The sequence below is a fragment of the Homalodisca vitripennis genome, chromosome X (genome assembly GCF_021130785.1).
Source record: "Homalodisca vitripennis isolate AUS2020 chromosome X, UT_GWSS_2.1, whole genome shotgun sequence".
Classification (NCBI taxonomy): Eukaryota; Metazoa; Arthropoda; class Insecta; order Hemiptera; family Cicadellidae; genus Homalodisca; species Homalodisca vitripennis.
The window spans coordinates 42,749,420-42,893,598 of NC_060215.1; the positions used below are offsets into that span (position 1 = coordinate 42,749,420).

At 34.0% G+C, this 144,179-nt stretch overlaps 1 protein-coding gene across 1 annotated transcript; it reads left to right on the forward strand.

Annotated features, from left to right (window-relative positions):
• The first annotated feature begins 10,789 nt into the window (after nt 1-10,789).
• On the forward strand, nt 10,790-82,288 carry LOC124368967 (membrane alanyl aminopeptidase-like). The gene is made up of 17 exons (XM_046826547.1): nt 10,790-10,941; nt 36,422-36,713; nt 41,654-41,812; nt 48,607-48,912; nt 50,557-50,743; nt 51,944-52,100; nt 54,286-54,367; nt 55,969-56,146; nt 59,082-59,229; nt 60,272-60,546; nt 62,104-62,285; nt 65,237-65,318; nt 65,659-65,744; nt 68,725-68,856; nt 76,794-77,115; nt 77,817-77,931; nt 80,515-82,288. Exons 1-17 carry the CDS (start codon nt 10,803-10,805, stop codon nt 80,682-80,684), a joined length of 3,012 nt encoding a protein of 1,003 aa, XP_046682503.1. The 5' UTR covers nt 10,790-10,802; the 3' UTR covers nt 80,685-82,288.
• Nucleotides 82,289-144,179: the final 61,891 nt, after the last annotated feature.

A 144,179-nucleotide genomic window follows, 5' to 3' on the forward strand; every position in this document is an offset into this window, starting at 1 on the left:
CACTTGTTTAGTGGGATTAGAAAATTAGCGATTTTTTGTTTTTTAAGGAAAAGACGCTGAGGAAATGCAACATTATTTATTACGGATTGCTCAATTACTTATTGCACTTAGTCCTGAGGGGACCTTCCTGCTTGCTTACGGAGTGAGAGGATACTCAGGTTGGGTTACATTGGTGCTAAGTGCCACCTCCTGTTAAGATCCTATGATGAGGGATAGTGAACACTCTGTCTCAGTCTCGTAACCTTGAAAGAAGAGGAATCTAGTTCGGTCGCAGCCTCTCCCACTCAAAGCGACCAGGCGACAGCACTCTTTTAACACTAAGAGAGCTCCACTCACTTCACACACAAGTACTTGTCACAAAAAGTACTAGATAAAATGGTGCGACATAGAATAGTCCATATACGGCTCACTGTGGTAATCCCCCCCTCTCGCGACAAAGGTAACGCCATATATAACATACTACCAATGATAGTTTCCATTTGTAAAATAAATGAACAAATATTCTGTGTTTGTTCTTTGTAAAGAAAGTTTTCAAGTTAGTACAGGCAAATTCTCACCAAGAAAGGTACTTGTGGAATGATAGAAAAACATTTCCCACTACTCTAGTCATCAGAGAGTATATGAGAGATTAGCGACTATAAAATGTTTTATAATTGACCATACCTAAAATTAGTGCTCCGCCTTAAGAAAAAGTACTTACTTTCCTATTTTTTCTGTGCAATGAATTTCGATTTGGTTTTGGTTTTATTTACTTTCAACAGTTGCTTGGAATATGCTCTTAGGTACTTTTGTATAGATCTTGAACTCAACGTGATTGCTTCGTTTTGTGCATTTCAATTGTATTATCAGATATTTGAGTTGGCATAACAAACCTGAGAATTTAAAAAAATAACAAAACATTAAACTTGCATGTCAATGTCGATCTAATTTGCTGATTACATATAACATTAGTGTGATACCTTTTATACGAAAGGGAGAACGGTTACTGAGTTCGGTACTTTATATAGTAAATGCAAGTATTTATTTGTAATCACTTAAAACCAATTAGTCAAATGAAGACGGTGACATTGATTCTAATTAGTTAATTGTTATCAACACACTGTCTTTGCGCCTTTTACATTGCAAGTGAAGAACGTGTATTATTTTCTCAATACTAAATTACTGCACTCATAAGAAGACCAAATTGTATATAATGTGCAAAATGATTAGTCAAACAAGGTGCAGGTATAGTGATACCTCTGCAAACATCTATTTTCCCTACATACTCGTGTATAAATTTTAGGAGGAGAGTGAATAGATTAATAACGGTAACCTAATTTAAACATGTATTGCCTCACATTAAAGGTCTTTATAAAAAAGGAGAATAGCGAAATGTGAGGTATCTAAGTTGACTCAACCCAACATACCATCTAAATAATCCTAATATTTTACGATCAATGGTAACTAATTCGGATAGTGTGTTCAGGAATTGATTTTCTTTGTATCGTTTTGTCTCATCAAGACTTTTTATTTATTACTTGAGTCCTCCCTTTTAAATATTTGACCTGTTGAGTACTTTGGTGAGGGGGTGAATTATAATTTAATTAAAATGTCCTCACGTATTGTTATTAAATACCTCTACAGGCTTTACTTCGTTTGTGACTACCTACTGAGGTTCTATGCTTCGTTAGAAATCTCTTATAAATTCAGGTAATCATTGATATTCATCTCTGTGTTTACTAAGTGAAACGAGATAAAAAAAGTCATAAACTTAGTCAATCCACAGAGTACACTTATTTTAGGGATAGCAAAAACAATATTTTTAAATTTATAATTTCTATTCTAACAACGTAATACTGGACATATTGTTTATAAATATATTGATGAAATTGTCTCTGAACTTGAGTTTTGCCTTTTTTTGCATTGATAACATCTTTGTAACTCATCGTGTGACAACAAAGTATACAGTGTGTTGAAGGATCATAGTTAAATTCTCTTTCAACGAGATCATTGCCACTTATGGGGGTGTGATAAGGATGGAAGGTATGGTACTATTTTAGGATAAGGAATTTCATTCGCAGGTATACGTTATTGCCTGATTGTACTGAGCACAGGATCTGGCTGAATGGTAGACCTTCGCCTACGTTTCCTCCGAATCTACTGATCAGCTAGTCTTAGCAGTCTAGTTAGATGATCATTATTATTAACGAACCATTAACTTCCACATCAGTGAACACCAAAAGTACTTGAAAAATATAGAATAAAAAAGTGTTATATATAAGATTCAAAAGTAGTAGAAAACGATACAACTCTAACTACGTGATACATGATACAGATCTTACTCAGGAAAAATTATTCGAATTTCCTAGGAATGCTTCTTTTTATAAATGTAAATAAGAATACTTTTACAGACCCAACATGTACGCATGATTGTTAGTATAACGTAACAAGTACAATTAGAACAAATGTCATAACAATTTATTTACTTCTCTTCCTTTTGAATAAGTTAATTTAATAAACATGCAAGTAGATATGCATGCATTTAAATTCATTATTTTGTACAACTGTAAGTGTTACACTGTTAAGGCATTAGTTATGTATTACAATGTATATATAATTTTTGCATAACAGAAGCACAAAAATCTAAACAATGACATCTATAATATTTACGATTATGGTAAATCGCTACAAACACCTACCAGTTTTGCGGACCACCGCGGCTTGCTGTATTTGTTTGTATCCTTGGTTAAAATTCTTGAAAAGTTTAAATATGTGTAAACTTAATACAGTACAGTGCAAGTTCTTCCTTTCTGATCTTTGTTCGCCATATTATTCTACTTCCTTGATTCAGTCTAGGAATAATGTCAACTTTTATAAACATGTCAGTGTTGTATACCCCCTTCTCCCTTAATGATTCCTCGTCCTTAGAAATTTGCACTTTGTGTCTGAAACACTGTTTTATGATTGCATGTGCAATGATCACAGGCCCACTCCTCAAATCACATATATGTCTTTTGAGTTATGTTACTGGTCGTCCCTCGTATATAAATATCGAGAGATCCATTGGGTTCAGATATTAATCAGGTACGATATGTGAAAATATTAATAACTTTGATCCTAAAGCCTAATCGAACGTTATAGCAATGTTAAAATGATATACATAACAGACCAAGTTGATATGAATTTGTCACTGATCTATAGTAAAAGTTAAATACTATTATTGTTATTCATAATGCAGTACACTACTACTCTCGAAACGTTACTTGCGTTTCAGTGAATGAATGATAATACTTCTTTATATGCAATATTTAGACCCGATTACGAACAAAAAAGGAAACTTAAAATCTATTATCAAAATTATTATCTAAAAACTACATAATATAAATTACTCTAAACAACGATTTAACTAAAAATAACTAATTAGGCCACAATGTATATTTTTCTGTTTGGAAAAAAATCACGTTCTGAGGAAATACGCCTACATAGGTGGAGTTTAGATCGATCAGCTGATTACATTTAATAAAACCATTTGTTGCATGTTAATATGGGAATTTATGTACGTATGTTTTCCGAGTAATGAGGTCGTAAAGAAAAATCTTTCCAGTGCAGCTGATCATACTTAGTAAATCTTTTGCTGCAAGTGATTGCTGCAATGCATTTCTTAGAGGAATCTACGCAATTTTCCGAGCCGTGAGGTCGGAGAGAAATATCCTTCCAGGGCACAAGATAAAACTTTGTACCAAATTTGGTGTCTCTATCGTTCTAGGTTTATTCTTGGGCGTTGATCATTCAGTTAGTCAGAACATCTTATTTTATACGCACATTATTAAAACGAATTTAGATTTGAATTTCATTCGTATTTTTTAGAATCTAATAACAGAGTTAGAGCCCTACTCGCAGGATATGCTCATAATATTCACCACTTAAAACATACAACCCTGATGTATGCTCTAATAGTCTTGAATAACCATATTTGCTCGGAGCTGTATCGTCAACTCTGGGGTGTCGCACAAGCCGCGGCCAGGTCGGGAGAGGCGGTCCTCGGCCTGTTGTAACGACAGCGACAGTAGAAACTGACCACCGGCGCATATGGCTGTATCGTTTTGGTCGGTCATAAAACTACCCTCATTAAAATCCTGACCATCGGAGCAAATGGACACGCTTCGTTGGGGCAAGCCCAGCACCTGCCGTTTTCGGTCTCGGGATATTCATTAACAGCCTACACCCATGACTAAGCAACACTCTCCCAATTTCTGTATATATTGTGAGTTGTTGGTATGATTTTTGTGATGTTTACAATCTAATGATTAGAATGATTAGCCATGTTTGTCTTCCGACGGAACACAATCTATGGAATCATTTATACCGATGTGTTGGAGAATTTTGCTCTTCCCCAAACAGAAGAATTGCAGCCAACTGTGATTTTTCAACGTGAAAAATAAATATTTTAAGTTGTTAAGATTTGTTATAGACGCCATACACATCGTATCTATGCCTTAAAACAATTTTGTGTTCTTCAGTTCTTTTTCAACCGCGCAGTTTATAGGTAGGATTATGAGTGCTCATGCAATGTGCAGTGTATAATATTCTGCAAACATTAGTAGTTAATTTTATATGTATTCATACGACATAAATATCGTTGCTTTCGATAAAAGTTTGGTTTATGAGTTAAACGAGACACCCACCCGGTCTTAGGGTACTTTAATGCGATATTGGGAATACACCAATTTCACAGACAACCTTATATCACGCCAGATTGATAGTTATTACAAGTGTTTTGGAAATACACTAGCTCGTCCAGCATCCTTACCTTGCCGGTCCTATTATAGACCCAATGCCAGAGTCGGGAATAAACTATCTTCATAAGAATCTCTATCTCGCAACCTCATGTGGGCATTGGCAATAAAGAAGATGCTGTAATCGGAATACATCACCTTTCCAGGAAAATCTTGCTCGCAAAAAGACATCTTTTCAGAAGATATTCGTATGGGGAAAGCACCGGTTTCGCTGACAACAAAGTCTCATCAGCTGTAAGGTAACACACAGATTTCTCCCTGCATTCCAAACTTATTGGTCACTGTGACGAATTTGGGGATAAACCGAATTCTATAGCAACCCCGTTTTTTCACTTTTAATATGGTATTGGAAATACTCCAGTTTTACCAAACATGTTCCCTTCCATGCTGAACACATCTTTCCATGAGGATAATCAAGCTACTGTGGTAACTTTATTGGCAAGATAGAAATGCACTGAGTGCAACGGTATCTGTATCATGCAAATGTTGAATTGAAAATGCACAGGCTTCGTCGGTATCTCTATCTACTATTCTTCTAAGTTGAATTGTTAGCACTCTGTCTTTACTGGACATTTATTTAAAAAAAAATTGAACCTAAATAATGCTTTTTATGTTTCGATGTAATCAATATTTTATATTTAATTTATTAAACAAATTTAACACTTCAAGATTATATTAAAGTTTAAATAATGTAAACATTTCAAATGCATGGGGATGCGGCACTCCTTCGGGGCGATTGCAAACTGTATTATAGTTTTTTTCAAGTTCTGATTGTAACTAAATATTTTTTGAACAGGCGTTAAAATATAGCCGCAGTACTATTAGCTATGATATGAAAATAAAAAATATAGGGAAAAATTGTTATATAGAACTTAATTATAGTTATTTAAACATTTTTTATTCAAAACAAAAACTTGTATGCTTTTATGCCATTCTCCTTTAACCTCTAATCAAGAATACACATTTGGTTACTTAATACTATGACATCAAAATTCCTTTACAATTTTGTTTGAAGTATTTTTTAATGTTTAAGTGTGGTAGAAGTAGTAAATATTTTATTAAAATAAAAAAAACTCTTTTTCAATATAAAGTTATTCACGGTATACATTTATGCCAAGTCACATTTCGCCCAAATTGAACATCCTTTACGTGTTAGGTTTGAACAGTATTTCTATCGTTACTTAAGTTACTTAATTATAGATAAAACGGAACGTACACTGTTTGTTTTAATAAAATGATTGCTTAGCTGTTTAATTTCTGCAATATCAAACTGAATTTATTCTGAAGCATATATGGATATTTTATGAAACTTTGGCAGCTTTTGATATATTTTGTATGTATTTATTATACACTCTAAAATGATCGTAAGTAATAAATGTAATTAAAACTCAAATAGAGTCTTTCAAGCCAAGAATTTCTTTACCATTTGGTTTTAGGTACTATCCTTGGTCTAACTGGCTATACATTGTGCACATCTGTTTGAAACCGCATGAGAAGATTTTAAAAATATTACTTTTTTCCTTGGAGAAAGATTTTAATTGGTTGTAAAAATACTATAAGATATGCAGAGTTGAAAACATTAAAAACTAACTTAAACTTGTTTACTAGACTGGAAGTAAAAATTAGAAATCGTTCAAGTAAGGTTTGCTTAAGTAATGTTTCAATTCTAAATTAAAATTAAATTTGTCATGAACTTAAAACTAGAATTGTGCAGTAGAACTGCAAGTCGTGCTAGTCTGTTGAACTATAAAAAAGAAACGTAAGATAATATAAACCGTTATAGCCACAAATTACCATGAGTTTTAATAAGAAACTAACACTGACAAGGGATGGATAAGTTACTAAAACTTTAATAAAGGAGTACAATCTGTATCATCTGTAGCTGTGATTAGGGATAATTCTCTCCCGCCCGTGCCACATACGGCGGGTGTTTTTTTGGGTAAAAATGTAGGTCTACATTGTAAAACTATCTGTGCTATTTCTTCCTACTTCAAGTGGCGGACACTACATCCACGGTTACGGCCTGGACCCACTCTCCGACTCAGGGGTTTATTTTGACGAGGAGTTGACAAGGGTTCGTAATCAAACTTCCAGATCTAGGGTTGAGGAGGAACTAATAATCTCACGCCTGTCTGTCAGTACATTACTGCATATCAATGGCACACATTGATTAAATGTACAAAAAATGAGGCACATTTTGTACCTCAATATTTAATACACAAACCTACTTCGGCTGTCCACTTCTTCAACTAATCATCAGAACCATACACACTTTATTTTGATTACTCTATTTATGATGTTAATCGTGTTATAAATCAACGTAAATTTAAACTACTCCAATTTTACCTGAAGAGTGTGCAGTACACCTCAAAAATTCATTTTAATGTCATATAATTTTGGCAGTACTCATGTTTGTAAAATGAAATGCCAATACAATTAAGTAATAATTATAAAACTTTACTTTTAGAAAACATTATTATGTTTAATTACACAATTCTAACACTAGGTTCTTTCAACAAATCTAAATTTATAATTTCATTTTTGGTGTTTATTATCATGGGTCCTTGATAATCTGCTAATGTTATTATTAAAATTGTACAGTAAATTTTCGACGGTAGTACGTGTTTTATTGGCAGCTTATATAAAGTTTATAAACGTGTGTTGTGAGCCCAAAATCAAGGTAGGGCAAGCAAATTAATTATTTAAATTATTTAAATGTTTATATACCTAAAATTACGTATTATATTACATCTTTGTATATTGTGTTGATGTATAGTACTAGAGATTTGTATGATAGCGCTACAGTAAATTTTATAACTCAACTCTAAGTTAAAATGCAATTAAAAAATCTTGAGCACATCATGAACAAAATTTATTCAAATGGTACTAAGTATTTTATAGTAGCCTAAATATACTGAATTGTAAACATAGGACATCGTACAATTGTTGCTATAATTTTAAAGGACCTAACGTCGAAAATATTTGATAAAACAGTAAAATCCTACCATAGTAATTGTTTTCGGCTAATACAATTCAGATCCTGAAAGCATAAAAAATAAACCCTAATTCAGAATGTTTTACGTACATTTATTTAAAAGTAGCAGTAAGACGCGGATTCGTACGTTATTTTCAAAATCGAAGATCGTAAAATTGTAGTGAAAACTTACGATTCAATATTATGCAGCCCTATGATAATGTTTAAACAGAAGTATGCATATAACAGGTAATTACTCATTTTAGTGTCCATGATTATGAAATTCAAACGATGATTACAATGTTTACTGGTCCGAACCAATTACAATTTCTGGTACTAATGCCCTGTTCAAGAAAATGTATACATATAAATGTCTCGGGAACCTACTGTGGTCTAAAACCGTCAACTTTCGGCACCTGTAATTTACTTCCGGTCTAAGAAATTTTTAATGTCATATGTGGACTTTGCCTTGTTGTCCGATGAAGAAAATATATGTCCCTATGTATGACTGAGAAACCCTACGTTAACGGCCTTTTAATTCACGAACGGGGCCTACTAATATATGTCCCTGCCTTTAAAGTGTACAGTCACTATAATGTATTTTCTGTGCTACAGGTAAATTTTGCCTTGTGCACTAATATACAAAATACATACAATTTTGGTTTTCAAAATTTACTTAGTTCAATATACGTCTACTTCTGGCCCTTGTAGTCTACTTGCGGTTTAAGATATATGCAATGGAATAACTTGAGTTTTCCTTCTTGTCCTGACAAAAAAAAAATATAAATACACCAACACACGTAGAACTCAAAACCCCTATCTTAAGTGCCAGAGCTATAATTTGCTTCTTTGTACCGATGAAGAATATATATATACATATGACTGAAAGGTTACTGCGGTAACAAAGTGTCAGTTCTGTCCTTTCTAATTCACTTCCGGTCTAATTTATTTACGGTTCACAGTTGGGTTTGTATTGGTAATCCAATTGTAATCCAACTTAGATTAAAAAGCGTCAATTTCTGGTGTACGATGTTTCTGGAGCTATAAGAAAATATGTGCATTTCTAAGCTTAAGAAGACTGCTCCTTTCATCGCTTGTGTTTTGCCTCTGGAATAAGAGGAAGAATATGCCACCCCTATGTTTTTACTTTAACTACAGTTAAAATGCCATATACAATATCAAGAAAGCCAGCCAGTTTTGATATGCAAACACTCACAGCTTTGTTCATTAAGGTGGGTTTTATAATAGTCACTTATGCAATCTAAAGTAAAAATTATATAGAAACCGTCTATTATTCTGCAATTATATATCTGCATTACACAATTGATCAAGCACTGTATAATTATTTTATATTTTCTAAAATTTCAAATTCAAACAAAAGATTCTGCCTCTCTGCAACTTCAGCTGAAAGTGCCAATAGCTGTTTAGGGTCAGTTATCCAAAATAACATGCCGTAAATATTATAATTATTTCCTCAAATTATTAAATATTCCGGGAAACGATTCATATTTTTCTCTTCATAAAAACCCTCCTTAGGCTTTAACGGATATATTAAAAAAGAAATGACGAGATTGGTCCAGCTGTTCTCGAGATGTTCACAAGCGCTAATCAACACATATAGCGATTAATTTTTATTTTTGATAAGTAATGTCATAAAAGTTAAAGTAACATATCTATATAGTGTATCAATATATTAAATTGCTTTACTAAACGATATCACCAATAAGCGATTCAAAATAAAAAATAAAGTGATAATAGAAAATAATAAAAAATACGATTTGTGATTTTGAAAAAAACGTTGGATAAAACATTTTTCTTAATTTATACCATTAGTTACTTGGTACAGATTTTATATTTGTATTATTAGTTTAAGAGCTGTTTGGTGTTTATTTAAAATGTTGGATTTTAGTTTTTTTGTTTAGCTTAATGCTAAAATAAAGAATGACGTATTGTAAATAAGACATTTTAGGTGTACAATATTTAACTAATCCTAATTCTTTTACTTACTTGGCCTACCTAGAATTTAGGTATTAGCCCACAATACAATTTATAACACTTTTTATAAACTGCAATAACGTAAATATAAGTTACTATATATAGTAAAAAGGTTTTATCCGAACCATATTCAACTTGTAAGTTTAAAGTTGGCTTTCATTTTAAGTTAATGCAGTGTTACTATAAAGTTTAAGTTTCATTAGTAAATTATAATTAATCACGTCTTATAGGAATAAAAAAATATGATTTCTATGAGATCATTATTAGTATTCAAAAACTAAATTGTTGACCCTGCATGTTTGTTATTTTAATAACATACAGTTAGAACAAATAATTATCAAATGTCCTTAACAGTATTGTGTTTCTGTTACAAATGTAATGCGATACAAATGTAAATGACGCATTATATATAAACTAAATGGTTGTTTTAATTCTTGACAGTAATAATAAAACAATAAACTATCCGTTCCAGTTACCGTGTAATTCAAATTGTAATTGGATTTACATACATCATTATGCCAACGATGGAACAAAAGGTGGGAATGTTATTAATGATATGACTCATTAGTATAATGATGTATTACTCATATATATATATATATATATATATATATATATATATATATATATATATTACTTTTTAGGATTTTAAAAAACTAATAACAATTAGTAATCCACTTCATATGTGATATCTTAAGTTTTGGTTTCAGTAAACTGTTATTAATATTTACTACCTTAGCAACACGCTTTACGAATGTAGTGGAAGCATCACAAGAATGCGTTTAGGTACAAAGGTAGGTAAGTTGTGCATAAATTTCTTAACAAAGAGTTTTAGAAAAACTTTCAAATTGGGAATACTAAAGATATTGGCTGCTGATTGTACATAAGACATTCTTTGTCCTTCTGTTACTGGTATAGCAGTATAACGGTTCCTACCGATAGAAATCAACTGTCACATCTTGATAACTCATTATCAGCGTAAACACGCTCGTTCACCCCCACCTTAACTGGTGGAGACAAAGGCGACAGTGAGTCAGTAAGCGGCTAGCTGTGCTACCATGCGGACCTCTGCGGTGCTCCTGCTCTTGGCGCTCCCGGCGTTGGTGCGAACCCAAACCCTTCCCGGCCACTCCAAACCTGTGGCCTACCATCTCGACATCTATGTTCCTGATTTAGCTACAACGTCTACTTTCAATGGTAGGCACATATTTATTTTATTGTAAAACGTATTCGTAATGTCTTCAGTTTTATTGAACTTTTAATTAATATCTTTATAAATAATCTTCCAACATAACTAAATCAATATTTTCACATATATATCTACTAAAAGCACCACTGGAGCATTCATTTCTTCATTTTACGTGAAAATCAACAAATCTTTATCTTAAAAAGAACTTTGAAGAATTTACTTAATTTAGAGGTATTTCCGAATTCATTAACAAACAACCATTAGATGTTACAATTTGGTTCAAATCCTCGACACTATGATGGCAAAAAAAATAAAAAAAGCTTTTGATTTTGGCATGGTTAATATTATACTTTGGCGAGACTTCGTAACAGTCTTTATGGTCTATAGCATAAATAGATAAAACTGTGACACTGCATATTCCGGGCATTTGTAAGGTTGACTTGGATTTCACCTACTATTCAGTACTTTTAATCACCATCAAACATGTGTCTAATTTTTTTTAATTTTTAATTTAGCAATTGGCACTTGCTCTTGATATAGTTTCCTAATTACTAATTATTACTTGCTTTCTGATCTCAAAATTAATCTACTTTAGCAGTCACAGGACAAAGCTAGAAACAATAATAACTGTGTTTTGTAGATTCTTCTGGTAGTTTATTTCTATCAGCTGATTGTGGTAACTGAATAGATAACGAACATCTTACAGGTGGTTATCGGAATCCGCAGCAATATTCGAAGATTTGTATGCGTTTTATACAAAGGTCGGGTTGCCATATGGTAATGTTGGAAAAATGTGATCTTCCTTAAGCATTTTGGAAATTAAGTTTTGAAATGTTTTTTTATGTATTTATAATGAAATTCAATTACAGAATGAAATAATTTGCTGATACTATGCATATATTAATTAGCTTGTTGTAGGAATTTACTTTATTACTTAATGTTATATCTTGCATATTATACATCCGTCAAGAACTATACAACAAAGTAAAAATTAAAATTAATAAAACAATATATTTTTATAGTTTTAATTCAATAAACTGCAGAGACTAATTTCAAAATATATGAGCCTTTTCTACAAATATTTCTCATTGTATGCAAACTCAAAAACAACCACATTGTTAACCAAGACTATTTGCTAATTAACTCAATATGATTGTAAATAACAAGTTTATAAATACTATATTGAATTCCAAATTAAGGCTTATCAGGTAGTAGCTAATATTTAATATTTTCGTAGTAGTAAAATTAGTTTATGATATAAACCTTTAGTAACAAATTATGGTATCTGCCAACATTACCATTTTTATTATTGGTTATTAATTATATGTTCAACTTATTTAAGAATACTTAACTTATTTTACTTTATTATTTTCACTCTAAAGGAAACACTACTCGCTCAAAGGATCGATACATTAATAGAGCCAGGAGATGATCAATACAGTATCGAGTGTACTTGTTTAAAGCCCTTATCATTTTCAAGAAATCTTTATTTGGCAAAACATTTTTGTAGAGCTCTTGAAAGTAATATAGTTTGACGATTGGAAACATTAAATGCTTTCAATTGACTTTACTGCTAGTAATATTCCTTTGTTGTTCCATCTACCAGACAAGAGAAATTACCCTCTCCACAGACGTAAATGAGGAAATCTTTCCGCAAGATCTAATGTATAAAGACAGCTGTATTCTTTCTTCACTTCTTACTTTGGCCTATTTCTCCGTCTCTTATCACAGAAGCAACTATTAGACACTAAACTTTAAATGCTATATCTTAAGCTAAATAATTGACGTCTTTTACCATATAGATTACAGAACAAATGTCATATCGCACGTCACAGTTCAGTTCCTTTGGTCCTCGATTCCGTTTGATTCTCACATGTAACTTCGGCGGGAACGTCGTAAATCTTCGTACCTCAGCGATTGATATATTATAATTTAATACAAGTACAAGCTAACGAAGTGTCCGGCAGAAACAGAGCATCAGAGCTATAATGAAATACTAAGAGCAAAGGGAGAGTGTGTTTAGCTTTCGAATCATATGATATAATAAAGTTACAAATATAAAACAACTTTCGTTCTTTATTACAATTTAAACACAAACATTCCCTTGTATAACGCATTTTTCGATAAAGATTAAAATAAATAATAGGTGGGTTTTTATATTTTACGGGAAATCCTCGCAGCTATTTCTTAGCCCAAAAATGCGGTAATATTCAGGGAAATCAGGAGATATAATAACCCTATACAAAAGTTAGGACCCCGCTCGATTTTTAGGCGACCACTAAATCTAAGAACGTCTGCAATAATAAATAAGTAGTAGATTTATTTAGATTTGTGAAGACACAAGAACTACGTAAAAACAAATTAAGAAAAATTAAATAAGGCAACGTTTTAATAGAATTGTGTAACCAATAAGATGCGAGGTTAAATGGAATAGAGAACTTCAGTTCTTAAATTCGGCTCCAATAAAGCTCTGTTTAATCAATTATTCCACCAATATAAATTTTTCAATACTAAAACTATTAGTAATTTTACATAACAATATTCACAGGCAATCATTGAAGTTGGATAAGCTCAAAATAGCTAAACGCCAAGAACTACAACTCAATAACAGTAAAATATAAAATTCAACAACATTAAACAAAAACACAGAAAATGTGAATTTCTAATTCGATCAAAATTTTGAGGTATTTTAAACAATACCTTGTTGGTCATATTTTACAAATTTAAAATCTAACTTACTTATTTCATAAAATAAGTTAAGAGAGAAACATATACATATTAACATACACAATAACCAATCTATATAAAAAATAAACACAAATAAATGTCACAGGCCACTACTTCTCAGAGACCATAAGTTCGTAAAAGTGCGTCTTAAATGAACCCGCTACTGGAGAGCGGTTTTCGAAGGTTTCAAAAGTTCCTAGTCGAAGCGGTGTAACTGTAAATATTTGAGAAGTAAAACAGGGGATACCATCCAATAATCAGCCGAAACTGTTAGTCAGTGTACTCTGGCCGGAAAGAAATCTAAACTTTTGAGTAAAATATTTAGCATATTTGGAATTAAGTACTATGTGTATTAGTGTCAGGAGCTTATTTAGTACGGAATAATCCTGTTTATATCACGGAATAATGGGGTCTCTTATCTCACCCAAAGCACATAGTAATTTTATGAATGATGTAGGCCCACAATTTCCTCCACCAACACCAACTTATATCATTAGACGCTGCGTCACCGTTGTCGAAATGAGGAAAATAGTGTAGCCTTTGGTGTGCAATTGAAGAAAACCTTTTTAAGCAAGTAGCAGAAAACTCTCTACCACGTGAAATACTGAATGTATAGTTCTAACTTGTGTATAATTGGTTATAAGTTTAAGAGCACTTTAATTTTGTATGAAAATAAAGTAGAGTACAATAGTATGTTTATAGCCAGTTTACAGGAACTTTTTTCCTGAAATATTGATTTTTATACAATGAATATCACTTAAAACACAAAAGTGAAGCTTCAAAATCAAGGGTAAAATGTACGGTTATTGTGGCAAGTGTGTCGGAGGATTATAAGGTGGTGCTATGAGTTAATTTATTAATTTTAGCCACTTGCCTTTAGATAACTTACAAAATGACAGGAAAAAGTCAAAAAAGTAACTCTCGGAAATCTCTCAAACAGGTTAGCTGAAGATATATGTTTAGGAAGTGAATGACATCTATTTAATAATATATGGCTCAGGACAATTTAATTAAATTCGGGATAAGAAAATAAGATGGTTTAAATAAAATAATTCTAAAGGGAATTATTTTCTTGTGGATGAAAAAGATACTCTTTTCACACGTTTCATATGCAAACAGTGCTCTTATCTTCAGCCATTTTACTGTGGGTCTAATACCAAGATTGGACAATGTTAATGTTCAGTTAAATGAAAACAATTCTTTTAGGGTGCATAAAATCATTTTACGTTTTTTATCGTCGTGAAGGTTTCAGTGCTATGATTAATGTTTTCAAATTAATCCAACTGAAAATCTATTTTACAACTTATGGGGTTGGACTGATTTGTCCACATCGCGATATGGGCGAAAAGTCAATCATATGTTGCCTGGTTTGGGGTGCAGGGCTCAGAGCGCAGTTCCAAGAAACGTCCACGAAACGCTGACCCGAAACTGTGTACAACATATTTTTATGGCGTATCAACAAATAATGCGATCCTTTGTGTTTAATTAGAACTTCAGAAAACAACACAAAAGAAGCATCGTAAGTCATGTGGAATTTGGTGTGCGGCTAGACCGATTTATTGTTTGTGTGTCACAATACAACAATCATATACTACACACATACACAGAATGACTCAGGTCGTAAAATAGTGAGTGTCCCATTTAGATGTCAGATAAACCAGGCCTACGCTGAATGTGTCATTAGATTGTAAACACGGGTCGCCCCATCCGACTCAGAGGCTGAAACTGCCACCGGTAGTTCGCCCATCGTTAACGATATACTACCAATTACTAGTATGAATATACTATAACAACAACATTTAGCCACCGACACTCAGTAATCTTATCTCTATTGTGTTAGGTAGTAATTTTTACTCTATTAAGCATTTAAAAATATAATGGTTGTTTCCGACTGATTCTAATCTATTAAACAATCTCAACATCGTTTTGGGCATAGACATATTTTATACGTATGATATTTACTGTAATACATTAGCAATAAGGGTTTGCCTTCTGCTTTAAGTGTTGAATCCTGAGCCAATGCGCATAACCATAAACATGAGTATTCTAGCAGTTATTGCTTGGTTTAATTTGAATATTTTTGCCGTTATCACACCAGTATATTTACTGTTACTAACGGTTACAAACTGATTGTTATAACATTTTGTAATCAGGGAATATAAATATTATCGCATATGTAAAATGAGTATCGTCACTATTATTACCTGTTGTAATAGTGAATGTTACTATTGTCACATTAGTAACATGAGTATCGTCATTGTTATTACAGTTGCAACCTCAGTATTCTAATTATTATTAGCTTTTGTAATCATATCGCATTGTTACCCTCATCTCTTTGGGAGGCGGCTTACCGGTAAAAATAGAATAGTATAAACTTAGTAAAGTTGAATAAACAGATGATAGTTGATTGATTAATGCGGATGTAGAGTTCGCTCTACTTCACGAAAATCTGTCTATGTCACAGACTTGACTCCTGAAATCTGGAGTCCACGTCTGTCTGAAAAGATCCAAGAAACGTCGGCAACGAATACGTTCAATTATTTGTATCCTTTCAACCTCAAAAACACCTATACCACAAAAGAGGTCTGCCTGGCTTACTTACCTAGCAGCTATCCAGCGTAACCTTACTTCATATTTGAAGTACCTTGCTTAATTAATATCATCAAGATAAAAATAATGTTCAAATAAAAAATAATTTTTAAAAGTATAAATTAAACATTTAAGTAAATTAACATTAAGCAAAGTGTGTGTAAAAATTACAAACTAATAAAGTTTGTACTGTAAAGTTTGTGTGTACTAGTTATTGTTTGTGTGTAATACTTCTGGTTATAATCAATTTATTTAAGAACGAGTTGGTGACAGTAATTTTATTTTTTAAACATGTTTTGGTTGTCAAAACCTCTTAAGATTTCCAGAGTGGCCATTTATAAGATTAATGTCAGTGTGTTAGAGCTAGTGTTAAGATTTATATAAAGCCTCTGGGTCGAGTGTTATCTGATACGATAAGCCCAAGCCCCAGTTATTCATTTAGTTGAAAGATAGGCAGAAGAAAATGTTTTAAATAACAATTTTTGTAACATAAGTAATAATTCCATTCAAGAACAACACAATACATACCATTGTTACATATTAACAGTCGGAATACCCTTGATCGATTCGGCTTAACTGTAAAATTAAGGAACATTTTGCATTCATATTCATGAAATAGTGAAGAACTTTTCAATTTGTTATATTAAAATTCAAATAATTTTAATTATGAATTATAAATATGGGTTTTATTGTTTATTATAAATTGTTAACGCTGAGATATGGGTTTACAGTTACGGCTTGCTGACGTAACTACGTCAGCACTTGTGGTAATTACTTAATACGGAGAAGATACCAACCTAAGTCATCAACACAAATGTTTGCAATCTTGGGAATTTTCAAGATGAATGCGGATATAGGCGACACAATGTTATTACAAATAATAGTTTTTTATTGGCAATTAGGTGTTCCATGACAACTATAAAAGATCGGAATTGAATATAAGAATACTTACGTAGGAAATGTGTGAAAAGGACGAACCATGGTATATTTAGAGTTGTTCGACTGTTTGGCAAGATAGAATTAACGAGATAAAATCTGCAGGTCCAAAGGTTTCAAAATACTTGAGATGGAACGTGGTGATAACCTTCTTCCTGTGATGAAGGTGCACAGTAAGTCAATTGCCAGAACAGGAGTAATGGCGCTCTGGGTGAAAATTGCGGGAAAATAAAACAAAAGAATAAATAGTTGGATATATTTGAGTATTCATTTTCTTAATATCTTAATCTTCTTTAACTATATTATTGTTCTTAAACTGACAAAAAGTATTAATAGTGGGTAAAATGGTGTTGGAACATACCGGTACCTGATCAGCTGAGATGGGTACTATGATAGCCTTGGGACCGTGTCGGCCGTTGCGGTCGGTTTGCCGGCTCATCCGTGACTTGAAGGCTGTCTGTTTTCAGCAGCTTCGGTTGAGGGTGATAGCCATTATCCAACCTTCATTGTCTAAGATTCCCGCCATTGGTTTTGAGTCAGAGAGAAAGGGAAAGATAGAGAGAAGAGAGCAGTTCACAAACACATGGTGCGTAAGTAGTGAGACGCTCTTATCTGCCTTTCATACAGCGCGCCGGATATAAGTATATCGGGTACTTCAGACATTATAGATGAGGAGTAACTTATTATTAAGACGAACTAGAAATGTTCATAACCAGCACCGCAGCTTCCATTTCCTAAACTACCTACCGTTTGTGAACCAATTCGGCTTTTGTTCTAAATACTGTTCTGCGTATTTTGGTCAAGTTTGGAGTACCCTCATTCGTCAGAAAAACTCGCAAAAATCTAAATTTCAACTTCCAGAAACAGTCCAAGAGACGTTCTCCATAGACAGTTTCTATTGCTTCTCCTGGTATATAAACTAAAGATATTAATATATTCAGAGTGTCCAGAAAAGAGAGTCACGAAATCCGTGAACGCATAAGCGTGTACGACCGTATTAAAGGTATGCTTGCACAACCCAAGAGCAACAAGCATGTAAAAACAGCTCATACCTTTCTACTGACAAAAATGGCGCTCGCGGCTTAATGTGGTCGTAGTCGCTTATGCGTCGATATATTTCTTTGAAACGTTGGAACTGTCATAAAAATTACAAACTAGTTTGTATCTTTTAATTCTTTATAACAATACTTTGTTATTTGACTTAAAACCACTTTTAAAGGCTCCATTCTTTTAATATTAAAGCAAATCACACCATATTTTTTACATTTTCCTCTTATTTATTACAGCTATGTGCCAAGTGTGTAGCTTTATTAGTTATAGAGTCATTATTTTTTTATAAAAATACAAAATGGCTAGTAGCAACTAAACGATACTTTTCTTGACTAATAAATATTAATTACTAGGGTTTTTTTATTTTATTTTAAAATTTTCAACATGCGTAATTGTGTTAATTTTAAAGCAAATCACATAATGATGATTTAATATTAACACACTTAATGACATAATAAAAAAACAATGGTTTTTTTAGTTTTTTTCTTATTTCTCATACATATGTGGAAAGTTTGTATATGTAGCTTTACTAGGTCTAGAGATAATAATTTTGCATACAAAATAGCGTCTAGCGACACATTTCTCGACCTATTTTAATATGTCTTTTTTTATTTGAAATTATGAGTACTATCTCTCGCCGAAGTTTGTGACACCTTTTTCTAAACACTCTGTATATTACTGTGAAACAAGAGTGTACTATGGTTTGACGAGGCGTGCTGTGTGCGATGTATACCTGATTCTCGCCACGGGATATGGAGAATCGACACATAGAACATGTACATTATATATTCTAAACGTTCTTATCTATTTCACAGAACACTAAAGCACAAGAACAACTACGGTGGTCACAGCACATTTTAGAAAATAGACTTTAGAAATAAGTTCTATGAGTCTACTATGACAGTATGCCTTACTTGAAAACCATTTTAGTAACTTTTCTTGTATTGTTGTGAGTGAAACCCTTTATTATTTGTTCATTATTTCAAAATTTCTGAGAAGGGCATTTTCCTATGTCACTGCTTCTCTTATTGTTTCACTGAATACTGCATTGATTAGAGGCCACCATGAACATGATGTTGTGTTCTTTATTATGTAATGGCAAATGGTAGTAATCGATGTTCAGGTCGATGAGACGCACATTACAACTACATTGCTATTTTAATTAGTATATATGACCCGACAAAACAGGAAAAGTTAGAAACACGAAGTCACTTAGTTCAAGCGCCATAAAATTATACGTAATCAGTTAATCACAACTTTTGCGATACACTGAAATGCAATATGGTGCAAGAAAGAACAAACACGGGTTCTCTTAGATCTGAATTCAGTTCACATCCTGGGTCGATATCATCAAAATATGAAATTTCACGTATGATGCTATGACTCTCATGTTTACCAGTGCGGCATCAGCTGATAAACAATAACACTGTCGTGTTATAACCAGGTCGAGGTCGAGGTAAAGGAGACATTGACCTCTGGAAGGTCAGTTCCCTGACGTAACAAAGGTCTATTGTGTCATAGTAGGACTTTACAGCCTGCGCCCGACAGTTGCTTACGCTGTGTGCCGAAGCACTAAAACAGATTTATCGAATAGTGTAGGGAATATAGCTGCTGAACAAAATCCTAATACAACAGACTTTAACGAAACGTATTAAAAATCTATTTCAAATTGGTCATGATCGCTTAATCTGCGTAACATATGTGTGATGTTTTTGCAAATATTAAATTGGAAAAAGACATTTGAAGTAGGTTATATTTAAATGTAATACTTCAGATTTATAGCGTATTTATAATACGTGTTTGAAGTATCGTCGATAACTTCAATACAATAAAACTCGAAGGTATTGTCAGAAACACATTTATACTAACCATAAACTTTTATACTTTTTTAACAATAGATATTTGCATTTTAGTGTCCTCTTGAATGGCTATAAAAATCCATAGAATCGAATCCACTCAGTAAGTATTACTTTATAACATACTAGTACTTCGTAGTTGTGTCTCTTATTTATTTTGCAATATCAAAGCCAGCACGAACAACTTTACGAATCAAATACACACGATAAAAGCGTTTCCTAAATAAGTATATCAGCATATCAGAACACACAAATATGATAAACATATCTGCACATGATATAACGATAAATATAACTTAAACATGATAATATATCTTACCTTGCTTCGTTTCAACCTAAAACATAGTCAATTGTTCATGTTTCCGTGCTTAAATTTATCCAGAACACTACCAATTTTGGAAGAATATATATATGACTGTGTGTGATGATTCGAATGTAAGGAAACTGTTTACTGTCAGACAGAGTCATGAAAAATCTGAAGCAACAGCTGATGGCACTTTTTGAGTGATCGGGTTTTAAAACTCTGCAAATAAGCTGTAGCGTAGTGCTGCCTTCTGCAGCCGCAAGGTATGCAGAGTGTGCCTGGAATCATAACTAGTTCACTTCGACCTTGCTGTCAAAGTGAGGTTAAGTCGATTGCTCCCACAACTCTATTATTTGCATGTTTCGTTTGAAAGACTTTTACTTAGTATTAAGCAGTTTATTGTTTCCGATTTAGGCCATACGTTTAAGACCTTTTCGTGTTCAGGAAAGTTGTGGATTATTTCGCCTAAACCATTAAATTAAAATGGCATTATTAATTTGAATTTATCCATTGTCGAAAATCCCTATCTTTGAAACTGCATTTAGCAATCAAGTAGTATCAAAAGACAATACCGTTCCTCAATATATGTAAGTATGAGAACTAGTATGTAGACACATCCACAGTAACCTGCCATGTGGTGCGATTCTTTGCGTTGCCATTTATTGTCCAGTCGGTTGACTGAAAACGGCTTTCCACATTGACGCCAAAATGCTTCAAGAGTGTAATCGTGTTAACAGTGTTTCCACGCGGCGTGAGCCTGAAAACCTAGATAATCTCCATGACACTATCCACGTAAGCTTAACAAGCACGCACGATCTCCCCCCAAGTGACGTTTGAAAAACACTTCTCTAGCATTGCCATAAACTTTCTTTTGAACATTAGTAAAGGTTTGTTTCATCACAACTTCCAAATGTTATTTTATACATAAAATTAATATAAAGGGAATAAAATAATAATAACCTCAAATAATCCCTGAGTATGAAAACAGTAAAAGTATTATTGTTTTATTTTAACAATATTATATGGCCATTTAAATGGCCTGTCTGATACCTCCAAAAGTGATGGAATAGCTTATATAACATTAAAATAGAGGAATCAAGTTCCCTTGATTTATTATTAGTTAAATGCCAATTAGATTTAAGAGGGAGAATTGCATGGAACAAAATAACCCGTAAACATTTTTTAGATGCTCCCCGTCCACCATTTTAGGGAAGAAAGAATAATTTGACATCCACTTCTAAGGGAGATTTGAACATTATTAACCAAGAGTTATAATGTAGAGAAGGAGGCTTTTGCGCATGTTTCCATCCAATAAAAAAAACGATCCATCACAAGGGAATCCAAAAAATACCATTTAATAAGAATAAATCTAAATTTTTGTTCCATTTTTTATGGTATTATATTTCGAATGTTTCACGGAAAACACACACAATGCATCCATTACAAAAGTAATGGATAAAATAATCAGCGTAAAAGAAGTATTTTAAGCGAAGCGCGCAACCTAATCGTGGTTGAATTACTAAACTAGTGTAGATGCTTTTAACAGGTGTAAAACTAACTGCATTACATCTGTGTCTAAGGCACATTATACCTGTTATAATGATGTATTAGGCCTGCGTATGCCTATAATATATAAGTAAAGCATTTACTGACCACAAATATTCGTTCCTGTTATTTTCTATCTCTTATAACTAGTGTTTCTGCAAACGTCCTTTCGCTCCGCTTTCAGGTTTTAAATGTCGATATTTTTACAATACAAGTTTGTATTACTCTTTAAGCTTAAAAACTACAATTGTGAAAACTTGTTACTATATATTTAGTAGACTTAATAACACATTTTAAATATTTTGTTTCCTCTAGGGCAAATATAATTACATTCAAAATTAATAAAATATTCTTTTGTTGGAACTGCAAACCATTTATGATCAAACATTAACTGTTTCTAAACAGTATTTTTCATATACTTTAAAACTATACAAAACGTCGAAAACGATTGAATACTTATAAGGCAAAAAAAACTAAACCGAAATAATGTTTTTGCCTAAAATAAAAAAAAAAAATACGTACACACCCTATAAGTCGAGTTGTAGTATACGAATGTATACTACCCTGTTAAATTGAAAAAGTATTTATACTTGTATAAAACATATCTATAAAATCCTTAATTTTATTAATGAGTCACTTTGAGTAGGCATTTAATGGGGGAATTACATAGACATAAAAAACTATTTATTGTACAGCAGTTTATAAAATAAGTGTTTGTAGTTCTGAGTAATAGCTACCGCTACAAGTATTATCTTCCAATATCTGAAATCAATGATTTTTTTTATTAAAACAATACTTAGTGCCCCGGGTAAATAAGTTAAAATATAGTTAGTTATTATTAAAACTTATAAGTATCACATACTGGTTACTACTGGTACTATGATATTGGTTCGTTAAGTTATTATCAGCTTGATTATTAACTCTTAACTAGTACCTAATTATTTATCAATTTGTTTAAGGGTTATTTCACGTAATTAACCTCTACACGAAGTAAAACCTAAACACAACTTATGTACGTTGTGAAAATCTATTAATTTTCTCCAGAAGATTCCTCATGCTTAATAATTACTATAAATACTAAGAACATATATTTTATATTCTTCAGATGTACTGGTGCAAGTCAACCCATCCTTATGCTAGATATATCATCCTCTAGGTCCTTTATATTACATTCTTTAGGTATAATCTTTTAATTCGATCCCTAATATTCTTATCGAGTTTCCAAATAATTCTTTATGGGGATATGCTATGATATTATATTCTTTGTGTCTAAACGTTTAAGTCGGACAACGCTTATGCTAGAATTAATATTATCCTCAAAGTTTCGAACAATTCATCATCGATTTATATATATATATATATATATATATATATTCTTTTTGTGTTATTGTTTAAGTCGTAACGCTTTTATCACAACTGGTACTGCCCCCTTAGTATCAAACCTCAATTATCATTATATATTATGAATTGAGTCGGACCACACTTATGCTAGAGTAAATATTCTCCATAAAATCCTAACCATTCATTATAGAATCTCTCGTCTTTGACGACAAATATATTCATGGTAGTCTTGGCAGAACAAATTTAATAGCATTAGTAATTAAAATTATCAGTATAGCCTTTAAGCGCGACCGAGAATAATTCAGAGGTATTGAAAGTGTCCGTTTGGTGTGTATTTATTCCTCATGATCCCAGTGACACAAACTGTGAATATTAAGTTTATCTCCTTGGCACGAATAGCTGCGTAATATTGTGACAGGTCACTTCACACAAAGGTTTCCTTGTATCCACATACCGAAGAGTGATCTGGATATTGACGACGGCACAATGCGAGAACTGAAGAGTTCTGAGAAACGCCTATATAGCCATAAACTAATATTTGCAGACGATAATCACGGCTTTGACAACCCGTATCAAAGCTGTTATTGTTGTGTCAATCTCCAGCCAGGCCTAAAACTTTGGATCAATCAATTAGAGTAGATTCCTCGAGTAAACACAAGAGCCATTAGCAGTTCCTGTGAGTCAGCGCCACTTCCTCCTCTCGGCTCCGTCTCCAGCGAGATAGCTCATAATGACTCGCTCTCCACTGATGTGTAATTGTTATCAAATAGGGCTATCAGTGAGCTGTTCCCTGATATTAAATGGTGCAGCTTTGCTCGATGACAACGCCACGTGTCCAGTTGTGGTTTTTGACTTGCTACAAACATCCTGTAGGATGTAGGAATTCACCTTCTTTTGTACAGTCATCGTACACGTCAACCAGTTTGTACGGTTTACTGTGAAACCCTGCACTGCTCATTCCGTAAATTTCCTTGGGAAGTGGTTGAAGAATGATGTCACTTTTCTTAATTATTCTATTAATGGTTGTTATTTTAATAACGATCGTTTAATACACACTCTAGATTTATTTTTTTATTTTCTGCAAAACTTCGCTGTTTATACTATTTACGACTACTTATACTTATACTGTTTATACTATACTGTACTTAATTTATTAACAATATAATGCACAGTACTACTCTAATTAATTTCTTCATACATGTGTTAGTCACATTAACTTAAAAAGTCTATCAATAATGAGTTAATAATTCAAAGTGAATGTTGATAGTTATGAACGTTGCAACAATTGTAAATATAGAGTAATTATTGATGTAAAGCAAAATACAGAACACTTTAATAATTCACGAGGCATTTCAACATCACTTCATTAGGTGTGTTTCCATTTACACCGGACGATGGCAAATTTGAAATTATTGGAGTATTATATATTTTCTTTTATAGAAATAAATTATTTTCCAATAAGAAGAGCTCCTCTTTCGATGAAATAGAGATAAATTAAGTTTAACAAGCGTATATTTATATAATAATTTGTTTTTTTTTAATAAAATCTTTCATATAAAGTCTAATATATTTTAACGATGTATAATAACAACACATATCCACAATACTTTAAATAACTTCATAATAAAAAAATTTAGTGCAGACTGAAAATACACTATTGTTAATAATATAAAAAAGGTTTTAAAATTATAATTTATTACTTATTTGGGATATGAATAAAACAATGTATTACTATTAAAAATCAGTACATACACAACCACGATCTAAAAAATGTGGAATAGTCTCTTTGTTATACCATTTCGAAATGGGTCAATGAAATAATCATGGACTGGATATTCACAACCAATCCATTCATCTTTGTTTCCAGAACTCATCAGGCGAGATACTGTTCTGGTCCGTTAGTGTTGACTGTTTTGAATTCTGTCAGAGATATTTCAGGAATATAATAGAGGCCTTTTTATCCTTCACTTTGCGACAGACTATAGTAGGTCTTTATAAAATCAAGTTATGCATTATTTCAGATATTTTTGTTTCAAAACTAGTATCATCCCATCGAACAGAAATTACGACAATGATTGAAGTTGGTTTTCACTCGATGATTTACACTTCTTTTCTGTTTGTACCAATATGATGAACGATAATGCCCGAATAACAGTAACTAACTGAGTAGTATTTCTGTTCACACAACGCAAATCAGCAAAGGTACATCACTGTGAAATTATTGATATAATTTCGTGCACTATTAAAATGCATACTTCTTACATGTATGTTGCGTTTAATGTTTTATATCAATCACGTAGTACACTTTTAGTTTGTGACTCAACATTCTTAATTTAAGCAAAAAAGACATTTTGTAACAAAAAGATTTCAAAAAATTTGTATGTCTAATATATACTCGGCAACTATATCACAACCGTATTACGTGTTTTTTCTTTTTTACTTTGTAATTTTAACATTCATCTTTTTAAGATGATGTATTAGTGCGGAATTAAAAAACTATTTTAAACATTCTTATTGTATAAAAAGGTAATTACAATGTTAAAAATGTAGCTTCTTGAGATTGTTAAATATATCATTTCCAAATTTTTTGAGTTTTGAGAGTTACGTAACGGCTTTACAAATACCTTTACAAAATGACTACACAAACGTATGCCAGTAAGACAATAAATGATTGGCAGCTTGATGTTCAGGAAGATTTGTTCTACTTTACTAATCTTGTAGAGGTCTGATACCTTCACGTTGCCTTTGATAACTGTCAAGGTTTTGGGATGCACTTTTCCTTAGCATTGTTGCACTTTTCTTCGCGGCTGTGTCATTATAAAACAAAAGCAGAGAAACATGAGATCATTTCTGGAAACGAATTAAATTCACAAACATCCTAATGATAATGTTGAAAGCCTAAAGTTGTAGGAAATGTGACAAACTGAACCATCTTATTTTAATACCGAAATATTTACTCAGGATATTGACTGTTAAGTTTTCTGTGGAATGCCGTTAAATCATAACTCAATGACTATATATCCAGATGTATAGATAAAAGATAAATTTGTGATTTCAAAACGTTATATTTCAAATCTAATAATATACTGTACTTAATTTTCTTAAACTAAAAACCTCATTTTAGGTTAACAAATACAACACCAAAAATATATCTAAAACTTAAATGGTTGGAATGTTAGTATTTTATACAAAAACAATACGTACATGTCTTTATGTATTTTTATACACGATTTAGTCGTTTTAGAATATAGACGTCTTATGGGTTGCATTGAAAGTGGTTAATGAATATACCATTGTAACTAATCAATATTTGATTTTATTTGACAAGATATTTTTTCATCAACAAAAAAATGTGTTGGTTGTAATTATTTTTGGATTTTTAGTTTTAGTACAGTATCACTGCTCGTTTATAAAAAAAATGTAAACCGAACAGGATATGCATTATTCTTAGGCTTACGAGGCCATCATCATGAGTATCAGAATATCCGGTTGAAACCGCGTAGTAAAACCTGCTTACATAATTCAAATCTTCAAATATTTCTGCCTCGCTGTAGAGAATGTGGAGAACCATTTTCAGCAACCATTTTTGGTCAAATGTTGGACCAAAACTGAATTTCAGTTCGAACAAAAGGCCAAATTTGGTTCAACATTTGTTGAGCGAAGATGATTCTCCACAGCGTGGCAGAAATATTAAAATATTTGAATTGTGTTAGCAGTTTTTCGACGCAATTCGTACCGAAAACTCTTGATGATAGTATTTAGTTTGAGCAGCTTTTGACTTCAACTCAAAAATAGAAGAATATCAAAATATTAACTCTTTTTGCAGGTTACAATCTTTAAATTTAAATTAAAAACCAACCGTCTGATTTGTAAATGACAAATAAATCAGTATCAACCAACAAGGTAAAGATGGACTATTCGGCCAAAATGGCCATTTTCGGGTTTTATATTTCATCAGCTGAAGCTAATATAAATTTTATTTGTGAGTTCTGTGGTTTTTTATAAGTGTTGGGAGTTGTTCAAATTTGTTTTTAACCCTTTCGATACTGTGCACAAAAGTAACGCAAGTTGGCTCTCGGCTCCCGGACTAATTACTGATAGCTGGAAGATCCTTATCTCCCAGTAAGATCCGATAGAAGCGTGATGTCACCATCAATGAATGAATGTCACTGACCTTCATCAAAACTAGACGCAGAATCTCCATCTTACAGCCAATTGCAAGCTAACCGTGTACGCAATTTCAGGTCTGTAATGCTTCTTCAGAACCGTATCTTAAAGTAATGTATTTTAAATTATTGTAGATTTTATATAGCCAACTTATACATGAATACTCTATATTCTGACTCCTACCAAACACAATGACTATTTAGTAAATTTACTCATCATAAACTGCGTGATTGACAAATAATCCACAGTACAAATAAATTAGCCTGCGGCACAGTAAATGCTCTCGTGAATAGATCCGGTTTATGGAGTTCAGAGCACAGACAGTTAGGTAATCGTATAATTACTATGAAGCTTAGACGTTGCTTTACAACATGATAAGAGACAAGGTCTTCGGTAGTTTCTTCACTCTTACTTTCAACTTAGCTCGTAGACCTAATTTAAATGAAAGATATTCGTATCATGGAGTAAAAATACTCGGATAATAGCTGGAATCAGCTATTAAAGTGCAAGTTTATAGCTTCAATAGCCACATTATACTATAATACATGTCGTTAGGCGTAAACAATATTCGTCGTGTATTTAGATTTTTAACTTCGATGGCTGTGGCCTTAACTTTTTTTTAAGTTATAAAATTTAATATAACTTTTCATTACAGTTTGTCAATTGTTATAAATCTACTTAAATGTTATTTGTATCGTTATTATAATCAGAGATTATAATTATATCTCTTTATTTATTCCTATTTATTACATTCGATTTATATTATCCGAATTATTATATTCATATGAAATGTTCTTTTGTTTGACCTGTTTATTTATTGTTGTTATAATGTCTTGTTGTTATAATTTATAGATTTATATTGTTGTTATTTGTATTAATACTTCTATATGTATTTATTATTAGCTTGTGAATGTATGTGTGACTATCTAGACTTATTATTATGGTTGTAAAATATGAAACTTGGATCCGGCATGAGCTGGGAGTCTGTTGTTGGCATTAGTTTAGTTTCATATTGTATATATTATATACTACATAAACACTTGATAACTATGATAATAGAAATAACAAGATTTAATATAATTGGTGAGTTATTTTGATTGTTGGTTGTGGTTACAGATAGCGTAAGCTTTGGTTAAGGCAAATAATAATAGTTTAATCTAATATTTGTATAAATCAAGTTTGGTTGTTAATTTAATGTGCAGCTAACCTATGTATATTACAATTTTATGTTAAATGTGTAAAGATTTGTCACACTGCACTTCACGAATAAAGATTTGTGAACTGTGAACAAATTAGCCTGGGTAGTATTAATTAAACAATAACACGTGTAATCATCAATAAAAGTAATGAGTAATGCCAATGACCTTGTTTAGTGGATACGGCTGTAATTTCAATATAACCGAGTCAAGCAACAAGAAGCGTGGCTGCTTCTCGGATGGGTGACCGCTGAGCGATCTGTATTTGCTAATAGTCAGTTCTCTCCCTCAGCCATTGCTGATCACCTTAAAGCCGTAGAATAATTACCTTCACGAAATCGTACATTTTTAATATTGACTTTCAAAAATAAAAAACATGCAGTGTCATACTAATCGAGCAAAGCTTTAAGATCGTAGTATCGTCCAAAAAGTCAGTCACTGCACATTATCCAGCTTCATTATTCCCTAAAACCTAGTTGCATGACCCAATTACAGTGTTTAATGAGGTAATTTGTCGTTCAAGATACATGCAGTCGTCCTAGTTAAGGTACCTCATGTTGCACATGATGAATGTATTGTAAAATCTCTCTTATTTTGACTTGCGTCTCATAAACACAATCTATTCGGTCTACTAACCCTTAAAGCGTAGAAAAAGTTTGGCCTCTCATTTAGATCTATTTTTTTAATTCCAGGCTTACGAAAGTTAAATTCATTTTCCGTTTCCTAGAAGAAATGACAAACAAACAATATAAAAAAAACTACCGGTCACATGTTACCGGTAGGCTATATCCGTGTGCATCGACAGACGAAATGGCAATAAAAAAACAACACTCATTGTGGTTTTATTTTTGGCGTGTCACGTATTCCAATTTGCTTCCAGACGGTCATAAATCAAAACATTTACGCATATGCTCGGTCATTTATTTTGTGTTTCAGACCACCCGTCTCAAATGTCTAATGGCCAAACGTTTAACTGCAGCTGTTTAGTTTAAACAGAGTCCTCACTAAATCGACAACAAAGAATTTGTTTAAAATAATTTAAACTCTTCAAAAAATACAGGGTGTCCTATAAAAAGTGTGTTTCATAGTCGAATCTCTAAAATCTCAAACACCAACACCTATCGTGCTGTGCATCATTTTAATAGTGTTTGCATCCTACATATTTCGGTGAAGAATATGTTACATTATCTCTATTGTTTCAAAATGGCGGGCCAAAGGTACACGAAATATTATTCGTCCTTTATTACCACTCCTTTGATACGAACATACACCAAAATAAATTTTTGTCCGATACTCATGATACGTGCCAAATGATACCATGTTTTGCCGTATGTTTAAGACCACGTTGGGCAATTACGAGGCTAAAAAGTTTCAAATAAAACATTAAAGTTTTATATTCACTGCGTTAATAAACATCACTTTAACCGTGCGGTATTATTGGCTATCAAGGCCCAATTTTACCCTGGTCTAGGTTTACTTCACTCCCTTTCCTATATGATAGGTAGGCCTATGCTAACCAATTGTGATTGTAACCTTTATAGTAATTTATATTGACATTTTTAGAAAAAAAATTCTGAATTCGAATGTAGAGGTGTTGAATACGCTTTTCATATTAGGTGAGTGTTGAAAACAGTAAAACTACAGGGCGTTACTATACAAGGATATTTCTTGATCGATATTTATTTAAAAAATTCAGATTTATTTTATTTTGGGCCACGCAATTGCCTAACTATTTGTAAAGAGATAATTTAAACTTCCTCTCGGTACCCATAAATACAGTTTATTTGATGCAGTTTGCTAATAGTTAAAAACTAGAAAATAAACTTTAAATGTGATAGTTGGTCATACAGCCTTTGATGTGGCGGAATACCTCCTACTCTTTACAATTTAAAATGTTTTGATTAGGGATATTATTTATATTCAGAAAAGTGTAGAATTTACTGTGTTAAAAATATTTTGAAAACACAGCGCTTTGAAATATATTTTTCTATATTTTAAAGCGTGTCAAGAAGTATTCAAATAAGTTTATTTAGATGTAGGCTCGTATCACACGAGTGGGAATAAAAAGACTAAAACAAGCACTATTTTCTATACCGCCATTTTTAAATTATTAGAGATAATTTAGTATTTTTAGGATGGAAATACTTTTAAAGTGATGCACAATATGAAGTGTGTTAGCATTTGGAATTTTCGAGATTTGAACGTGGGACCCTTGTTTTTGGGACACTCTATGTTTTACAGAGTTTAACTTATTTTCTAAGAATTCTTCGGGAAAGATTTAGTGGCGAACTGTTAAAACTAAACATCTGCAGTTAGCCATTCAACTACTACATGTTTGAGAAGGGTGGTCTGAAACATTTATATAGTACATATACTCGGCAGTTTCGGGAATTATACTATGTACAATTTGAGACAACCGAATTTGTGTATATACTTAAGCTCAACCCTAGTTTCGTGCTGGGCGAAGCCATTATAATAATGGTTGAAAATATTATTGGATATATGAAACACGCTACCTGAATATTAAAGTAGCTGATAAATATTTGGCAATAAGTTTAGTTACTAAATACAATTGATAAAAGAGCCAATAGAGTAAACAATAATTAATGCGACTTACTTCCTTGTTTTCCTCCATAGAAATTATATTAAATTGTTACGTAATTACGACGTTGTCATTCATTTCAGCTATATTGTTTATCGTATACCGCGATTGGCGCATTCCGATTTATCCGTTGGTCATGTTTTACGCGTCGTTAAACCAAACGTTAAATGTAGCGGCACTGGTTAGATATACTATCGTTCAAAAAGTCTCTCAATGTGTTACTGTGTCTTGTTGTATATAAGTACATCATAGTGATGAATAGATGTTTAAGAATTTGTCAGTATCTCGATACATCAAAGAAGTGTGCCATCACAGTGATGAATAGATGTTTCAGAATTTGTCAGTATCTCGATACATCAAAGAAGTGTGCCATCACAGTGATGAATAGATGTTTCAGAATTTGTCAGTATCTCGATACATCAAAGAAGTGTGCCATCACAGTGATGAATAGATGTTTCAGAATTTGTCAGTATCTCGATACATCAAAGAAGTGTGCAACCGTCAATAAAGATGCACGACAACTGAATGCAAACTTGATTTGTTTACGACAATCAGATAGTGTACAGTGAACTCTATGCTGTGATTTTAGCGACTCACTATGCCTCTGACGGAAAGTTTTATCCACACTGATTGTATGATAGGAAGCAAGTATCACTTCCAACTGAATCTACACATTTTGGGTAAAACTGTATCATTCTTACCCCGTGGAAGCAAATCTTGAACAGCCTTACTCTTGAAGAAGACATGTATACATTTTAGACATAACTCATCATCTTTACTTACTCCGGACATGAATAGTACAAATTTCAGTTTCCACTAGAATTGGTTATCGTATTCTATAGTAAAGATTACTTTTGGGTGCTGGCATTTTCCGTATGGAATGCACAGTTTGTTAGCTTGCCAATTATTTTCTTCAGATATTTTCTACAAACAGCTTTTCAAACTGTCCCTTACTGCATATGTAGATGCAGCCAGATAACAGTGTTTAGCAGTGAAAGTAAAAATCTATCATATTAGGTTTTTCTGAACATTAGAATTGCGTTTCACAGTTGTAAAATTGTATATATGTATAGTAAACAAAACTCTTTAGAAACAAGAACACAGTAAATAAATAAACGTAACATTTAAGACAGGAAATATCAAACTGTTGGGTATTTCAAAATAAGAATCTTCAACCAAACAGGTAAAAAGGCCTGAGCTATTGAAGGTTACCAAATGATAATTAGCGTATGTGTAAACAAATTACTGTATGTGACAACGAAACGAGGCCACTTTAGATAGTTCATTCAGTAATAAGTAGACCAATATTATCATGCCACTAATGCAAAGTATCACAAGAGATTGGAGAGTTTGTAAATTCATTTATTCTTACAAATTGCCCATCGTCAGTCATGAGCTTTAAACAAAGAAAATTATATTGCTGTATTTATATAATTTAAATTACATTAAAAACTTACGGGTATTATAATACCTTAAAAATAAAACAATCATTTAACAGCGCAAATCTAAATAAATTTAAAGTTTACTCAATGCAGTTTCCTTTTCTTATTTTTTGCAAGTAAACTAATCACTATTAAGGATTTTAGATGCTTCATTTCATTGCTTTTTAGTTTATACGTTTTGTTCCATTGCGTATCAAGTCTTAATACCTCATAATTTTCTGAATTTAAAGAAAATCTATTTCCACCCTATTAATACTGGGCGCTCAATATTTTTGAAAAATTGAATTCTAATTTTTATTACTTGGTTTTTTTACTGCAGATGTTATTACAAGTACTTCATGGGTTAAAATGTCTTAGAATGCTGTGTTAAACCTGAATACAAAAATACACAGTACTCCATGAGAAATTTAAAAGGTTGGTCAGGAGATTGGAAAATGCTGCATATTATAGAAAACTATTTTATTGTGTATAGTGATGTAAATAGTTACATAGGCAAGACTATGTTCTCAATTGTTTTTTTTATAAACTATTTATGAAATCCTAATGGTCGTTCAGTTAGAGTATATATGTTTTATTTGAGCACATAAAGATTTTTTAGCCTCGGATGTAGTTAGTAAAAGTTATGGATATAAAAAACTATTTTCTGCCACGTTTTAATCCTTAAAGTCGAATATTTTTATGGTCAAAACCTAACTGGAAATTAGAATTATAAGATTGTAAGTACCTATATCAAATATTAATCATTCAAATAAAATCAGATATATAAAAAATATTGATTTCATTTTCTCATCCTTGTCCAACCATTTTTTAAACCTTCAATGTGGTTTAAACCAATTATGCCTGCATAATCAAGTTTTCAAAATATGTCTGACATGAATTTTGATTTTCCTATTTAAATAATACAATTACCTTTAACTGTTGTAAATGTACACACACACACACACACACACACACACACACACACACACACACACACACACACACACACACACACACACACACATATCAAATACTTAAAATTCATCTCATACACCCAAAGTTTGAAAGAATTATATGATTTTTACATTCTATCGTTACATTGTACAAAAATAGAACACTACGCTTTTCGACGATCTAACCTATTCACAAGGTGTCAAAAACTGTAAGGCACAAAACCTAACGTCCACAAATATTGTTTTTCTGTCGCCTTAACTTGATTTTGAATATTAAGAAGTCACAATAGCTACATATTTTTTCTATACTTTTAATCAATTATTAATACAGAAGACTTAGAAGTTATTAAATATAATTCCCTTTTAGATAAAGAAACATTTCATAAACGGTATTTAAATTACCTGTGTAGTACATTTCATGTTAAAGTTTCCTTGTTTTTGTTAATAAATATATCTCAGTAATAATTTTAACATATGCATTCAATAACATATTGTTGTACATATGTCATGTAATTTTGTAATTCAACACACTCGGTAAACTATTACTTGTAAAGCAACACTTCTTTTCTAAAGATTTCGGCTGAATTAAGAGCAGTCTAATGTTGAATCAAACCATTATGATAAGATTCGCTAACAGATTACTGTATTATAAAGCTCAACACATGTGTTTAACTTGTGATAAGAACTCAAGGTCCTCCAGGTTTATTAGCTATTACATGGTGGTTAACACTCCCTGGCTTACTTTGCGTTATTACAACATTCACCACTACTACACGCATTTATATAGACTATCTATGAGATAATATTAAATTTGTGTATTATATATGCTGGAGAAATAAAATCTGAAATAAAAGCCTGAATTTTGAGAGTGATGGATTTTTTGAGGAAAGTTATCGATTATAATCCTATTTTAGTTAACTATGGGCGGATTGTATAGGTTATTCCATGGGTCCGTACATTTCTTTCTTCCAAAACTTTAAGGTCTGAAGATAAAATCTTCTAAACCAGTTCGATCTAAATACCGCCATGAAATGTCAATTGCAGCTTTATGAACACTAATACTATTTATATACAGAGTGTGGCAGAACAAACTGAGCAGTCTTTTAATTATAAAGAGTAATGGAGCTAGATATTCAAAAATGGCGTTTACTTTAAATATCAGTAGAAATACAATTATATGTTCACTATATTTTTAAAATATTCTTAAAATGGCGGGATTAACATCAACATAGTTCTGAGGACGATCTCTTAAGTTTTGTACAGCTCGTTCACACTATCACCTCCTCAATAATCCGATCTCAACAGTGTGTAAAGGCAGTGTTAGAACACTATCCTCACGAATGCTCTTGCCTGGTGACCCGTCAGGCCAATCCACTCTTTGAGTAGTAATCACTGATCTTTGTTTTCTTAAAGCCCGCAATTCAAAGCCTAGATATTCTCAGTCCAAACCATGTTTGGTACTGAAATAGAGACCCCGACGGAAGACTATGATTACGAATAACTCTCTCCTCACCCCCACAACCAGAGAATTGGCTGGCTCAGCCTTCTGCCGCACCCTATACATCGTATATCCTAGTTCAGCACAAATATCATCTTGAGGATTTGGTTTTAAGGGATATCGTAGTTTCATGCATTTTGCAAAAGAAAACTTGGAGGATTCTATAAGTCCAAGTGTTGGATATACTTGTACAGTGATTTCCATAAAGTGTGTGCACATATTAAGTTCGAGTGTTCGATCTCTGGTTGGTACAATTAAAAAAAAAAAAAAAAAACTGTGTAGTCACAACCCTTTCAAGTATCTGTTGTTATATAAGAAAAATATAAAGTGTGTGATCATTTCACGGAAATTTTAGTACTTAGGAGCTTTATAATCAGGCCTAAATAAAAATAGTTGAAGATAAAGATATGATTTTATACAACACGTATATGAATTATGGCTGAAGGGGATAAGTTGTTTTTATTTATGAAAAGATTAATGTAACAAACAATGTAATTTCCTTAGGTCAAAAAACAACTTAAAAACATGCCATTGTATATACTCTAGAGATGTATTCATACATATACTGTAAAAATCTACACTTATATGTTCATCAGTGTATAACGACATTGCTTTAAACGCCCATTATACGTCGTGGAGTTATCTAAAAAAATTTAATTTCTTAGGGAAGTTTTTTTAAGCGACTGTGAGTCTAAAATGTTTACAACCTGAACATTAACGATATAACCTAATGCCGATAATAAGATTATCAGGAGTCATGCCTTCTCTTGCCTCACTGTGTGCTTCATGTTTAGTAATTATTATTTCACTAATTACTTCAGAAACAAAATAAATATTCCATCTGAAACACCTCAGAAAAATGTATTCATTTACAGTAAAATAAAACAATGCACTTCCAGAAATCACTATTAGTTATAACAGTTTAAATTTAAGTTAAAAGATAAACAGACTGGTATTTTTATACAGTATCCAAAAAGCTGTCGAGGAGCACTTTGTATTGTTGATACTGTCTTCAGTAAAGTTCTCTACTTCAATCTTTTTATTGTTTGCGCTCCATCGTTTAGTATTGAAAAATTATACACTTTAGGATAAAAAATAAAAATCGTTTGATTGTGTATTGGTTATACTTTTAAACGTAGACAACTCCCATCAATCTAGGATCAAACATAAGGTCGTAAAAGTGGTTGAACCATTCTTATGGCGTATTGTTGTCGTATAGAAGTTTCTCCACAGCCGACTTTTCAAATCGTATAGGGACAAATTTGAATTCCTTTAGTGAAATAACGTAACTTCTTTGTTCTAGCGAGCGTGGAAATAAATGTTACCGTAACTACATCTACTGACAGCTTCGTTTTGCACGCTGAAGGCCTTGACATAGACCCCTCCAGGGTATCAGTGCAGTACCACTCCAGGCTACGTGGTTGGAGGGAGGAAAGTGTATCAGATGTCGTACACAACAGCTCCTTCCTGGACATCAAACTGGAGAGACCTGGGCTCACCGGGGACTACATCATCACCATCGGATACACGGGCACCTTCCAAAACGAGATGGCTGGTTTTTGCAAAGTTGGCTACCATTTCAACCGAATGCAGAAGTAAGTTTAGATTACATTTCACTTACTCAATTTGTTCAGCATTTTAAATTAAAGTAAATAATATTTTCTCTTCACCATTATCTTAAATGACTGATTTTCGTAAATTTCCCGTTCGGTGGTTTTTTATGGATATCTTGTATCAAGTAAAATGACCCTTTTCCAAGAATATATTTTAATTTACTGCTTTTTCCAGGTTATGCGAGTTAAATTAGTTTTAACCACTATTTTTCCCGACTTCATAAAGTTCTTTGAAATTGTTATTGGTTACATTTGTAAACTCTAGGTCCTGTCCCCTTAGAAAATCACTTAAAGTTACTACTCGTATTAGCTTAAATGGTTTCATTTATATAAGTTGTACCAATCAATTAAGCTGTTTTTGGATTTTCCCTCCCACCCTGTATCTTGTAACCATAACGAATTACAGTGACATCAGTTCACATATCTCGCTGTGCAATCAAACACCATATTGTGACAACTCCTAACTTAGGAGGGTAAGAATACGATAGTTTCGGTTTATATTAAATCATTACCTCTTCAAATGAGGTGAAATTTGAATGTTCCTATTCACTGTTTAAAGCTGATGAGAGGGAACTTAAAATAATTTTCATAATTATATCATATTTCTACTTTAATCATATATATCAAACAAGAACTAAGGTAGCTGTTTCAGGTTGAGTGGTTGAGAGGGCTTGACAACCCCAACTCCGCCTCTTTAATAAAGCATTTTTCATTTTTTTCAACAACCAAGTACTTTTTTACCATACCAGACTAGTAGCCAGTGAAATAAATTGTATACACCAAATATTTATGTAAATCTTATAATACAAAACTGGCGACATGCCCAAAATCGTTTTAGATTGTATTTTGAAATTTTGGTATCAAGCATCAAGGATGTAACGTACAGATACTCTTAGCTATACAGATTAGGGTTACGTTCTTTTCCTCTGTGGAGTTACAGTATAATTAATTATGTAGTCTGTACACTGTTATAGCATTTGCCTTTTATCTCGGAATTTGTATGTCATGATTTAAAAATATACATCTTAGCGACCACATTCACGGGCATTTAACGTTGCCGATATTTATCTCATAAGCTTTTTTCACTTATTCATAATGTTTTCCTTTTTTTTTTTCCGTTTTTAACCGGAGACAATCATTATTAGAGTTGGATTTATTGTTTTAACATTAGATAAAAAACTTGGACTAAATTAACGAATAAAACTAGGCTAAAGTTAGCAAAGTAAATGAGTAGTTTTTATTTGTTTTTTTTTTATTTTTGCTGAGTTTACTAACAATAAATAAAACTATAGATTATAGTCATTAGTTTAATTCCGTATTGCTAAAAGCTTAATTCTGACGGCACATTCTTTGGAATGTCAATCATATATATCATGAAGGAAACAGGATTTCCTGACATTTGCCACCGTTCAGTGAAACAAGAAATCAGTAACACTACGTTTCGAGATCTGCAATCTGATCTCTTCTTCAGGTAAATACATCATATCATATCATCATATCAAAATGAAACATATAACAGGCATATTAATATTAAAACCCAATATAATCCGATGTCCAATTATATAGCCCCTGTAATTCTTTCTTTCGATCTGAATAAAAAATATCTCATGACGAAATAAAAATAACAACTTTGTGGTAATTAAAAGTTACGCTCTACTTGTAGGCTCAAAAATAAGCACAAGCCGGAAAATTGTATAGGTTATTTTGTAATGTGGTACCCTTCCACGAAGAGAAGCACTTATTGTTACTGCTGAGTAACATTAACGTTCGTAACCTCCTGTAACGTTCGTGCTAAGTTAAGTATAACGCTTATAACACGCCATCTATGTATACAACAGTCAACCATGCTGACAAAACCCCAACACACCTTCTGGTCGTACACATGTATATTTATAGAGTTACACAATCGTAATCCGTCACTATTACTTTCCTGTAAATACACACCGTGAAGTAAGTGAATGTATTGAAAATGAATTTTAGAGAGGATGTATTTGGTTTCTCCCCTCGCAATGTTCTCATTTCGTGTGTAACAAATTCGCATTTAAAATCAATATTTTACTCGGTCACTTGCAATTTCTTTACTCTCCTATTGTAAAATACTCGCATATACTAAATCATTATTCATCAAAACCATTAATAATGGGTTTTATGCCTTTTGAATACACCCATATCTAAAAGGAAGTAAGTAACTCTTTTTAGTTTTAGAATAATTTTACGAATACAATTCCGTCATGAGTTTTGGTACATAGTACTAAATTCTGGTAACTGTATTAATAAAATAATGGTCCTTAAAGAAGCACTTAATACAATATCACTTTTCAATGAAGTGATTTTTAAACGTGCAATTTTTTCCGATGCAGTTCACTATAGGGCTATGTCACAAGCATCGTCGAAGCCTTGTAAGGCATACGTCATACATTAATTAGCATAACGTCTTACATTAATTAATATCACAAGTACGCCGTAATTTATGAATTGCTAATCGAATGGAATGAAATTGTTTTATTTCAGTTGGTTTTACGTGACTTGTAATACAGTCATGATATGATTTAAGACGGCCGAATGCTTTAATTAATGCTTTAGTCAATTTTTAAATTTTAAAATCAAAGTTTTCTTTATATATTTCTCAGATGGTTATGCCTTATTTCCTTGTGTTTTTTTTAATGTAAATATAATATACCGAATTGTAAAAATGTATAAAGTTATGTGTAGTTATATGTAAAATATGTATTGATATATATATATATATAATGTTTGTTTTGGTTGTTTATCAATTTATTGATGTATACAACAATATTTATTATTTGTTGTACAATGTATTTGGAATTTAAATTTGGGATACAAATTATCATCTGTATTTTTATTTGTATTTTTAATTAATAGTTTTAGTATGTGTTTATATGTTTTTTCTTAGATTTTCTCCTAAAATAGTATCGGCTAGAGGGGATGAAAAGAGCTGCATCATAAACAAATGGTTATTCTTGAATAAAGTTTTTATTTGAATAATACGATTAGTTACTAATTAGGACACGAATATAACAGATCCGCTTATAACCAAACCATGGTAGTTACAATTTTTCAAAACTGTGTATACTGCTGAACCGTAAGTGCGACTGTCAGTTTTCGTATGTCGCTTGGTGAAGTTATCACACTTAATGAACTGTATTTGAACACTTTTCTGTTTATTTTGTAACGGAAACCTTTTTGAACTAGATTAAATGTTGAAAAACGTATTATATGTTTCCGGTCAGTCGAAAACAGGAATGTGGGGGATCAGTGACATAAACAAGCGTGCTTGTAATTAACTTATTCCACACGCATATGACAAATTGAGGCGAGCCATACCGATTTCTTAGTTGAATACAGAGAAATGTGATTTGAATTGTCCCGATATTTAATGGGAAAGCATACAAGATTGGATAAAATTCAAATGCCTCTCATCTATATTTCCGAGGCCACGGGTCAAGGAAAGAGACGTGCGCATTTAGGCAACAAGCGTAACCGACACCGGGTGAAACGTCCCTGATTTCCAGAGGCCGCTCGTCCCTAAATGTTTATCTCCAGTATCCTTCACACTTGCAAGTAAACATTGAGAGAGTTGTAAATGATTCTAGAGGTGGGGATATCTCCGTGGCAATCATTTGTCTTTGGATTACTCGGGATTTCGCTGTAAAGAGAGGTTGGCTACCACATCCTTGTCATACTGCAGAGAAATTCGAGCGGGTAACAACTAAATAATAAATTTTAGACACCATTCGTCATAATTCTGTAACCATATCGAAACTCTTAGCAGTCCACAATGAGCCATCACTAATTGGCATTAGTCTTTGTGGACTTTCATTACAAAAGGCTGGTTGATCTTTCACGTAGAAACTCCTAGAATTAGCTTAGTTACACTGAGCGAACCTAATATTATATCGCTTTCCAGCTGACACAAGCCTGCCAGTAACCCACATCATGCAAGCAATTTGTCATAGTAAGGTACTTTCAATTAATCCGTAGCCTAGTAAAACATCTTCGACCCGACACACCACGCTTCGATCATTGTTTCGTGGAATTGTGGATCTATATTCTGCTTAGTGTAGCAAAGCGATAACTGAAGTCTCTAGAGTGGTAAAATATTTCCCCATCTAAAGAAATCAACCGACATTTTACAAAGATATTTCACAAATAGCAAGTTCCACTGACATTACACTACAGTTGACCAAAGCTTAGACGTGTATATTTTGGCAAATCTTAGACAATTCTGTTCTGAAGAAAAATTATTTGTATCCGTATGTGATGTTTATTTTGAACATTTCGATTTTCCTGGATCATTACAATTTACAAATTGTTAATGAGTTCTGGAAAATTACCGTACCTTATGCTGTACAGCTATACCTGTTCGGGTGTTACGAAAGTTGAAGTAATTTATGGGCAGTACTCTAGTGTTAAAAAAATTACCTATCCTACGAATTTTGCGTATTCAACTGAATGTCGAAAGCTGTTTGGAGATTAATTTACAAATTGTTCTTGCATGGTCATTTTTGTTTGATGTGCTGCAATTGTTTTAATTTCCACACGTGTGTCAAGATTTCTACACTACCAACAATACACAACCAATGTTACACGATTACTTAATGTAAAAAATAGTATTATTTTCATAATTTTTTCAAATTATTGATCCGACACCATTTATTAGGTACTTAATTTCAGCAACTATTTAATTTTAATAATCTATATTAAGTCAAAAGTGTATTTCAATGATTTTACAACAATTTTATTGGAAGTTAGAGTAGAACCAATTTCGTGTTCAACAGAAATCTAATCAGGTGGATAGAAGGGAACTTGCGGAATCTACTGTCTTCAATGATTACATCTATTGTTCGTAACCTGCGTTTCTTAAATAAATCACAAACTATACCAATATCTATGTTTTACAGATACATGGCAGTGACTAACTTCGAACCAACAAATGCTAGAAAGGTGTTTCCATGCTATGACGAACCCCCTCACAGGACAAAATTCGTGCTGGACATCACAGTGAACAGATCGCTGTTCGTTCTCTCGAATGTTAGACATACTTCTGTGCACAACGTAACGTAAGTATACGTGTCGCTCGACAAGAACTTTTAAAAGTGACTAATAACTTTAAGCAGGCCCGTGCGCATGGGGGGGTTTTGGGGGTTCAAACCCCCCCCCCCTTGAAGATTGGGATATAACATATTGTTTCCATATATCAGTTTAATTGTGCTCTATTGCGCCGTCAGTTTACAAATTTTGGATGTCTTTTTCCATCGAAAACTTCAACCCTAGATGAAGAAGCCTGCAAACAACTCTTTTCTAAGTACGCTACGATTTTGAATGCTGATTCTCCTGAAGTATGGATCAGTGAAGTGCGGATTTGGCGAAGACGAATTTTGGACAAAAATATCAAAAATTCTCTCGATGCTCTTGATGTCTGCAATGAGGATGCTTTTCCTAATGTCCATAAAATCTTGAGGGTAATGGCTGTACTACCAGTAACAACTTCGACAAACGAACGCTCTTTCTCAACATTACGCAGGTTGAAAAATTATTTGCGTTCTACCATGAGTGAAAATCGATTGAACGGATTGGCATCACTGAACATTCATCGAGACATTGAAGTAGATGTGAACTCAGTATTAGATGAATTTTTTTTCTGTACCTCGACGCATCAACTTATTGAAAGAGTAGATCACATATGTTTTTATTTGAAAAAGTTTTTACTTTGTTTAAAGAATGAGTTATAAATGTATTAAAAGTATGTAGTTTTACAATTTTATAATAAACTCATTTTCCATACCCATACGTATTAATTTTTAATCTATTACTTATTTAAGTTTCTTCTTTTTTATTTCATAAAATAAATATAGAACCCCCCCCCCCTAAATAAAATTCTGCGCACGGCCCTGACTTTAAGGATCAGTAAGGAACCTCTAAAAATACTAAATCCTCCACAGATAATGATAAACTTTAGTCTTGTATATCCCAATTAATCACGAGCAGTTAGTGAATCTTATTTATTACATAAAAATAAATATGTTTCGTATAAAACAAAGACGGACTGTAACACAAATATTGTTCAATGCACTGGGATATAAAATTAGTCAAATACAGTTGCAGTCCAAAGACGTAAATAAACGTACCGTTTCATTGTGGGTGTATAAAAAAGCTATTCGTGTTTTCTCAGTTGTAGACTTTAAAAAAATTATACTTTTGAACAGGTCTGTGCTATGTGTATGTATATGTTTTTCCTTTCTCAAACGCTATGCAAGTATTGAATCATATTTATAAACAGTCCAATACCGTTCTCTGACAGCATTCCATTTGCGTGGGGGTTTTGTGCTGTGATTCCATAGCCTTGGTTATCTTGTGGGGAGTATAGCTTTATTGTAGCGCCTTATCTCATGATTTATTAAGGGCCTTACTGAAATCGTGTCATTGTCCGTCTGTCTATCCGCCACATCCGTCTGTCTATCCGCCACGTCCGTCTGTCTGTTAACCGTCTGTTCGATAACTCATAATATAAAGGTACCAGAGACTTGAAACTTGATAGGCACATGTATTCCTATTGCTCTAAGAAAGAACGCTATTATCTTTGGGATCAAAAGGTCAAAGGTAACTCCGTCTGTCTATCCGCCACATCCGTCTGTCTGTTAACCGTCTGTTCGATAACTCATAATATAAAGGTACCAGAGACTTGAAACTTGGTAGGTACATGTATTCCTATTGCTCTAAGAAAGAACGCTATTACCTTTGGGATCAAAAGGTCAAAGGTAACTCCGTCTGTCTATCCGCCACATCCGTCTGTCTGTTAACCGTCTGTTCGATAACTCATAATATAAAGGTACCAGAGACTTGAAACTTGGTAGGTACATGTATTCCTATTGCTCTAAGAAAGAACACTATTACCTTTGGGATCAAAAGGTCAAAGGTTAGTCCGTCTGTCTATCCGCCACGTCCGTCTGTCTGTTAACCGTCTGTGCGATAACTCATAATATAAAGGTACTAGAGACTTGAAACTTGGTAGGTACATGTATTCCTATTGCTCTAAGAAAGAACGCTACTACCTTTGGGATCAAAGGGTCAAAGGTAAGTCCGTCTATCTATCTGTCTGTTCGATAAGTCTTAGCAGAAAGGTCCCAAAGACTTTAAACTTGGGACATGGGTATCTCTTGGTCTAAGGAAGAACCGTATTGATTTCGTGGTTAAAAGATCAAAGCACAGCCAGTCTGGCTGTCTGTATGTTCTATCAATCTTAATAGAAAGTTCCCAGGGACTTTAAACTTGGGATATGGGTATCTCTTGGTCTAAGGAAGAACCGTATTGATTTCGTGGTTAAAAGATCAAAGCACAGCCAGTCTGGCTGTCTGTATGTTCTATCAATTTTAATAGAAAGGTCCCAGAGACTTTAAACTTGGGACATGAAGGAACAATATTTATTTTGTTGTTAAAAGATCAAAGGGAAGTTCGTCTATCTGTCTGTCTGTCCATCTGTGCTGTAATTCTTTATAGAAAGGTTCTATGAACTTTAAACTTGGTACATAGGTACCTCCTCTTGCTCCATGAAAGAACTCTATTGATTTTAGAGCCAAAAGTAAAAGAGCAGGTCGTCCAACTCTGCGTCTGTCCACTCTCTTGTTACGTTCTACTGGGTTCTTCAATAATCTATTGTATCAGTTTATTTTTATTTAATATTTTTATCACACCTATGTGATTTTCATAACATTTCTTTCTATTTTAAAAATTTTAGTGTGTTACATTGATTTTTTAAATTTTAATTATTAATATAAGTTGAATTTTCATATCATAATGGGCTCTTATTTATGTTAAGTAGCAAATAAATATATAACAGCTGTAAGAATAAGTACAAATAATGAAATTGTAGTATAACATTTAGTGAAATAATAATTTTTACTTTGGGATAGAAATAATGGGACATATTTGTTTTGTATTTTGTGTGTGTGTTTAAACCACAGCACTTGTCATAATGAAACTCAATCTAAGATAGGTGGAGCTCCTTAAAACATGTAATCATACAAGCTATCTATGTCACTGTCTGTGATAAAACCTCTGTCCAACACAGCCTAAATCTATACCAGTCCTAGATAATCAAGTGACAAACTTAGTGAACTTATAGAATTATTTTTGAAGAACAACTCTAAAATTCCTAGATATTTTGTTGCAAAATTAGTAACGGAAATGTACTCTACTTCGGGAATGAAAAAGAAAGAGTTTCTTTGGCTTCACCATTGTTTAAGAAGGGTTCTCACCATATGACTTCACTGTACCGAATCCAGCCAAGAAAATGGCTGATTTATTTAATTTGTAATGTTTTATACTGAAGGATTCCCTGAACTCTTGAAACCTTGGCCAATCCTGAATTAACCCTATTTTTGCAAACACAAATTTTCTCAGACTTGATATGTGAAATAATTTTTATGTACTTCAAATCTGGAAACCTTTCAACTGTTTAAAAATTAATTACGATTTAGTTTAATATCCTACATTTTAATTATACATATTTTTCATAATTTTAGTTCACTAGTGTTTTAGTATTTATTTCAGGAATCTATTAACTACCATTTACACTGTTTGGTCTTCCACACTTCCACTCATATATGCTTAATAGAGTGTTATCACATGCTCAAAGTATTAAATATACGAGTAAGAACAATATTAAGCCCTATTAAACCATTCCATTATTTTATCTTTAGTTCCAGAATGTTATAAATACATTCTGAATGTAAAGGTATCATCAAACTTCTTTTTATCCTGCACAGTTTTTTTTATAGCTAAAAATGTTGATGAGAAAAATGTTCAAACCTTTTTGGAAACCTTAATAATATTACTGGAAAGGGTAAAAAAACGGTCAGCTTTGCTTTGTCTAAACTACACATTCAAAATAGGAAATACAATTTAGCGAAATCTTCAAACAAAAGTTAGGAGTATCTGTATAATGATTGAATGCTTTTCCTTTCAGGTCTAACTGAAGATGATCATCAGTAATTTTGGTTCTTAAAATTATTAGTCTGTTTATCATCAGTTCAAGTAACAATTGACAGGGACTCAAAGAGTTGAATTGTGCACTAGGATTTTCACACTAAACATTTGGGAATTTTCATGTTTCAAAAAATAAAATATCTCCAACAGTTCACTCTCATTATTATGTTAAAATTCTTAGTTTTTTGTTTATTTCACAGTAATTACAAACTTGAGTTAAGCTGTATACCAACAATTTTTTTTTAACTGCACTAAAATACCAAGATTTCATTCTATTCAACTTTTCTAAATATACACAAATACTACAGAAGTGCTCAATTTCAATTCTTATGTGTTGTTATTAAAGACAGCAATCTCTATCCACTATAAAGCTATGTTTTAATTGTCCATTATTGCAAAGAGTTATGCAGCTTCCCTTAAATTTAAAATCTAAATCATATAATTAGGGGTTTAAATAAACCTATTTACGTTTGTATAATTGGTAGAATTATACAAAAGTAGATAAGAGGACAACACAAGAGCCAAATACTGATTGAAAATGTTCAGGTTTCACATAACAAAAAAATCTTTAGTACGTGTATAATATAGTACAAAAATTGTAAAATTGAATATCCCGGGATTAATAATGTAATTTGTTTGCATTTACATAACTTGAATTTAAATTTTAGTGAGGTATCACCAGGATCTTCTAGAAAGTATTTTTTTTCAAACATGAACACCTTCTTTATTATTATTTCATATTTAAGATTAGATAAGCTTTGTACATTTTTAATATAATTTACTTCAAATGTAAAGTTACGTTCATTTGTCCTCATTAGAAAACTTAAATCACTTTATCACTACTAATACACTAAACTTTTCTTCATATCACTTTCAGTTACAACTTTATTGTAGCTGTAAAATATAAAATCAGTGAAGGAAATCATATAAAATCCTTGTAGATCACACAAAATAGGGACAAACTAAAATACTGAATCACAGCTGATAAGTAAAGTTCATTAATAAAAAGTCACACACTTATAAACCCATAGCACACACAAATTTTCATTATTTTATCTATTTAATACAAATGAAGTGCACTAAATCCACACATATACATTTATTTCAGATTTTCAACTGAAAATCAACAAAAAACATCCAATATTGTCTGGATAAAAGTGTTACAGCCCAGCCTTAAGAAAATTGTAAAATAAATATTACACCCGGTACAACGGTAAAAATATAGGGATTCATTTATATCTGGAAATTATATTGATAGCCCAGATATTATAATGAAAATAAAGATATAGCCGTTTTCTGATTCGTCAAAGGAAAATCACTACCTCGAAATAAAACTTCTAAAACACAACAATAATAAATTATCCAAACAAAACTATTCATTAATATAATTGTGAATAAAGGCATATTCATTTGAGACCGAGCTCCTCAGACTGTCCAAGAAAAACAATAAAATCTTCTAACATCGATAAATTCAACTTACAGTTTTAATGTTAAATCAAATAGTACATTGTCCAAGCTTAAATTTAAGATTTAAAATAAAAAACAAAATCATATTTTAATTTGCACTAGTTACCTTCACCTAATCCTAACACTGTAATAAATCACTGTTAATGTAGTGCAACAGTACGGTGCGGCATCGCGGGCAGGCTCTCTTGTTATATTAGTAGGAAATTATCAGCTAGGGTAGTATATATATATATATATATATATATATATATATATATATATATATATTAATATCCATATACTTAACATCCATATATATTATATCTTTCTATTAATATCCATTGCATATTAATAGAAAGAAATATAGTTTCATGCACTTTTGTAAGTTGGTGACGAGAACCTATAACTATATAAGAGGCTGTTTTGTGTTTTGTTTAGTATAGTTTATGGATAATCAAATCCTTCTACAACCTGGAAGTTTTGGTTCACAATTGTCAAACATATTGTATCTTTAATACATAATGTTGAAAAGTAAGAAATCAGTCTACCCCGCTGCCTTCATGAAATATGAGGACCCCGAACTCCGAACTCCAATCCTGGTCACGCCACTGATTGTCAGTCACTGTATTTGTTGGAAATCTGAATAATCTGCGCAGTGTATACCTGCATCTTCTATGAGGATGGCTTTAGAGCTGTTAGAGACATTCGTGAGAATTGCTCTACTGGGATGTGATTGGAGGACACAACCATCACCATATACTGCACTTGCCTTAGCAATAAACAAACTATTCTTGTCAAATATTTGGAGCTTCTCGTTAATAGTACGGAAAATTTTCGTCTTAATTCAGAAATGAGTAAATGAATTGAGTCTCCTGATTTGAAGGTAATATAACATTGAAATTAAATCAGCTAACAATAATTCTAGAAAATCTAATGGTACATTGAAACTTTTTTCTGATAGATGTGAACACCGCACAGGTAGTATGCTTTTGTGCATTATTTATCCTTTTTGATCTCCTATCTTCCCTTTCTGTACATTTTTTAACCGTTCTAACAAAACTGTTTAATAATAAATTTGTTTAATTTACAAAATGTTGTCTTAAAATTGCATCAGTGAAATATTAAAAAGTAACAGGTTTTTAATATTCCACAAAACAAACAAAATACTACTTAATTAAAATTGTACCATTCGTGGTATATCATGCAAATTGAGTTCTAAAACTATGCATCTTCAAAACAACACTGCTTTTAAAACATTGTTATGAAATTAATTTATGAACATTTATTTTTACAGTCCCATTTCATTTTTACTTTGTGCATTGCCTAAAGCATAATGACCTTCAAGTTTTCCCTTGCATTAGACCAATATGAACATACAGGTGACACATATTGCATATTTAATTAACTGTAATTTGTTCATCAGAGATACAACAAAAGTTTTCCGGTTTGATGGCTACCCAGAGTTGCCAATCCACTCTGTGGCATGGGTCGTGCTGGACCACAACACTTTCCAGCTACAAACCAGCAATGTCGGAGCCACACTGGTACACACCCGTGCCCCGTACCCGTACAGCAACCACACGGCCTGGGCCAATAGAGTGACAGCAAGTCTACTAAGTGCTCTCAACGATTACACTGGTCAGGTCTACTCTCATGCCACTCTAGAGCAGGTTGTAATCCCTGAGTTCTTCGTCGGCTCATCTGAAGGATGGGGACTCATTAGTTACTCGTAAGTTTTATTTATAACACATTAATTACATTAAGAGCTCGCTATACCAACGACCACCTTGGTTTTAATTCTATAAAATAATGCAAAACCTCAATCACTTCTTCACCCCTATTTTAGTGGCAAACACATTGGAGATATCTGATTTAAATATATACAAGTAATTAATATGCATCCAAATGCTTTATTGGTTATTCTGGAAAATTCTAAAACTTCTTTGTTGTTTTAATATTAAAAAAGTATAAACTTAACAAAAATAACTAAAAAACAATTATATGTGTATTATCTACTACATATTACATTATATTTCACAATGTTCAATGCCCCTTCTAATATTAAAATGTAGCCTAATAAACAATATGACAGACTAATAGTTTATATTAGCCATAAGTAAAGAAAATATCATATTTGGATACAGTTACAATAAATGTTTAGTTACTAATTATGTATTAAACAGGGATTCAGATTCTTTAAAATACAATGTGTACAAGAACACAATGTTCTTAAATGTATATGTTTCAACTGAAATATTATAAAATTATCACCTGCTATTCTTTTAAAATGTCCAATGTTTGAAAAGTTAACAGCGTGTTCTAAATGCTTGAAAGTCATCATGGGGACATATGAATGGTAAATGTCAATACACAATCAATTTTTAAGTTACAATTTAAGAAGATTAAATAGGTTAAAATGTAGGTCATTGTCATTAATGTGTCCTCCATGATACTGTTAATAGCTGAAAGTAAAGTTTTTTAATACTAATTTGCTTTTTACGTAAATTCACTGAAACATTGTTATTGTTATGTTTGATACTCTTTTTAACACAAATGAATTTTTACAAAATGTCCTTTGCTGTATCACATTGTTCTCCTTAAACATTTTTCAATTAACATGCAGACTTTTAAATTCTTCTAAGCCAGCGAATAGTAAAAAATATATAAAACTACAAAGCTACATTTTAATTTTTACATGCAAACCAAATTAGTACATAATTTTTCTTTATCAATTCAAGGAATTATCATCATCCACATTGTTTTTATGAAATTGCCTTTTAAATTATTTGATACAATATACCCATGGTATACCATTATATTTACTGATATAAGGCTTATAACACTTGGCAGTAGATACTGTAATTTTTACTAGCTGACGATTCGATAGAAAAGAACAAAAAACTCTATTTTCTATTCCATATCAAGTATTATCGGCATCACCAAAATATTTAAACTATTTCCATAATACAACGTGTTTTAGATATTAAACATTTGTTTGAAATAAAAGCAAATTTTTATAGTATTAATAACGTGACAATATGCATAACCTTTTGAAAGTAATACTTTTCAATCAATTAAATCCAAAATTAACTAAAATTTGAGTGTTAATATCTTAGAACATTTCTCGAAAGAATAGCCCTGACTGTGGCAGCTGTTGCATACCCATCCTCGGTAACCTCGTGTTTGTGTCTTAATGGTCTTGAAAATTAAAACCTATTTATGCAACGTTATTATAATTAGTTGTAGACTGTTTCATTGATTTCCATAATTTTTCATATGATGACACTTTATTTATGTATCAGTAAGTTTTGCAGTCACAGTACTGCCTACAAATAAGTTTTGATTGCATATTTACTACAATATTGTTATATAGGGAAGAAGCCATCCTGGTAACCCCTGAGAGATCTTCTGCATGGTATATGCAGCAGATAGCTCTCGGACTGGCCAGTGGGCTGGCTCACCAGTGGTTCGGGGACAGTGTGTCGATGGACAGCTGGGACAACACTTGGCTCACCACCGGCCTCACTGAGCATCTCAAATATGTAGTCACTGGCTCACTGGTGAGTCGTCTTGTCTCTCATGTCACAACTCTTAGTTCCTTAACTAAGAAACTATATATACTGATCATGGGCCAAGAATACTTTTGAGACATAATTCCAACTATGGTATATATAGATAGCTTATGTACCAGATTGATGGAGTATCCCATAATATTATAACAAACCTGTTACTTACACTTGGCAGGTACTTATATAGTGATCACTTATCAACAGTAGACTATCATCATTCAAATGGTGTAATAAATGAAAACAAAATAATAATTTTTTGAAGAACTGAATGTATGAATCAGTTAAATTTGTAATAAAGTATTGCAGATCTAAAAAAATGAATTATTATAATCAAAATCATAATTAAGTTATAACACTACAGTGTATTACTTAAATTGCTTAATAATGAGACTTTTTGAAAAAGAATGTAATTTATTTGGGAAGAGAAATTTTAATTATATGTTCACTCTATTTTAAGCCTCATTATTCAACTATGTCGGCTTCGAAGTACACTGCATACCCTTCCTGGGATTTGAACCCGTGATCTCTCAGTTAGAGAGTCAAGACTATATCTATTGATCTAAAGAGGAAAACAAAAAGGTTTTTATTTCATACAAAAACCTTTATCACAGAAAATACTACACATATATATATATATATATTTGTATATAATTTGTTGCTTTAATTCGTTTAATTCTTTAATTCTTTAATTCGTTAATTCGTTGTATATAATTTGTATTATTATATATATATATATAAATTAAGTAGGTGACTTATTTATTTGGCATTTTAATGAATTGGTAAATTTTATGGAACACACAGACTCTGAGTGGTGATAGTAGATTAATCAAATGTTGAATGTTGTATTATAAATAAAGTTGTGTTATTTGTTGATGTATATACATCATTCTTCAACTAGCACAGGATGTAACTGGTCATCGGACATTACTGACTGGGAATCGACAGAGTCAGAAATAGTGGGGTTGGTTCAGCTAGCTCTAGCTTTAGACATGACTAATCATGGATGGATCTGTTAAATAAAGATCACGGTACATTTGTACATTACCTGTGTTACAGGAGGACATGAAGGACTGAGAATTGTCAGAGTAGGAAATCGTGGAGTTGGTTCAGCTAGCTCTAGCTTTAGACATGACTAATCATGGATCTGTTAAATAAAAATCACGGTACATTTGTACATTACCTGTGTTACAGGAGGACATGAAGGATTGGGAATTGGCAGAGCAAGAAGTTGTGGAGTTGATTCAGCCAGCTCTAGCACTAGACGTAAATGGTCATGCTCTAGTGGACAACACTCAAACAGAAGCTGAAGAGGTCAAAGAGGCTTGTGATGATATCACAAAGTATAAAGGCATGTTTTCTCTTTGTTCCTTATAGTTATCTCTATTTGCCTATATGCCCTAGTTGTAAATCCATTTGACCAGTTTCTTTAACTACCTAATGTTTTTATCCTAATTGACCTATACAATCCTATATCAATAGTTATTATCAATAGGAATTCTGAAAGATACAGCATCCTAATGTACTATATTTTCAAAATATTTATGTTTTTATCATGATGAAGCTACAGCAGAAATGTTTTAACAAATATTTATGCCTTTGAAGATACCATATAGGACAGCTGTTTATTTGCTTAGATTAATACAGCACATTATGCTTATAATCTTCACTTATTGATATGAATACAGTTTATACTTTATAGTCCATTCTTTCAGTACATATATTATTGAGGAATATTATACCAGTTCCAGCTGCCAAAGCGAGGGTCCAGGTCGCAGTTCTTCCCCATACATTATTGTATGAATTTTTCTAAGTACTGTGCATATAGTATAAAATATAACTAAGTTTAAAGTGTTATATGTCTTTTTCTTATTTATTAATATACTATTATTATTAAAATTAGTATCAAATCCTATTGTAAATTCTTTACATTTAATTTCAGTTTTAGCAATTAAAAATACATTTAGGAATTGTATTTATGAATTTTCAAGTTTTCAAAATCTTTTTTTGTAAACGATTACTATTATTTAAATAATTCAGTATTACTGACATGTACTAAAAGATCGTTCTGAACCAAGAACCTGGTCAAGATCTTATTAAGCAACAAAATGGGGCCTTACTCTCTGTCCATTAAGGGAAAATATCAGTAGTCTGGGCCTCCCAAAAGTTTTCCTGGCTACGTTATTAGTGTCAAGATTCTTGATTGCTAGGCTCTGTTAGACGCTATAATATATCCTTGATGAAGAGTAAAGATAAATTACAATCATAAATGTAATTGTTAGACTAGAACTCTTTTTTGTAATCATAAACATATGACAAAGATGATCATGGAAATTTGTTTAAAACATTAGTGTTGACTAAAATATTTTTTATTCCCCTTCCTGACTGTTTAATATATTTAGGACTCTTCTGAATATAGGATTTTCAATTGAAAAGAGATCTGGATTTTTTCAGGAGAGAACAATTAAATATAATACTTAGTTCAAGTTAGGACTGTGTAATAGATATAGAACAAGAAATTCTGAATTCAAGAATTATTCTGTATAATCATGTTTATTGTTAATAAACAAATAAAAATAGCTTTGTATTTGTAAATTTGACAAAAATACAATATTTCAATTTATAATAGAACCTGTTTTGTGTTTATCTATACTGCTAGCAAAGTCTAAAATCAAGTCACACACAGTTTCCCAACAATCATGTTTACCAGACATGATAAAAAGTTTACTTCTTAACATTATTACAACAGCCAGTTGTCTCACAGAAAATCCCAATTCAGTATGAAATCATACATCAGAGTGGATCCCCAAAAACAAAATTCCAAATTATAATACCATAACTGGTGGGTAATGCCTATGGCTGTATCCTCCAAGTTCGACTTTGGGTCTGAGTTAGAGATAGTGCAGGTCCAAAACCTGTCTATGAGCAGTACTTTTTATCAGTACCATCGACCTTGCACTGTTCTGACTCTTCCCCTTATTCTGTTTGATAAGATACTCTTACAGGCCAGTGGCTCATGAGGATGGGCATAATAAGTCTAAAAAGGGATTGACATTTCTTTTTTTTATTTATTTGTTTTTACAGAAAAAGAAGGAAGGATAATCCAGAAACTAGTTGACCAGTAGGACTTTAGTGTCATAGTATAAACATTGGTTTTGTTTTTATTTATTGTAGTTGTTTTATCTCACATAAATTTCTCATTATTACATATTTTAAGTATACAAATTAAAAGATAGAGGGAAAGATGAAATTAATTGTTTTTACATGTTAACCAGTACAAAACACCTTTTGCAAGAAATAGTTTTAAACTTCTCAATAATTACTTATAAGAATGTATAATTTAATTTCCATAATACAAAGTGGGCCATAAGTAACTTGACACTACCAGTCACTCAGTATCAATTTAACTCTAGTTGTAACCTGTCAGCTGTTACAACAAAACAACGCAATGCATTTTTGTCAAGTGACTTATGGCCCACTCTGTATTTACATAAAATATGATAATTAACATAATATTATAATTTACATTGTTATAGGAGGAGCTATTATCTCAATGCTGCACTATATTTTGAAAGACAACACTTTCAAAAGAGGTTTGACAGCCTACCTTCCAATTGTGTAAGTACTGCAGTATTATAAATTAAAAATTTGTGTTGCCTGCCTTCAGAGCCATACCCACCTTTTGTGTGTCCCGGAAAAGATATTCAGCCAGGCCCCATAATGTCCTGCCAACGCACACTGATAGACCTGTGGCGGGGATCGCCTGGATCCCCTGAGGGTCCATTCCCCAGTAAAATTGTCAGGAAAACTGGTCTGAGTACGAGCCTCTCTGCCTTGATGACAAATATGTTATTACTTTACTTTAGATTTAAACGTTTTGTAAATCAACTTTCATATTTTGTATGTTTAACTTTTAAAAGCTTGTGTCACCTTTAGAAATTTGGTTTTATAGAGGACTCGTTAGTCGTACTTCACTTTGTTACTATACATTTTTCGATGTATGGAATTTATTTCTACTTTCCTCTTTACACTGTTAAATGTACTTCCGAAGCAATTCCTTTGATAACGCAGGATATTGACTTTTAGATTACAGTGTGTTACAAAATGGCCAATAATTTGGGTCTCTTGAAAGCACTCATAAGTAAGCAAGTATGGAAGCTCATCCATTTGCAAAAAACCAGTTATTATTCTGAATGCATGTAAATGTTAAATATTGTTTTATAGTTGTTAACCTGGTAACCCTTACTAATATGTGGAATTCTCCCAAGCATACCCGAATCTATAGTGGCCATTGGAAGAAATCCATTTCCCCAATTTATAATGCTGTGTCATTGTAATAGCCCTGTAAACTTTTGAGCTCCAGCAAAGATGTCATTGAAAATCCTTGCTTCTGCTAAATTAGGTAATCTTATCACATTTGGGAGAATTGGATTCTGAGATTTTTGTGATTGTTTTATGCTAAATACCTGAGGGGGATTAAGACATAATGTAAATGCATGTGCAAAATGTCGTGTAATTTAATTTATTAGTATTAGTTTCTTATATTCCATGTAATTTAAGACAAGTTGGTTACTTATGGAGTCCTGCAGGTTTCATAGATATTCAAGGCTGAACCTTGATTCACATTTTTTTACATCATTATCTCATCAGATTAAAAGAAAGTATAACCCTTTCATAGCAAACAAACTATAGGGATTCTGTGATAAGACATAAGATTCAGTCAGATCTGGTTCTACAGATGAAATATTTACAAGCAACAATCTTGAAAATAAACAGTGACTACAAATCCATGACATAATTAATTTACTTTTGTGTTTGCAGGCAAGGCCAAACTAGCTCACCAGATGAACTGTGGAACATGAAAAGTGCCTTTAGCAAAACATTTCATGCTTTTATATCCAATCAAAAATAACGCTGGACTACAAAACATTGGTTATTCAACTTTCTGTTTGGTTGTACTAAACTGCCTACTGCCTAGTCTATATACATTTCATACAAAGAACTTAACTCTTTATTGTGTTTACAAAAGCATAAAAATAGCAAAATGTATTAAAGTAAGTGTTTTTCAAACTAAATATACGATGAGCAAGTTAAATTTTAAAAAGCAATAGTTAAAACTTTCCAGTTGGCACTGCTTATGGTCTTCTATTCTATGAGTAAAGAATAACTTGATTTTAAAACAATATCTAAATCCAAAATGTATACTTTTGTGTTTGCAGGCAAGGCCAAACTAGCTCCCCAGATGAACTTTGGAACATCCTGTATGAGGTTGCACAAGATTCCGGCGTAGACTTGGGGCTTCAAAGTATGAACACCATCATGGATGAGTGGGCTAGTACTTCAGGCCACCCGACCCTCTCTGTCTCCTGGAATACCACACACTTCATTGTATCTGAGGTAAATGCATGTTTTGTGAAGATGCTGATGTCTATGGCAAATGATCATAACTAATCAGGGAAGAGGTTTATGAAGCAGGATTTTCTTTAAATTTAAATTGTATGTTAACTTCTACCTTTCTGAATATATGGTTTTCATAGTAAACAAAACTATGCAATATGAACATCTCAACTGAACATAACGAACGCTAAGTATTATTTCATTTTGAGTGTTAACAGTGTATTGAAATAAACTTGTAAGAAAAATTGTTTTTATATAACCAACTGCTCATCCTGGTGGCTGAATTGATAGTTTAGACAATAGACAGTAGACAAATCCTTTATTTACAAATCATCAAGAAATGCAATGGCGTCAAATATTACATGGTTAGTTTTTATTGAGAGTATTGCTCTTCTCTTTTTCAGTTCAGGAACTCATCCATGGTGTAGAATGGATGGCTAGAGAGCCATTTGGTTAGTGCTGTCTTCAGTCTCTGTCCTTATAGCATTTTTATATCTTCAGGAAGATGGTTGAGGATTTTTCAACCCATGTAGGATGGTTTCCTTTCAAATAGTGCAGTGTGATGTAGTGACAGGTGTATATTTTTGAAGCATGGCGGGTGTTGTGGTGTTTAGTGAAATTACAAATCATATAAATTAAATTATGAAAATCAATAAAAACATACATTTTTATGGCATTTGTGTTAGGTTCTTTTAGATTTATCTCTGTGTAATTTATCTAGTTATTTATTTAAAGCTCCTATTTGAACAAGTTACTAGTATAATACATATCCAATATTGATTATTTTCAGTTCATAGGTTTCATATCTAAAACAGTATTTATAGTTTTCAAAATTATTCTCTACTGTTTTAATTTTTCCTTTTACTATCTACATTTTGATGTTTTTTAAATTCCCCATTAAATGAGGAGATTGTTTTCCCCATTTAAAAAAATGTATAAAACACACTGGCAAGGGTGGAGTTCCTATTAATTTACTCTATGCATTACAAAGCTATGGTGGGAAGTCCATTCACCTTCCACTTCTAGTGCAATGTATGTAATCTGACACTGTCATAGATTAACTCCTGTAATCTGAAGTCTACATATATCTGAAGATATCAGTAAGATCAAAACAATAGAGTACCTTGGCAAAACTACTTGTCATGATTTTGAATGTTCCACTATAAATAAATAAAAATGCTTTTTTATTATCAAGTGTTTCTCAAATACATCTGTTTTGCTGAACAACTCTCATCATTAACCTAATGTATTACTAACTATAAGTAAAATGTCAATCAAAATTTCAAAATTAAAATCGACAATGTTAAATATATAATAATTTCTTATCACAAAAGCTTTTATAAGGTACTGTGTACTTATTCTTTAACTCTGGCTTTAATGTGATGCCTTTAAGTGTTTTTAAATTACAAGGGAGATCATTATACAGTGTTGATGCAAAATAGGAAAATCTTTTTCTACCCAGTTCAGCTTCACATTAGGATTAATTAAAATTAATCTGGTTGTTCTGTCCCTCCTGAACATCAGTCTATTTGCCAGATACTCTGGCTCTCCCAGAGTTAACTAATGGTTAACCAGGCAGTAGGTCTGCACCCTGCACACGGCTTTCATTGGCAGCATCTCGATAGGCTGATACATGTTCTTGTCTTCCTTGTAGACAAAGCGTATGGAAGTGTTTTGCAACTTTTGTATGCACCCTATATCCCCCTTTGAGATACTGCTGCTGTATGCAGGAAAGCAATAATAAAAACAGGAAAAATCATGATTGCACAAGTTGAAATTTTGCTTCTTGTGGTAAAATAGTTTTATACCTGTATAAACCCCTAAATCTTCCCAGAACTTTCTGATAAACGTTTGTGACATGGTCAGTAAATGTGAGATTACTGTCTAGTATTACTCCAAGTGTTTTGATAACACTGCTCACTTTTAATGCTGTGTCTTCAAGCATAACGTCCACCTTCTCCTCCTGTAATGTTTGCATTACAGAATTTGATGCCATGTTGATCACTGTACACTTTTTTCAACTTGAGACCATGTTTTACTGACTACTCACTTATACTCTCAAGTTCATCATTGAGCTTTCCAATAGCTGGGCGAAATTCCCCAAATTCTCTAACTATCATCACCAGGGTACTGAGATAAGGGGACAACCAAAAGTTGGATAACCAATTCAGCTAGTCGGCGACAAATAAATTCAAAGCGTACTCATCTCAGCAACACAATAAGCACTTCTGGTTATTTTCTGAGTGCATGGACACTCTTGTAGTGCAATGCACTATTAAGTGGAGGAAAAGGGAAGGGTTTCGGCTCATTCTTCTCTCTAATAAAGAAATGATGAACTCACACCACTGGTTGCGAATTGAGCTGACCATCTTCAAAGTCCATTTTATTGTCCTTCAAGAGTCAGGACTTTGAATAAATTGTTAGTTTTTCCATGTTACATGAATTCGACATAAGAGATAAGATTCAATAAGAACTACTATGAAACAAAAAATTATCAGAACTCTCCATCACTATCCACTTTGTTGATAAATTTGAGTGAGAAAAAGGAAAGGTGCAGCAAGTTAAAAACAACAAGAACACGTTAGAATTAAACATTCAATTATAAGACAATGGGTGTCCTAATTAATTAAAAACTTGTATGTGTCCTAAGATAGGTAGGTCCTAGAACTACTTTCTATTTTCTCATTTGAGGTTCTTCTAAATTTTAGATTGTAAGATACTATGATTCTATTTTTGTATTCAAAGATATTATTTGTACCAACTCCTCTAACTCAAGGTGGGATCATGATGTACTTGTATGTTCTATATTCTAAATTCCAATTGATTATTTGTATTAAAATTCTTACTATTTCACCTACCCTTTTGCTCTTTCTTAAACTATAAACTACTTTGATTTACAATGTTTTACTTTAACTCTTATCTTCATTTATTTCAGCCATCATCAGGTGGTTGGCACATCCCAGTGACATACATGCTGCAGAGTTCTCCTGGAGAAGAGACCAGTGCATGGCTCCACCCAGGGTCGTCTTTGGTCGTACCTGCTTCAGACCCTCAGTGGATTCTTCTTAATATCAACCAAACTGGTGGGTTTCAGAATAATTATTTCAAATGCATTCCAGAGTGCAGAAAGCTCTCAAACACCCCATATAAATTACTATTTCTTGTTTTATAAGCAGTAATAAAAAGAATGAAAATGCTATCAATACTGTTAATTTAGAATGAATTGTAACAGTCTATTCATTATTCAACTTGGAATTATATTCCCTTCTCTTGAGAAATGAAATAAAAGGCAACGTGTAACATGGATTACACAAAGCTATTAAATGAAATCCTGCAAATTGAAAATCCCTTAATCCACTTCTGTCTACAGTAATAAAAAGGAGCAGTTATAATTGAATGCTTTTAAGCTGCCGCACATCTGAGGCTCTGCTTTTAACATGGGGCTAAAGTTTAAAACTGTTTAATAAAGAGAAAACCATCTCAATTATAAATGTTTCATATAGAAACCTAGATTGTAGTGTTTCAATGCTAATGAATAATTAATTGTAAAAACACACAATTATCTATTAATATAAATATATTAATTTTTTATAATTTATTCAGTTTTAAACTTTCCTACAAGTAATTCTATATTGGTTATAAAATATATACCATGAAGCTTCTCCACATGTGGTTAAGGTAGCATGGTAGAGGTTACCATGCCCGGTGTGAGACTAAATGGTACGACTATACATAAGACCAAAGGACTTCAGGAGCATGATTTTGTGTAGTCTCTACAGTCTCAACTGTGCCCTGTATATGACTAATATACGATGATCGAGAACAGATCTTCACAGAGGATGGTGCATGATGTCATTGCTGGGAGTAAACTTATCTTCCCATCCTCTCCAGTCTTGACTGTGCCCTGTATATGACTAATATACCATGATCGAGACCAGAACTTCACAGAGGATGGTGCATGATGTCATTGCTGGGAGTAAACTTATCTTCCCATCCTCTCCAGTCTCGACTGTGCCCTGTATATTTCTTGTTTGAACACAATATGACTGGAGCTGTTTTAAAGTAAATCACATTCTACACATTTTTGTCATTTATCTGTTGTATTGAAAGTAACTGTGTTGTCAGGGTTTTACCGAGTAAACTACGAGAGAGTGCTGTGGCAGCGGCTGATGTATCAACTCAATTCTGACCTGACTCGCATTCCACGACTCAGCCGTGCTCAGCTTTTGGACGATGTATTTACTCTAGCAGAACAGGGGACACTACCTTATGATATGCTCCTAGAGTTCACCAGTTACCTACGAGCAGAGACTGACTATTATCCTTGGCGAACGGCTCTCAGACATTTTCAGACACTTTTGGACAAATTTTATGGCTTCTCATCTTATGAGCTATTAAAGGTAATCAACTATTGTGCCACCATCCCAGAAGTTCTATTTTTTCTATTACTGCATCTCATTTATGCCAAGCATTTAATTGCTATTTGAAGAACTATTTCATTGAATCATTTCTCTTCATAGTTTTAAATTTCAAATGATCATGATTAAGATGATTATTAGCTGGCAGTTTTTAGTGTTAGGAAATTGGTTGGTTGCAATCAAAGTTCAATACCTCTACATTTAATTAATGCCTATATAATCACAATCATAAAATGTAATTTTAGAATTTTGTTTATAAATGTGTGTTTTTTTTTTAATAAGTTTACATCTACTAGATATTCTAAATTAGGTATTGAAATTTGCTAATCTTTTGCTTAGACTTTATTGTTTATTGCTGAATTTTCTGACTTTCTGATTCAAACCAAATTATAAATTAAGATGAAGATAATTTATTCTTGAGCTAGTGATTCACAGTAAAGTATGATTCTTAAACCGGATATGTAACTAGATATAACAAAATTTGTAACATACTTGGTGATCGATCCTTTAGCATAAGGATTTTGAAGGCTTTTAAATCTTTGAATATAAAAGATTTGTTCAATATATGATTCATGTACTTATTGGATATGCCTCATAAAAGTGAGACCTAGTCTTTATAGTGTTAAAACAATCAAATTCTTGAAATATATCAACCTCACAACGGAGAGCAATCATCAGTCAGCAGACAAATGGTATCATCAACCAGCAAAAATAGATGATAATTAAGACATTGGCCACATATGCTACAACTTACAATCAGATTTAAAACCCATTTACTGCTGTAGCCACGGCCACAGCTACCCCAGTGCAGGCCAAAGTTGGTAACATGTATGATTTCTTTTTAATTAAAAAGTATTTTCATTCAGTTCAAAATAACATATTTTACCTGTATTAATTAGCACCATTATTAATTAGGTGGTTACACTGTTCAAATTTGTTTATAAAAATAAATATTGATAAATTTTTTTATAAATAGTAATACACATACCAAATTATCCTTGATATACCTCATTAGAATATACTTTTTTATTTTAAAAATAAAGTAATATTTACAATCGTCCCCACTGGTAGTTTTTCATTAGTTTTGTAGTTTGTGGATGGTGCTAAAAAACTAGGCACAGATGCTGACAACCAGCTGTGAACATGAGATGGTTACAATAGTGTCTACCAGACTGGGAAACATGTTAAACTGGGAAATAGTCGTCATAGTACACAAAATCACCACTAGAAAGCAGTGAAAATCCTTTAGAATGGAAAAAATAACCAATAACTAGGTGTATAGAGAAAATATGTTCACACGGACGTAGTGATGAGGACCTAGGCTGCCCGGATTGCTCATCAGTTAAAAGGTTAAATGTAAATACTGACAATTAATCATTTTTGATTTTAATTTAGTGACTTTTTTGTAAGGCAATACAATGCCTAGTTAATTTTTTAGGTGCATTTCAAAATGATGTTTAGAGAATTCCATCATAGGTATACAAACACCATTGCAACTTTTCTTACTATATAGAAGTTAACAAGTAAATGATGTTGCAGCAACACCTAGTGGATTTACTAACAGAGGTGGTGGCAGATGTTGGCTTCACACGCTTACCACAAGACTCCCACTTGGTCAGATTAAAACAAGCATTTATCCTTGAGAGAGCTTGTGCTTTCAACCATTCAACATGTGTCCAGAAATCTGTCAGCATGATTCGGAGTTGGATGTCTTCAACTTTGTCAGTTCAATTTTTATTAATTTATTATGCATGTTAAATAAGTATTCATAATTCTAGAGGATAGCTTACGCATTTTTAAAAGCATCAAATGCAACATTTGCTTTCTTCTCATAGTTCCCTGTCACTTTTATTTAATTAGCTGCATGAAATAAGGTGACCTATTTATTAGCTTAGTTCCACCAACTGTTTTTAGTATAACTTCTACATTTTACAACTCAATTCCAACACTATGGTTATAATACCAAAAGAATCAACATTTTAAGTGATGTTGATACATTGACTTGAAAATTTGTATCTGAAGTGTTCACAGAATCGTAGTGGAACAAACTATTGAACATATTCAATAGGAAAGCTTTTACATCGGTATTAATATAGTCACTTTAGTGATTTGCCCAATTCATTAAAATACCCTTATGTATTGTATATCTACAATACAATGACCCATGCTAATGTTTATAATTAAACTACAGTACGTAAATATATAATTATTTAAGATTGTACTTGATTAATTTAATTGTTACTTGAAAGTGGATATAACTCATGAAATGAGTAAATGGCTTTTAGTAATGTCAAAAACTGTTTTAACAGTAATCTCAATTTAGTTATATGTTAACACTATTTTTGATTTAGAGTTTCTACCCCTCAATAGGAATTTTTACCTCTATAATGGGATTTATTTTAACTTCAAAACTGTTTTGGTACCATAGCAATATTTTCTTTCTAATATTATGAGAATGAAATGCACTGATGACATTATACACTTTATCAAATATAAAGTTTTTAAAGTGAAAACATTTTCAAACTTTAAGTTTAAGTAATTGTTAATTTTCCAGATACAGCGATGTTCTTGGCGTCTTTTTCTGTGCCAAAATGGGTTCTGCTAGAATTTGGTTTAAAATTATTCTATACAACGATATTTAGTAATGAATCTGTGGTTTTGAATGGGCATAGCAAATTGTTTTAAAGTAGATACATAAGATAAAAAATGAGTTTTAATTCTCAAATTATGGAACTCATTTATTTATTATATATCAATATGGGAGTTCCTCGAAATATTTTTATCTCTGTTAAGTTCTGTAAAAGTTAGTTTTCTATGTGATTTATAAATTTGATGTCAATACAAATGTTTGAATCAGAATTGTGTCAGTCCTAGCTAGAAGCAAACGATAAACTTTTTTGTTAAAATAATTATTAACTAACAACATAAATTAAACATAATTAAATCATTAATAGCACAAAAACCTTTGATCGTATTGAGTTGAATTTTGAAGTGACTACTTCTTTTAGCGGACAATGGGTGTATGTTTTGCAAGGGGAAAAATTTAAACCTGGAAGAAAATTTGTCTTTTTGTTGATTATAATTATAACCTTTACTCAATTACATTGTTCCTTACCTTGCATTCACTTAAAGAGTAAATTACGTAAATACATTTACAGTTTTAATATAAATTTTGTTGAAGAAACGTCTAAACCATTAATTGACTTTAACAGATAAATTAAATTTTACAATTTAAAATGATAAAAACGTAAGTACAACAAGATATTAAACAACAATAGATGCTGTGTTTACAAGATATTTAGTAAGATTTTATTCCAGAATTTTAAATTCTTATTTCAGTTATCATAAACTCATAATTTCATTTTTAGCAATTATTTCAAAAATACAAAATTGTAGTGAAAATGATATTGAATAAATTATAGAGACTAATATAAATGATAATAATGAAAATGTAAAAATATTTAGTTTAATTTACAATGAATTAATATTTAGAAGTCAGTGATCATTGTAATTTATGAAATATAAAATATATTACAAAAATATGTATCAAATTAATAGAAACTATAAAAAAATAACCATTTAATAATTAGGAAATGTACTTTTTCAAGATATATATTCACAGCCCGTTATACATAGTGGTCATTCTGTTGGTCAGTCCCGCGACTACCTTGCCATTTTTTTAGAGATTTTCTAGTTCTATATCAGTCTGTACACATGCATTATTCATCTGGATATATAAGCGCTTTGTTTGTAACACCATCTAAAAGTTAAGGCAATGTGGTATACCTATCATATTGTACTTAAATGACAAAGGGCTGAGAGTCAATCTCTATGGAAGTCCATACTTAATTAGCCGTGAATTTGATTGATATTTAATTGCATGAGAAATTTGTATATTGAGAACTATGAGATTCAAACCACTTCAAACTAACAATTTTAATATTAAGATTTTTAAATTTTCCAGTAACTTTAATACGAGAGATGCTACCAAAAGCTTTTAATAAATCATCCAAAAATGTTTTGACAACTTTTTTATTGTCTAGAGATGCCATGAAACTAATAAGAAATGTGGTAATAGGTTTTTTTGTATAAAAAGCGTGTTATCCCTGTTATCCCATGTTACTGTCCTTAAACTGTTCGTCTTTTCTATGTATTTTACAAGTTTATTATACCTTGCTTCTTCAAACATTGACATAAATTGAAAAAATGAGGTCAAATTATTTTAAATATCTGGGTTTTTGTCTTTTTAAAAACTGGAATAACCTTAGAATTTTGTGTCTTAAAGTATACCATAAAGACCTAGAAACCTTTTTTGAAAATACTAGATATTAAAGTCTTAAGCAGTAATTGGTAGAGTGTTTGTATTATATATTATAGCTAAAGAAACGATCATAACTAGTTCTCTGCCAGTGCTTGGTAGTGGCCAAATTGGTCCCATTACCAATCTATATGTGCCCTTTAGTAGCCAAAACATTAATTATTTTAGCCACAGAATTATCTTTAATAAGTTTAATAGTGCAAAAATTCAAATAGAATAGGTATAATGACAAAGGCATGTAAATAAAAATTATATCAAAGGCCCACATTAGATTAATATCCTTCTACTTTTTCACTCTTACAATTTAATGGTTTCTTTCTAATTTTATCACTAAAGTAATAATGTTATTTTCAGCTTTGATGCAGATCTAAGCACAACTCTTTTGTGTTCTGGAATCGCAAACAGTCCTACTGGAGTGTGGAGAACTATGTGGCAGATGTTCCATTACTCTGTGTTCCCTAGTGTGCGCTCCAGTCTACTTAAAGCCCTCACCTGCACTCACGATCAACTAGTATTCAATGAGTAAGTGTTACCTACAACTGTGTGGCAGATGTTCCATTACTCTGTGTTCCCTAGCGTGCGCGCCAGTCTACTTAAAGCCTCACCTGCACTCACGTTCAACTAGTATTCAATGAGTAAGTGTTACCTACAACTGTGTGGCAGATGTTCTATTACTCTGTGTTCCCTAGTGTGCGCTCCAGTCTACTTAAAGCCTCACCTGCACTCACGTTCAACTAGTATTCAATGAGTAAGTGTTACCTACAACTGTGTGGCAGATGTTCCATTACTCTGTGTTCCCTAGTGTGCGCTCCAGTCTACTTAAAGCCCTCACCTGCACTCACGATCAACTAGTATTCAATGAGTAAGTGTTACCTACAACTGTGTGGCAGATGTTCCATTACTCTGTGTTCCCTAGCGTGCGCGCCAGTCTACTTAAAGCCCTCACCTGCACTCACGATCAACTAGTATTCAATGAGTAAGTGTTACCTACAACTGTGTGGCAGATGTTCCATTACTCTGTGTTCCCTAGTGTGCGCTCCAGTCTACTTAAAGCCTCACCTGCACTCACGTTCAACTAGTATTCAATGAGTAAGTGTTACCTACAACTGTGTGGCAGATGTTCTATTACTCTGTGTTCCCTAGTGTGCGCTCCAGTCTACTTAAAGCCTCACCTGCACTCACGTTCAACTAGTATTCAATGAGTAAGTGTTACCTACAACTGAGTGACACATGTCCCATTACTCTGTGTTCCCTAGCGTGTGCACCAGTCTACTTAAAGCCCTCATATGCACTCACAATCAACTAGATTAAAATAATAAAATCTTCTATTTTTCGTGAGATTCTATACCCACATCTTCAGGAAACAAAATAAGAATATAAAAAGAACAATAAACACAACAAATAAGAAAATAACCACAAAATGTAAATACATAACTAAAACATTCAAAGACGCAGCTGTTATATCATTAATGGCAGAGAAGGAACTTTAGAAAAGTTACTTTATCTTAAATTTAAACAAATTGGATAGTTAGATTTTAGAATTTACGTGATGGTATTGTTTCGAGATTTTTTAAAATTTTAACCTATTTAAATTTTCTTTAGGACAAGGGAAGACCTTGTTAATCCGTTTAAGAACATAACACTCTTCAATTTTGTCATTTTCGTGCTCAGTAGCATATTTGGCCAATGGCTTTTCCTTGTCTTCATGAAAAATATCAAATCTGAGTCTAATAGAGTTAGCCCAATGTATTGTTTACAAAAAAATTTTAAATTAATTTGATAAATTACATTCTTAGAGTCACAGTTTACTTTGCCAATGATGGGATATGTTACACCAGTTACGCTGCTTTTGAATTTCCTAGTTTTTCATAATTTTTCAAAAAACTGTGATGTGGTTTGGTGCACAGTTCACATCCATGAGTAATGGGTTGTTGTACTTTAGGATGGACAGGTTTGTTTTTAAAATTTTGAGGATTGCAAAATATTACTCTAGGTGCTTTAGCCATAACATTTTGGGCATCTGAAGAGGAAAGACATGGGCAATTTTCATAATATTGTTAATTTTGTGTAGTCCAGAAAAAAATTGTGCAATAAACTTCGGTTGTGTTTTATAATTTAAGCTAATTTATGTAGTTTTTAGTTTGTTTATTTGATTATTTAAAAATGTTTTTAGGTAATTTAAATGTTTAAAAGTGTTGCTTAATATTTCAATGTAATTTAAGAAGTCTATATCATTGCTGCATAGCTTCCTGGCTCGTATAGATAAACTTTTTGGAATATACTTTTTATATACATTGGATGGCAACTTGAAAAATTTAGATAGTTCATTGTGTTTTTTGTTTTAACATGTAGTTTTGTTTTTATGTAGCCTGATTAAAAAGTCTAAATCCAAAGAACTGATCATTATATTAGAATAGTTACTTCCATGTAAATTTCAAATGAGAGAACTCTTAAAGATTTTTCAGAAACTCTTGCAATGTTCCATTCCATCCCATGATACCACATGAAACATATATCATTCATAAAACATACTCATTTTAGTGGTTGAAGATTTTGTGAGGCTAGAAATTTCTCCTAAAATTTGCCAACGAATAGGTTAGCATATGAGGGAGCCATCCTGATGCCCAAAGCTGTACCAGAAATTTGTAGATAATGTTTGTCGTTAAATTACAAATTGTACATTGTGAGGGCAAATCGAATTAAATTAATAAAAAAGTAAGGAGAAGATATAACATTATTTTTCTATTACCTACAACACTCTACAGCCTTCAGACCTTCATCATGTGGTATGTACATGTATAGAGCATTTAAATTTACTGTTACGAGAATAGAATTTTCTGGAATTAGTTGTTGTACAGTAATAATTTGTTCAATGAAGCCAGTAGAATTGTTTTATATAGGGCGGTAATGATTTTACAAGCATTGAAAATAGGTCTACCAGGGGTAGGACAAATGGGTTTGCCAATTTTTGGGAGGGATTTTTGTAAAATATTGGTGTTCAAGGGCATTTTGGAGTTAATAATTCAATATTCTTTGTAGACAAACCTTGTCTGGGACCGTAATCTTTGAGGTAATTTTTAATAATTTAATTAAATAATTTTGTAGTATCTTCATCCAGAGGCTTGTATGTATTTTTATCAGATAACTGTAAGGTAGCTTCTTCGATGTAATCTTTTAAATTTCAAATAACAATCTTACTTCCTTGGAAAATGATTGTATTGTGATTGTTCTTCAGCGATTTAGTGGCTTGGATTTCATGATGGGATAAGTTATTCCTCTTAGTTAAAGAGTTTTGAAATTCCGGGTTTGACAAATTAGACAATACAATGTTGATTTTGTATGTATATGTATATATATATATATTAAACAATATTATCAGTGAAACATCGATTAAAATTAAAAGTTGGTCCTATTAGGGGACAATCATCTCTATAGCACTAAACGCTGGTTATTTAGTAACATATTCCACAGAATATAATTTTATTGTAATAAACCATTGTATAAAGGCACCAAGTGTAATAATATACTTCCTCCTGAAATAAAGATAGGATTAACATTAATAGGATAAATTAAGAGCATTCCTGATTGATATGACACCACAGTCTCTTGACTATTTCTTTGTGTATTGTGCAAATAGGCTGCATTGTTGTTGGATTTAAACTAATAGATTTTCTGAATTTTATTACATGTACTACACAATTTTAGTTCTTAATGTTTAGTTTTAAGAATATATCATGCACACAAACATATATTATATGTATATTGCATGTAAAAAAATAATAAAGAAATTGTTAATAGAACTGCAACATTAGTGTAATTGATATGATATTATTTTTTAACAGATTTCTGACCAACATTACCTCTTCAAGTGCCTCTGTGGTGAGCTCAAAAGACAGAACTATCTTGCTTCGAACATTTGCTTCCACACCTTTTGGAGCTGATAAACTATTGGACTGGTTACTACAGAGGTTATAGTAAGTAAATTTGTTGAGTTGTTTGTGAACTTTAGATTTCCTGAAATTTCAAATTTCTCACTTATAAATTATTCAGTGTGAGTGTTTAATTAGGCTCCATTTCCCCTTTCACTTAGTATGGAGTCTGACACTATCACAGATTCTGGAGTCCATGTCCATCTGAAGAGATCCAAACAAAGTCAGAAACAACAAAGACGTTCAAAATTAACTCTTTGAATTGGTTCAACATAAGAGACATCCATAACACAAAAGAGGTCTGTCTGGTTTACCAGCAGCCATTCAGTGTACTATAGATGAAAAGATTATCTCAGTGTTACTAACACCTTCAGCCCGACAGGATAAATGGTACCACCGGTGGCACATGGCGATCCCCCCAAAACCCCCACACTCCTATACAGCATTTTAGTTTGGTTTTAAACCAAGCCATGGTTTTACAACTTGTTTTAGATGACTTTATCGGTACATGGAACCTTTTACATAGTGCTCCACCGGTGGTGCACGTGGGGTTTTGATAAAGACCTTTTTTAGTGGAAAAAAACACAAAGCAATAAATTTGAAACTCAAGATATTTTAATTAAACATTAGCTTTCTTATTACAAATGGTGTTCAATTTAGTGTTTGAAGTTAAAACACTCTAAGCACATTGTAGAAGTCTCATCGCACCCTTTGCAGTAAGTTGAAACACGTTTTGCATACGTCCTTGCTGCTTTGGCTCCCCTTTCTTCCTACATTTTGCTGTAGCAGCTGAAACACCGTTATCTGTAAAGGATAAATCTAATTGGATATTTGTACTTTCGTAAAATGTATTTAATTATATTTGTATTAAATATATGGGAAACCATGTCAAAATAAACTTTACAAATTTATAGCAAACATTCAGATTACTAATTTATTTAACTAAATTGATGAACATGCAGGTAAATTGACGAAAACTAAGGTCCCTTTGTTTGGATCTAAACTAGTATGTAGTGTTATTGTTGTTATAAGATGTAAGCAGATATATTATAATTTTATATAAAATTAAAATTAAATATTTTACCTGGTTTCTCCCTTCACGCTTTGAGAGCACATGTTTTAGTTTACTGGCACCTTGCCTGCCATCTTGGGGTGTTTAGACAAGAGCTCTAAAATTTTCTCCTTCAAGGAGATTTCAAAGTATTTTTTATCTGAAAGTGAGCATACAACAATTTTTTTTGTTTAATGAGTACTTGTTATGTAGTACTAGTGCATTCACTAAACAAGTACCTAGGAGAAGATCCAGTGCAACTTTTTTGTACTAAATAAGAGTCTTTCTGATAGGAGTGTAATAAGAGGACATCTGATCTGAAAATTCCACTACTTTTTTTGCTGCATTGTACGCCATGACACATGATGGTTTCATGACAACCTCAGCTTGTTTTGTTGTTTTCTTGCTTGCCACAAGAGTAGAAACGTCTTCAGGGCGAGTGGTTATCATCAGTACAGGCCTTTTGTCATGTCATTTAAGTACTTTTACTCCTGTATTGTTTTCTTGACAAATTACTTCACCTTTGGCTAATTTTTTGCTAGTGACTTCTTTTGGATTGCCTTTCCGGTCACTTCGAAAGGTGCCAGAAACATACGTTTTCTTCTCAATCAGAGTGTTGGCCAGGCTTGTGGAGTTGTAAAAGTTATCTGCAAACAGTGTTCTGCCCTCATTTAGAAATTATTCCATCAAATGCATGACAATTTTATCTGCATCTGCCTCTCTTGCAGTTACGTCTGACTTTCCGGCATAATTTTTTGCTTTTAAAGTATACCCATCAGTGGTACAAATCTTGTAAATTTTGACTCTATATTTATGAGCCTTTTTTTGGCAAATATTGTCTAAAAACCAAACGACCTCTCCATGGAACCATAGACTCGTCAATGTGACTCTTCTGTTGTTACCAGACTTTCAAATTTTTCATTTAAATGATTGAGCAGTTTCTTTATTTTCCACAACCGAAGCTCTTCAGTTGCTGGTTCATCATTATTTTGGAAATGTAAACATTTTAGGAGGCAGTCAAATCTGTCTCTGCTCATAGTTTTTTTGATGACACTATTTTGGTACATGGGATTGTTTGACCAGTACATTTGTCTGAGGCAATGGGCATATGCCTATGATCATCAGTACACCAAATAATGTTTGTATTTCTTCAGTTGTACAATCAACCCAACAAGCCATTTCTGAACGCTGTTTTACAGGCTTTGAAGCAAGGTACTGGTGTGCTTACCTGTTAGTTTCCAAAACAATCAAATTCAATAATGTATCATCTAGGAACTGTTTATAAATTTCAAATGGATCATTTAAATTAATTTTGCCAACAGTTTTTAATCCTGCATTTCCTGTGAATGGATATGATCTGCATGTCAATTTTGGTTCTGTCCACTCTAACTTATTTTCTACATATTCACAATGAACCTTATAAACTACATCTTGTACAGTGTCACATTTTCGTTATTATTGCCTTCTTCGTCTCCACTCTCCTCTCTAACCCTTTGATATTCCTCATCTATTTCCATCAATTCCAATTCATCTAAATCACTTACAACGCCATCTTCTTCATTCAACTCCTCTGCACTTTTTACATTACTTTCCTCATCTGATGGCATATATTCACTGCCACTAACTGAAAAATCGGTCAAAGAACGATCATCTTCAAGGTCGTCATCGATGTCTGATTCATCCATTTTCTAAAATAAAAATGAACTCAATAAACTTACAGCAACACAGAACAATCCCTACGACAAGAAGACAAGCAAAATACAATGTCATTTTCTTTGGAACCAAAGAGACAGCTACTATAAATGATGAAGATGCTTGTCTGTATGCTGAATACAAACATATCCATGGAAGACCCAAGACCGACAATTTCAGAAATAAAAAATTCAATCAAGCTTTGAAGGAAGCAGAGACAAGTGAAACAACTGAAGCAGATTTAAAATACAAAGAAAGTGATACACTAAACATGTCGGTAAAAAATCTCGAAGAAAGCTTAGCAGAAGAAAACCTATTAGAAAACTTAGAAAACGATGAAGACAAACTAAAATTGGCTGCCAAAATTGGAACAACAAGAGAAAAAAAGATACACATAGAAATGCAGCGGATCTTTGAGGAAAATGACAGAAAACAAAATCAAATAATCAATGAATACAAACAAAAAATTTACAACTTAGAGAAAGACATATATGCTTTACAAAGAAACTTAAAGAAACATTTAACATCAGAACAAGAATCTCTAAGCTATAAAAACTATGAAACTGAAACTCAAACTGACCAAAACTCTGTACAAAACTTGAATTCTTATACCCCCCCGACTGACAACACAACGTTTTTAATAGAGTTGGTGGAAGTGAAATCAAAACAACATCTTCTGGAGGAGGCCATTAAAACCTTAAAAGCGGAAGTAAGTACAGTTAAATTACCCAGTGAAGAAGAAACTCAAATGACTCCAGTGGCAAAGAAACAAACTGCTCAAACAAATCCCACCTAACCAGGACATTCAGGAAAAATAAATTTAGTATTTCTCTTCAGATGGCCAAAAGTAAATCAATAAACACTCATAGCCATTCAAAACGACCACCAAATAAAACAAGACCTAACTGCAACCTACACACAAGTTCTGCTAACACACAAAGCTCGAAGAAGGGTCTGAAATCTCCTCTTGGAGAAAATCAACAGACTGAGGACAAATTACAAATTAAACACAAATTAAAAGTTATTTTGGGCAAGGGACCACCAATGAATGCAAAGCCTAAAGCTAAAGAAGAGAGCTATGATGATTTCTTCAATAAACACATAGACTTTTACAAAGGTTTAACAAAACATCAGTACCAGCTAGCAACTGGCAACCCAGCCCCTAGTGGAAGAGATGGACTACAAGCTCCAAATCCGGCGCTTCTAGGTCATCTTTCATCCTCATCACCAGAGAGCAACAACCAAACTATACTGCAGGCAGAAGTTTATAATACTGATTCTGGAAACCAAAACACTCAGGACTGTGACTTAGACACCCCAACTGAAATTACATCCCAGAACAACCATAACACCAATGGATCTTTTTTAGCTCCCCCTGGTGGGAATTCAACCAATACGACATAACCCTATTCTAAACCAACACAAAGCTCAACAAGGCACCCTTAGCTACAAGAATAAATTAACGATCTTCCATCAAAACACAGACAGAATCTCCAATAAAATAGATAGCTCAATGCACTTTTGGATACCCTAAAACCTGATATAGTAGTACTGACTGAACATGGACAAAAAGAAGAAACACTCAAAAATACAAGACTTATTGGGTACACTCTAAAAACAGAATTTAGTCGCAAATCTCACCTGAAAGGTGGAGTCGCCATATATGTCAAAACCACAATAAGCGAAAAAGCGGAAGAAATCAACATGAAAGAACACTCAATTGAAATGATATGTGAGATAGCTGCCTTGAGAATAACTTTTGGGAAATCATATCTTTACATTGTAGGTATCTACAGAACACATGGCAACCTGGAAACGGGACTAGATGTCATCTATGACTCCCTTGAAACAGTCTCAGCAGAAAAACACCCAACAGTTCTAATTGGAGACATTAACATTGACTGCCTAAAAAAGGGAGATGAATTTTTCCAAATGGATAACACTCTAAACTGCTATGGACTGCGTAGGATCAATCTTCCACCAACCCGTATAACACATAGATCTCAAAGTTCAATAGACGCCATCTGCACCAACATACCAACACAGGAAATCAATGCGGAAGTTATAAACACCGCCATATCAGATCACACAGGCCAACTGTGCACACTTTTTTAAGAGATAAAGACAACTAATGCCTCTATTATAAAAAGAAGACTAATGAGCACCAGAAACCTTCGAGAACTGAAAGAACTACTGGCCAATGAAAACTGGGAAGATGTTTATAAATCCTTCAATGTAAACGAAGCCTACAATAAATTTAGTAACACTCTCCAGGGAGCACTAGATCAAGCGTGCCCCTTAGTTCAGTTAAAACAAAGAAATAAAAAAAGCAAAACAATTCCCAACGACCCCAATACACTTCAATTAAAACAGCAATTTCTGGCTGCTCAAAATGCCTACCACGCAAGTGGTAAGGAGGAGCATAAAAGATATGCCTCACAATTAAAAAAAGAATATGACTTACAACTTAGAGAGCTGAGGAAACAGGCAAATGCTAGAACCATCTTGGAAGCGGACAACAAATCTAAAGCCATTTGGAATGTAATAAACACTGAACGCAAGACAGCTGAGGAAGCTAACTCGCTAACAAGACTCAAAATTAACAGAGACGAAACTACAAACCCCAAAGAAATTGCAGACCACTTCAATCAGTATTTTACATCTATCGCAGAAGAAACTATAAAAAGTAGCGGAATTACACGAAAACAAATAACCCAGCCAATATTTAACAGAAATGTGCCGCATTTAATCCTAACAGAAACAAACTGGGATGAAATGATTAACACCATAAGGTCATTGAAGACAAAGAACTCAGCCGGATATGATGACTTTTCATCAAAAATTTTGAAGTTGTGTGAGAATGAACTGAGCAACCCTCTGGTAGATATTGTCAACAAGTCATTTAGAACAGGAGTCTTTCCTTCTGCCCTAAAAATGACCAAAGTGTATCCAAAATTCAAAAAAGGAACAACAACTGAAGCAGCTAATTACCGCCCCATTTCTCTTATTCCAACCTTTTCAAAAATAATAGAAAAAATAGTTTTAACACGACTTTTTGATCACCTCAACACATTTCAACTTTTAACACCCAATCAACATGGCTTTCTCACAGGAAAATCCACAACTACCGCCCTCATTAATCTGGTTGAGTTCCTACTTGACCAAATTGAAGAAGGAAACACCGCTACAGCAATACTACTGGACTACAGCAGAGCCTTTGACTGCCTGGATCATGAACATCTTCTTACAAAGCTTACTACCCTTGGAATTCAAGGCTCTTCCAAGTCATGGTTCACAAGCTACCTGACTGAAAGGATACAAAAAGTTGCAATAAAACATGTACAAAATGGAAGAACAAATATAGTAAATTCTGATGCAAAACCAATAACCCGAGGAGTCCCCCAAGGCTCTGTTTTAGGCCCAATACTCTTTATCCTCTTTACTAACGACTTCCCACAATTCATTCAACAATACAGTGATACACTCATGTATGCTGATGACACTGTACTGCTACTTGGAAGACCCAGACCAGAACATTTGGATATAGACAGCTTTGTGGCCTTAAACATGGCAATACAGTACTGTCACAATAACGAACTGGTTGTTAACGAAACTAAGACACAGCAACTAATACTGGGACGACAAAAATAGGATGTATCAGGACTACCCGACCTTGAAGAAATTTCTTCTTGTCAATACCTAGGAGTTACTCTGGACGACAAGCTATCCTGGAGACATCATGTGGATACTCTCTGCCGTAGATTAAGCACAGGACTCTACCTAATACGAAGAATTAAGAACACCAGTGACATCGATAGTGCAAAAATAGCTTACCACGCACTGTTTGAGTCTCATCTTCGCTATGGGATTGCAGTGTGGGGAGGAACCACAATGGGAAATTTGCAGCGAGTACTTGTGCAACAAAAACGAGCAGTTAGAAGCCTTAAAGGTTTGGAACCAAGAGCATCCTGCAGAGAAGCCTTCCGGGAACTCAAAATTATGACAGTAATCAACCTCTACATCCTAGAAGTAGTCTCCTACACTCACATCAAAATGCCATCAACAGTGAGAAACGGAGTACAAATTCACCAGTACAATACAAGACATGCTACTAACTACTGCCTTCCAGTACACACCCACGCCTCAACGGAAAAGAAACCAAGCTACATCGGTGCGAAGATCTGGAATTCACTACCAGAAGCCCTCAAGAGGATAGACCGACAGCGGTTTAGAAAAGATCTGCGAGCCTGGCTGCAAGACAACCCATTCTACTCCGTCACTGAGTTCTTTGAATGGAGACCACAGAACAACCCTTAGTGTACAACTTTTTGATTCTTGCTGTCTATGTATACGAAATGTAGTATTATGTAAATTGACGCAACTACTGATCTTAAAGATCATGTAAATAAAGAGTTTTGACTTTTGACTTTTCAAGTAATGGCGGCTTATGAAGAAGGTCTGATTCGTATTGTTGCTAATAGAGCGCTATAAGTAGCTCCGGCAAGTGTTGCACTCAGCTGCCAATAGAAGCTCTACGCGCACTATTTTCTGTCACTAATAGAGTGCGCCACCGGTGTAGCATCATCTGGGAAAGTACTTTTCTTCACCAGGGGATGACATGCGCCACCGGTGGCGCATACTTTAATGTAAATTAAATATGATAAATATTGATTCATATATATTATATAAAATTATAGAATAATAATCTGTGAATAAAACCGTTCCTCATGAATAATACTGACGCCCTGGTTTAGAGTAGTTTATGTTATTAAAACATCAAGAAATATTGATGTTAGAATTTTTGAGCGTGCGTCAACGGTGGCACATGTCAGGGTGAACGTGTTAAGCTGTGAAGAAGAGGTGATTATTAAGCTGTTTTATCATTAAAACCAAGTGTTGTATTCACAAAAAGAATTTCTACTTTTACTTTGGATTTCTTTATGAAATTACAGACATTTAATCAATGATATACCTAATACAATGTCTATGATCTCCTTAAAGAATAATAACTCTACTGCTGCATCATTAGATAATTTTTGTTTAAATGAATGAATTAATCTGTATTGTTCCATAACAATCCATACACTTTACATATAGCACACTCTATACACAGCATTCAGGTTTCTGAGTTATTACAGTGGTAAACTCTACATTCTATATTCCGATTCTTAGTCAAATTTAAAATTATTTATATTGATAGCTTAAAATACAACAATCTTAAAGGTGTTTCATGTTTCAGCACTCAACTGAACCAAACGCTACCTGTAGCCAATAACTCGACTCATACAGGTCCTAACTCAAGCGAATCACCAACTCCCCAGCAACAAGCAAACATGACTGATGTTGGTTTTAACTCAAGCGTAACTTCCACTCCCCAGCCACAAACACAGACTCAAGAAAATGTATCCAGCCCAGTGTCTGCAAGACTACTTGAGCCTATCTCTGAGCATTCTGTCGTACGAAGATCTACAGTTGTATCAGAACCCATTGCAGAGGAAGATGTGCTCGCCATTTTGGGTTACATTCTTCCCAAGTTAACCGCTTCTGAGCAAGGTCTCAAGGTAGGCAAATGTACCAACATGTATATTTTTTATTATATTATTACTGTAGATATAAAGATTTATCCCTTGTTAATTTTGCTTGTTTTTTTTGACTTGTTTTCTTTTATATTATAAAGTTCATATTCTAAGATAAGGTGAAGCTAAATGAAATAAGGACATCAGTTCTAACTTCCTTCCTGAGTATACAAATTTTTCAATTCCTTTTGCTGAGGTATATCTCAGTGATGCAATCTCATTATTTGGATCTTTTTTACAGATGTGACAAACTTTTTCCAGAAGTATAGATGTAGGTATACTAGTAGATGTATGTGTGTCCAATGTATATGTATGGATTTAAAAATTGGTTTTTCAACTATATGGTGCATGTTTTAATAACCAGCATCAAAAATTTCTAAATGATAGGCAATTTTGGCATATTATGATAATATAAAAAATATATCTGTTCATATTAACTTTGAGAAATTACACTGAAAAATTTTCTAGAACCCTTAAGTTGTACTAATTGCAAGAAGTTAAATATGGACCAACAAAAAGTTAACAGCTTATCATCTCCTCTTGATTGATAATTACAACCGGAACCAATATTATAAAATAAAGGTATCTTGTAATATACCTAGTGTCCAAAAAATCCCGGGACTTGATTACATTTATTAATAATTGCAAATTCAAGCCATCTTTGAACTGCTGTCATTATTTTTCAGTTGGATACATTTATGGAATTGAATGATACTGGGATTTCAAGCTCTACTCTTGCAGTTATGAAAAAGACTGCACTCCAAGTACATCAACAAGCTGACTGGGCCAGCAGAATCAATGGTAAAATATCACATCTCATCCTCTATTTTTCCTATTAACTTGTATTTTTGTCTCATCTTAGTCATCAATCGAGCCACAGCACATATTCCAAACCCTGTGCTGATAAAATTTATAACATTAAAAATATCTTTCTCTAGGTTTTTGCAACAATTATGCTCTTTTTATACATTTCCAGTAACATAAACAGAAGCACCCCTGGAAGATTCACTTATGGATGGTTTTTACCTACACTAGGTACAGCAAAAACCAATGTTACTTACATCTGGGCGAGCCTATGGATGTCACCACTCCAAATGTTGAGATATTGGGGTAAAAAAGGCTGGTCAACAGGTCTAGTTTTCTGCGGAGGATTACTGTTAGAATGGGAGGAGTTCACTTAGTGTTGAAGGTTAAACATGAGGAAGTGCTGCCCCCTGCCCATTTTTACTGGAAGAGACTTGAACATAGCTAGCCTCCCCTTACCCCACGGGTGCTTGACCATAATATATAAAAGATATTACCTTTTTTACTTTTATGAACCATATTTTAATGATTGCCAAAGCTAAATCCACTCTCCCTTTACACTTAGTCTATTATCAAAAATTTGTTTTGGTGGGATTCTGTTAGCTTTCACCTTTATTAAAATTTGTCATCAGTCACTGAAGACATAAAGATTTACAAAGCCACCGGCCAAAGTGACACAAGTGAACGAAACTATATAGAGAAACAAAGGAATTGAATCGAGATGAGCGTTTTAGTATCTGTTCTGTAATCTGTATTATAAAAGGACATGGTAATGCAACAACAAGAGGTTTACAATGGCAATTTAGCTTAAATGCTGCAAGGCTTAATGCTTGTAACATGCAATATGTAATATGAATTGTGGCTGTGATGGGAGACAAAGAAATATGAGAAAGTGACAATGTAAAAAAAGAATACAGCTGTCTCTCTAGTTAGTTCTTAAAGATAGGTTTCTTGAATTTGATCTGTACAGGGGATGTTTTACCGTGTCTGCTCATTGTTCAATGATTAAAAATTATTTTTGAATTAGATATTTCATTTCTACACTTGTTTTTTACAAGTATATTCAGTTAATTAGCAAACAGATTTTAACAATGTGATTATTTTTGAGTTTGTATTTAATAATAAATATTTGCAAGACATTTATTTTGCCCAATAGTCTTTCCAGTTTATCAAATAAAAATTATAAAAAGGATGTTGTTTTTTTTATTTTAACTTTTACCAATTTTATACAGCTTTTGTCTGATTTACAATTTTTAAACATAAATAAATAATAAAAATATTTCCTACAAAATATTACAAAAATATAGTCATAACATTAGCAGATGACGTGCTTTAATGGGTTTTTATGTTAAAATGTAATAAAAAGCCTTTTTCAATGCTTAAGTTACAAAATATTTCTTAGAGGTCACCCTCGGAACAATCTCCGATAGTAGTTGCTTTTCAACTAAAATCTCTTTTTCCAACATTACCATGTGGCAACCATAACACTAGTTAGCTGCCAAATGTTCACCTGAGGCCACTTTCACTTCAGAAACTTAGATTTTAGTGTCTCAGCACTATTGAAGTGTTAAAAAATGTTTTTCTTTTAATACTAATGGATTATAATTTATATTATATATAGTGTTTCTTATGGGAAATTTATACTGTTTGAAAAACAAAACTGAAGTATCTTGTTTAAACATTTTGAGGAATGGCATTCAATACCCATGGGAACTTTTAGTTTATAATCAATAATTCAATCATCACTTAGTTAATTCATGCCCTGCAATATAATTTACCAGAAATTGTATTTATAATGTGTTGCTATCAACTAACAAAAGCTCTATAAAATAGTGTTCTACAAAATGAAAGTGTATTATGGGTTTATTACAGTTTCTTCACCATAAATGGCTAGGACAAATGGACAAAAACTATTAGTACTGAGTTACACAAAATGTAATATTCTTGATCTTTAAAACAAATAGTATTGAAGATCAAAACAGTGGTAACTTTGAAGTTAATGTGGCAACAACAGATATTCCTTTATTATTCTAGTTTTTTGTCATACTTGAAGCACCAAAGGGATGGCTGATGGGATAAAAAATTTAGTTATTTTGTATTCCTCAAACAACCCAAACTTCATATCATCTAATATGGCAGACAGAATGATAAGTACTTTCGCATTTGAAATCAAATCAGAACTGATTTATACTAAAAGTTGACATACTAATTTAATGAACTACTTATACACATATGTTTGTATCAAAACACAAAAAAAATAATAAAATCAACAAACATTAACAAAATCCAATTCTATATAAGAATGGAAAGTATGTACATATTTAGAATACGAGTACTGTACATGTTGTGTATTATAAACCCAGGATTATTCCCCAAATAGTAAATAAACAAGAAGTATATAATGCATGATTCGGCCAATTTATCAGATAACAGCGGTATTGAGTTTAGTTGAGCAAGGGCGTGCGTAAACGTAATGTAGACTATAATACTGTAAAATAAATAATCAAGCATATGGTGATATGAATAAAGCCTCTATCTCCACATTATTAGTAGTTTTAACATTAATGATTCTGTTTCCAGAAAACATCACTACTTGGCTGAAAAATAAGGCAGCTTCCACAACAGTCCCGACCTCTGTTACCACTCAAGCCCCTGGTCAGCCTACATCCTCACCCAGTGGGTCCGTCATTACATCCTTCAACCTGGCTCTGTCCACTCTTGCTCTAGTGGTAACATTAGCTATTTGTTAGTGTTTCTGTACTCATTGCATCCTTTTAAAATCACTAATTTAACTATTTATGTTCAATTTATATAGTTTGTTCTTCCATTACAGCTTGAAACATTACTAATGCATTAGTATTTTACATATAACATATTTTCATTAAATAGATTATTAAATCATCAACAAAGTCAAAATTAACTATGTGTATATTAAACATATAGAAGGCTGAATCATAAGTGCAATTTTTGGCCTAATATCGGTATAAGATTAAAGTAGGATTACACTTCATATATTTTAACATAGACTACGTTGTAGATTTATTTATCAAGTTATTGATGGGGGTTTTAGGTATTGAGCAAAACTGATTCTGGTTCAGCCTAACTAGGTTTTAGTTACTGGTTATTATATTATTCGGAGTTATAAAAAAAAAAAAACATTCAGAATGGTTTCTAAGTGACAGTGAAGTATCTCTGGCTGCATCCTGTGAACACATTCACCTTACAATGCATATAAAAAGTATTTCCTAAACTCCTGGGCCATATTCAAAACTCAAGGTTATACTGGATTAATTTTGAAAAATTTAAAATTTTTCCGTTTTTACATTTTTTTAAATAAAATCCTGTTTATTTTCATATGTATTGTTCACATATTATGATTATAGTCCAGTATTTATATGAGTATAATTTTAGATTATGATAATTAGTGACATTGTTACCTATGAAAGTTACCTGTCAAAACATCAACTTAATTTAATTATTTAACATTACCATTTAACGTATATTTTATTAGATGTATATATTATGTGCTAAATAAAAACTGTATAATATCAACATTGCATTTCATAGGCTCATCAATAATATGTACTCGTATATGCATTTCAGTGAGACTTTTACAACATAATTTTCCAAAGATGGTAGTTTTACTCTCTTTTGGTGATGATCATAGACTTGGGTTCATAGCAGAGTGTCTTCAGTAAACTTTTAAATCATCTGATAACAAAATTGTCAAGTTTTCATCTACTTACAATAACTAATTGATAGCGCGCTGTGCAACAAATATGTTACATAGCAAATCTGTTTCAAGGATAAAATCGTAACAAAATATTTCCTTGATTCGCCCACTCTTCACATAGTTTTTGAGTTTGTTATGGCATTTCATACTTGGGAATAAGGCTATGAAATGAAAAACCATGTAATATTTTTTCTATAGCTACTTAACCCAAATGCAATTAGTATCTTAGGCTTCATTAACTTTTTACATTTGTATATAAAACTCAGTTATTAATTTTCAGCCTGTCAGTATATCTCATTAACATTTTGCCCTATTCCAGAATATGTGGTAAGAAATACTGTACAGTATTATAGTAAACAACCATATTGTAACAGCATGTTTTATATATAGAAAGAGCAGGTGCAACACTAAGCATAAACTTACTTAATTTATAACATAGATATTTGTATTTAATATTTACAGCTCATTTACTTTGACATTTAGCTCAAGAATAATATTAATAAGCCTAGTGTAAGATATAGTACATGTATACTTTTAATATTGTAATACTTTCAAAAATATACATTATTTGTTTGTTGTTAAAAATAATTAAAAAATTAATAAATATATTTTTAATACTGTGATGTGCATTATTATTTCTGTTGTATTACTACTGTATATGGAAGTATTCATACAAATAAACTTCTTATGACAAAGATGTCAAAGACAGAATTATATAACAGGAAAAAACATTAAAGAGTACAATTTTATAAATGATCTGGCACCCATTATTTCTTGAAGTAAAAGCCTTTTTCTACTCCTCCGAACATAAAGAATATCTTTATCGGTATATCCTCACAGGCCAAAGCAGACCATTCTCACAAATCTGAAATACCGTATACTTCAAGAAGCCATCCTCCGTAACAATGCCGAAGTACGAGTCTTAATTGCAATTTGAGTCATCAATGACTATTGTCAGTACTTGGGCTTACAAGACCAATGTCTTAACTGACTAAGTTCCAGTTCACACTGCATTGAAACATTGCTAATTTAATTCTTAAAATATTTGGCCTTGCTATGGAAATCCATCTTCAGACAACACTTTTGGTTTAACATCTGTGGAATGATGATGGTTCTCCAAGGTGAGGCCAAAATATTTCAGTAATTTAACTGTGTAAACAATGTTTTGGCGCAATGTGAACCAGAAAACTTAGATGTTAGTATGTATTCTTCAATTTTAATTTAATTAAAGGTTTTCTCCTGCAAACGAAAAAGTCATTAAAACTTGTTTGCGACAGTAATGGATTCTACAGCAAAGTTTTGAATAGGAAATGAACGTTTTTAGTGTGTTTTTCCTGCTACATGATTTATTAAATCCTAAAATAATTGGGAATCATTGAGGAACTATAATAATCTGTGTCAGCTTCCTTCAAAGTTCTACTTAAAACATATCTATATCTTGAAAATTGGTTCTTAATACATCATTAGAAGCTTGCTCTTTTAAAATTTTACTTAATTTATCTCTGTACCATCTCATTTAAAGTCAATACTATTTCGTGCAGTGGTCGCTCTCCATACCATCAGACAGTTCTGTAGTAGAACCTGGGGTATGCGGTCTGTCGTTACATGGCTTCACAAGATCATCATTAGACCAAAGATCATTTATGGCTGTCATTTAAATGGAAAAACTGTATGTGATCCTGAGTTTGTAGCTAATCATTTCAACAAATTCTTTTCTGAAGTAGCTGAAGAAACCCTAAAACAGAAACCTAAACCCACTTTACCTAATTTTCAGCAACCAGTAACTCGGAAAGATACTCAAGATGCAATAGCTTCCTTCAAACTTAAGCTCTCCTGTGGAATTGATGAGATACCAGTGAAAGTAGTAAAGCATTGCACTCTGCAACTCGCAGCTCCTATTGCTGGCATAGTCAACAAGTCTTTTGCACTCAGCCAGTTTCCAGCCTCACTAAAAATTGCCAAAATTTACCCTTTACATAAAAAAGGCTCACGCACTGAAATAAAAAACTATAAACCAATTTCATTAATTTCTCCATTTTCTAAAATTATTGAAAAGATTGTCCTGACTCAATTATTAACCTACCTTAACCATGAACAACTCCTGAGTGAAAACCAACACGGATTCTTGAAAGGTAAATCTAGTAATAGCTCACTTACGTACTTGTATTGTTGAATTCATCATCGCTCAGTTAGATTGCCGCAAACATGTCTCAGCAATTCTTATAGACTACAGTAAGGCTTTAGATTGCCTGCGGCATGGACTAATAGTAAAAAAACTAGCTGCCATTGGTAAAACAGGTAAAGAAAGTGACTGATTTACCAGTTACCTTGAAGGGCGTACACAGATCTTAGAAGTCCAAGATATCACAAAAGGCATAAAGACTGCATATATGTCTGAGCCGCAGCCCATGAAAAGAGGAGTACCTCAAGGCTCAGTCCTGGGGCCAGTACTGTACATTTTGTTTACTAATGACGTACCAGACAGCATCGAAGCAAATAGAAACACAAAATGTATCATGTATGCTGAGGACACTACTCTCCTTCTGAGAAACAATAAAGCACAAGACCTTTATGAAGACTCATTATCCACACTTGACAAAGTAATTAACTACTGCAGCCAACATGACCTAGCATTAAATGCATCCAAGACAGTGCACTTAAACTTCAGTAGACTAGCAGAACCTGTTTTAGATTTACCAAACATCACCTCCGAAGAATAAACAAAATGATTAGGTCTCTCTCTTGATACTGGCCTCAGATGGACTAGAGACATTAATAGCCTTTGTAAAAAAATCAGCACTGGAGTATATGTGGTCAAAAAAATATATTAGGCAGCAGGACTGGATGCAGCAAAGACTGCTTAATATGACATGGTAGAATCACACATCCGCTACGGTATAGCTGTTTGGGGAGGGACTTCTGAGAGCAATCTTAATAGTATTTTAGTACTGCAGAAAAAAGCCGTTCAAGTTTTGTTGAACTTGCAACCACTAGACAGCTGCAGGAATGCTTTCAAATCTTTTGAAATATTAACAGTTGTGGCTCTCTACATTCAAACTGTCATACTTCAAACAAGAGATCGGGACTTACATACAAGAGGTGAAAACATCCATTCCTACAACACCCGGTACGCCACCGACTTCTCCCTTCCATCTCATCGCACAGCCCAGTTCCAAAGAAAGCCAAGTTATATCGGATGCAAGTTATACAATGCTCTGCCCACATCTTTAAAAGCACTTAGAAGGAAACTACTAACAACAGGACTCCACAACTGGCTCAAGACAAGACCGCTCTATTCATTGAAAGAATTCTTTGACGATATACATCAGTAAAGAGAAATAATTTCAACATTGTAATTTGTACTCACATATTCTTAATTTTTTGTACTGATTGTATAACATTTTTGACGCCAATACGTTTCTTAATGGCACAGTAAATAAAGATAATTGATTGATTGTCTGGTAGTAAGTACGGACAAAAGGTGGACCAAAAGTAACAGTGACTGGACTACAAGGTGTCCAGCACCTAGTTTCTGTCTGCATCAATGGAGTCATGTGTTCCAATCCTACAGCAGCTCTAAAAGACTTGTATGGGCTGCTTCTCCTTCACTTTTACTTGAAGGGTGAGGCCCTTATCACTGTAAGATTGCTTCAGGGCTGAACCCAAGGTAGAAAAATTCAAAACCCTGTGTACTATCTTTACTTTGAGACAAAGGTTTATTATCATAAAATAGAGCAAAATCACCAGCCCCATCGAACAAGTTAAGTTGCAGTACATGACATTTTAAACTATCCTTTGGCCTATCCGTTACAATACTGTTTAGGCAAGCATTGTAATGTGTACACTCTGTATTAAGACAATATAAATGATAATATCTTGACAAGTTAAAGAATAATACAGCTTGAAGATTTCCTTTATTATATCAATGTTAAAGTCTCCTTTTAGAATTAAGTTACTTTTATATTTAGAAAATAAAGAAATAAGAAATTTTCCAAGTAAAAATGAATAAAGGTCAACATTTGGATCAGAAATGTTGTAAATTGTTCCAACTATAGTAATTTTTGAAGGTTATAAAAATAGTTGACACGTAAAAAACATTACTGAAACAAATAGTATTTACATTAACAACTTTAAATCTATACCTTGTTTAACAAAAATACTGCATCCTCTTTGAATTTAAAAAGTCTCCTGCAAAAACAGCTGGCTACATTATAATCTTTCTGTACACACACAAAGAGATTTTGTCTCCCTTTAGCCAGTGTTCATATAGTGCTAAAATGTGACAACTTAATTTATCAAGTCATAGCTCCAACATTCCTAATTGAGTGAATGTTTTGGTGGTATACGCTAAGTGCTAACCTAGTTAAACCAGAGACTGAGGTGCTTCTAGATTTTTGTTTCCAGTACCAGTTGGTCCTACATTGTTCTAGTTGCATCCGAATAGCAGGTTTTGAGTGATTGCTCAAAAGTGCTAGAGACATTTGATATAAAGACTGATATAAGTTATGAGGTGGCAAATACCCCGCAGTTTCTATTGTCATACCCTTGTTAAAAAGATTTCAACATTCAAAACAAAAATACGTCCACAGAGACAGAGGCCAGATTTGTTTTTAATACAAGTTGCTTGTTTGGTTGGGGAAATGTAAAGCAGCAACTAAACCAAAATTTACATCTCACGGTTCATGAAAACTTTCTTCGGCGAATTAGATAATGCCAACAATGCAGAAAAATTAGAGAAAATATCAGGCAATGTGACACCTTCACGATTTGTCATTTGTTATAGCACACCTTTTAAAACAACTAACCCAGTAATTCTTTTTTTTTCTAGACCTGAATAAAGTGAAAGTCACCTATACTAGAGGTGAAACGGATTTCTGCCATCTTGGCGGTTTACTTTAATACTGTGCTTATTCTGTTTCTGTGAGTTTTTTTTACTGTGAAGTTAGTTTTTTTTGTGCCTTTTGTATTTATAAAATAAGAGCAGAATGTTATCTAGGCTACTCTTTCCAAATTTTAGATAATTTATAATAACTTTGTAATATAATATAATGTATAATAACATTTCACTTAGGATGGATTTTACTTTCCGATGGGATCTTGTTTTCCCTGAATGCTTTAATTTTCGCCCTTTCTTTGGCCTCCCAGTGCTTATATCAAATTCATTATTGTTTTTATCCTATTCATGGTCATTTGATACTCAATGACCTCGTCAGGTACATCATACTTTTTAGATGACACTTTATTACCTTTTAAGGCACAAGATCCATCTCCCCGATATCACAACCAGTATAGTAATATTTTCATCCTCACTTACTCCTTTCTCAGGCATGAAACTTTCCAAAACAGCATCATTATCATTAGGTATCAACAATTGTTCACTAAACACAAGATTAACCTCGCCTTCATCATAAACAATTAAGTTGTTTTCAACTTCTTCCATTCCTTCCTCATTGTGAATTTCTCCCAGGACTACTTCATAGTTGAAGGGCCCCACATCATTTAAAGATGTTCTTTAGCCCACCATACACTGTTTCCTCAAAATTACCCCCCCCCCCCAGCCATAGTGTTTCATGATCATTAGGCCCTGATGTTTTATTTGACGTTTTAATTTCTAACCTAGATAGTTTTTTGCCTGGAGGCCACTTTGGAAACGTCCCACAAAGCCTCGATCTACACTGTTTTTTGTTAATTTATATTTTGAGGTTTCGGTTTAAAACAAAAAATTATTCGGTCCTTGTGGTTGCCTTAATTATAAACTGTGATTATATTAATGGGATTAAATACATTTATACATCTAGTGACTCATAGATTGTTTGACTCATTACCATTCCATTATCCCCAACACCAAGGTGTTACGATTTGCTCTATGGTAACCTAGATAGTTCCTTTAATTAACTACTCCCAAGGACCAAGAAAATATTGTAGAGAAATATAAATGGAGCAAAAGAACCTTTTTTGAAACTCTACAAATTTTATAATTTATTATCACAGGTATGGCAAAACAACTACAGCTGCCACAGTCTAGATTTCATCCATAGTAATAATGAATCCTAACCTAGACCCTACATGTGAATAACTATGTTATCTTTATGGCAAGCTTATGTTATTAAACATAATATAATAATTATAACGTTACTTGGCAAACATAAAAGCGCCGTGACATCCCGTCCAAATTCTGATGGATTGCTTTACTCTATATTACACACATGGCTCCTGGTACTGGTTAGTTTATAACTGCCAGTAGAATATATAAAGGATACTGCAAAAACAGATGTGTAACTTACATATGTGTTACATAACGTACATACCCATTGTATGGCTAGGAACGGCACATCACAAGGGTATAATGGTTGATCGATACGTTGACGATGACTATCCCCTAAGCGTTCCAACCCTGCTTACATCTGGGCAAACCCCATGAATGTCAGTAAACACAAATGTCGAGATATTGTCGTAAAGGGCTGGTCGATACATCTAGTTTGCTGTTGAGGATGACTGTTAGAGTAGTTGTAGCTCTCATAGTGTTAAATGTTTTTGAAGGTTTAAACATTCGGCAGATTCGCACATTGCCCAATTTGATTTAAAGATAGTTTCCGTATCCTTCCAAGATAATATTTAATTTAATTTATTGTTGTATATAGCATAGTATGAGTTATGTAACATAACGTATCTAATGCGAGAAGAATTGATTCAATGTGAACGTTGAGCTTAGTTCCATTTCACCTTCCTCTTATTGCAGCCCTTGATTATATATCCATAATCAAGGGTGCAGCGTCTGGAATCCAACGCTGTCACAGACTTGACTTCTGGAATGTGAAGTCATGTTAGTGTAAAAAGATGCAAAAAAATTGGGTGACGAAAAGCTCAAAATTAACTCCTTTCACCATTTCAACATCAGAGACACCCAGACTACAAAATATATAGAAGAGCTATGTTGATAAGGGTTGATTCAATATGAATGTTGAGTTTAGTGCCAGTTCACCTTCCTTTTAGTGCAGCATCAGGAATCTAACGCTGTCAGATACCTAACCCCTGGAATCTGGAGTCATGCTTGTCTGAAGAGATCGGCTTGGTTTGGTAACACCCTGCTCCTTGCTGTTGCTGGCACTGCTAAATGATCGTGCATGTAATATCTGACGTCAAACGTGTATTTAAATTAGATGTTAGATCCCAGACGGTCAACACCGCGTTTTTGGTGTTAGTAATATATACCTGTAGCTTAGCATCAGTGTGCTAAATTTCATCGAGACAATAATTTGCCTCGGGTTGTTTTTATTTTACCATAGACGCACATCGACGTGCATTTAAATTAGACGGTATACAAGTTTGGAGTTTGTATGGTATAATATAGCTTAAAGAGCATCTGTGTGCAAAATTTCATAGAGGCTAGTAGTTTAGATTTGCGTCAAAAGTGATTTTTTACCATGAAATCTCTTATGTTTTATTATGGAACTTACCTATTGGGGCACCTTTTTGACAACATAGATTTGGTGAACGAGCGATTTTTTAAAATTTAGTTTTATATGGATAATTTTCAATTATTGGAAGCGCCTTCAAGTTGAGAACTTGAGAACAGGTCTGGACAACAAAGTGACGCTAACTTCACTGTGGTGTTACACCACCACCAGTAGCGTAGCAAGAAATTTCGTTCGGGGGGGGGGGGTCCGAAACTGGAAGATCCGGGGGACGTTTTGTGTGTTATTTGCCAATGAGTTCACTGGTAAAAGGTAAATACCAAAAATATGGAGCTTTAGTAACTACGCCTTATAGAAAGTGGAAAGATATAATAGGCAAATTCAACTCTCACAGCAACTCTAGTACCACAAATTTTCTTGTATTGCTACAGAAACTTTACGAAGTTCGATTCTGGTCGAGTATATGGCTCCAAAGTGACGTTGGATTCACTGGATAAGAAAGAAAAAGAACAAAACAGAGCTTCACTCAAGCATATAATTGACACAACTATTAATATTCTGTGGAAAAAATTAAATACCTACTTCGGGGACATTGGGCCACTGACGGCCGAAACCCTTTAGAAAAGGAGGGCAATTTTCGAGCGTTGCTCGGGTACAGATCAAACTAACGGTCGGAAAATGTACCGGAAAAACTCTACTGATTAGAAGTTCGGCTACTTTGGATTTCACTGATTGAGGTATTTATGAATGAGTTATAATGACGATTTTTTGTATCATTACACTGTAGACGAGTATATAATTATCGGAAAAAAAATCCAAAAAATCACTTTCGGTCGGAAATAAAATACACCTGAAAAACTCTAATGATTATAACTTCAACTACTTCGGACTTCGGTTATAGAGGTAAACGTGGTTTTTTGATTGAGTAAGGACGACGATTTTTTGTTATCATTAAACTGTACTCGACTACCTATGTAATTATCGACAAAAAATCACTTCCGGTCGGTAAATACCGAAGAAAAGCTCTCTACAGATTCAAGTTTTGACGATTTTGGATTTCACTGGTTGAGTGGTTGAGGTAAAGGTGGTATTTATAATTTTGTTAGGACATTGATTTTAGGTATTAATTCAACGCCGACGAATAAATATATAATTATCGAGAAAAAAAAAACAAAAATAATCACTTCCGATCGGAATATACTAAGGAAAATGTAGGCAAAGACAAATAACCTCAGTCAGTGAAATCCAAAGTAGTCGGAACTTCTTATCAGTAGAGCTTTTAAAGTGTATTTTCCGACCGAAAGTGATCTTTTATATTTTTTTTCGATAATTATATACACGTCTACAGTTTAATGACACTAAAATAAACGACGGACGTGACTTAATTCTAAGCAGCCATTTTACGTCTCCAAGACGAATTTGAACGAATTGGTCGCTAATTTAAACTGTCCAAGTCCAAGTTGGGTCGCTAGGATGGCCTCTGGGCGCTCCTCCTGGTCTGTGGGCAGTATCTGAGCAGTTGAGCTCAATGACTTGCCTGTCAACTGTACAATTTGCTCCTGCAGCAGTCTAGCAGTTGGTCGGTGTGCCAATGACGGCCACAGCTTCATTGAAGAGCCGGGTGAGGGCGATCAGCTGCGCAGCTATTTCAAGACGGCTTGTAGGCTGCGCTGGGCGGGGGCGGCTGGTTCTGCTGCTGCATCAGCTGCTGGCGCCTCCGTTTGTTGCGGCAGAGTGGCTGGTGAATGTGGCCACTCTAGTTTCTGCCTGGGAGTCGCCCTGGGCCTCTGTGTGACCGGAAGGTCAGCCACAGATGCCGGCGGGCGAGGAAGTCGGTTGGCTGGGTTCTGTGGTTTCCTCCGGCGCTTCTTCTTCTGCGGCATGTCGTCCTCAGCTTCACTCTCCGATACGGAGTCCGCTGGTGACTCATCTCGCGCTGGTCGCTTGGGCGGCTGGGCCGTTGATCGCCTCGCCGCTGGTTTGGTAGGCCGGGACTTGCGGCCTAATTGGACAGCTGCCGCTCTGGCCTCCTTGTAGGCTGGACACCCACGATAGTTGGCGTTGTGATCGCCGCCACAATTGCAGCAGTGACCCTTCTCCGTCGAGACTTTGGGGCAGTTCATCTTCAGATGATTTCCCCCCCCCCCCAGCGGACACATTTTCTCGGCCTCCCGCAGTTGCCGGAGCCGTGGCCAAAACCTTGGCACCGGTAGCACTGTGGCGGGCCGACCGGCTTCTTGTAGACAGTGACTGAGACCCTGACATGGAGCAGGCTTGTCACGTTGTAGATTTGGCAAGCCCGCTTGGTGTCAGGATTCTCTCGCTCACTGTCCCTGGTCAGCGTCATCAGCCAGCTCCTGGTAGGTCTCCTGGCTGTCCGAAGTCGTGCAACCTCGTCGACGGTGAAGCCCTCGTCAGTTAAGACATCGAAGAGCTCCACATCATCGGTGTCGGGCAGTCCGCTGATCACAACCTTAAGCGATCTTTCACGCCCAAGGTTGTGAGTGTAGAAGGGCAGCTTCTTGGAACATAGGTACCGCTGAACTGCCCTGAAGTCCTCCACGATGGTCACTTTCAAGCGATAGTGAGCACCGTGGAATGTTGTCGTCAGGCCGTCCCGCGCCAACTCCTCCAACTTCTTGGCGTGGGTAGGCCAGTCCGGAACACTGTCCAGGAACAGCAAGGGTATCCTGGGCGTAGAAACCGAAGCCGTAGGTTGGTCAGATGTCACAGTAGCAGTGGTGACGTTATGGCCTTTAAAAAGGCCCTTTGCTGGAGCAGCGACCTTCTTAGGCGCCGAGCTGGCAGGTGGAGAGCTAGGCCTCTTAGCTGGCTTCCCGGAGCTTCCAAAGGCACGCTGTGCCATCTTCTTGAAGATGTCACTCATGTTGTTCCAGTAGTTGTTTACACAACGAGCGCTGGAGGTCGAATGTTCGCCGTGTTACAATTTAGGTTGCTTTGCGACGTCACGTGACCGCGCTCTATAGAAATACCGTGATTACACTACACTATCCGAAAGGCCGAGCCCAAAAGTATCGTTTGATACTTTATGATTTAAACGAAAGGACAGTTATATTTTTAACAACGGTCACTTTAATCAATTAAATCAATCAATTTAATGTTTGTAGACAAGAGTAAATGATAACTCTCCTTTTTTTCTTCTGCTCCATGCTTTATTTTTTAATACGTCTTAAAATTTCGGGGGGGGGGGGGTCCGGACCCCCTGGACCCCCCCCCCTTCGCTACGCCACTGACCACCACCGTGAAGCTAGGGTCACTTTGTCGTCAAGACCGTGTAGTTATCGTCCCTCTGTATTATGTGCGTCAATGTTGCAGTTCTTAATCTAAAGGCGCTCCCAATAATTCAATTCCTTCCGCTGACAGCGATGTGGTGCCTAGCAGCCAGTTCTTCTATATAAGCATTCACGAGGGCGGTGTGTTGGTTAATATCGTGCGGAGAGGGCAAGTCGTGGCGATGGGGCAGCGTGGCGATAATCAGCCTGTTGTGAGAACGGACATGATCCTCTTCTCCAGGTTGTCGTATATATTCCGCTGCTCTCCGGCTGCAAGGTCATTGGTCCCGGCGATCGGGACGCCCCAGGCTTGCAGACCGCTGTCACAGACACGCGTCGAGAGAGGAGCTGGGATGTCATTCCGGCGATGTGGCGGACGTGGCTACCTCCCTCGATCACAACCGATTCAAAAGGTATGGGTTTAGATACAGGTAGTGGAAGAGGTTTTGGTTTTCGGTTGTTATTTTAAAATTTAATTGGAATTTTGGTAGGCTTTGTATGGTGTCGAGTTTGGAACTTGAGGCGGGTTAGGAGGTGTGAGTTACTTGGTTTAAACTGTTACGAGGGGTGCTTAGGGACAGGGAATGGATAGTTTGTTCTTTTGTTTTTACGAGTTTCCTGGTTTCATTTAGATTCTTGCACACGTATTGTGTAGGTTAGAGTTCCAAACATTCAATTTCAGCTTCTAATACTTCGACTGTAGTTCTTAAACTTTTTATAATTTCGTTGCAATGGTCAGGAACTGGGATTGAAAGAGGGAGGGTTTGAGTTTATAGGGTAGTTAAAGGGATTTGGTCGCACTGTACAGCACCGCCATTGGATTGCACCGGTTTTGATGACTCTTCCGACTGGGAAGTTGGGGATGCAAAAATTTCAGATGTGTATAGACTAAGGCACTGGTCTGACTCAATAGCATGGTCTAATATGGATTTTAGTTCGGTCTTTAGGCGTTATGTTTCTTTCTTCAAAAGTATATTTTCTTGCAACAATGAATTTGGGTCAGAAAGCGGGTGAGTTGATGAAGAGGAAATGTTTGTAGAGATTGCTATGGGTGTGTTGTGGTGGGCGGGGGTCAAGGGAGTTGTCGGTGCGGCAGGTAAAGGAGTCGGTAGTTGGTTTGAGTGGTGTGGCGAGGGTGGGTGATTGCGATGCCGAAGACTGGGCCGTTGAAGCCGGTGCAGAAGACATACGTCTCAGGGTGACAGGATGTTGTCCAGTGTGCTTGTCGTTGGTAACACTAACCACCGTCACTTCAGCGTCACTCCTAATTGATGCATTGCAGGTTTTCCCCAAACAACGCCAAGAAACATCACCGTTTTTTAATACTCTAAAATGTCTATATTTATGGTCGTCGTATAAAATGCACGGTTTTCCTTTGGTAGTGTGTTCAATTTTAAATGACATTTTATAAATCGGATAAAAATTAGTTAATGGATAAATAACTTGATATAATAAATTAGCTAATATAATAAATAAGTTAATAAATAAAATGAATTTTCACGAACAATAATAAATAGATTTCAGACGTAGTAAATATTTATTCACAGAAGACAGGAGACAGTAGACAAAGAGGACATAAAAGTTCAACAATAAATAAGCGTAATCAAGTGGTGTTGCGAGGTAATAAGAAAGATTGGGCTTCTCGTGTTATCCGCTGATATCAGTCAGTGGCGAAACTGAGCTTCAGTCAAGGTCAACTATTCCTGACTGGGCTAGATGCAGGACAGTGAGTTGCTCAGAGTCGAGAGTCTGTTTCAGAAGCATGTTGTTACATATAACCTCAAACATACGTGTATAATTAGAAGTCAAGGTTATTAATATTTTAGAGGTTTACGTACGACACCGATGTAACAGTGATGCCCAGATAATATAATGATTTGTCCGGTACACACTCACTTCTTCCACTGGTCTCTTAAAAAGATGTCAATAATTATGTTAAAATGAACAGCAAATTACTCGTCATAGCTTCTCGTCTTCCCCTCCTCTAACTTTAAATTAATTTTAAAAGTATTAAATCCACTACGGCCATAATGAAATAATCTCCTAACGTTTTGGTGGTTGATTGAGTAGCTGCCAATAACGTTAAGCAAATATAATTATTGTGACTGTTAATTATTGAAATGTTCAATACGTTTATAGACAGAAGCCAAGTAATATATAAATTCACCTGTATATAGAATTAGCATCAACCACGTTATGACAAAAATATTAGGTCCCGCCCAACGCAAAGAAAAGTGCTTAAGGTTTTGGTGGTGAATTGAGTAGCTACCAATATCGTTAAGCAAAATATATTTATAGACAGAAGCCAACGAATTGAAGACATCCACATAGAACTTGCAACAACCACTGTTTGAAGAAAGATATTAGGTCCCGCATAACGCAAAGAAAAGTGCTTAACGTTTTGGCGGTGGATTGAGTAGCTGCCAATATTGTTATGCACAATAAATTGATAGACAGAATCCAAGGAAATGAAACAATTCGCTTGTATATAGAATTCGCATTAACCACGATATGACAAAAATATGAGGTCCCACTCATCGAAAGAAAATGTTTTTAACGTTTTGGTGGTGGATTCAGTAGCTCTCAATATCATTAAGCACAATATATTTATAGACAGAAACCAAAGAATTAAATAGATTTACAAAGAACTGGGAACAACCAATTCATGACAAAAATATTAGGTCCCACTCAAAATAATGAGATGTTTCCTGAAGTTGTTGGTGGTGAGCTTAGTAGTTACCAATTGTTTTATATTAATTGAAATTATTATCAAAAACCCTAATACTACAACTAACTACCTCATACGCCGTACTCAACCCCGAAATATACTACACCCTACTTCGATCACCTAATCTCTTTCAAAAAGAATCCTTCTTCAACCAGAACCAGCTTAGACGATGGTAGTGGCTACACGAAGGAGGTGTTGCCGTCATGAGCAACATGTTCTCCTCTCCATGACAACATGGTTTATTAAAGCAGTAAAGGGACACACTTGTCCCTCAGATTGGTAACTTATATTTAGATTGTTTATAAGAATACTCTTTACATGTCTTGAATTAAATAAAACATTAATTAACAAAAAATATTTTAAAACATTTTTGAAATTGTAAATGTTTTACAGCCGTATTTTTCGACGTTGTTTATTGTATGGAATTCGTGTCATACAATTGACAGAGCGAAGTGATACGGTCCTTCTTCTTCCATATATCTGTAGCGTAAAAAGTTCCATTCACGAATATTTTTATTTTTTTGTTTAACTCATAGCTTATAAATTCATTCACATACTGTATCATACATGTATATACACATTTCTTTAACAGTTTCTGCTATTGGTGTTCGTAGAATAGGTCCATAGTTGCATGACAGAGTCAAATTTGTTGGTGTTGGGTATTTGTAATATTAATCTAAAATACATAACATATATTTTAAGAAATGTTAATAACATATTTGTTGGTATTATCTTTTAAGTTTGTACCCGTTGATTTGCAGTCCAGAGGTGTAAGTTTATATTTGACAACAAAGAAGAGCTTGGAATTCAGGAAAGCTAAGCAAGCGGGTAGAGTCGCGATGTGTAGAGTTGGCATATTTTTAGGATTGCCGAATCCCGCGTTAGTTGAACCGAAAAGTTGATCGGGAATATTACTGTGCAGACGGAGAGAATAGTATGGTAAAAAGGATTACTTCCTCACTCAATGCCTTACGGATAACGGCTATTATGGGTCGTAACTGTACAGAATGAGGAAAAGGGACAGTCTACTTGCATGTTTATAGAACGCCTAGGTATGTTACGGAGCACACCTTCTTCAGGTGTGTATGATGGTTAGAAGATAGAAGAGAGGTGACAACAAAGTTGTTGTTGGAAGAGTTTCAGTTACAGATTATCGTTGGAACTATGCTTCGAGGGCACGACTGTTGAAACATGGTGGCCCTGTGCGCGAGAAAACTTATGCAAACTGGCGAATCTGAATCGTGAACAACTGATATAGATAAAAAGAACCAAGAAGCTGATTAGAGCTGATTTATCACAAATAAAAGTATAACCCCAGGTATTAGGAACACAATTTCCAAACAAGTCAAAAAAAGAGGTGGTGTTTTTTAGTGGGTATGCCTTCACGATACTATCTGGTGGAGAGCCCCACACTTGTTCCCTTGGTTACGGTAAGACCAAGCGTTCGTGCAGTAATGCATTTTTCACTACCTCGGCAAAAGAAAAATTGGTTTGTGTCATATTAAATTTTACTTTTTATTGTAGCTCTCATATTTTTAGAATTTCCTGGCTACATGGAAAACAAGTACGAGCATTGTCTGATAAAAAGTTAATTAATTACTTAAAAAACTACTAAGTAACTAAATTACAAAAAAAACAGTAGCAGTCGTGGGACTGCCGATAGAAGTGAAAACGGAACTATTAAGTTGAGAGTAATTAACAATACGTTATAGTAGCAGTACATCTGTAATTGTAAATGTGACGCGTTTTTAATTTTTCAATTTTAAAATCCACGAAAAAATATTATCAAATAACTAGAAATCTATTTTACCACGCTAGTAAGATAAATCTTATACCGTAATAATACTCATTTCATGATGAAGAGGTTAAATATTAAAAACATAATTAAAATGAATAATGCAAAATTTTAAATACAAATATTCGTACAAATATTTAAAATTTTTAAAAATATATTCGTTGTTTTCATTATTCATTTATCTGTATAAAAATATTAATATGTTTCATACTCACTTTTGAATTTCCCACGTGGTCAATTTAACTTTACTTACGGATAAAATATATAATTGCAATAACAATTAAACCCACAATATTTTTAAAACTAATAAATTAGTTAAATTAACTTGGTTCTTTCGTAAAGGTATTTATATTGCACAATAAACTAATTTATTGAGTTAATACGGTATCAGTGAGCCAATGCGCCAACTACAGTTCCGGCAGAAACGTTCACTCATCACTTCATACGCTACTACAGGCTAAACTAAACTTCCAATAAAAAAATGATAAATTACAAAAAAAATATTCATCTATTTTCACACAACTTTCTCGCTGACAAATTTTGTCTGACCAAAAAATAAAAAAAATCCTCGCTTACTACTTTTTTCTTGTCATTGTAAACGCTATGTAAAATGTAAACAATAATCAAAATTATTTCGAAATTTTTTTAATATTTAAAAATGTAACCAATAGATTCCCAATATTAAGAGCTTTAATTTGACGCATCTTACAGAATTTTACGACATTGGCTTCACTTTTAAATCGCGAGAGGAAGCCGTAAAGGTCACTGATTTTCGCAGTCTGTTTTCATACTCCGCTGGGACAGTTTTAACACAGCGAGACTGACTTTTTCATGCAGGTTAGTAGTCCGCGGCCAAGTCTACGGTTAAAAAACACAGCGAGACTGACTTTTTCATGCAGGTTAGTATCATTAGCATGTCGGTGACGCGAACCGAGGATTTTACCCTCTACCAAAACGCTCAACGCGCCTAAAGAAGTTTTCACTTCAACAAAATCTGATTAGACAAATGGTTTTCTGACGGTCGGCACCACCTGTTTGACGTATGTATATTAAATTGCAGCTTACACAGCACATGTGTGTGTTCAAAGTTTCATTGCGGGCACTTGTTTGGTATAGTCTCAGGAGTTAAAAGTCACTCGTCTCAAGAGTGACTTTTAGTCGAGAACGCACGTCTAACGGTGCATTTAATTTAGACTATAGGACCTCTGACGATCGACAACACCTTTTTGGCGTTTGTATATTAAAATGCAGCTTTTAGATCATCTGTGTACAAATTTTCTCTGCGGGCACCTGTTTGGTTTAGTCTTAAGAGCAATTTTTAATCGAGAACGCTCGTTTAACGATGCTTTTTCATCGGTCGAGTTGTTATATTTGGAATTTTGATTTATTATACATCTAACAGAAAACCTTTGTGGAAAATTTTAAATAAGAAAAAATGTGAAGATTTGGAGGACGATCGCTTTGTAATAATTAGTTTTATATATTTTATCTTAGTTTTTGAATTATCGGAAGCGCCTTCATATGAAGAAGTGCAACATTGTCGCACAGACTACAAAGTGAGGATAACTTCACGGTCTGGGCGACAGAGTGACGCTAACTTCACGGTGGTAATATGATTAGGATCCGGTTCCTCCTTCACTTACTTCCACTCCATAGTCCATACATAACCATAATCAGGCGGTTGTGTTGGTGCGTGTTAAATGTTAATTTTTGTTACAATTTTATGTATAGAAGTCGATATTAGTTATTATTATAAGTTTTCTTCGCTGTAAAGAGTTCTTCACATCAGTAATAAGGTATTTATATAGATTGTAAGTGTAAATAACATAGACTTAGACACAAAGTATTGGTCTTTAGGCTGGAATAGACGCCATGGCTGAAAGTCCAGCCATTGCAGATTAGAGATGGAAAATGTCGTTGTTTAGCTGCAACGCGTTGCGACGTTATTCTGCCAACCGAATAACAGGTTGCGGCAAACGTGTTATTTTAGCAACTGTTATCGGCTGACCGTTGCGCCTCGTCTATCCATTGCGCAACGTTGGTTCAATAACGTTTTCCAGTGGCTGTTACCTATAGAACGTTACTGAAATACCGTTACTAAAAACATGGACCACCATTCAGTTAACGGACTTTGTTACTATTATTAAGTGTACAAAATTCGTCATTTAGCTGCTTAGTCTAGTTACTATAATTTATTTTGAGATAATTAAAAGTATCTTTTGGTTTCAATTAAGTACAAAATTACAGAATCGGGTTTTTATTGTTTGAATGTAAACATTTCACAGCGCATTGTACATTTACACTATAGATAAACATTTAAATATTCAAACTGAAAAAAATGAAAATATTTTAGTGTATTAAAAATATAATTTACACTAGGGATTACTTTATAAAAGCTATAGACAAAATAATACAAACCAAATAAAACGTTTCTGTAAATATTATTATATTAAATGAACACACCCTAGGCTTTTTTTATAAAAGTAATTTATATACAAGACTAAAAGTTCTTTAAAATACATTTATCTTAAAAAATAACGTGTTTTAATTGCCCAAATTGGTATTTACACGGAAAATTGACAGTAAAATAAAACCGTTAAATACGTGTTAGTTACACTACTAGTATGTAAATGAAGAATACATTAAATGGATACATTACATCTAAAATATAATTATTACGAATGTGAAAATACATATTTGATTATAAAATATATTGAAATAATTATAGCCTACAACTTAAGTAAGATTTTGTAAGTGTAAAGTAAAAACGTTGGACAGTGATATTTAGCTATAAAAATGTTACTGCTGTGATGTATACATACATATTTAACTGATAACTTATATTAACTACAACAAATAGTAACACAAATGACGTTTATAATTGCAAAATGTATACATAAAAAACTATTTATCACAATATAAACAAAAATGGTTAACACTGCTATTTCTAATTAAATCATATAGGAACACTTTATAAATTACAAATTTATACATACATAAACATATTGTTCAAATGTACATTACAATTACACTGTCAAATATTGTACTTTAGATTAAAATGAAGATACACGAATGTATGGAGATTCAAAGACACAATTAAGCATATTTAGAAAATAAAATGGGCAATATAACCAAACTGTACACTATGGCTTCATATAAGATTAATTGCAAGAAAATGAATTACATAATTTCATATATTTAACTTGCAGAACTTATATATAACTTAAATTTTTTGATTTCTATTTACTGTAGAAGATTTAGATTTCCATTCAAAAACAGCAAGCTGCTCTGCTCGTTTTGAAACTCAGTCTTGATCGGCGTTCTGTCAAAAAATTTTCCTGCTTTAGAAAAAAGTCGTTCACATGGGACGGATGTAGCCATGACGTTAAATTTTTAATTTCACCAATTTGCTCATAATAGGGTATACATGTTGATTCTCTTTCCACCAGCCCATAGGATCTTTTTTCCGTCCTAGATAGCTGTCATCTAAGTACCGGTTCAACTCGACAATTGCAGCGGAGGTCTTCGTACCTGAAACCAATTCCTTCATAGCAGTGAACTCCAAAAAGCTTACAACGCGTTAAAGTTAAAAACAAAAGTAAATACGTGTAGTTTACAAGTAAAAACCCTAATTTAATTTATTGAAAATTTCTAAATTTATGAATAAAATTTTAAAAGCGGTTACCTGTAGGTTTCTCCTTGGCAATTATGTTGTCAACGTCCTCCCAGACGGAAAATTTTGCGGAATCTACGTTGCCATCTTTGTTTTGAGTGTTACCAATTTCTTCATCATCTGCTGTGCAAGGTTTTTGCCATGTGTCCTGTCCAGATTGCAGCTAAAAGTTCTGTACATGTATTTTTTTTGATCAAATTGCTTTGCAGTTTCGTCTTTGAAGACAGCAAGTTTGAATCTGGGATCTAAAAGAGTAGCAAGTGCTATTGTTTTGCTGTGTTCAACATTTTCCATGCGTTTCTCGAGACCATGCAGCAGTTCATTAATTAATATTTTGAATAACTGGTTTGAATGGCTCCTTTTGCATTTTTTTACACACGGACATCAGGCCTCTTGTTAGGGGTATCACTTGGCTACCTGTCACGTAGCGTTCCCCACTAATCTGTGAAGTGACCTCCTCAAAAGGACGTAAGATTGTGCTTAGCTCTTTGCATAATCCCCACTCTTCCTCTGACAAAACAGGTAAATTTTTATTTATTAAAGCGATAGTAGTTTTTTACCGCGTCCTGCAGCTCTACAAATCTGGAAACCATATAAAATGTAGAGTTCCATCTCGTTGAAAACCTCTTGAATAAGTTTTTTTGGCTCAAGGCCCATATTTTTCTGGGATATCAACAGTTTTTCAGTTGCATTTGTGCTCCTTTTAAAAAAAGTCACTATTCAATTTTATTTTGTCAATTAACATTTTTACCAGCTTTAAACGCATCCTGAAGAATCAAGTTTAAGGTATGGGGCAAAACAACCAAAGTGCTTCAATTTCAAGTCCTTTTGTACCGCCCCTTTGATGTTACTGGGCATTGTCTGATACTACGACTAAAATCTTATCAAATAAATGAAATTTGTCAACAATAGTTTTTTGATCTCTTTTGCTAGATTAGCACTTGTGTGAGAATCAGACATTTTAGAACATTCCAACAATATCGACTTTATTTCATAATTTTCTGAAATGTAATGGACAGTTACACCCAAATAACTTTCAACATTTGTAGAAGTCCAGGGTATCAGTGGTTAGACATACACTTTGTACTGAGTTTAACTCATTCCGAACAAAATTCAAGCATCTCTCATGTTCAGCTGGAATCATACTATTGGAAAATTGTTTTTTTCTACTTGGCAATTTATATGCGGGATTCAAAGCCGACACAAAGTTAACAAAACCTCTGTCTTCGACAAATTGAAAATGGCTGAAAGTCAGTAATAAACAACTGTAAGAGAAGTTTATCGAGTTTTTTACGTTGAGTCTCACTCAGCTTTTTAGATTGGGGTAAAAATGATCTAATACTTGACTGGTTACCGTCACTAGAAGATGAAAAATATGCACTTAGTGGATTTGAATTGGTTAGCGCTTCTGAACTTGGTTGTTCGGGTTTCATTACGTAAAATTGATGTAGAGCCTATTGTAGAGTTTTTAGTAGAAATTAAAGCTGTCGTAGGGCTTGGCAAGTTAGTTGAAGTTTTATCTTTTTTTTGGTAAATTTACAGTAGGATGGCGCTTTTCAATGTGGTGTCTAAGATTAGTTATAGTTGACTTATAATTTAATACTTGCCCACATAAATCGCACTTAGCAGTTTTTATGTCAGCGTCAAACCACAGTATAGTATGTCCACAAAGTAACTGGTTTTTTGCTTCTTGTTACCACTCATTTTTAATATAAATTAATTACAATGTAGATATTTATAAAATAATAAAAACAGTAAACACAAATTAAACGTGTTATTTCACATAAACTTAATCACTCTACAATTATTTGTCAAGAATTATTTTAAAGAAAACATTAAGAAATATAGTTATTTTAAATAAAAATTTAAACCACATATAGTTTAATAAGGCAGAGATTACACTGTATGTTGCTCTTGAACAAATTAAAAACAATTGTACTGCGGGTGTGGGAATGGGATCATAATAGAATAAACAAAGTGAATAATCAGGTCAGGTTTTCATGTCCGAACAGGCACCATCCCCTCCCCCAAGCCGCAATGTCGCGTCTCCAGTATTTTGATTATTTTTACTTTACTATATTATTCGTTACGGGTGGTGTTGTAATAACAGATCAAGCTGCTGTTGTCATTGTCAAGCCGTAGATAGATAGATTCCCGGCAATGAAATAATTGTCATCCTACAAACTCTGTTGTTTGTCATAACACCGTTGCTCAAATAACAGGTGAAGAGTTTCCAGTCTGCCGCTATTGACTGTTACCAGCACAGGCTTACCGTTGCCGGCAACGAAAACGAATGAATTCATTGTTCGTTGTCATCCTGTTATAACAGGGAGTTTCTGATAACACGTTGCGGGGATAACTGTTGCCGCGCGGGCAACACTGTTATTTATCCTGTTATGTTAAATAACGCCCATCTCTATTGCAGATGGTTTCCTTTATGGAAACTGACTTGGCTGTTGAGAGGTAGGCCTAGGCCTACATGACAAAAAAAACCGAAAATGGTATCAATTTACAATAACGTGACCATGGAAAGGTATGTTCATTTTTTTCCTGAAAACTACAATTTTTCCTGAAAACAATAGTGAAGAAAAAATTCGTCGGCAATGAAAATTAAAGGAGTTACGATTTTTTGAAATCCTTTGAAAACTCTTGTTTTTGACAGTACCTCTGGCAACACTATCCATATTTGACAGTTTGATTCTTAACCTCCTAGTTCAGTAGTGGTAATGGCACACCTTTGTGTTGGATGTTTGTTATCTTTCGTGGAAGCAGTTCGTAAAGACGAGTATGGAGTTTTACAATTTTATGTAAACCATGGGGCTTATAACCAGACTAGGCGTTGTGGTAATAGAAAGTGTGGCAACGAACTCGTAAACGAATTTGGGGAACTTCCATTTTTGGTGTAGAAAGTACTATACGCCTGCACCGAAACGAAAGAAAATCAAGTGTCGGTTTACTGCCAGTGCGAAAAAGGGCACTTTCTTTGAAAATGCCCGGTTACCATTGACGGACATTTTTTATGTTGTTGCGTCAATAATGTGTTTAGTGCCGCCGCGACAAGATTAGTACCTGGAAAAGAACTTTGATATTAGTTCTAAAACAGCTGTTGACTGGTATTCGTTTTGTCGGGAAATATTTGTTGACCATGTGGCCAATGATGATGTAACTTTAGGTGGAGTTGGCCACATTGTGGAAATTGACGAGGCTAAATTTAATAAACGTAAATATAACAGAGGACGACTTATTGAAGGGCAGTGGGTATTTGGTGGTATAGACCGCACCACACACGAAAGATTTTTAGTGCCGGTAGATAAAAGGGTCAAGGAAAAATTTTACCTGGAAGTAAAATTATTAGTGACTGTTGGCGTGCGTACGACTGCTTAGAGAACGAGGGGTTTGTACATGAGACAGTGAATCACTCAAAGGAGTTTGTGGACCCACGCACTCACGCCCACACAAATACCATCGAGCAGACGTGGAGAAGTGGTAAAGATAAAATTCCGCGTTACGGCAGGATAAAAACTCATTTTGTGGGGTATTTGGGTGAATACCTTTTTAAGGCGAAATACCCAAACCTCAATGAGCGGATCCACCATTTCTGGGTTACGCTAATGTAAATAAATACCGCTAATTCTCTTGTAGATTCTCAATACTTAACCCTCCAACTGTTAATCGACAACATTTTTTCGGTCATTGCCGCTTCTGTAGTGTTAACCGACAACATTTTGCCGGTCAAACATTCCCTCATATAATTACTTTTTACAATATACTCCGGCAACGTATCGATTTAATTCATGCAGCATTGGATTCGGGAAGAATTGGAGCTAGGGGACAGATAAGTTTTATTCCTCTTTTTATTATGGTTATGACGTAGCAAGCTTGTTATTTTGAACGTAAAAGAATACGCGACGCCATTTGTTGTGACCGCCATGTTGCCGCGGCCGTTCGGTATCACTTTCGTGCTGAGCTGTGGATATTTGTAAGTTTTAATAGTTTTATGCGTGTTTTAGTGTTGTATTTAATGTGTAGTGTGTTGTTAGATGTCGTAGTAGTGTAAACATATATAGACTATTTGAGAATAAATCAATTTCTATTTACTGAAATATGTTTGAGAAATTATCGGCTCTGTGTAGGCTATGGCAAAATGACATCATCAATTCATTTCACATAGTTTGTTATTGTTTTCACTTACTAAACGTTATTTAAATCACTCTTTTAGCTCTGAAGTAACTATTTAGTTTTTGTAAATATATAGTTTTCACAATAAAATATACATTTCCTGTAATTTCTTTGGTTATATATAATAACTGTTTGGGTTATTCTATATTTTTTCAATATATTTAGGTTTATTTATAGTTTTCTAACTACATAATATTTCCTATTACTTATAAACCATAATTTATAAATTTTGATATAGTACAAGCTTTAGAAACGATTTTATATTTTGCTGAATGAAAATTTTTCGCAAAATTTTTGAATAATGGCAAAATTTAACTTTTTTTACTTTTCAAAAAATAATTTATGGTAATTATTTCATTAGTACTGTATATTCTATTTTATTCTAAGTAATAAAATATGCAATATAACATGTATTCATAGATATTTACCAAAGTCTTACGTGTACACCCGATTTTCAGAATTTATACGCATCGCTGCTTTTTGTTCTATAGCTTTATGATGCTTTCATAAATGTGTATAATGTTTATGTTTTTCTGAAACTAGATAAAATTTGACACAGAATGGCTATCTCACTTATAAATATTTCTCACTATAACTTCATTTGCTAGGTATGGTCCCCCCCAAATTTAAGAAATATTTTTCGTAAATTTTATATTTGATTAAAAAAAGTGTTTATTAGAAATTTTTTTATGGTTAATTTTACAATATAGTGCAATTCTACGTTTAATTCTGAACACAAAAATATATACTCTTATTTATATTGCTTTTATTTTATATTTTTAATAATTTTTTTAAAAAAACCTTGCGCGAAGCTCCAAAACAGCCCGACACTACAGGATGAAATGACCGCCAGTTCTAGGGTTAATAAACCACTGATTTGTAAATAAATGTTAAGAGCATATGACAAATATGCTCTTAACATTATTGGTTATTATTGGTATGCTTGTTACCAATATGTATTAATTTTTTCCAGTTTAACAAAAATGGAGATTACTACATCGACATTTCAAGAATGCCCTGAACTCTGTGGGTTCAAGATGCCTAGCTTGAAGGTTCGAACAATGATGGAGAATTATGACGATAAAAAGGAAACAACGCCAATTAGAAAGAAAGGTAAATACCATTTTTAAATGCAGAGGTCTTAAATAGCTACAGAAATTGTTTATATGTAAGGAAAGAATCTATTTGTTTTCTAACTTTAATAATATTATACTGTTAATTTTAATTTTTTTTTTAAATTTAATTTAAACAAAGCACATTTATTCTGTTATTCAAGAATAATTATCATAGTAATAGAAAGTAAAATTTGCTTCACACCATGATAATTAAATATCCGTTAATGAGTAAAGTAATTGAATGTACTTGTAAGAGGGAATTTGTGATAGACATACATGGTGGTTAGATTCCTACTTCCAATGATAACTCTTCTAATAGAGTTGTCTGTAACCATATAATAGTGCTGGACACTGTGAACTGAAACAATCACTTAGTGACATATGCACATTGCCTCTACATTTCTACATATGAATAAAAACACCTCTTTATTTGAAGTATAACTTAGTCTCTTAACGAACTAGGAACATAAATGAATATGTGGTTGTAACTAGAACTATATAACAATTGCAAGTCGAAAATAATAAAAATTGTATTATAAGAAGTTAAAATATACAAGCTATAACAGAGCTAATGTTAATAAAATCTAAACTTTGAATTAATTATACTGTTATGGTTTAAAATACATTTCATGTTACTTTTAAACGTAACAATCAGACCTGTTTTAACATGTCTGGGGAGGTTGTCATACAATTTAGAACCAAGATAAGAGCAATTTGTATTACTGATTTCGAACCTTTTGGATAGGTGGTTGTCTTGACAGTTGCAGTCTTGAGAAACCTACTCCTGGAAAATTAACCTCTTGTATAGATTCTCTGTTAATTCTTCTTCATACTCGGCATATTCCTCATGCATGCTGAGAAGAGTGGGTGACGTGAGAATGTGAGATCGCTATTCAACATGACGCCAAGAGTCTTTACGTCATGACTCGTATCAACCACTTACTGTCGAACAGTATTCTCACTCCTACATCACTGACTGTTTGTACTAGATTTTGGAGGACATGGTGAATGATAACTTACTTGCTGATATTCTTGAGTTCAGAATTAATTAAACCAAAAGCCTTATTAATTAGTTAATCCAACTTTCAAGTGCAACTGCCAGTCATCTTAATAGAGATAAACTGGGCAACTTTGCACACACAGAGGAGAGGAAAATCAGAAGGTTACAGGTCAAGGTCAAAGTCAGCTCTTATGAGGTACACCTCTTCTTTGAAAAGAGAGTCAGATGTATTGCTACCCGATTTTGTAACATGACTTATCTTCAAGATAGGAGTTTACCAATTTCAATGCATGGCAAACCCCAATGAGACAGTGGTAATCTCAATGAATGTGGTTATGTCCCTATAACCACAGTAATGAATTTTCCTCAACAATAATTCTTGATTAAAGCAATAAAATGTTTATGAATTACTAACAAACCGTATTGTTCTTTTGTTTATTAGAAATGGACATTTTCCCACTGTGCTCTTGGTCTCATGCCTCTTTCTCTACATTTTTGCATCAGTTGCGTCACCATTCGCCATTTTGTATTTGTGTTTTCTTGAGTTTGGTTCTCGAAAGCTTCCACGTACAACAATAGCGTTACCAGCTACAAGTAGTGAAGAGGTTTAAGTAGTAATGGAAGAATTGAATACGATTTATTCAAAAGCACCCTTGTATTTGAATACATTATCTGCATAGAGTATTTCTAAGAGACAAGTCTAGATGTCTTCCTTCCCGCAATCCATTGTTTCTTGGTTATTTGGAATTGCCCATGCCAAAAATGTGGGAAACATTTTGTGTCTCCTTTAAATATGTCAGCCAATGATTTATGAATTTCAGACAAATATATTTGTTTACCTGCCACTTCAGTCCTGTCTGAAAGATTCTTTTCTACCGCAGGTTTTGTCACCAATGATCGTAGAAATAGATTGAAAACCTTCAATATTTTGTTTGTACACAATACAATGAAAAAGATGTCTGGCTTTATTACTTACAAATGTATTTATTAATTGAATAGTTGTACAATTATACATTTTGTGAAGTTTGAAAATTTGTAACTGTATATTCCAGATTTTGAATCTCCCCTTAATTATTTAATTTTATTTAAATACTATCAGTCTAAATGAATGAATGAATGGATACTGTAGGTTTGAATTCAATTCTTCCAAAGAAATTGTATTCATTTCAAAAGTATTCGAGTTCATTTTGAGGTATTTGAGTATGTGAATAACCAGGCTGTATTCAAATACTATTCTGTATTCGATTCTCCTATCACTACGTTTTACAAACAGTAAATTGCGTGATTGTGTTAGGATGAACAATTCAGATATTGTGTCGTTTCGGAGTTATTGTTCAACATGGAGTTTAAATTCTTTTCTTTGTGAAAAAAATGTGGCAACCATTATCCTCTACCTGAGGATACACTGTTGTTTCGTTGTTTTAGAGCCAAGTTATATTCTCCTCTTCATTAACCCCTTAACTGCCGCCCGCTAGCGTCGTGTTATAGGCCATTGCCGGGTTTTTATGCAGTATATGTACGTTTTGATTACATTTCATTTACTTATTTATTTTCACATATTTAAAAAAAATGTCTCTGTTTATTATATTAACCCTCCAAGTGCTACTATCACACTGTGCAATATGTTCGAACCACTTTAAAGTGCTACTATCGCACTGTGCGATATGTTTGTTTTTGTTAAATTGCATAAAACGGTTTATTTAATTATTCCGTGATTTTCATAGTACAACGTAGGAGAGATTTCTCTACGCACTGGCTCTACTTTGTAAGCCTTTGAGGAGAATGAAAAATAACAGTCAGCTGTATAATAATAATTAGAACTGCTTCAGTTCATGGAAGTCTGCAAAGCAGGGCACACAATGCCGCACCGCACGGCTCACATGCGTACCGAGTCTCGCGCCGCTTTTGTTCTCGCCGCGTTGTATTCTTGCACACATGACACTGTCGATACATATGAAGGGTCTGTCAATCTTGAAGGTTGTTGTCCACCTGTCTTTTGAGGGGGGTTCAAAGTTTTCCTCCAATAGTTGGCACCCAATTGCCAAGTGGAAATGTTGTAAGGTAGGCTTATTCCCACTCTGGCACACACAAATTGCATGTGAGTTCAATATTGTAAGGTCCATCAGGTGTAGAAAAAGTTTTTTATACCATCTTTGGGGGGACCCAGTAGGGTTGTGACAATTGCACCAGACTTCCCCAAGTTCTCTGTATCCAATACGTCAGTATCATTCCCTTTGTACACTATCAAGTCCAGAATATAGCCAGTTTCACAATCACATATGAGAAATGTTTTTATACCAAACCTACTTCCCTTTGATGGAATGAAGTGTTTGAAACCAAACTGACCTTTGAAAAGGAGCAGGCTCTCGTCTATACACAAATTTCGAAATGGTTGAAAGTTTTGCAAAAAGCTCTTTCTAATAAGAATCAACAAGCCGTTTGATTTTGGTCAATTTACCATGAGCAGAAGGTAAAGTATTGTCTGAAAAGTGAAGTACCTGTAAAATATTTAGGTATCGGTTCTTCGACATATACGTGGAAATACAATTTTGTTGCAATGGATCTGTAGACCAGTTCATATAGTTCAAGTGAAATTTTCTTCTTATGGACCATGAGCATTGTTACAGCCAAAAACACTTTGAACTCTTTTTTGGTCAAAGGTATCCAATTTTGAAGCCTAGATTGTTCGGACGGGGGAGCTCAAGACACTGTAAATTGGTATTGTTTATTCTTCTCAGACACGATAAAATAAATTATTTCGTCAGTAAATAGTTTTCAAAAACATTTAGTTCTGTACAGAGGTTAGGATACGTTTCAATGTCAACAACACCACTCAATGCATTATCAAACTCAAATATCTCGGGTGAAAAATTATTTGTTTTCCATGGGTATTTGGGAAGTTTTTTTTGTTTTATATTTTTTTATTTCTTCTTTTTATGCTTGAATGTTTTGACTTTCGGTTGGGTAGATTTTTTCTGTTTTTCATAATTTTCCAAAGGTTCAACATTTTGAAGATTGGTATAAACTAGATTTTCATCGTCAATTTCAGTAGGATCGTCAACACCTTCTTCATTTTCGGATTCCAGAGTAGGCCTATAAATTGGATCGGCGTCATTGTCTTCAAAATAACCGTCATATTCAATACCTAATTCAGAACTAGGAAGGTCAAGATACCTACGTATTTCATCTCGTTCTCCATAAATAATATATCAATGAAATACACTGCAATAAACACTATAAGTCACACTACCACGTTTACAAAACCCGGTGATAAATACCCACCCATACAACAGCAATAAATCACAATGATGAATGAACAAGATACGTGCTTTACAAAAACTACAATTAATGCCGCTAGGTTGCAACACCGACCAAGCTGGTTCAGTGGCAGTCCTAGTAGTACAAAGTATTACCACTAGAATGAAGGAAGAGCCAGTATTTGGGCAAATATCACAGTTGAAACAGCTGGTTGCATCGAAACGTGATATGACAGGCGTGGTGGTGTAGGCTAAACGCGCACACGCTCGTGATATCGGGGGCGCAACAACTAAGTGTGTGACGATTAGGATGGATTTTTTGGAAGCAACGTGTCACCGCGCAGGACTAGGCTTGTACCCGCCTGCACGATGAAGACCGTGGAGCGACCATAATCCTAATTACACAATATTCTCCTGCCAGCTTTGAAGAATTTTAAGTTGTAATTTAAGGACCAAACACTAAAAGTAAATCGTAAAAAAATTCAATAACCGCCAAAGATAATCTACACTTACCGACACCAATTTACACATACCGACACGAATTTACACATACCGACACGCCGACCTCCCATCACGACCAAACCCGTCCCAACATACTAACAATTTATAATTTACAATGACCCCCCTATAATTTTCCGGCACCTAACCCCCCCCCCCCTGATTATTAAATCAATCCATAGTGTGACACACAATTCTTAAAATAAATAATAAAAATAAGACTTGCGACAGGTAATATTTCCGTCACCCGCCACTCGCCGATCAGACGTCCTCACTGGTCCCTGACTCAATCTAGACTCCCCCTTATCAGACCACCGGTCCTCCATCCGCACGCGGCTTATCAGAAAGACCGGTTCTAATCGTTGATTCGGCGGTCTGATAAATGTGGTGGGCAGTCACCACAATCTCCCCCCCTAAAGGAAAAAAATGGAGAGGAAGTGGGAAGGAAGAAACATATAGTTAATAAAAATTTCAATTTGGAATATCCAAAAATTTTGGGTGCTCTCCACCAATCGAAGAGCGGGTGACGACAGGAGGACCAATTACGTATTGATAATAATGATGGAACAAAATCCAACTGTTGGTCTACTCTTGTACTAGTCACCCTTCAAGTAATGACCGAATAGGCGATCGCACCTACCGTTAATATTTTGTATAAATTCTAAAACAACGGGAAAATGTCACACACCCACCCCCCGAACAGGAAAGAGTTCGATACAATCCGAAAGTTGTTATGTGATGTGTAGTGTATGTGAGGGATTAGGATTGAATTCTGGTCATCCTGAAAATAAAATTGCATGTGGATTCCGTGCGGAGAGAGTGGTTTACGCGCCTGGTTTTTGGCGACCTTATAGGTTGTCTTTGTTCTGCTTGCAGTCGATGTGCGTATACAGTCCTGTGGGTTTTAGCGATACTTCTAGTGAAGATAGTGTCTTCTTCCAGAGACGAGAGTTTTTTGAGGTAATGTGTTTTGGTGCTTACACTGTGGGTACGTCTCTTCTTTAGATGTTGCCGTTCTTGATCCGATGACTTCATTTGCAATTGCAGTGACAACACTGTTTCTTCACATGGTATGTATAGCTTTCAGTTATCCAATGGCCATTGTCAGGGTGGAGAATTTGGTAAGGATTAATTTATGTGGAAAGTGCTCGGAATACACATGCGCGTATTTACAAATATTCACATATTCTTAAATTAGGAATTAATTGGAATATGATAGGATTTTGACGTGTCGTGTGGCGAAGTATTGTAGTATTTTTTTGTAATGAGGTAGTATATTTTAAATTAAGTGTGTGACATTGCCCATGTTCCCGCAAAGCTAAGGTGCGTAATATATGGCGAAAAATTTTGGGGATGGTCGTCCGGCTGGATCATAACTTGCTTATGCGATATCCAAAAATAGCTCCGTTATATAAAAAAAAATAGATCCACTTTACGATTAAAGGTCGGATACACGAATATATAAATAAGCACACAAATAACAAAGGTATCCCTAACAAGGAAAACATACATTAAGGTATAATAGTGAAATGACAAGGAAAGGTATTTTTAAATATTCCCATTTACAATCAACACCTAACTCATATATTCGCTTGCACAAAATTCACGTAGAATGTAGACGGTGTATATATATCTAGCAATAAATAACATTTAATTATTTAGAAAAACATAGATATTGCAACTTAATGTTCGTTTGATCACATTAAATTTGCAAAATTCACACACAACACACATACGAGCAGCATACGATGCTACGAGGAATAACGATCATTGTATTTCATACGATTAATGCATTTATCATGTTTATATTCGTAACTCGTCTGAATAGTTTAAGACAGGATAAACCTATCCGTTCAACATAACTAAATCAAATCCTAAACACAACATATATTACAACATAAATTACACAAAATAGCACAAAAGTATTTTTAGTTTTTGTACAATATGACTCCTACAGATTTCCCTACATTTTGGTAAGACGTTAGTTGTTAGTAAAAGTAAAGGATAGAATAGAGATGTGTAGATTTTCTTCTTGTCTGATTGTGTATATCTATGGAGAAGAAAAAATTAATTTGACCATGTGATCAACATGTTCAAAAGAATCTATGCATTTCCTGGTTGATAAGCAATCCGGTAAAAGGATGCGCACTAAAAATATAATAAAAAAATGCATCTTTACCATAGATTATTTTACCCAAAAGCTACGTAAAATTGCAATATAGAAAAAATTTATGAAAAAAATTACAATATACAAAGAACCCACCAACCGAGGAAACTCAGACTTCATCTCCATAGTGTGTTCAAAGTGTATATTTAGATACTCCACCAACGATCAACTACAGACCACTGTAGGGAAGCCCTCATAGAAAACTCCCTCAGACTCAGCAGCCGTGCAAGCAGCCGCTAACAGAGGACCCAAAAGTGTAATAATGTGTAAGAAGAATGTTAGAGTGTGAAAGAAGAGGAAAAGAAACATTGAACTAATATCACCTAGGGAGAATTGTGTAGGAATATGGTCGCTTACCACGGACTTAATATTTAGGCATGAAAAACTTCTTTAATTGAGATACATGAGCCTTTCTTATAAACTTCCCATTTGTAGGATTGACGAGTCTAGCTGTGACAGGTGATGTAAAGCATTCCACCACACAAGGTTTGGACCACAGGGGGAGCAGTTTACTGTTGATGTTCTCAGCAGCTTTACTAATTGGATTATTTCGAAACATAACCCAGTCACCCTGTGATATGTGGGTAGTTGTCCTACCAGCGTTGTATAAGCGTTCCCTAATTGACCTAGCTTTTTTTAAGTTTGAGAGTGCATTGTCCCAACGCTGTTGCATTGTTTGTAGCGGTTCTTGCGCCAGTAATGAATCGAGATTCCATGCCAATTCGAGTGGATGCTGTATTTCCCGGCCTAGAAATACGCTAGCTGGAGTTGCTTTAGTGCTTTCATGTGATGCTGAGTTAAAAGCTACCTGCAGCCAGTGAATGTTCTCATCCCAAGTCTTGTGGTTATGTCCGTGAAAAATTCGTAGTGCCACCTTAAGATTTTTATTAACCCGCTCAGCATGACTAGGATTCGGGTAGTAAGCAGAAGTGTAAATATGTTGGATACCGTAAGTCATACACATGTCTGCCATATGTCTAGATTTAAACTGGGATACGTTATCTGAAACTAAAAATTTTGGGAACCCAAAAAGAGAAAAAACGTTTTTAGACAAAATATCCACTGTAGTTTTTGCTGTAGCATTTCTAGCTGGTAACAGAATAACAAACTTGGAGAACGCATCAACTACCGTCAACAGATATTGGTTGCCTTTGTTTGATCTAGGAAGTTTACCAATGTGATCTATGAATATCTTTTCAAAAGGTCTTGTAACTACTTCCGATGCAAGTTTACCCACTCTAGAGTTTTGAGCCTGCTTGGAACGTTGACAAATTTGACATGATCTTACTCGGTCTGCTATTATTGTATCAAGTTTTTGGGCCCAAAATATTTTAAGAATACGCTTTTGTGTCTTTTTAATGCCCAAGTGAGCTGCAGTTGGGGACTCATGATAATATTTAATAACCATATCGATGAGTTTGTAAGGTAATACCACTCTAGGTGTATGTCTGTCCGATATTTTGTACATCAACACTCCCTGACTAAGTTGATAGTTAGTGGGCCTATTACTCGACTTTATAATCTTTAAGAGATCAGGGTCTTCACGTTGATGAGTACCAATATCTTTAAACATTTCTGGGAATCCTGCCAAGAGTGCCACTTGTGGTAAGGTGGATGGCTTTTCCGATGAATTATTTGCGTGCACTTCAGTTGGTTCACTGTTTTCGAACAGGCGCGATAAACAATCAGCAACTACATTATCCGATCCTTTGATATGTTGTACTTGAAATTTAAACGAATTTATAAATGTAATCCAGCGAGAAATTTTTCCAACTTGACGTGGGTGGTTTAAAAGCCAGGATAATGCCGAGCAATCCGTCTGCAAAAGGAATTCCCTATGTTCAAGATACTGTTGGAATTTGGAAAAGGCAAAGACAACAGCCAGGCATTCAAGTTGAAGAGTGTCATAATTTTGCTCATGCTTGTTTAGTGGTCGCGAAGCAAATGCCACTGGCATCAAGTTGCCATTATATTCTTGGCTGAGTGAAGCACCTAAGGCGGAGGTTGATGCATCGGTTTGTAAAACAAAAGATCGATTAAAATCCGGCATTTTCAAAACTGCATTTGATGTCAAGGCTGTTTTTAAAGTTTCGAATGCGGATTGTTGTTCAAGCCCCCAGGTAAATTTTACGCCTTTCTTCTTTAGACTATTAAGTGGTTGCGCTATTTTTGCAAATGATTTAATGAATTTAGAATAAAAGGCTGTCATACCCAAGAATCTATTTAGCTGTTTCAAGTTTTTAGGAGCGGGGAACTCAACTATTGGCTTGCACCTATCCGTGTGAATCGTCACGGTATGATTGGCAAATGTGTGACCTAAAAATTGGATGTGATTTGCTGCCAGGGTCATTTTATCTGGATTGATGGTTAATCCTGCCTGCTTTAGCCGATTTATGACTTCTCGGAGATGGCACAAGTGCTGATCAAAAGTACCGTTTGTGTATATGCACAAATCATCGAAAAAATTGAACACATATTTGTATTTTATATCTCCAAAAATTTGATCAATTAAACGTGTTAGGACTTGAGAGCCGGTTGCAAGACCGAAAGGCAGAAAATTGTACTCAAATTGCCCGAAAGGTAGAACAAAAGCTGTATATTTCTTTGAGTTCTCTTGTAAAGGGACCTGTAAATATGCCTGATTTAAATCCACCAAACTAAAGAAAGTAGCTTGCCCTAAGTGCTGGAAAGCAGATTCTATAGTTGGCATGGGAGTTGCCTCAAGATCTATTAATGAGTTAAGCTGTCTATAGTTAATTACCATGCGCGTTTTTCCGCCTTTCTTTGGTACTAAAATTGCTGGCGACGCATAGGGAGACATTGATGGTCTAATCACTCCGTTGGCCAATAAATGATCCACATGTTCCTTGATTGCCTCCATTTTAGGTGGAGCAAACTGATAGGGCCTATTTCTAACGATTGTATCAGAATTTAATTTGATTTGATATTCGACCAAATTTGTACGGCCTAATTTAGTAGTAATTGTTTCTGGAAATTCATTTACTAGTCTTAACAGTTGGTCCGCTTGATCAGATGAGAGGTTTTCCCCTAACTTAATTGGACATATTGTTGTACTTGGTAATTCAGCTGATTGAGCGAGATACATGATCGAAGGAGTGCCATATGGAAAAGTTAATGTTTTATTTGCCATATTAATGATCACCCTAGTTTTAGTTAGAAAGTCACAGCCCAGAATAATTGGCATTGGTAATTCTGAGGCGACAAGAAAAGGAAAATCCCAAGACAAGTTTGAAATTTTGAAGTGTAATATAACCTTTAAATTAAATATTATATTTTGTCCCGAGGCTGAAATGGCTGACTCATGTATGGTTGAAACAGATTTTATCACCCTTGGTATATTCTTTAAATTCTGAAAACAGGCATTCGATATAATGGAGAATGAAGAACCCGAATCTACCAAAGAATTAATGATTAACTTGCGAAAAGTCAAAGGAACTGTACAAAACTGAACTCCCGGGAAAGAAGGAGCTTGAGCCGACTTGGTGAAAGGTGTCTTCACTGCTGGCTTGATTTTATCAAAACGGGCGGTTAAAGTTAGAAGAGGGGATTCTCCGCCCATTAGAACCCTCTTTTGTAGTTTAAAAACCCACGTTGAGATTGATTTCTGGAGAATTGATTATATAGTTGATTCCTATTGTTTGTATTCATATTTTGAAAAGGAGGTCTATGTTGAGTAAATTGTCCCGATTGACTGCGGCGGTTATGAAAACTATTTTGCTGATCTTGTATGGGATATTGATTATAAGTTACATTGCCTCTCCCTATTTGTCTATAAGATTGGTTTAGTTGACGTCCACCATGGACCTGTGGTCCAGTTTGTTGATAATACTCCGGTGAATTTAAATCTTGTGTGAACCGGTTTTCCGTATTTTGAATTACTTGTAATCGAGGGGCTAAGCTCAACAATTCAGAAATGGTGGCTGGAGCCGGAAAACCCGCTAATCGAGCTCTGGTTTGAGGGTTAATTCCTGTAATGACAATTTCAAGCATCTCCTGGGGTGAAATAGCCGGTATAAGCAATTCTGCTAACGGTCTGATATCATTGATAAAACTAACCAGTGTTTCATTTGGTTTCTGGGTTCTATATATAAGTTCGACCGTGGCCTGTTGACGAGCTCTAGTAGGCAGAAAAGTATCGAGTACGGTGGTAATTAGACTTTCCGGATTCTGTTTTGATGAAATAGCTTGTAGCCAGATATTTCTTAATTGACCTGTAGTTTTAGGTAAAATTGCTAATATGACGCTGTCTGGATTAGCTAAATTTAGCATCAAAATTTCCCTAAATTTTATAACAAAATCGAGTAGTTTTCTAATAACTATTCCATCAAGCGATGGTAAAGCTGTAATTAAATCAGTTAACACAGAGGGCAACATTGCGCGTGATGTCGAGGGTGACGGTGAAGTCCCCTGCATCTGCGACAAGGCTGACGCAATTTGGTTTCCCACAGCGGTTGCCGTTGTGTGGACTATTTGCATCCAATCGGTTACGGGACTCTGAATGTCTGTGGTTGTATGGCTAGTAGACGACTCTGTTGGATTAAGAACAGTTGCCTGACAATTGGCTCCACTGATACGCTCTTTTAGTAGAACACGATTGTTCTCTAACTTAGGTGCTGGAGTTATTCCCCAACATAAGCACTGTTCTTTGGCCTGAGATGCATTTAGTAGATTTACCCAAGCCAGTCCTTTAGGGCGTTTTTCCCATTCATACGGTGGATCAGTGACACTAACGTCTCCTTTGAGGATATCTTCGCACTCTAACATCTTATTTATGCTTGGCTCAATATAAATAAATTATGTCAATTACTAAATTATATCAATACTAATATCACAATACTATTTATTATGTAAAGTTGGAGGGGTATTCAGTACCATTGTAACCATAAGGGGGTTTACCAATTAATATTGTTGTATGTTTCACTTTTACTATATATTTGTTATTAATTAATTACTGCAATAATTGAGTGCTTCATTTGATAGTTCAATTTTATTATAGTGGCCAATTATTTTAAGCGTAATATTCAATTGGATAGATAAAAAATTATTATATTTAGTAATATTATTACTTAAGGCTTATATATGCATCATATTTTATCTTATAGATACCCTTTTATTACTTACTGGCATTAAAGTATTTTTTTTACAGAAAACATAACAACAGTCTGTATATTAAACCTATGAAACATTTAATTCAGTTTTAAAATAACAAGTCTATATTCTATTTTGGCTGGTTTTAATAACTGGTTTCAAGAGTTTTTTTGTTTAATATATCTTTCAATAACATTGTCAAAAGTAGAAACCCTTCATTGTTAAAATGTACGCTGTCTAGTCTGTCCGAATGTGGGTAAAATTTATAGAATAACTTTCGATTATAAATGACAGTAGGAGTAGGAACAATAATGTTGTTTACCGACTTCAATGAAGATAAAAACTGGTTTAAGGCATTTAAATTATTAACTGTGTGATTGCACCGTTGAATACGAGGATAAACCGGAAGCTGAGAGATTAGAATGTGTAAATTTGGACATAGCCGTCGAATGCATTTCAATAGAGCTACAAATTGTTGCTTTAAAATGTCTACAGGCGTGGCGTTCAGAATATCATTTGTGCCGATCAGCAGGAATAGAGGGTAATCAGAATTTAAAAAAGGTCGCTGTGATTTGATTTTATCCTTTAAATCACATACTTTAAGTCCGGAAAAACTAAAATTTGTCTCAACCTTTAATTGTGAACTTTTGAACTTACTTAAATAGAAAAAATAACGTCGGGCTAGTGAGTCACCCATTAATTGAATTACGTGAGAATTATTCATTTAATTTATGTAAGAGCGAGGCGTAGGGCTTTCTAAAAATAGGAGGCAAGAAATATATTAAATTGCATGAGTTATACCGAGTCTAAAATATATTAATTTTAGTTAAAGACAAATCTCTATAATGGGTGCGAATAAGCCATTGTTTAAATCAAACCATTCATTACCAACAGTATGCATATATATAAGAGATATTTCAAACACGCAAATAAACAGGAAAATCTATAATGTTTAATTTTTAATTTTCATTAACTGTTGTATCATAACTTTACTCGACTTATCGTATAAGTTAATTACTTTTTTTTAACCCAGTGAAAAAAATATCCAAAGTTTCAATATCTACAGATTACAATAAATAAGAACAATAATTATTTAAGTATGTACTAATTAACATGTTACAATTTAAATTCAATAATTCAATTGATTTCAATACTTTAAATAACTCTCAAACATAACTTCCACTTTCTCAAGTGTTTCCTGTCCGAGATTTTCTCACGATAATATGAAAGACCAAAGTTTGAAATGAGTGTACTAAATAAATTAAGTAAACTCAAAGCATGTTGTAAAATCCCAGCAGAAGGCAAACAATAGGGCCTACTTCCGGTACTGATAATAAAGCGATAAGATTATATTTATTTCCAGCAACTATACTACCGCACCATCAGTTAACTTACCTTTTTAAATCTTGGTTAAGGGGATATAACTAATGTAAGCTTTATTGCTATTATAGAGAGAAGTAATATATAACTTGTACTTACTAATATTGTAGCATGTTGTAGCTCTGAAAATAACATACTGAATTGCAGACATTTATGAAACATAGGGATAACGGACAAAAATATATGGTATTTACCAGTATAATATAACTTTACCCAACTTTAACTGACTACACCCCATCCTGGAACCAAAATATAATATGAACTGATTTTGCTAGTGGTTTTAAAATTATATCGAATGAATAAAAGTTATAATTTTGATCAATATTAATCTAAAATAAAGTTTTATTGGCCTAATAGATACGATTAAATATACTTCAATGAGAGCTATAATTTTGAATGTTTTCAATCAACAGAATAGTATGAAAATACAATATTGTGGCTTGATATTGCCGTTAAAACATACCTCCCAATTTATATGTGAAATTACTCCTGTAAATGGTATTAACTGTTATAATCATTAAAGATCGATTTTGTAAACACGGAAACTCTAAAATAATCTAGTATGGTTTGAATTAAAGAGACCTTATTGACTGCTAATGTAATAAACGTATCATCAATGTATAAATTAATAAATAGTAATAAATGTATCACTAATTAATTAGTAAAACTAGAAAACCAGCCATCTAGTATCCAATATCTATTATAATAAGATGATGATTACTGTTGTAATAAGATTAAATTATATAAAATTTAGTGTTTTCCAAAGCTTGCTTGAATAAAACACACCGTGTAGTGGATATGGGAAAGAAATAAATTTGTGAAAGTGAGCATTTACTGGTTTGAAAGTATCCTGACATTTACTTATTTTTTTTACATTTTATGTAATTTTATGCATTTTTTTGGTATTTTTATAGGTTTATTTTGGATACTTGAAATAAATTTAGCTCAATCCAGTTGTATTCGTTTATATAGATCTATGCAAACTTTCACAACAATCGCAACTCTGTATTCTTATAGACTAGCAGTACTGTCTGTATATGTACTTATTCAAGCATAGCTGTTGGAATTGAAATTTTGATTTAATTTGAAAATATGCCATTTGAACAATTGTTTTACATTAATTGCATATGTGACTATTAGAAGTATTACCAAATATAAACGAATTTAAGTGTTGATATTTAATATTTCATATGTTTGCAAAATAAAAGTTTATTAGTACCAATGTAAACAAAATAAATTTTGAAATGTAATTACTTTTGTTATGATGCCAATTCCCCATTTTTATTAGTTATATACTCGTATATATGTCTATTAAAATATGGCCGAAAACTTTCCAAAATAAATCATTCATAATTAATATGTTTGTAATGCAAAATGAAAGGTTTTTTAATATTAATTTCAACAAAATAATTTTGAAATGTAAGCCAATTCTCCATTGTCGGCGTGGTGTCGGCAGCGTTGGAAACTAATTATATCGATTATTGTATTATAATCAAGGTAATGAAATACATAAAGATCGTAAGTATGGCTAAATAATTTAATTGCTGGCAGGAGATAATTGTTAAATACTAACAACACGGCAATTTAAAAGGCAAACTAATTAATGCTTCGCGATAATAATAATCTGTTGATAATAAAATATTCTTTAAAATAAATAGATTGATATTACCTTGTTTAGTAATAAGTGTAGAACATATTCAATTTAGAAAAGTTATATAATGTCGAATGATTTGTTTTAGGTTCTATTAAAAAAAATTTATTTAAGATTTGGAAATGAAGTATTAAGAATTTAGTTAACCAAGGATTTTGAAAACAGATGTAAAATAATTTGATTCAATAAAATTTATAGTTTTCCCTCTGCTACCAATTGTGACGATTAGGATGGATTTTTTGGAAGCAACGTGTCACCGCGCAGGAATAGGCTTGTACCCGCCTGCACGATGAAGACCGTGGAGCGACCATAATCCTAATTACACAATATTCTCCTGCCAGCTTTGATAAGAATTTTAAGTTGTAATTTAAGGACCAAACACTAAAAGTAAATCGTAAAAAAATTCAATAACCGCCAAAGATAATCTACACTTACCGACACCAATTTACACATACCGACACGAATTTACACATACCGACACGCCGACCTCCCATCACGACCAAACCCGTCCCAACATACTAACAATTTATAATTTACAATGACCCCCCTATAATTTTCCGGCACCTAACCCCCCCCCTGATTATTAAATCAATCCATAGTGTGACACACAATTCTTAAAATAAATAATAAAAATAAGACTTGCGACAGGTAATATTTCCGTCACCGCCACTCGCCGATCAGACGTCCTCACTGGTCCCTGACTCAATCTAGACTCCCCCTTATCAGACCACCGGTCCTCCATCCGCACGCGGCTTATCAGAAAGACCGGTTCTAATCGTTGATTCGGCGGTCTGATAAATGTGGTGGGCAGTCACCACAAGTGGTTAAATATTCTGTAAGTTTATTATTTTTTAATTTTAATTATGCTTGAAATTTTATTACTTTAATTCCTGTGTTAGCCGGTTGGCCCCTAGGTAGACCTCTTTCCTAATGTCAGATCAAGCTGGAAGAATCTTGGGTAGGGCAAATGAGCACTAACGTGATCTGAGCTTGGAATTTAGGTATTATCTTGAGGTGTTTTTTCTTTTTTTGCCAGAAGTACAGCTTAAGTTGAAGTGTTGACAAATAGTGTGAAGTGGCTAAGTAAGCAATTATTTTAATTAGGAGATGCACATAGGGTAGTGCCACTGATGGCCATGGAAACTTTATCAGTACTTTCCCATGATATATCACGTTGAATGATTTTGCATGAGAAATCACCGATCACAAATGGCACGGACGTCACTCCGCACTTCTGATAAAAAAAGAGATTATCTCAGACCAGTTTAGCACTTCGATCTCAATGTGTATTGTTCCGATAAATATGAAATATGGTAAGGATAAATTACACTTTTATCCATCTGTATGTAGCCAGACTCAATATTTTTTGTATTTTAATAGAATTAACTATTTGTGCTTATATAACAGAAAACACAAATATTAATTGTTGGAAGTTATAAATAGGTTAAGAACTACTTTAGCGATCACCTGAATCTACAGTCACATCAGAGCTTTCAGCAACTAATCGTTCATTTCTTCTGGTGTTTCGCCATTGTGAACGAGTGATGGCGTAGAAATTATTACATAACCTATTTCATGTATTCAGGGTAATTACATTTCAACAGGAAATTCCACTAAATGACTCATAAAATAATGTTAAACTAGTGGTTCTCTATCTGGGAATGTTTATCTGGTAGCACCTCCCTCCACAATGTTTAATGTGCTGGTTATGAGTTCCGGTCGTCCGATTTGATGGAATTGTAGCTATAGCTTACAGTTAAATGTAGAAATTCTTCAAACTGTAAACAAATATATATATAAAGGCTTCAATTCAGTGTGTCCTCTTCTTGTAACAGGTACAAGAAAACACTGTATAATCATGTTCATACCCTCCAAACACTCGGTTGCTTGAATTATACGGCTTTGGTTGTATTTTTTCTGATTTTCATGTTGTGTATTTTTACAACTTTTCCAGAGCCACCTAACTTGAGATTCTTTCTCATTAACAAGAACGCACACTTCAGGCAGATTTAGTTCGTTCAGTAGCAAGTCTTGACACGGAGGTTTTAACAAAGTCCAAAATGCAACAGAACAATATATTTTTGCTTAGACAAGTCACTTAATGAATCAATAGAATTAAAAGAATATCTTGATTTTTTTTACAGCGGTTTTAGGTGTCTTCAACTTTTTTATATGCATATCAGTTGAAAACTTACATTCTGTGAGCCATTTGTGGATTTTAAATATATCTTATTATAGTGCTCTGCCCCACGGAACCATATCTTTATATATATATGATTTTCAAACTATGTGTTCTCATAATGTAAAACAGACTTTCGTCACTGAACCTTAGTTTTATTTTTATGCTTATCAACTGAAATAATTCTGTCCTAACATTATAACATGTCTTCATATTTGTTAAGTTGAATAGCCAATTTGGACTTAGCTTTGAACAAGGTAATACACTCGATTTTATTGTAACTGTTAATACACTAAAACTAATTAATTTACTATTGCAAACTTAGAAACTGAAACAGATTAGCATCAGATCAGTTGCCATCACACACAAGACTGATTTGACTGTGTTCTGTATATCAGTGATGATGTCTGAACTCTAAACCTTCCTATCACTCTGCAATGTCAACAATGACTTTCCAACTATAAACTGGTGATCATAACTTGTCAAGATGGCTAGTAATTCTGTGTCTAGTTTGTAGCTGGTCATGTACCAAATAATGTTGGAATAAATTTACTCTTGGTTTTATTCTATTTAATTTTCATATATTTTTACTTTGTAACGACTGCCTGACCTCTGTACTAAAATATTACAGAAATTGAAGGTGATTCCAGAATATTAATATTCGAATTATCAATGAGACATCGAAGACGATATAAAATATTTTTTGATTAGTAAGCTCTGAGTGAATACTCAGTACGATTTATTACTGAATTGTTAACTATTAAATATTATCTGGTTTGTCTAAAATAAAATCACAGTTCTAAATAAAAATAATGGATTTTACAATGGCAAATTAATAAGTTCAAAGGTTCAGAATTTTCATCACTCTATTTTCCACAAAGAATTGACAAACCGTTTAGTAAATTTAAAAGGTCCTTTGGCAAACAAAATATTAATCAAATATATCAAACTAAAAATCAGAGCTCTCTTCTGAAATAAAATAATAAAGTTTTCAAATAAAAATCAAATACCACTTGGAAATAACTAAAATAAAAATGTTCACTTCTGAGTTCACTCAAAATTCAAAATAAAAATTTAAACTTCTCTTTCCACTAGTTGAACCTTAACTTTCAAGTCTCTGCAATTCAGATTACAACTCTCTCAAAAAATTATCAATTCAAGGCAGTGAACCGCCTTCCTAAAAATTTAAAACTACCAGTACTAACTTGCCAAAGGATTACATATTCGTTTTTACCCTAACTTCTCACAATCTAATTTAAAATTAAATCCCAATATTTCGTTCCCAAAATTTTCATTTAATTTAAGTTTTAATAAAATAATCCAATGTAGCTTTAACACGTTGACTGCTGACGGCAAATACATGTAAATTGCCCCAGAACCTAAAGTCTAATATTTATTAATACACTTACCATTTGCTATCAGAGGCTGATTTATGGGCAGATAATAATGTCTGTGATCCAAAATGACGGATTACATGACGTCACAGATTGACCCGCGGATCCGCGGGGTCAGCACGCGGAAAGAGTTTTGTCGCACAGAGCGCGGCTAAAAAGTCTAATAACGCGAGTGGCTACCATAAAAACAATCCAATTTGAAACTATTTCATTATATAGTGCAAAACAAAAACAAATAAAACTATATACAATATTTACAAGGTCTTGAGGGCATGGCTTTTACTGCTGGCCTCTGTGATGTATGTCAAAACAATTGACAGCACAAAGTCTTGGTTTACCTGGACAAACAGAACATGTATATGTTGTCATCTTCCTTTTCTTTTCATTCTTGTAGCATACCCTACAATCTTTACATTTTCTGTCACCCTTTTTATCCTGTTCTTCATTTTGTACAAGTTTATGGGTTGGGTATCTTGGTGGAGTAATGAGAGGAGCTTGCTGCTTTGGGGGTAAAAGACTCCCATCAACATAAAAAAACCAGTCAATCGGTGAACCATTACCTGGTACATCTACTAGCAATCTATTGTTTCCGGTGAAAGAGATCTATCTTAGTCCATTTGTATTATTAGCCCATGAAGGGTTTATTACAATATCTTCACTATCACTACCCGAACTGTCAACAGCAGTGTTTCCACTGGATTCACTATCCATATCTGATGCTTCATCGTCAGTAGCACTATTTTCTGTAGCACGGTCGGCAGACATGGTGAAATGCGATATAAAACTTGTATAATACAATAGTACAATGTCACTACACATAAATAAACAACTCACTAAGAACGTATCACTTGCACATGCTAAAAACGCGGGAAACAGAAACGAAGTACAAGTCAAGGTCAACTCGGAACCACATGCCACGCTCAACGAGTACGAAACCGTCCTGGCCGAGAGCTGGGCTCACACTGAGCAATAGTCGAGACTATGGCAACGCCCCGCGGATCCGCGTGGCGCGCACTGCTACGCCGCCGCTTACCCCGCGAATCCGCGGGGCCCGCACTGAACGTGTTAAAAAACGCTACACCCAATAATTGCTCTGATTTACTATGTATGTATGTACTGTGCCAATGGCGCAGTGTAGCGGGTACAGTGGTTATTGCAAGATAACCAGATCAAGCAACGTCGAGCGTGGCTGCTGCTTGGATAGGTGACCGCTGAGCGATCCTGTCCTTGCAAGCGGCCCGCCTGCCCGGCCATTGGTGGTGGTACGGAAGTCACCTTTAAGCCGTTGGTCCCCAGGTTAAGTGTTAGAGAGGGCTTCTTAGCCCTAACTTCGCCTGGTAAAATAAGACATTCTTTATTTTTATGAGTTAATGAGTACCTTGTATTCATACATCATATATACATATCCCTGTTCCATAGCTAGATTCACCTGAGTCAGCAAACTGAGTTAGCAACTGCCTCAGGACATCAGGCTTACAGATTACTAACAAATTATTAATTATTTACAGGTAATCCAGAAGTAGGAGGAGATAGTGAAGGCAGAAGAGCAGAACGAAGAAGGAAAAAAAAATTTAAAAAGATGAAGAGTTTCGTTCCAGGTAAACCTATTATATATTACAAAATAAAGGTATCTTGTAATATACCTAGTGTCCAAAAAATCCCGGGACTTGATTACGTTTATTAATAATTGCAAATTTAAGCCATCTTTGAATTGCTGTCATTATTTTTCAGTTGGATACATTTATGGAATTGAATGATACTGGGATTTCAAGCTCTACACTTGCAGTTATGAAAAAGGCTGCACTCCAAGTACATCAAAAAGCTGACTGGGCCAGCAGAATCAATGGTAAAATATCACATTTCATCCTTTATTTTTCCTATTAACTTGTATTTTAGTCTCATCTTAGTCATCAATCGAGCCACAGCACATATTCCAAACCCTGATTTTCATGTTGTGTATTTTTACAACTTTTCCAGAGCCACCTAACTTGAGATTCTTTCTCATTAACAAGGACGCACACTTCAGGCAGATTTAGTTCGTTCAGTAGCAAGTCTTGACACGGAGGTTTTAACAAAGTCCAAAATGCAACAGAACAATATATTTTTGCTTAGACAAGTCACTTAATGAATCAATAGAATTAAAAGAATATCTTGATTTTTTTTTTTACAGCGGTTTTAGGTGTCTTCAACTTTTTTATATGCATATCAGTTGAAAACTTACATTCTGTGAGCCATTTGTGGGTTTTAAATATATCTTATTATAGTGCTCTGCCCCACGGAACCATATCTTTATATATACAGTGGAACTTGGATAATTCGAATCTCAAGGGACCAATAAAAAAATTCGAATTATCCAAAAATTCGAATCAAAAAAGTTAAGAATTAAAGGCTTAAAATAATGACACTTCACATCTTTACTGAAAACCTTTATTGAAAATAACATGAGTGGTTGTAAATGTATGTTTTTATGTGCATTTATACTAAGCAAAGTATGGTAAAACAGTGCAAAATTGAATCATGAATTATTTAAAAAATACACAATTACAGTATATGTTTATCAGTAAAAGAAAATAAGTTGAATGGTGATAAGTACAATATTATTTAATTTTTTCTAAAGAAGTCGGAAATCTTCAATTGTTTTCGAACGTTAAGTCTTTCAGAAGTGACAAAAGATTCTACCACATTCAATGAATTGAAAATAGACTCACTTACGTCATTTTTACTTTCAAAAAAACGTCTAAGTTCCATGATGTGATGTGCTGCTTCGGCCGCACTCGGAACGTTTATTTCCGCCCCAACTGATGACTCACCGTCTTCGTCACTCGATGTCATGTCGCCATCTTGTTTATTGTTGAGCACTTCAGCGATGATCTCCGCGTCTGTTATCTCACCACATACTGCAACATCTTCATCCACGTTGACAAAATCTTCAAAAGAGATGGCAGGGTCAGTAATGACGTCCTCCCAGCCGTCAACTGAAGGTAACGCTTCCGCTATAATGTCGTTGGCTTTTTCGGCGTCGTCCTCCTTTTTTACAAAACCAGCTTTTTTTAAAGCAATGTTTGATCGTTTCGGGTGTTACTTTGTCCCAAACTTTCTTGCACATGCGAGAGGCTTGAAGAATGTCTAACTTGATTTTTAGGGCGTCACAATCTTCAGTCAGTACGTACTCAACCAATAAACGTCTGTAAAAATGTTTTAGATTTTTTATGATCCCCTGGTCCATAGGCTGGACAACCGAAGTCATATTGGCAGGGAAAAAAATTACTTTAACATTTTCCATTACTGGAATCGTGTTGTGCGCAGTACAGTTGTCTATAAACAAAATAACTTTTCGTTTTTCTTTTATGAACTTTTTGTCTAAGTTCAACAACCATTTCTCAAAAAGGTGACTGGTCATCCAAGCTCTTGCGCTGTTCACATACTCCACTGGTTTTGATTTGACGTTCTTGAAACAACGGGGACTAGCCGACTTGCCAATCATTAGTAAAGGCAGCTTTTCTGATCCGTCCATGTTTGCACCAACCAGGAGAGTAATTCTCTCTTTACTCAGTTTTCCTCCGTGGCATTTTTCTTCTTTAAATGCGAGTATTTTGTCAGGGGTGCATTTAAAAAAAAGTCCCGTTTCATCAACATTGAAGATGTCCCTTTCATCCCGATCCTGAATCATCTCCTCCAAATCTGTTTTCCATTGGTTGGCTTCTTGTTGATTAACGCTTCCACTTTCACCACAAATGGATTTGAACGAAATTTTGTTGCGATATTTGAAGCCGTCAAGCCACCCTGTACTAGCCTTAAAATATTTTTTCCCCAATTCAGTAGCAAATTGTTCAGCTTTGATTCTTATGAGAGGACCACTCACTGGAATCTTCTTATCCCTAGTTTGTTTGAACCACTTTAAAACACAATTGTCCAAATCTGGATTTTCTGGCTCCCTTAATCTTTTCCGGTCTTTAATGTTCTCACTTTCACTCCCGAGAATTTTTTCTTTATTCTTTAAGTAGGTGGACAATGTGTTAGGAGGAATTCCAAAGTCCTTGGCAATCTCAGATTTTTTCTTAACCCCCTTCTCTACTTCTTTGATTGCCGCTATTTTTTGAGCCAAAGACAAAGTTTTGTATGTTCGAGGATTACGAGGCGACGACATTTTGCTCAACGAACAAAGAGTCAAACACTAACAAATCATATGTAAAATTACGGAAGACATACAGCACTGTATGTAAACAAACGACAAGCGAGAAAGTTCACACACCGGCACAGTTGTCAAGATAGACTAACCACGTGAAACTAACGGTTGAATCAATTTACAAAACAAAGAGCTGGTGGGGAGTGGAGTGGGTGGGGTGGAGTGACCTTGCAGGCAGCGGAGCTTGTGCCAGTCGCGATGAGTCACGTCTACAAAACAATAGGCGCGGAAGCATACAGCCGAGCCGGCCGGCCTGGCGGGAGGGTGGCTAGATTTGTGTCCAATGGCCTTGAAGCAAGTGCCTTGCGAATAGAGAGAGTGCAGCGTCTTTTCGAGAATATTTCCACTTTAAAATCGGCATCGGGTTCGAATAAAAAGTTCGAATTATCCAAAATAAACTTCGAATTAACCACGATATTTTTACATTACTTATATAGAAAATGCTAGGGACCAATATAAATATTCGAATTAAAGAAGATTTCGAATTATAGAAGTTCGAATTAACCAGGTTCCACTGTATATGATTTTCAAACTATGTGTTCTCATAATGTAAAACAGACTTTCGTCACTGAACCTTAGTTTTATTTTTATGCTTATCAACTGAAATAATTCTGTCCTAACATTATAACATGTCTTCATATTTGTTAAGTTGAATAGCCAATTTGGACTTAGCTTTGAACAAGGTAATACACTCGATTTTATTGTAACTGTTAATACACTAAAACTAATTAATTTACTATTGCAAACTTAGAAACTGAAACAGATTAGCATCAGATCAGTTGCCATCACACACAAGACTGATTTGACTGTGTTCTGTATATCAGTGATGATGTCTGAACTCTAAACCTTCCTATCACTCTGCAATGTCAACAATGACTTTCCAACTATAAACTGGTGATCATAACTTGTCAAGATGGCTAGTAATTCTGTGTCTAGTTTGTAGCTGGTCATGTACCAAATAATGTTGGAATAAATTTACTCTTGGTTTTATTCTATTTAATTTTCATATATTTTTACTTTGTAACGACTGCCTGACCTCTGTACTAAAATATTACAGAAATTGAAGGTGATTCCAGAATATTAATATTCGAATTATCAATGAGACATCGAAGACGATATAAAATATTTTTTGATTAGTAAGCTCTGAGTGAATACTCAGTACGATTTATTACTGAATTGTTAACTATTAAATATTATCTGGTTTGTCTAAAATAAAATCACAGTTCTAAATAAAAATAATGGATTTTACAATGGCAAATTAATAAGTTCAAAGGTTCAGAATTTTCATCACTCTATTTTCCACAAAGAATTGACAAACCGTTTAGTAAATTTAAAAGGTCCTTTGGCAAACAAAATATTAATCAAATATATCAAACTAAAAATCAGAGCTCTCTTCTGAAATAAAATAATAAAGTTTTCAAATAAAAATCAAATACCACTTGGAAATAACTAAAATAAAAATGTTCACTTCTGAGTTCACTCAAAATTCAAAATAAAAATTTAAACTTCTCTTTCCACTAGTTGAACCTTAACTTTCAAGTCTCTGCAATTCAGATTACAACTCTCTCAAAAAATTATCAATTCAAGGCAGTGAACCGCCTTCCTAAAAATTTAAAACTACCAGTACTAACTTGCCAAAGGATTACATATTCGTTTTTACCCTAACTTCTCACAATCTAATTTAAAATTAAATCCCAATATTTCGTTCCCAAAATTTTCATTTAATTTAAGTTTTAATAAAATAATCCAATGTAGCTTTAAAAACGCTACACCCAATAATTGCTCTGATTTACTATGTATGTATGTACTGTGCCAATGGCGCAGTGTAGCGGGTACAGTGGTTATTGCAAGATAACCAGATCAAGCAACGTCGAGCGTGGCTGCTGCTTGGATAGGTGACCGCTGAGCGATCCTGTCCTTGCAAGCGGCCCGCCTGCCCGGCCATTGGTGGTGGTACGGAAGTCACCTTTAAGCCGTTGGTCCCCAGGTTAAGTGTTAGAGAGGGCTTCTTAGCCCTAACTTCGCCTGGTAAAATAAGACATTCTTTATTTTTATGAGTTAATGAGTACCTTGTATTCATACATCATATATACATATCCCTGTTCCATAGCTAGATTCACCTGAGTCAGCAAACTGAGTTAGCAACTGCCTCAGGACATCAGGCTTACAGATTACTAACAAATTATTAATTATTTACAGGTAATCCAGAAGTAGGAGGAGATAGTGAAGGCAGAAGAGCAGAACGAAGAAGGAAAAAAAAATTTAAAAAGATGAAGAGTTTCGTTCCAGGTAAACCTATTATATATTACAAAATAAAGGTATCTTGTAATATACCTAGTGTCCAAAAAATCCCGGGACTTGATTACGTTTATTAATAATTGCAAATTTAAGCCATCTTTGAATTGCTGTCATTATTTTTCAGTTGGATACATTTATGGAATTGAATGATACTGGGATTTCAAGCTCTACACTTGCAGTTATGAAAAAGGCTGCACTCCAAGTACATCAAAAAGCTGACTGGGCCAGCAGAATCAATGGTAAAATATCACATTTCATCCTTTATTTTTCCTATTAACTTGTATTTTAGTCTCATCTTAGTCATCAATCGAGCCACAGCACATATTCCAAACCCTGAATTTCATGTTGTGTATTATTACAACTTTTCCAGAGCCACCTAACTTGAGATTCTTTCTCATTAACAAGGACGCACACTTCAGGCAGATTTAGTTCGTTCAGTAGCAAGTCTTGACACGGAGGTTTTAACAAAGTCCAAAATGCAACAGAACAATATATTTTTGCTTAGACAAGTCACTTAATGAATCAATAGAATTAAAAGAATATCTTGATTTTTTTTTTACAGCGGTTTTAGGTGTCTTCAACTTTTTTATATGCATATCAGTTGAAAACTTACATTCTGTGAGCCATTTGTGGGTTTTAAATATATCTTATTATAGTGCTCTGCCCCACGGAAACCATATCTTTATATATACAGTGGAACTTGGATAATTCGAATCTCAAGGGGACCAATAAAAAAATTCGAATTATCCAAAAATTCGAATCAAAAAAGTTAAGAAATTAAAGGCTTAAAATAATGACACTTCACATCTTTACTGAAAACCTTTATTGAAAATAACATGAAGTGGTTGTAAATGTATGTTTTTATGTGCATTTATACTAAGCAAAGTATGGTAAAACAGTGCAAAATTGAATCATGAATTATTTAAAAAATACACAATTACAGTATATGTTTATCAGTAAAAGAAAATAAGTTGAATGGTGATAAGTACAATATTATTTAATTTTTTTCTAAAGAAGTCGGAAATCTTCAATTGTTTTCGAACGTTAAGTCTTTCAGAAGTGACAAAAGATTCTACCACATTCAATGAATTGAAAAATTAGACTCACTTACGTCATTTTTACTTTCAAAAAAAACGTCTAAGTTCCATGATGTGATGTGCTGCTTCGGCCGCACTCGGAACGTTTTATTTCCGCCCAACTGATGACTCACCGTCTTCGTCACTCGATGTCATGTCGCCATCTTGTTTATTGTTGAGCACTTCAGCGATGATCTCCGCGTCTGTTATCTCACCACATACTGCAACATCTTCATCCCACGTTGACAAAATCTTCAAAAGAGATGGCAGGGTCAGTAATGACGTCCTCCCAGCCGTCAACTGAAGGTAACGCTTCCGCTTATAATGTCGTTGGCTTTTTCGGCGTCGTCCTCCTTTTTTACAAAACCAGCTTTTTTAAAGCAATGTTTGATCGTTTCGGGTGTTACTTTGTCCCAAACTTTTCTTGCACATGCGAGAGGCTTGAAGAATGTCTAACTTGATTTTTAGGGCGTCACAATCTTCAGTCAGTACGTACTCAACCAATAAACGTCTGTAAAAATGTTTTAGATTTTTTATGATCCCCTGGTCCATAGGCTGGACAACCGAAGTCATATTGGCAGGGAAAAAAATTACTTTAACATTTTCCATTACTGGAATCGTGTTGTGCGCAGTACAGTTGTCTATAAACAAAATAACTTTTCGTTTTTCTTTTATGAACTTTTTGTCTAAGTTCAACAACCATTTCTCAAAAAGGTGACTGGTCATCCAAGCTCTTGCGCTGTTCACATACTCCACTGGTTTTGATTTGACGTTCTTGAAACAACGGGGACTAGCCGACTTGCCAATCATTAGTAAAGGCAGCTTTTCTGATCCGTCCATGTTTGCACCAACCAGGAGAGTAATTCTCTCTTTACTCAGTTTTCCTCCGTGGCATTTTTCTTCTTTAAATGCGAGTATTTTGTCAGGGGTGCATTTAAAAAAAAGTCCCGTTTCATCAACATTGAAGATGTCCCTTTCATCCCGATCCTGAATCTTCTCCTCCAAATCTGTTTTCCATTGGTTGGCTTCTTGTTGATTAACGCTTCCACTTTCACCACAAATGGATTTGAACGAAATTTTGTTGCGATATTTGAAGCCGTCAAGCCACCCTGTACTAGCCTTAAAAATATTTTTTCCCCAATTCAGTAGCAAATTGTTCAGCTTTGATTCTTATGAGAGGACCACTCACTGGAATCTTCTTATCCCTAGTTTGTTTGAACCACTTTTAAAACACAATTGTCCAAATCTGGATTTTTCTGGCTCCCTTAATCTTTTCGGTCTTTAATGTTCTCACTTTCACTCCCGAGAATTTTTTCTTTATTCTTTAAGTAGGTGGACAATGTGTTAGGAGGAATTCCAAAGTCCTTGGCAATCTCAGATTTTTTCTTAACCCCCTTCTCTACTTCTTTGATTGCCGCTATTTTTTTGAGCCAAAGACAAAGTTTTGTATGTTCGAGGATTACGAGGCGACGACATTTTGCTCAACGAACAAAGAGTCAAAACACTAACAAATCATATGTAAAATTACGGAAGACATACAGCACTGTATGTAAAACAAACGACAAGCGAGAAAGTTCACACACCGGCACAGTTGTCAAGATAGACTAACCACGTGAAAACTAACGGTTGAATCAATTTACAAAACAAAGAGCTGGTGGGGAGTGGAGTGGGTGGGGTGGAGTGACCTTGCAGGCAGCGGAGCTTGTGCCAGTCGCGATGAGTCACGTCTACAAAACAATAGGCGCGGAAGCATACAGCCGAGCCGGCCGGCCTGGCGGGAGGGTGGCTAGATTTGTGTCCAATGGCCTTGAAGCAAGTGCCTTGCGAATAGAGAGAGTTGCAGCGTCTTTTTCGAGAATATTTCCACTTTAAAATCGGCATCGGGTTCGAATAAAAAAGTTCGAATTATCCAAAATAAACTTCGAATTAACCACGATATTTTTACATTACTTATATAGAAAATGCTAGGGACCAATATAAATATTCGAATTAAAGAAAAATTTCGAATTATAGAAGTTCGAATTTAACCAGGTTCCACTGTATATGATTTTCAAACTATGTGTTCTCATAATGTAAAACAGACTTTCGTCACTGAACCTTAGTTTTATTTTTATGCTTATCAACTGAAATAATTCTGTCCTAACATTATAACATGTCTTCATATTTGTTAAGTTGAATAGCCAATTTGGACTTAGCTTTGAACAAGGTAATACACTCGATTTTATTGTAACTGTTAATACACTAAAACTAATTAATTTACTATTGCAAACTTAGAAACTGAAACAGATTAGCATCAGATCAGTTGCCATCACACACAAGACTGATTTGACTGTGTTCTGTATATCAGTGATGATGTCTGAACTCTAAACCTTCCTATCACTCTGCAATGTCAACAATGACTTTCCAACTATAAACTGGTGATCATAACTTGTCAAGAAGGCTAGTAATTCTGTGTCTAGTTTGTAGCTGGTCATGTACCAAATAATGTTGGAATAAATTTACTCTTGGTTTTATTCTATTTAATTTTCATATATTTTTACTTTGTAACGACTGCCTGACCTCTGTACTAAAATATTACAGAAATTGAAGGTGATTCCAGAATATTAATATTCGAATTATCAATGAGACATCGAAGACGATATAAAATATTTTTTGATTAGTAAGCTCTGAGTGAATACTCAGTACGATTTATTACTGAATTGTTAACTATTAAATATTATCTGGTTTGTCTAAAATAAAATCACAGTTCTAAATAAAAATAATGGATTTTACAATGGCAAATTAATAAGTTCAAAGGTTCAGAATTTTCATCACTCTATTTTCCACAAAGAATTGACAAACCGTTTAGTAAATTTAAAAGGTCCTTTGGCAAACAAAATATTAATCAAATATATCAAACTAAAATCAGAGCTCTCTTCTGAAATAAAATAATAAAGTTTTCAAATAAAAATCAAATACCACTTGGAAATAACTAAAATAAAAATGTTCACTTCTGAGTTCACTCAAAATTCAAAATAAAAATTTAAACTTCTCTTTCCACTAGTTGAACCTTAACTTTCAAGTCTCTGCAATTCAGATTACAACTCTCTCAAAAAATTATCAATTCAAGGCAGTGAACCGCCTTCCTAAAAATTTAAAACTACCAGTACTAACTTGCCAAAGGATTACATATTCGTTTTTACCCTAACTTCTCACAATCTAATTTAAAATTAAATCCCAATATTTCGTTCCCAAAATTTTCATTTAATTTAAGTTTTAATAAAATAATCCAATGTAGCTTTAAAAACGCTACACCCAATAATTGCTCTGATTTACTATGTATGTATGTACTGTGCCAATGGCGCAGTGTAGCGGGTACAGTGGTTATTGCAAGATAACCAGATCAAGCAACGTCGAGCGTGGCTGCTGCTTGGATAGGTGACCGCTGAGCGATCCTGTCCTTGCAAGCGGCCCGCCTGCCCGGCCATTGGTGGTGGTACGGAAGTCACCTTTAAGCCGTTGGTCCCCAGGTTAAGTGTTAGAGAGGGCTTCTTAGCCCTAACTTCGCCTGGTAAAATAAGACATTCTTTATTTTTATGAGTTAATGAGTACCTTGTATTCATACATCATATATACATATCCCTGTTCCATAGCTAGATTCACCTGAGTCAGCAAACTGAGTTAGCAACTGCCTCAGGACATCAGGCTTACAGATTACTAACAAATTATTAATTATTTACAGGTAATCCAGAAGTAGGAGGAGATAGTGAAGGCAGAAGAGCAGAACGAAGAAGGAAAAAAAAAATTTAAAAAGATGAAGAGTTTCGTTCCAGGTAAACCTATTATATATTACAAAATAAAGGTATCTTGTAATATACCTAGTGTCCAAAAAATCCCGGGACTTGATTACGTTTATTAATAATTGCAAATTTAAGCCATCTTTGAATTGCTGTCATTATTTTTCAGTTGGATACATTTATGGAATTGAATGATACTGGGATTTCAAGCTCTACACTTGCAGTTATGAAAAAGACTGCACTCCAAGTACATCAAAAAGCTGACTGGGCCAGCAGAATCAATGGTAAAATATCACATTTCATCCTTTATTTTTCCTATTAACTTGTATTTTAGTCTCATCTTAGTCATCAATCGAGCCACAGCACATATTCCAAACCCTGATTTTCATGTTGTGTATTTTTTACAACTTTTCCAGAGCCACCTAACTTGAGATTCTTTCTCATTAACAAGGACGCACACTTCAGGCAAATTTAGTTCGTTCAGTAGCAAGTCTTGACACGGAGGTTTTAACAAAGTCCAAAATGCAACAGAACAATATATTTTTGCTTAGACAAGTCACTTAATGAATCAATAGAATTAAAAGAATATCTTGATTTTTTTTTTTTACAGCGGTTTTAGGTGTCTTCAACTTTTTTATATGCATATCAGTTGAAAACTTACATTCTGTGAGCCATTTGTGGGTTTTAAATATATCTTATTATAGTGCTCTGCCCCACGGAACCATATCTTTATATATACAGTGGAACTTGGATAATTCGAATCTCAAGGGACCAATAAAAAAATTCGAATTATCCAAAAATTCGAATCAAAAAAGTTAAGAATTAAAGGCTTAAAATAATGACACTTCACATCTTTACTGAAAACCTTTATTGAAAATAACATGAGTGGTTGTAAATGTATGTTTTTATGTGCATTTATACTAAGCAAAGTATGGTAAAACAGTGCAAAATTGAATCATGAATTATTTAAAAAATACACAATTACAGTATATGTTTATCAGTAAAAGAAAATAAGTTGAATGGTGATAAGTACAATATTATTTAATTTTTTCTAAAGAAGTCGGAAATCTTCAATTGTTTTCGAACGTTAAGTCTTTCAGAAGTGACAAAAGATTCTACCACATTCAATGAATTGAAAATAGACTCACTTACGTCATTTTTACTTTCAAAAAAAACGTCTAAGTTCCATGATGTGATGTGCTGCTTCGGCCGCACTCGGAACGTTTATTTCCGCCCCAACTGATGACTCACCGTCTTCGTCACTCGATGTCATGTCGCCATCTTGTTTATTGTTGAGCACTTCAGCGATGATCTCCGCGTCTGTTATCTCACCACATACTGCAACATCTTCATCCACGTTGACAAAATCTTCAAAAGAGATGGCAGGGTCAGTAATGACGTCCTCCCAGCCGTCAACTGAAGGTAACGCTTCCGCTATAATGTCGTTGGCTTTTTCGGCGTCGTCCTCCTTTTTTACAAAACCAGCTTTTTTAAAGCAATGTTTGATCGTTTCGGGTGTTACTTTGTCCCAAACTTTCTTGCACATGCGAGAGGCTTGAAGAATGTCTAACTTGATTTTTAGGGCGTCACAATCTTCAGTCAGTACGTACTCAACCAATAAACGTCTGTAAAAATGATGTTTTAGATTTTTTATGATCCCCTGGTCCATAGGCTGGACAACCGAAGTCATATTGGCAGGGAAAAAAATTACTTTAACATTTTTCCATTACTGGAATCGTGTTGTGCGCAGTACAGTTGTCTATAAACAAAATAACTTTTCGTTTTTCTTTTATGAACTTTTTGTCTAAGTTCAACAACCATTTCTCAAAAAGGTGACTGGTCATCCAAGCTCTTGCGCTGTTCACATACTCCACTGGTTTTGATTTGACGTTCTTGAAACAACGGGGACTAGCCGACTTGCCAATCATTAGTAAAGGCAGCTTTTCTGATCCGTCCATGTTTGCACCAACCAGGAGAGTAATTCTCTCTTTACTCAGTTTTCCTCCGTGGCATTTTTCTTCTTTAAATGCGAGTATTTTGTCAGGGGTGCATTTAAAAAAAAGTCCCGTTTCATCAACATTGAAGATGTCCCTTTCATCCCGATCCTGAATCATCTCCTCCAAATCTGTTTTCCATTGGTTGGCTTCTTGTTGATTAACGCTTCCACTTTCACCACAAATGGATTTGAACGAAATTTTGTTGCGATATTTGAAGCCGTCAAGCCACCCTGTACTAGCCTTAAAATATTTTTTTCCCCAATTCAGTAGCAAATTGTTCAGCTTTGATTCTTATGAGAGGACCACTCACTGGAATCTTCTTATCCCTAGTTTGTTTGAACCACTTTAAAACACAATTGTCCAAATCTGGATTTTCTGGCTCCCTTAATCTTTTCCGGTCTTTAATGTTCTCACTTTCACTCCCGAGAATTTTTTCTTTATTCTTTAAGTAGGTGGACAATGTGTTAGGAGGAATTCCAAAGTCCTTGGCAATCTCAGATTTTTTCTTAACCCCCTTCTCTACTTCTTTGATTGCCGCTATTTTTTGAGCCAAAGACAAAGTTTTGTATGTTCGAGGATTACGAGGCGACGACATTTTGCTCAACGAACAAAGAGTCAAACACTAACAAATCATATGTAAAATTACGGAAGACATACAGCACTGTATGTAAACAAACGACAAGCGAGAAAGTTCACACACCGGCACAGTTGTCAAGATAGACTAACCACGTGAAACTAACGGTTGAATCAATTTACAAAACAAAGAGCTGGTGGGGAGTGGAGTGGGTGGGGTGGAGTGACCTTGCAGGCAGCGGAGCTTGTGCCAGTCGCGATGAGTCACGTCTACAAAACAATAGGCGCGGAAGCATACAGCCGAGCCGGCCGGCCTGGCGGGAGGGTGGCTAGATTTGTGTCCAATGGCCTTGAAGCAAGTGCCTTGCGAATAGAGAGAGTGCAGCGTCTTTTCGAGAATATTTCCACTTTAAAATCGGCATCGGGTTCGAATAAAAAGTTCGAATTATCCAAAATAAACTTCGAATTAACCACGATATTTTTACATTACTTATATAGAAAATGCTAGGGACCAATATAAATATTCGAATTAAAGAAGATTTCGAATTATAGAAGTTCGAATTAACCAGGTTCCACTGTATATGATTTTCAAACTATGTGTTCTCATAATGTAAAACAGACTTTCGTCACTGAACCTTAGTTTTATTTTTATGCTTATCAACTGAAATAATTCTGTCCTAACATTATAACATGTCTTCATATTTGTTAAGTTGAATAGCCAATTTGGACTTAGCTTTGAACAAGGTAATACACTCGATTTTATTGTAACTGTTAATACACTAAAACTAATTAATTTACTATTGCAAACTTAGAAACTGAAACAGATTAGCATCAGATCAGTTGCCATCACACACAAGACTGATTTGACTGTGTTCTGTATATCAGTGATGATGTCTGAACTCTAAACCTTCCTATCACTCTGCAATGTCAACAATGACTTTCCAACTATAAACTGGTGATCATAACTTGTCAAGATGGCTAGTAATTCTGTGTCTAGTTTGTAGCTGGTCATGTACCAAATAATGTTGGAATAAATTTACTCTTGGTTTTATTCTATTTAATTTTCATATATTTTTACTTTGTAACGACTGCCTGACCTCTGTACTAAAATATTACAGAAATTGAAGGTGATTCCAGAATATTAATATTCGAATTATCAATGAGACATCGAAGACGATATAAAATATTTTTTGATTAGTAAGCTCTGAGTGAATACTCAGTACGATTTATTACTGAATTGTTAACTATTAAATATTATCTGGTTTGTCTAAAATAAAATCACAGTTCTAAATAAAAATAATGGATTTTACAATGGAAAATTAATAAGTTCAAAGGTTCAGAATTTTCATCACTCTATTTTCCACAAAGAATTGACAAACCGTTTAGTAAATTTAAAAGGTCCTTTGGCAAACAAAATATTAATCAAATATATCAAACTAAAAATCAGAGCTCTCTTCTGAAATAAAATAATAAAGTTTTCAAATAAAAATCAAATACCACTTGGAAATAACTAAAATAAAAATGTTCACTTCTGAGTTCACTCAAAATTCAAAATAAAAATTTAAACTTCTCTTTCCACTAGTTGAACCTTAACTTTCAAGTCTCTGCAATTCAGATTACAACTCTCTCAAAAAATTATCAATTCAAGGCAGTGAACCGCCTTCCTAAAAATTTAAAACTACCAGTACTAACTTGCCAAAGGATTACATATTCGTTTTTACCCTAACTTCTCACAATCTAATTTAAAATTAAATCCCAATATTTCGTTCCCAAAATTTTCATTTAATTTAAGTTTTAATAAAATAATCCAATGTAGCTTTAAAAACGCTACACCCAATAATTGCTCTGATTTACTATGTATGTATGTACTGTGCCAATGGCGCAGTGTAGCGGGTACAGTGGTTATTGCAAGATAACCAGATCAAGCAACGTCGAGCGTGGCTGCTGCTTGGATAGGTGACCGCTGAGCGATCCTGTCCTTGCAAGCGGCCCGCCTGCCCGGCCATTGGTGGTGGTACGGAAGTCACCTTTAAGCCGTTGGTCCCCAGGTTAAGTGTTAGAGAGGGCTTCTTAGCCCTAACTTCGCCTGGTAAAATAAGACATTCTTTATTTTTATGAGTTAATGAGTACCTTGTATTCATACATCATATATACATATCCCTGTTCCATAGCTAGATTCACCTGAGTCAGCAAACTGAGTTAGCAACTGCCTCAGGACATCAGGCTTACAGATTACTAACAAATTATTAATTATTTACAGGTAATCCAGAAGTAGGAGGAGATAGTGAAGGCAGAAGAGCAGAACGAAGAAGGAAAAAAAATTTAAAAAAGATGAAGAGTTTCGTTCCAGGTAAACCTATTATATATTACAAAATAAAGGTATCTTGTAATATACCTAGTGTCCAAAAAATCCCGGGACTTGATTACGTTTATTAATAATTGCAAATTTAAGCCATCTTTGAATTGCTGTCATTATTTTTCAGTTGGATACATTTATGGAATTGAATGATACTGGGATTTCAAGCTCTACACTTGCCGTTATGAAAAAGGCTGCACTCCAAGTACATCAAAAAGCTGACTGGGCCAGCAGAATCAATGGTAAAATATCACATTTCATCCTTTATTTTTCCTATTAACTTGTATTTTAGTCTCATCTTAGTCATCAATCGAGCCACAGCACATATTCCAAACCCTGATTTTCATGTTGTGTATTTTTACAACTTTTCCAGAGCCACCTAACTTGAGATTCTTTCTCATTAACAAGGACGCACACTTCAGGCAGATTTAGTTCGTTCAGTAGCAAGTCTTGACACGGAGGTTTTAACAAAGTCCAAAATGCAACAGAACAATATATTTTTGCTTAGACAAGTCACTTAATGAATCAATAGAATTAAAAGAATATCTTGATTTTTTTTTTTTACAGCGGTTTTAGGTGTCTTCAACTTTTTTATATGCATATCAGTTGAAAACTTACATTCTGTGAGCCATTTGTGGATTTTAAATATATCTTATTATAGTGCTCTGCCCCACGGAACCATATCTTTATATACAGGGTGAGTTTTTTAAAGTGATCCAATAGCTAACTTTTTAATTACACGACTTAGCACCACACTTTAAATTTGGAACTTGCTCAATTTTAAGTTTCACTCAGGGATACACTTTCAGATTTTTTGAAGATGGCCGCCATTTTCCAATATGGCGGTCAACTTTAAAATCTCTTATGGAACACCCTGTATTTTATGTTGTTTTTAGATTCTACTCAACAAAATAATACATTATTGCTTTTGAGAGTTTTTCAATATCTCTAATGGTTCAGGAGCTACGTGGACTGGAAGTTGTCATAATTTTTGCCAATATGGCGGCCAACTTTAAAATATTTTATGGAAAACCCTGTATTTTATGTTGTTTTTATATTCTACACTACAAAATAAGACATTTTTGTGTTTTAGAGTTTTTCTATATCTCTAATGGTTCAGGAGCTACGTGGACTGCAAGTTTTTATCATCAGTCCGAAAAAATCCGAAAACTTGCAGTCCACGTAGCTCCTGAATACACTCGATTTTATTGTAACTGTTAATACACTAAAACTAATTAATTTACTATTGAAAACTTAGAAACTGAAACAGATTAGCATCAGATCAGTTGCCATCACACACAAGACTGATTTGACTGTGTTCTGTATATCAGTGATGATGTCTGAACTCTAAACCTTCCTATCACTCTGCAATGTCAACAATGACTTTCCAACTATAAACTGGTGATCATAACTTGTCAAGATGGCTAGTAATTCTGTGTCTAGTTTGTAGCTGGTCATGTACCAAATAATGTTGGAATAAATTTACTCTTGGTTTTATTCTATTTAATTTTCATATATTTTTACTTTGTAACGACTGCCTGACCTCTGTACTAAAATATTACAGAAATTGAAGGTGATTCCAGAATATTAATATTCGAATTATCAATGAGACATCGAAGACGATATAAAATATTTTTTGATTAGTAAGCTCTGAGTGAATACTCAGTACGATTTATTACTGAATTGTTAACTATTAAATATTATCTGGTTTGTCTAAAATAAAATCACAGTTCTAAATAAAAATAATGGATTTTACAATGGCAAATTAATAAGTTCAATGGTTCAGAATTTTCATCCCTCTATTTTCCACAAAGAATTGACAAATCGTTTAGGTCCTTTGGCAAACAAAATATTAATCAAATATATCAAACTAAAAATCAGAACTCTCTTCTGAAATAAAATAATAAAGTTTTCAAATAAAAATCAAATACCACTTGGAAATAACTAAAATAAAAATGTTCACTTCTGAGTTCACTCAAAATTCAAAATAAAAATTTAAACTTCTCTTTCCACTAGTTGAACCTTAACTTTCAAGTCTCTGCAATTCAGATTACAACTCTCTCAAAAAATTATCAATTCAAGGCAGTGAACCGCCTTCCTAAAACATCAAAAAGCTGACTGGGCCAGCATAATCAATGGTAAAATATCACATTTCATCCTTTATTTTTCCTATTAACTTGTATTTTAGTCTCATCTTAGTCATCAATCGAGCCACAGCACATATTCCAATTGAAATGAAAAAAAAGATGAAGAGTTTCGTTCCCAGCCCTTATATAGGTAAACCTTCTTTGCTTCTTAACTCTTATGTTAGAACACTTAAGACACTAAGATTTAGTCAAAAGCTAAAGTGTTGATCTGGAAAAATTGAAGATATACATTGGTAGTTTACATTCACAGGTGTTTCTGAATTATTTATATTTGGTGAACCAATTTTGCGTAATATGTGTAAAGTAAAATATGTTACAAAGTGGATATGTGCACCACCACCATTTTGAGTCTTGTATTAGCTACTATTGGTAGGCATATTGTCAACAAAACATTTTGTGCACACAGTTTTGTATGTATTTTTTTAACAAAACTACATAAATAAATCCATTTCCCTCTTGGCAGAGTCCTACTTATGTAGCCTAATCTTATGTATGGTTGGGATATACCTACTAAAGTCAGGATAGCAATATTAGGCTAAACCGATATGCTTGAGTTAATCGTTGTTTATTGAGAAAAGCAAATAAAACTGGTTATATTTGACAATCAACTACTGTATAATAGTTACCATTACAAATCTAGAATGCTTAAACAGCTTACTGGGTTTATATTAGAGCTGGTGGATAGCGTGACTTCTAAAGATCAAGAAGCTAAACCAAACTTGGAAATCAGACATAGAATTTTGATTAACTTTTAGGTTATATACTAAGATGGCGCCTTCCCTCTCCAGAGGAGACGGAGCCTCCCCTACCATGCACCCCAGTTGTTCTGGGTCTCTCATTAGCTAGAGGGCTCAGCCCATGTGAGGCCTCCTCTGCCCCATTCAGGGGTTCTGGTAACAATTTTTGTTCACCACATGTGATCTGTCAGGACAGAATTGGTTTTCCACAGAAATCCATTAGTGGTAAGCTGATATTCCGGATGATGGCTTTTGTCAGGTTATATTTTACTGCCTCGTGTTCCCTTAACCCATTGCGGATCAACGACGTGAGGGTGACGCGGAGCGAGGCGTGGACCAAAAGCACAATGACGTGACCCTCACACGGATGACATGGTACGGATGATGACTCATTTGTTTTGAGCGTTTATCGCTGTTATAAGCCTCGGAGATATTTATAGTCCATTTTCCTGGACTGGCTTCCTATCTTATCTCTGGTAACCGTCCACAAATACTCCCCTCGTTATCGGTCAATAACGTTATTATTTGCGACA

Bases quoted from the DNA above. Each gene is read 5' to 3' on its own strand.
- LOC124368967 (XM_046826547.1), top strand. From the start codon at position 10,803: ATGCGGACCTCTGCGGTGCTCCTGCTCTTGGCGCTCCCGGCGTTGGTG. The intron at 36,714-41,653 runs GTAAGTTTAGAT...TATGTTTTACAG, and splicing joins CATTTCAACCGAATGCAGAA to ATACATGGCAGTGACTAACT. The intron at 77,116-77,816 runs GTAGGCAAATGT...ATTATTTTTCAG, and splicing joins CTTCTGAGCAAGGTCTCAAG to TTGGATACATTTATGGAATT.